The sequence below is a fragment of the Nannobrachium achirus genome (genome assembly GCF_963921795.1).
Source record: "Nannobrachium achirus genome assembly, chromosome: 21".
Lineage (NCBI taxonomy): Eukaryota > Metazoa > Chordata > Actinopteri > Myctophiformes > Myctophidae > Nannobrachium > Nannobrachium achirus.
In genome coordinates this window covers 45,183,918-45,328,096 of record NC_137828.1, presented here as the reverse complement: position 1 = coordinate 45,328,096, position 144,179 = coordinate 45,183,918, and the positions used below count along the sequence as shown (strand labels likewise).

The 144,179-nt window shown below is 42.9% G+C and overlaps 4 protein-coding genes across 6 annotated transcripts; 2 read left to right on the top strand and 2 right to left on the bottom strand.

Annotated features, from left to right (window-relative positions):
- Nucleotides 1-41,640: 41,640 nt before the first annotated feature.
- On the top strand, nt 41,641-111,918 carry snx7 (sorting nexin 7). Its single transcript, XM_080752044.1, has 9 exons — nt 41,641-41,899; nt 56,120-56,326; nt 57,799-57,909; nt 59,126-59,284; nt 62,295-62,493; nt 64,218-64,417; nt 66,347-66,433; nt 79,937-80,089; nt 110,159-111,918. Exons 1-9 carry the CDS (start codon nt 41,786-41,788, stop codon nt 110,237-110,239), a joined length of 1,311 nt encoding a protein of 436 aa, XP_080608170.1. The 5' UTR covers nt 41,641-41,785; the 3' UTR covers nt 110,240-111,918.
- Nucleotides 93,156-95,025, bottom strand: LOC308307191 (general transcription factor IIH subunit 1-like; the record flags this gene model as incomplete). Its single annotated transcript, XM_080752362.1, has 1 exon — nt 93,156-95,025. Exon 1 carries the CDS (start codon nt 94,794-94,796, stop codon nt 93,156-93,158), a length of 1,641 nt encoding a protein of 546 aa, XP_080608488.1. The 5' UTR covers nt 94,797-95,025.
- LOC308306988 (actin, cytoplasmic-like) lies at nt 98,238-99,391 on the top strand. Of its 3 annotated transcripts, none has more exons than XM_080752046.1 (2): nt 98,238-98,502; nt 98,614-99,391. In XM_080752046.1, exons 1-2 carry the CDS (start codon nt 98,248-98,250, stop codon nt 99,376-99,378), a joined length of 1,020 nt encoding a protein of 339 aa, XP_080608172.1. In that variant the 5' UTR covers nt 98,238-98,247; the 3' UTR covers nt 99,379-99,391. The 3 variants fall into 3 exon arrangements, with proteins under 3 accessions (XP_080608172.1, XP_080608173.1, XP_080608171.1); XM_080752047.1 differs by having other exon boundaries at nt 98,238-98,868; nt 99,061-99,391; XM_080752045.1 differs by having other exon boundaries at nt 98,238-99,391.
- Nucleotides 111,919-137,298: 25,380 nt separating the features above from the next.
- Nucleotides 137,299-138,735, bottom strand: LOC308306972 (apelin receptor B-like; the record flags this gene model as incomplete). The annotated part of the gene is made up of 2 exons (XM_080752031.1): nt 137,299-137,956; nt 138,317-138,735. 2 exons carry the CDS (start codon nt 138,733-138,735, stop codon nt 137,299-137,301), a joined length of 1,077 nt encoding a protein of 358 aa, XP_080608157.1.
- Nucleotides 138,736-144,179: the final 5,444 nt, after the last annotated feature.

The following is a 144,179-nucleotide window of genomic DNA, read 5'->3' as shown; positions in this document are numbered from 1 at the left end:
TTCATTGATTAGAGAGAATCACTAACAAGTTATCGACACTTGTAGTTGTAGCTCTTCTGAAGTTCAAAGGAGGCAATTAAGAACTCTGGTGAGCCACCCCTCCCTCCACTGTTTCTGTTGATTTTCAAAAGTTAGACGCACCCCTCCTCTGTCTTGCATTGATTTCATTGGTCGGTTAGCCAAGAAACCGAATCAAGAGACGCGTCATATGACACCTCCAGACCAAGAGAAGCAGTCCACTCAGAGAGTGGGCGGGTCTATTGGCTGGAGCCAGGCAAGCGTTTCTGGGCCTTTTTGACCAGATTTGAGGTATTGAGGCTCCAGGTCAAGTCCTCTGAGATGTACACACGAGACATTTAAAACTGGAGACCCTCTCAACCTCCTCTCCCCCGATACTACTACCCGATATGACTGCAAAGCAGAAGACCTACAACAATCCAGTGTTAATTTTGACAGCAAATTCTGATTTAGTCTTAGTATTAGTTCAATAACACATTTAATTTTTGTCCTATTTTAGTCAACTGAGTCAGTCTAGTCTGTCGACTAAATATCAAAATCTTAGTCTTTTAGTTTTAGTCAACACAATTAACATTGCAATAGTCCAGGTTTAATAAAAAAGTCTTAAGGTGCACGGCACAACAATGTCATAAATGTACTGTAGGAAATAGCCAGCACACAATCCTTTTCACATCATTTATTTACCTCTCACGGACAGAGACAACGGACGCGTTTCAAACCAATAGGTCTTCTTCAGCGTTGTCAGGAGGCAGAGCTGTCTTGGAATGGCGAGGTGCCCAGCTTGATCCCTGACTGCGTATCAAAGTCTCCTTGAGCAAGAAAACTGAACCCCTATAACTGCTCTGCTCCTCATGAGAAGCCTGGTGTCCTCCGCCGACGCTGTGTGACTGTGTATATGGGTGAATATTTTATACTGTTATTGCAAGGAACAGACGTCATCAAGCATGAGCTCAGTTTGGGGCCTTCCCCAGGTGTGACAAGCAGAGCCCAGGATTAAAGCTTAGGCAATTGGCCTAATTGGTGAAAAATGGGTTACAGAATTGTGGGATAAAAATAAAAAGGCTCTTTACATAGATTGTCATTGTGCATTAGTATTACATTCACCCATTCACGCACCCATTCAACACTTCTTGATTGCCTGGGGTTTTGGCCTTATCTTTTGTCAGAAACTGGGTGGAACTGGATCTTCATCATTAGCCGTGCCTTTTTGATATGACCTGTGACTATGACAGGCAGAAATAGTTTCAAATCCCTCCATGCCACTGTCAAATTTATGTAAAAAATAATGGAGAGAGAGTGGAAAAGCCTTTTTTCAGATTATTACCCACTGAGTAAATTGAGGGCTAGTTAAAGTTTTACGTCTTCGCATGCAGTCAGCTGACGTCTAGGCTAAAAATGGTCTCTGAGGGTAACCGGTAGAGTCGCCGGAAAGAAGGTCGCCGAGAAGTCTCGCCGAGAAGTGTTCGCCGATGTGTTAGGAAGACCCGCCTGGGGTTAGGAACACTCATCTACTCACCAAGAAATCTCTCAGAGAAATCTCGTACCCTACTGCCACAAGTAGAAGTTTGGAATGTTAATATACTTGAGTAAAAGCACAAAAGTATTGGTATCAAAATGTACTTAAAGTACCAATAGTAGAAAGTGCTCATTATGCAGAATGTCCCATTTCACATGCAGGTTTTCCAATTAATAAAATGTAGTAAAATCATTTGAAAATAGCAGATCTACAAGCTCGAGCTTGTAGATCGTCTATTTTCAAATGGCAGAAATGTATGTAGGTTCAAGTCGTTTGTAATCATAATCAAAATCTACAAAGTAACTATAGTAACTGCTAGTTACTAACTAGTAACTAAAATGAGCCAGTCTTTTGAACGGCTCTTTGAAAGGAACGGATCTCAGAGATTCGGCTCACTTCAAAGAGCCATAAATCGCATCTCTACTCACAAAGGCACACACAGAGCAGGGCCGTGGGAAGTCATTTACAGGTACAGGTCCTGTCCCCAGGGAGACCTCCCGAATAAATTGCGTTTTTTAATCGGTTTTTAATCAATTTTATAATGGGTTTAATTTGGGTTTTTCAAAATATAAATACGCCAAATTGCAGAATCGTCATGCAATGTAGCATATCAAATAGCCTAACATAAAATAGGAATGGACAAATACCCCCAGATAAGCATCTATGATAGATGTAGGCTGAAACATATGAGACATACAACAACAGTGGCACACTGGCACAGCGGCAGCGGTGGCCCATCAAAACACAAGAATACAGTAGAAATAATATTAGGTCCTAATAGGCCTATACATAAAACCACATCAAAGCCAACTGATGTTTACACGTTGGCAAACACTTTATATGAATTGCAAGAATAAAATAAGTAGACAAATTCAAACTTTGGGCACGCAAAGCGTCCCATTCATTGTGCACATAGCCTACTGCACTCACACTGACAACACATACAGTACATACAAGAAAAAGGTGCATAGGCTAGCCAGCTTGGTATAATAAATGTATAAATGTTCAATATCTTTTCTGATAAGGGGTCACGCCTCTCACGCAAATGGACGTGCATTGATCCCAAAACCCCCAAGTTCACACCTCAACAACGCTTTAGTATCAAAACAGGGTGTTTTAACAAAGAAACGAATGATGTATGCATCAATAGACCTGTCAACATAGTGGGTCAACATAGCGCATGACGTCCTGAAAACCGCTACCCCCAACATAATCAGCACTGTCTGCATCACTGTATTACACACAACACACACAAGAAAAGGGTGCATAGTATAGGGCTATTCTGCTCAGCGGCAATAAATGCAAAATGCAAAACAATAAATGTATACAAACACAACAGTAACACATAGCCTACAAGAAAAGGGTGTGCATAGGCCTATTCTGCACAGCGGCAGCTGCCTTAAGTCAATAATCCAAACATTAATAATCCAACGTCACAATCCAAATGTCACCTAGTACGGTCACAGTGAAACAGTAATCCAAATCAAAGTCACAGTAATCCAAACGTCGATTTGCGCTCCGGCGTAGTGGAAATGAATGTCCTCATAAGGCTGTGTATGTCCAACTTCTTGAGAATGTTAGGGTGGACGTGCGTGAGGGCCAGGTGAGTGAGTCGCTTCTGTGTCATGGTACTGCACAGCCAGGTTTTCAGGCGACGCAGGGCAGAAAAGGTGCGCTCAGATGAGGCCACAGAGATGGGCAAACACAGGCATTGCTCCATTAGTTTTTCAGCTTCTGAAGGGAGGATTCTCGTTTGTGGCTGGAGCTGGGAAAAACGGGATGCTACTTCTTGTACTGTTTTGCATTTAGGCTCTGACTCTTTCATAAAATCACCCAGCATTTTCAGCTGGAGATCAAGGCGCCCTTTATCTATCTTATTGGGTAGGTGGAGGCTCCCAAATCAAAAGATTTCCCCAACTGCTGCCTGCATTACTGCAATCTCTCTGTTTGCGGCTATTTGCATAGCGTCTTGGTCAAATCTTCTGTTCACCTCCAACAACACAAAATCAACAGCCTCATAAAAGCCACGTCGCCAAACCGCGGTTGCTTCGCTGTCCGCCACAGTCTCCGGAGCCGTGGTTTGGCGATAACGAGCGGGGGTTTTGCTCACTCTGCTGGGACCGGCGACTGCTGGCATTTTCAGGCCTGCTTGCGAGGAACACTTGCTCATCATCTCCTTCACTTTGTCATCACTTCTCAGACTTTGCATGCGCTTTTTGAGCGTATCAGCGCACTGGAGCGCACCGAGGGCACTGGCTTTGGGGCTCTGTATCGTCTTTGCCACGGCTTCGCAGGGTTCAAATAATGCTTCACAGCAGAGGATACCAAAAAATGTTCTCCCTTTCAGAGCTTGTTTGTATAATCCCCTCTGACACTCATCTTTCAGTGAACCCAAGGTGGCCAGGAGAGTGCTGTATGATTCGCGAATGCGCTGTATAGCTGTCGCGCGGACGCACCACCTTGTTGGGCAAAGGCCTAGTATAGTGACAGTCACTTCGTCGGGGCCAAAAAGAGATTCATAAAGCTGTTTTCGCTTAGAGGATTCCCTGATTTCAACAGCAACTCCCCGCAACAAAGTTTAAAGTGTCAGCCACAATACTCACTTCGTATGCCACTTCTTGTAGAACCAGGTCCAGTGCATGGTTGCTACAATGCACAGACTGGGGGTTTAATTCTTTCATGCGAGCCTGAACTCCAGAAAAGCATCCCGACATGTTACTGGCTCCATCAAAGCAATATCCAATAACACGTTCAATAGGGATGTTCAGCCTTAAAAAAACATCCTTAATGCAATTGAACAGAGTTTCTCCAGTGCTGTCTTCTGCATTATAAAATCCCAAAAATAAGCAATTAGACTCGAGGTTGTCTTGGTCAACAAATTGCACATTAATTGAGAACTGCTCTGTGGCGCTTGTATCTGTTGTACCATCAGCTGTGAGGCCATAAAAGTGACATCCTTCTGCACGGGTGACAATATCCCTTTGAATGGCATAGGCAAACTGTTGGATTATCTCATTCTGAATGGTATTGGACATCCAGTTGTCTCGTCGCAAAACCCATTCAAGTTCATCAGGTCTTATCATACGTGCGCTCCTCCATCAACTCGTAAAGTATGCCATCCCTCGTTGTGTCGCCCCTGAAGGCGATTCCCTTGCTAATCCTTCTAAAAAGAAGTTCGAGAACATTTCTTGCTATTTGCTGTTGTTTTGCTTTGGCATCAGACAAGAGGGCATTGATAGGCACTTGCTTCAATCCAACATGCTTCTCCGCGGCATGATTGTGCAACCATGATTTCTCGTGTTCTTTAAACTTTTTTTTGGCTTTACGCCAGTTTGCAAACCCCCCGTTAACAAATGTATTAGTTGCCCTCAGTCTGACCTCACTTATCAGCTTTTTTTCCACTGCTTTTACACGTGAAAAACACAGGACCCGGTCACTCTCCGCCACGTAATGATGCCCAGCGTGCAGTGCGGGCCGCAAGGTGAATTGGGTAGTATCGTTAATTTTGTAAATATACTGTATAGATACAACACTAAATCCTCCGCCCCTTAAAAAAAAAAATATATATATATATATATATATATATATATATATAAATTATATATATATATATATATATATATATATATATATATAAATGAATGAATAAGCAACAACAAAAACAGGCAAAGTTTTTTTAATGTTTTATTTTTTCTAAAAAATGAAAACTTCCCCTCCAGACCACTAGGGGTGCTGCCGCGCCTGCAGCACCTACTGAATTTCCCCCTTGGGATAATAAAGGTATCTATCTATCTATCTATCTATCTATCTATCTATCTATCTATCTATACCTCCTACGGCATTGACACAGAGCTACATTTTTGAGTGTTTGACTGTTCAGGAGGTTTCGGTGGTCGGTGGTTTCTCAAGATGCACACACGTCGCACGGGTGAAAGCTTGGTTTGTGGATCTGACATGGCTGTGAGTGACTGTTTAAATAAACTTCCTCCGACCTCCGCGACCGCGACAGACAAGCGGCCATCCAATCATGATTGAGTGATTGGAGGACTTCGCTGTGAGTCTTTTAACAACTTGCACATTATACACTGAGTCACTGACTAGCCTATTTAAATTGATCCAAATTGGATCTGGATCTAGACCAGTGGTTCTCAATCATTAGCTCAAGACCCAAAAGAGACATTTTATTTCTTTTCGAGACCGAGAAGTGCATGTAGATCACAGTGGCCTTAATGCCCCAGATGAAAACATGGACAACAAAGGGAGTGAGTGTAACCATGCTAATGTAATAGATTAATGTGCCCTTCATCAATTTCACCCATTCACTCATAAAGTGTGATTTCACCACTTTGCAAATGTGCTTCTTTCAGCTCTGACTGAGCACAGTGACTGAGTGAGAGGGGATTATGACCAGGACAGAGGCATCACGCACGCTTGCATGCCGATGTTGATGATGCCGTGATTATTTAAGCGGAGCAAATACATATTAGTTATTATGAGTATGATGTTTTCCCCCTCTAATCTTTTGGTGCCCTTCGGACAGCGTGATGCACGACCCACAGTGTGTCATGCGCGTCATGGTAGCGGCGGCACTGCTGCAAGCACAGGAATTCTCTCCTGTCACTTTACTTGAAAAGAGAGTACATTTGTCTATCCTAGCGGATTGATATAGGCAGCGAGACTGATTAGATGATTTTATCCTCATCCTGGCCCAGGACAGCAACTCTTCAAACCTCTTGAGGAGCCGTGCTGTAGGCCTACTGTACATGCAGCTGTCTGCAGTAGGCTTGTGACATCATCCATGAAACAGCAAAGAGGTGGCAACCGGTAGGCCTGCACTATTGAGCACTCCTCTGCATGACCATTGTCCTCGCTCCAATGAGGATGACAAATCCTCACATCTGCATAGTAGCTCTCTATGATGTTCTTAACCCATACCGGCACATGGGAAAAGTCCAGGGCAAAGCTTATCAGCTGATGTGGGACAGACCCAAGTCCATTCAAACACGGAGGTCCTTCCTTCCTGCCTTAGCAAACTGGATCTGATACCAGATTGTCGTTGCATGTTTCCAGACACAGAGAGAACCCCTACTCCAGCTTTCTGGCAGATTGTGTCGAGGTGGTTGTTCTGTAGCAGGAACCTGGTCATTCTTTTGGTAATGACAGAGAAGATCTTTCCTTCTACATTACGAAGAAGGACCATTGATAAAGGCCTCCTGCCTAAATGCATTGGTCACCTAAATAGAAGACTTTATTACTTAAATCTGGGAACCCATCGGCCAAATAAAGGAAAAACACACCCTCTGCCGTTGTTTTCCTTAGAATGTGCCTCTAGGGCAGGGGTGGGCAACTTTTTATTTTCAGCGAGGGCCACTATATTTCCACCTTCACTCCAGAGGGTCACATTCTATATTGCTACGTCCTTTGTCATTCTAGTATCTCATACAAAAGAAGCAAAAAATAACACATCTACAAGCTCAAAACGCATCGCGCTGCGATGCGTTTTGAGCTGCGAGGCTGTATTGATACAAGAGTGCACTCCATTACCTTCAGTGGGAATACTTCAAACTCAGTTCAAACTTCAAACTCACACACACACACACACACACACACACACACACACACACACACACACACACACACACGCGCGCGCGCGCGCGCGCTAACGGAGCAACAAAAGCCTTCACCGCAACATTTATGAATAACCACAGCAATTGGTACTTTATGCTGTATATAGGCCAGTTTTTGATGATCATCATATATCCATATGCAGTTTTGGATACCGATTTTAATCGACCGATTGACTACATATGGAGATATGGAGACAGTGCCGGTTCTGACTCCACAGGGGCCCTAAGCAAGATTCTACTCGGGTGCCGGCAAAATAATTGGGGCTGTTTGAAGGTAGAATTCGAGAAATATTAACATTAGGATTAGACTGTTGTGATGTCCAGTGGCTAAATAAATAGCTATTACTCAATAGCTATTTAGTGTCAATGTCTTGCTTCTGATCTTGCATCAGTGCATTCAACCTTTAACTAAACCTTGACTGAGTCTGTCTGATAGTGTAAATATTGCCTTTTTGGAGCGGTGAAAGCGCTCCCAATAGACAGGTATGTCCGTGGGTATGTGGGTGGCTGGGTGGCTGGGTGGCTGGCCGTGTCCGTCCGTAGCCTGGCAATACCTTGAGTGGCCACACACAACACACTAGTTAAAGGAGGGGCGCTGTTTTGTGCAGGCCAGGCACACTCACCACTCACTCACAGGCACAGTTTACACTCACTCACTCACTCACATAGGGTACAGCTGCTCAAATTCACCGCTCCACTTCGAACCGAGGTTCGATTTTTATTATTGTCAATGTATTTTTGGGCATTGCTTTCCTGTTAGTCTTTATTTTGAGGGTGCACTGTGCACCACCCCAACTATGAATATAATTTCCTAAGTTCTATGAGAGAGAGTGATCCAGTCTAGTTTGCTAAATAAATGAAATTGTAGTGCTGCTGCTTAAAACTTAACTCGCACCCCCACTCATGGTTCGGCAGGGCCCTACGCAGCCTGCATAGTGTGCGTATAGGGCGGACCGGCTCTGGATCCAGACGTCGGAGGATTATGGAAGACTATACGTGGCTACGCGTGTGGTTAGGGTTAGGCGGAGGATATACACTCACACACACGCGCGTGCACGTGTACACACTCAATTCATACTTACCATGTTTTTGTTAAATGATTTAGTTTATTCACTCTCTCTCTCTCTCTCTCTCTCTCTCTCTCTCTCTCTCTCTATGGACCCTTTTTACGGGTCAATCTTTCCTCTCAGGGAGGAGTTAAAAGAACACCATGAATCTTTTCAACGTTCATCTTGTTTTGGTTCCGCTCCCGTCGGGGTGAACAGGCCTAATTAGGAGTGTTTGCCCATTAGAGAGCCCCGCTCGCGCCGAAAACAACCTCTCCTGTTTATTGCAATTAGCGCTCCCATTAACGGACACTCCACCGCATTCAGAGAGGGCCCGCTCATCAGAGTTGTAGTGCTGTGCACTGCATAATGTATGAGTGTGTGTGTGTGTGTGTGTGTGTGTGTGTGTGTGTGTGTGTGTGTGTGTGTGTGTGTGTGTGTGTGTGTGTGTGTGTGTGTGTGTGTGTGTGAAAAGGGGAAAAGAAAGACAACAGTGCACAGTACACACACAAATGCAAATTGTCGCTGCTTGGGTGGAAACCTTGTATGTCCAAAACACTTTAATGAACAAATGAATGGGCAAGGCTGTTTCGGTATTTCATATTTCCTTTAATTGTCAATGCACATTAAGCCCTGAAACGTGGAGTGCATTTATTGAAGAGTAGCTTAGATGTTAAATCTGACTTTATTTTAAGTCAGATATATTTATTACATTTTTGTCCACTTAAGGTATAACGGCATAATACAACAATCACCCAGGTCTGTACACTCAGCGGGCTGTGTTATATTTATAATTAATAATATAGGCTATTCATATGCATATTTCTATACGCTTTTTAGTATATAACAGGAGATGGGATAGGTCAACATTTATAAAAAGGAAAGAAAGAAAAGAGACAGTGCTTTATTTCTTTTAAATTTTCTTATAGAATATGGGTTGTGAACTGCCCAATAAGTGCATTTTATACTCTATTGGAATGCAACGCATCATAGCTTGTACATCTGCTGCTCTGAATATGTTTACAGAAACACGCTGTGGAAAGGCACTTCAGCAAGCTGAGATGGTGACATAATTGAGTATGATGCTGTTCCAATAGCAGAACTACCCTCCTCCCGTCCTCGGAAGTCCCGAGTAGAACTTGCAAGTCTGAACTCCGAAGGACGCAAGTCTGTGCTCCCCAAGTGGCAAGTCTACCATACAACAACACCGTGGTTGTGGCTAACTTCAGCTGGGTCACCACCCACCTGAAAACCAGGTATACTTAATGAACAGGTTGGTGTGGCCACATAAAAACATAACTTTAACAGTTTCACTTTTTGGGGAAAAAAACTCTTCCTCCAAGAATGAGGTTTTTTTATTTTTTTATTATCATATTATGCATTCAGTAAATTATGGTCCCATTCAGTTTAAAATTAAAGATAAAGTAGGGCATTACTCTCTAGGGGTTCTATCGGGGACCGGAAGTTCCAAGATGGTGGATTTTTTAGGTTGCCGAAAAGTGTCTTTAAAACGGGTCTGTAGAAACCAGTGGGTCACGTGACGGTTCCCTTCCCACTAGTCACAAGCTCTGGTTAATAGTTTTCATTGGTTATTATTTAGAAGACCCACTTGACCACTTTCACTTCAATACAAACACAGCAAAGATAGATGATGTACAAGCTCCCAACGCTGCGCATCGCAACGCGCTGTGAGCAGGGAAATGTCACTTTTTCCAACGCACGTCATTTCGACAACGGATCGTCGTCAGGTATCGCTACTCACCCCACGGAGGTTAGGTTTAGGTTTGGTTGTCGAAAAGATGACTTGTAGAAATAGCGACGCTCCCGCTGTGAGCTTCTAGATCGGCTATTTTTGAATTTTGATACCTTGTGTGTGACAGTGGTGTGACGAAGCAGGCCATTGAAAAGTTATGAAAATGATACAAGAGATACAAGGTTTTTCCCAGATGACAAAATTCACAACACATGCACGGACGCGTGCACACACAGACACACACACACACAGACGCAAGCCAGCAGAAACAAACAAGCATTTAGTGGCACATCTGTCATGTCCCAGCAGAGCTGTGTTTTGTTTTGTCTCTGGGACTGGAATGAACTCACAGACACTCTGAGAGCAGTAATACTGGAGACTGTAATCCCTGTCTGGTGACCATCGATAAACACCTAGCAGAAGTTGCTCTTGCCATAGCATGATGCGGTTGCCATATCCAGGTATTAATTTAAGTGGCCCGGCCAGGGCTTTGATGTCAGGGAACCAATGGAGGCTCTTATAAGGATGATGCTGATGAAAGCACTATTAACACGCGTTCCACTCCAGTATAAAATAAGGAAAACTCTTAACCCCCAACACCTGAACCTATCCTCTAAAAGCCCAATTCTATTCATAACCCCAGCCTGGATCTTCTCCTAATCCTTTTTTTATTCACATGCATGCACGGACCCACGCACACACGTACGCACACACTAAATTTGTTATATCCCTCACTTTACTTTCTTCACCACTGTGGTTGGCATTAGCTCCACATCCATGCACGCACGCACGCACGTACGCACGCACGCACGCACGCACGCACGCACGCACACACACACACACACACACACACACACACACGCACGCTAATGAATTCATTATAAGAACAATCGGGATCAGTATAAGCAGAGGTTAGAGTATTATCTTTCAGAAGAAGTTCTTGGGCAGACCGCCTCTAGCTGGAACACTGCATCTCAGTGCGTCTCAAAGCGGGGTCCAGTGAGCCTCGGGGAGCCTCGGGGCGAACCGCAGGGGGTCCCAAATGGACCCTTACGGGTCTGCTACCCTGACACTAATTGTATGCATGGGGGTCTTTGAAGTTTAAAAAGTTTGAGAACGACTGTTGTACCTCCACAGTGATAACTCATTTACTGCCAGAGAAATTACATTTTAAAAGCCCTCACTGCACATCGATTTCCAGTTTTTCTGTCACACACACACACACACACACACACACACACACACACACACACACACACACACACACACACACACACACACGTCAAAAAGTGTGGTGAACCTGTTGATGATTCTTAAGAGTTTTGTCTTGCTTTGCTCTTTAAAGATAGAATTAGATGCCTGATGCCTGATGTCTGATGCTCTAAAACAGGGGTAGGCAACTTTTGTGATGGAGAGGGCCACTATATTTCCACCTTCACTCCAGAGGGCCACATTTCATATTGCTACGTCCTACTTTGTCATTCTATTATCTCATGAAAAAGAAGCAAAAATAGCCTACAAGCTCAAAATAGCCTACAAGCTCAAAGGTCACAACGCGTCGCGCTGCGACGTGTTTTGAGCTTGTAGATCAGCTTTTTGGAATCCTGAATTATTCTTTGTTATTTTTTCATTGGAATCCTGACAATTTTCAAATGCAATTAGTTATACTCATGATAACTTTATGAAATAAAAACATGTTGGACATAAAAAAGCAGCAAGGGCAAGCTCCCAGAGTGTCCACGACCGCAGACGCGTTCTCCCCCCACACACCCGCGCCCCCACAAACTCGTTGGGAAAAACGCGCACGCAGCATCTCACCAGCGTCGCACCGTCTTCCCGTGAGGAGCCAGGACTGGAGGACGGAGCGGTTAGCATCACCAACGTCGCTCCGTTCTCCTGTGAGGATGACGGGCGTCCTCACGGGAAGACTGTGCGTCCACAGGTTAGCATTTCACCAGGTTAGCATCACCAGCGTTGATCGACGAAAGCGTTGGCAGGTTAGCATGTCACCAGCGTTAGTTTTACTGAGGTTAGGGTTAGGGTTAAATTTAGGTTTAGCATGTCAAAAGTGTTAGTTTTACTGAGGTTAGAAGGGTTAGGGTTAAGGTTAGATTTAGTATGTCACCAGTGTTAGTTTTACTGAGGTTAGGGTTAAGGTTAGGTTTAGGTGGTAGGTCCTCCCGTACGGGATGTTAAACTGGGAGTTGGGGACTTAGCCAGTATGCCACTGTGTACAAGTCCGCGGAGTGTAGCATCTCGTCCGCGGAGAGGCCGCGTCAAATCTGCGTTCCGTGTTGTGCCCTGCACTTCCCCTCAGCACCCCCTGTCCCCCCCCCTACTGACTTGGTTTGGCCCATTGACTCTGATTCAACACACAGCTGTACCTTGTTCTCTGATTGTGTTTGTGCTTGCTACTTAAGTTGCCCAGAGTGAATCACACTTCGCTCTTGCATTGCTCACGTTAAGACAGTGTTGCTCTCTCTCCGCCAACCGCTTCTCTATTGACTTTGTGCCGTGTTTGGACTCTCTCATGGCTCCCTGGGTTCCACCTGTTGTATGCCCTGCGAGGCTTTCAGTTGCCCGTTCAGTTTTTCCGCTGCCCTGTTAGGCGAACCTTGTTTTGTTCCTGTTTTATTCTACTGTACTGTAAGTCCGGCCCTGTTTAGTTTCCGGCTGTGTTTCTGTTGTTTTACTAAGTAAAGTTTGTTTGTTGCCACCAATACCTCCTCCGCATCATAATTCTGCGCTCATTCTAGCCTCTGGGTTCCCATGCTTAACATTCCGTCCACAGAGAAGACGTGTCTAATGCATATTCCGTCCGCGGAGCGGATGCGTCTAATTCACGTTCCGTCCGCGGAGAGGACACGTCTAATCCGCGTTCCATCCGCGGAGAGGACACGTCTAATCCGCGGCTGGACGCGTCTGCTGTCGAGGACACTCTGGGAGCTCATTTTAATACTACTGTACTAGTCATTAAGCTACTGATATAGACTGAAGTAATTAAAGTGAGTCATATTTGCATGTTTGGAATTGTAACAGCTGAAATCAATAATATATCAGGATAATAACCTGCGGGCCGCATTAAGTGAAGGTCGGGCCGCATGTGGTCCCCGGGCCGCCAGTTGACCATGTATGTTCTAAAATGATAGAACACCATATTTTGGGGAGTGGACACAGAGCGTATACCTCCTGAATCTCATTTGAAGGCAGCGTGGGTTTGGGAGTTGGGACAGACAGATGGTAAGAGGCACATTTATTTATTCATTTATTTTTGGTTATTCTTTTCCTCCAACTGTTCCTCCTCGACGTCCCAAATGTTTTTAGTTGCCAACGTACTCGAGTATGAACAAAAGTGACAAAACATTTTAAGCATGCAACAGCAGAAGAAAAGATATTGTATATATATATATATATATATATATATATATATATATATATATATATATATATATATATACCGTAATTGCCGGATAAGCAGCGGCTTTTCCCCCATGTTTTGAACCCTGCGGCTTATACAACGGTGCGGCTTATATAGAGATTTTTACAGCTAACGGCCAGTTAGTTAGCTTTACAATGGTCTTTAACAAGGATTTATATATAGATTTTTACAGCTAACAGCCACCAGAGGCGTTCTAGCAGGAAACAGGAAGGACACCTGCGGCTTATAGCACTGGCGTACCGCCCATTAAGGCGAAAAGGCGATCGCCTTATATTTATTTTAGATCAGGTCCTGCCGTCCTGTCGAAAAATTTAAATAAAGCCCCTCTAAAGCCCCCCAAAAGCCCATGCAGCTAACTGAGAGAATGTTGCTCAACCCGTTCCTTGCCCATTCACTGGTATGCTGGGGAAGGCGGCCAGCTCGTTCATTGGGATGTAAATTGAATTATGATCGCCTTTTGTTCCTGCTCGCCTTTTGCTCGCCTTTTGTTCTGGGCAGGGGAGGGGATTTGGGCATCATTACCTCTACCTGAAAGGTGGGCTACTGTCCTCTAGAGTGTTGCTTGGATTTGATCAGAGTCCGACCGAGTAGTTTAGTTTTCAACACCATGCAGTCAGCTGGAGCTGTGGCTGGAGTTTAATGATGGCTCGTTGAAATTGCAAAAAGTACTCACATTCTTTACTTAAGTAAAAGTATCAATACTGCAATGTGGAAATATTAAATATAAGTATATAAGTATAAGTATGAAAGTATTGGTATCAAAAAAAGCTCACAACGCGTCACATCGTGACACATTAACATATCGTTTTCAAATAGCCAAGGTATAAAATAGGGCTAAATTGGTTAATGTAGGACTATGTTTTCATAATGTACATCTTCAAAGTAGGCCAACTAGTAAAAAAAGTTTACAAATAGCCTAAATGTAGTGGATTAAAAGTACAACATTTTAGGCACACGTGCACCGGGAACATGCACGGATAGGGAGGCTCAACATGCACATATGGCACGTGGGCAGGGCCGACTGGGAGAAATGCGGGGCCCTGAGCGAAGACCGTCCGTCTGCCGCTCCCTCCCCCCCCCCCCCCCCCCCCCCCCCCCGCCGAGCGCGGACGCAATTTTTTTACTTGCACGCGCATGTGTGCATCTATAGTGCATCTATAAATGCTATGGAATTATGCAGCAACTCTACCTCTAAAACGTTAAGACAGAAGCATGTTTATTCTGCTGCTTTTATTGTACACGGCCACAAAGCAGAGGGCGTGCGCACGTCTTCAAATAGAATATAGTTATTCATAAGCGCCGGTGCCCAGCGCTATTCTTTTTTTGGACGACAGCCTTCAATTAAAAAGCCGGGTGAAATAATCTGGAGCTCTAAGAGCGTCGCCCTCTAACCTGTGAAATCTAATTAAGACCCCGCCCCCTCCCCCGCCCACACCCACACCCCTCCCGCCAGAAACAAACAGAAAAATAGGCATTACTAATCAATCAGCCATAAATAAGATGAAAAGAGAAGAGAGAAGGGAGAGAGAGAGGCGTGGTGGAGGGCTGATAAGCAGAGGGTTGTGATGCTGCACCCTGTCCAGGGGTGTCGCACCACATTCTGAGCCCTGGGTACAAGGATTCACTGCGGGCCCCTCATGAATGTTCTTCATAGGGGGAGGGGGTTTAACCCATTTAGACCGGGAACGCATTATTTTGTGCTTTAACTATACAGATATATACTGTATATATTTTTGAAAAATCTTGAAAATGTGTCTTTGAATATTTCAAATCCTTTTGAAAAACGCATGTTTCTATGTCAGTGGTGCTATGTGAAGGACCCCCAAATGATATGTATTTGGCCACGAACCCCCATCTCAAATTATTTAGTTCCAGGGACCACCCAGAAGCTAAATTTGAGTAACAAATGTTCGCTTAAAAAAATACATATATTCAAAGATTTGCCCAGATTTTCACAACTTTTCAAAAACAGCAGATCTACAAGCTCGCAGCGCGGCACCCAGTGCCACACTTTGAGCTTGTATATCTGCTATTTTTCATTAAGGCCTCTCCACCTTGGGCCCTAGTAACTCAGTCCCACTCGCCCCCCGCTCTCTCTTGCGCCAGCAGAGAGAGCGCGCATGTATACTGCGTTCGGTGCTGTTTGTAACCGGCCGACAGTACAAAGGCAGGGCCTTTAGCCAATGAGAGAGCAGCGTTCCCGGTGACTGCACACCACCAACAAGTGCAACCTGATATAAATAACAAGACACAAGTTGGCACCTCGACAGAGTGACAACCTGCCCACCCACATACACACATACAGACAGCACTCATCACCAGTGGTATAAAGTAACTAAGTACATTTACTTAAGTACTGTACTTAAGTACAATTTTGAGGTATTTGTACTTTACTTGAGTATTTCCAATTTCCAATACTTTTACTTCTACTCCACTACTATCTCAGAGGCAAATATTCTACTTTTACTCCACTACATTTATTTGAAAACTTTAGTTACTAGTTACTTTGTAGATTTTGATCAATATGACCAAACACACAATAACCACTTCAGTACAGTATACATTTCGGCCATTTGAAAATAGCCCGATCTACAAGCGTGTAGATCAGCTATTTTCAAAATATTTGTATACATTTGAAAACATATACACTATACACATACACTTGAAATGGGACATTCTGCATAATGAGTACTTTTACTTTTGGTACATTAAGTACATTTTGATACCAATACATTTGTAGGCTACTTTTAATCATAGTACATTTTGAATTCCAGACTTTTACTTGTAACAGAGTATTTCTGTATTGCAGTATTGATACTTTACTTAAGTAAAACATTTGAGTTCTTTTTCTACCACTGACAGCACTCATCACGCTTCTTGCAAGCTCTGCTGGTGGCACTTGACGTTTTCTTCGGAAAGTGACTATGAGTGCACGAGGAGCAAGTTGGCGCAAAATCAACACTAAAGGTTCATTTCAGACCGCGTGTTGTGTGTGTTGTCCCATTCATTTCCAATGGAGAATTGCGTGCAGCCCACCTAGCGCAAAAAATGCAGAATTTCAAGCTGAGCGCACGCATCAGACCGACTGGCGGGACACGTTTAATTTGAATGAAGTTCGTCTCGACCAACATTATCCTATCCAACATTATAGCTCTTGAAGCCAATGAAAGCAGTGCTGCTCTGCGTGTAGGTGTGTCTGTGTGAAATGACAGGGACAGAGAGACTGTCAATCAACAACAACCTCGCGGACTGAAACCTCACGTTTTTTTCTCAGTGTGAATGCAGGTTAACACACACACACACACACACACACACACACACACACACACACACACACACACAGACGCACACGCGTGCAGTTGTGCATGTACGCACGTCACATGCACGCACGGGAGACAGACAGGAAGAGAAGGAGACGGAGACAGAAGCAGAGAGACAGAGGTGACGTCTCCAATGCTAATTTGGCATATGGTGTCTGTGAGTCACCACCTCTCACTGTCTGTCCTGGTGCCTGCTCTGAATGAACCATGCTGCTTTCTCTCTCTCTCTCTCTCTCTCTCTCTCTCTCTTGCACGCACGCACGCACGCACGCACGCACGCACCCACGCACGCACGCACGCACGCACGCACGCACGCACGCACGCACGCACACACACACACACACACAGGTACGTGCAGAGAATGTTAGAGAGGCAGGGGCTGACATTTCTAAAAGAGCCTTTTGGTAAAAAATATTGAAACTAGCAGACCTCCAAGCAGCTCACAACGCGTTGCAGCGCGACACGTTGTGAGCTTGGAGGTCGTCTATATTTTCAGTACTTGATACCACACAAAACTAAGCATAAAATACAATACTGGAGACGTGGCATAACGGCATGGATTTCTACACAGAGAGGGCAATTCTTTCAACATAAGATGATGTATTCAAGTTCAGGAGAGTTTGGACAAGGCAATTCTCTTGAATCCTGCCTTCAGGTATGGCATGGAAAGAAGGCATTTGCATTTCTTTCACCATAGTGAAAACTGCATTCATGGTCTGGAGAGGGCACTTTTTACAGATGGATAAAAGGGCAGGGGCTCAAGCCCCCTTTCATGTCTATGTGCGCGCATGCACTTACACTGCACGCACGCACACAGATGAATGCAGCTAATTGTGCACGTCCGAAATGAGCTTGGCAAGTGGCCTATCTACAGAATAAGCTCACGACATGACACGTTTGCATTGTACCGTGTGTGCAAACTTGGTATAATAGAATCGAAAAGAGCACGATTGTGTGTGCGGAGCTGCGTGTGTGTGTGTGTGTGTGTGTGTGTGTGTGTGTGTGTGTGTGTGTGTGTGTGTGTGTGTGTGTGTGTGTGTGTGTGGCATCCACTTACAGTTCCGACTGGACGGCAGTCTTTTCAACATCCGGCGCCTCCAGGCCCTCACCAAAACAAAACATCATATCCTAGAACTTCAGTATGCTGACGACTGTGCTCTTCTTGCCCACACGCCAGATTCTCTGCAACGTGCACTCAATGTAGTTTCAATCCATATATAGTGCCCTAGGACTCAAGGTCAATATTTCAAAAACCCAAGTCATTGCGCAACACTCTACCCACCAGTCAGAAGTGCCTGTCTTCAACGTTGATGGCCAGCAAGTCACCATCGTCCCCCACCTGTAACATCGATAATGACATCCAGGTCCGTGTTGGTTCAGCATCTGCTGCCTTCGGTAGGCTCAAAACCAGGGTCTTCTTAAATAGAAATTTGACAGTTTCTACAAAAGCAGCTGTATATAAAGCAGTCTGTCTGTCCACACTGCTGTATGGCTCAGAAGCCTGGACCCCTTACCAAAGGCATGTCAGAATCCTGGAGAGATTCCACATCCGCTGCCTGCAACAGATCCTGGGTCTGACCTGGGAGGACAGGGTCCCATATGTGGACATTTATGACCGGACCCAAACACCCAGCATACAAGTGTTCTTGCTCAACGACATCTGCGCTGGGTGGGGCATGTAATCCGCATGCCCGCCCAAAGGCTCCCCCGACAGATCCTCTATGGCCAGCTCCAGGAAGGATTTAGATCTCCCGGGGGACAGCGGAAACGCTACAAGGACCACATAAAAACCCTCCTGAAGCGCTGTGCTATCCAGCCTTCTGCACTCTGCTGATCGCCACACCTGGCGTTCCATCAGCCACAAGGGCATGGCACACCTCCAGGAGCAGACCACTGAGAGGAGAAAAAAGCAGTTTGGACTTCATCATGCGGGTCATGCATCGGCCTGCACAGCCACATGGAATGGCACAAACGAAACCCCCCGCAATAACCCTCTATTGGAGCAACAACGTCTTCATCGAAATCGATGGACAGCCATAAGCAAGTAAGTGTGTGTGTGTGTGTGTGTGTGTGTGTGTGTGTGTGTGTGTAAGGGTGGCCCAACCTACATTAACAGCCAGTATTAAAACTGGTACCCTTGTCAACACCTTCACACTGAATTACTGAGTTTTGCTAATAAATAATTAAGATTACACGCTTTTTGTTGAAATGTATTATTTATGCATTACCATTAGCGCACCCAAATAATTATAGGAATTTCCGACAAACGCCACCTCTTAAAGAGGAAAAGGTTCACTAAGTAAGCAATACCTTCATAAGGACACACAGGTTTGTATAAACGGAATGACCAGAGCAATATAAACCCCTTGGAGAGACTGGACCAGGTCACCATATAGGGAAAAATATAACAATCTTTATTATCTAGTTACAGAGGCCTCTATTTCGCCATAAAACACAATTCCAAAAATAAAAGAAAGAAAAACCTACCACTCCAAAAGGCGCCGCTAAGCTAAAACTAGAAAAATACTGAACAACAATAAAAACTGCATCCCAGAACCCCCTCTCTTAAACGTTTATCACTACAGGTTAAAGTGCACTTGCAATGTTAGTCACTGGGCTGTTAAGGCTTCAAATGTAATAACATAAATTACCACAATAATCAGATTTCGGCAAAGTAATAGGATGAACTATGTAAATAACAATATACGATAAGCAGGTATTCTAATAATAATAATAATAATATTATCTATGAATGCAGAGGGACACAGCCAATCTTCGGTACGTAGTTCTTCTGCCCACACATCTGTGAACACAGAAAATATGCCAGTATTTCTGTTCTCTACAATTATACAGCCCAAACTTCAGGTCGGTGACTCGATAAACAGCGGTGCATAGAAGTTTTACTCACAACGAGGCAGGCTTGTAGCCTGCCGTTGCGTCGTATTCGCAAGGCACCACGGTCGTCACTGCGGACCCCTTTCGTCTGACTGGATGGACCGGCCTGGTTTCGCCTGGACCCCGCTGCCGCTGGTCTGGAATCAGCTGCGACGCACTGTAGAGCTTATTCGACACTCAAAGTTCAGTTCAGTTCGTAAAGGCCGGCTGTCAGTCCCTCGTTCAGCCGCCCAACGATGCTGCTTCACCTCCCTCTACCTGCTCGTACCACACGTCCTCTTTGCCGTTCAAAGACAGAATGACTGTCTCTACTCATAAAGGCCGCCCCTCCACTCCGCTGGTCCTTCATTGATTAGGAATGACATCAGTCTGCCCGCATTGGCCGAACTGCAGGTGCTAGTTATCCTATCAGTTCGCACTCATGAACACACACGTTAGAGGAGGTGTTTAGGGGGAAACAGCATTATTATAACATAACGAAAAAGATGCATTACACAAAAACATACAAAACATGCTCTGGATAAAATACATAAATTAAATACAGACAATTACCAAAGAAATGCAAAAAAAAAGAAATAACGCTGCTTTCCACCCCCTCACACATGCGTGCATAGGCAGACTGGCAACAAGCCCATAGTGTCGAGTGGTTTGTAAATATCATTTTGTCTGCATGGGCAGGGCTGGATTAACCATTGGGCCTGTGAGGCCGTTGCCATTGGGCCCTTGGCTCTCAGGGGCCCTTGGGGGAACTGAACCGCGTGGTCATTGACAGTTTACTAAAAATAAATGTATACGTTAATTAAAAATCAAATGTGTGGGCCCCTCCTCTGTTGTATACAGGCGCTTTCTTGGCCCACAGATGATCATCATGGCTTAAAATCCGAGCTGGGTAGTGCACATCGGGAGGGAGGGGGGTTATAGTGGAGGGTGGGGGGCTAAAAAGATATTGGCCAGGGGCCCTCGCGGGGGTTAATCCGTGCATGGGGGAAGTCATGTGGCCGAACCAATCACATGAAGCAATGGGAAACCGACTACGCCACCTTCTGGAAACCCTGACTTAGTTATGTTGTCCTATTGTCTATAGCACGGTGGTTCTCAAAGTGGGATCCGGGGACCCCCAGGGGTCTCCTCTCCTCTCCTCTCCTCTCCTCTCCTCTCCTCTCTCTAACATTATGGAGATTAAACATGGAGCCGAGTGGAGATTCTATGACAGCATCACTTTGTATAGATAAATAATTAACCAGCCTGCTGCTGTAGATTTAACTTTTAATGCCTTGGTGCTGTGTGTGGGTGTGTGTGTGTGTGTGTGTGTGTGTGTGTGTGTGTGTGTGTGTGTGTGTGTGTGTGTGTGTGTGTGAAAAATGTGAGAAAATGGAAAACTGGACATCAGAACGCCGGGGTTCGGTGTGCGTTCTGACTGGATGGATCTAAATGACCTGTGTCACCGCTCTGGACTACAGCTCAAGTGGGCGACGCGCAACGGCTCCACTGCTGCGCTAGACAACACCATCACTGATCCGCTCATCCATGCGCGCGCGACCTACGCGCTGGATGACGGTGCGCAACAAGAGCTGTCCGTCAAAACTGCGAGAGCCTCAATATTGAGAATGAAGCGATCTCAGAGTGCCCAGCATTGGACTAGCTTAAGCCTGCAAGGAAAGCTGGCACATCTACCCTTTGCAGATCACTCTTTGTCACATTCCATCCTATCAAACACCACCATTGGAGAGGACATTCTCATATTCACCATCAAGGCCCACTTACAGGTTCTGCCCACTAAATACAACTTGGCAACCTGGTATCCATCCCAACATGAACCACACTGTATCCTCCATCCACATCCAACCCCAAGTAATAAAGAGACAGTGGCTCATATCCTCAACGGCTGCAGCTTTTACAAGGACTGTACATTGCCAGACATGATCGGCTGGTGGATCTAATCTCTAGTGACATCAGAGAGGTACAGGACATAACATCTACTGTAACATGTATTTGCACAGCACTGTTAATTTAGACTGGTTTGAACACAATTCTACCGATGACAATATGTTTTGTAATATTCCAAATGCTCCAGATATTATTTTCATTCACAAAACAAGTAAATCAGTTGTCATCTTTGAAATAGGCTGTTCTTTCGATCTGTATATGGACACTTGCTTTATATCCAAACTTATGAAATATCAGCCCTTGGTAGATCGCATCAAGTCACTTGGTTATAATTGCCAATTCATTGCGCTGGTGTTTGGAAGTCTGGGGCATGTCCACAGACTTGTGCTCCGTGGACTGCAACTCGGAGGACTGCAGAAGACTGCTGCAAAAATACTGGCCAAGTACTGCTCAGTCTCTGCAACGATCGGCAGTCTCTCTATCTGGAAGAGGCGATGCTTTGTCTATCCTTGAGTGGACATCTTCTTAGATAGAGTATAGGCCTAATCAAATTGCATTCCACATTATTATTCTGTATGTTAAACATACTGCATACTGCGTCTGGTTTTGCCATCATTTGAAACCCTCTTCATAAATGTTTGGATCTGGCATGTTAATTGTTGTTGTAGATCCAAATAAAAGTATTCAAATGTGTGTGTGTGTGTGTGTGTGTGTGTGTGTGTGTGTGTGTGTGTGTGTGTGTGTGTGTGTGTGTGTGTGTGTGTGTGTGTGTGTGTCAGTCACTGTATAAATGTGCCACATTTAGCCATACAGGTTCATCTTCTTCTGTAATCTGTGGACAGGTTGAAGGTTAAAGAAACATAACAACTGCAAAATAACGGCCGGACTACACCAGAAAACGCACACGATATGCGTGCGCTGTCTGTGCGTGTGCGAAAAGCCCCTGGCTATACACCAAAGAGGGAGTATGTGCGGGAGACCATGGGAGAATGTGTACAAAACGCATATGCGGCACACACAAAATAGAACCGATCCTATTCTTAGGGAATGCGTATCCGTGGTTCGCGCTATCCATGTGCCTGTTGTAGCCGGCTGAATTGATTGCGACCGTCAGGTCGCAGTTACTACCAAAACCTCCACCGGCTGACTGTCAGTCAGTTTGTCAGTCTGTCAGTCAACACCAACATCAACCGCAACAACAAAACTGTTCTAATCCAACAGCCTTGTCACCTCTGGGTGACACGTCTGCTCCCTGACAACCAGCAGCTGTCCTGGCATCACCGTCACGGTCCCCACAACTCTCTCTCACACACACACACACACACACACACACACACACACACACACACACACACACACACACACACACACACACACACACACACACGCACACCTGTCTGGAATGAAAAGAAAATGTCTCTTTCCAATTTGGCACACAACCCATTTTTTAAGTCCCTGGTCTGAATGGCTGGGGTGTTTACCTGATGGTGCATTATCATTGTGAGCAGTGGCTGGAAAGACAATGAGATAGTTAGTTAGCGGGGGGCCCAAGGTTTTTTCCTTTTTGTGTGAGAGGCAGAGCGAGGCCGGTGCGGTGCCTCTGGCCTGCATGCAGCACTAATTAGAAAGCAAAGCTTTCTGACGCTAAATTGATTTTTAATTGTTCACTCGCTGCATCCTGTATACAGCCAGGTGGCCATGATGTCCCCCCATTTAATCTCTCTCTCTCACTACTACAACCCCCCTACCTCTCTCTACCTCTCTCTCTCTCTCTCTCTGTGTTCTCTCTCTCTCTCTCTCTCTCTCTCTCTCTCTCTCTCTCTCTCTCTCTCTCTCTCTCTCTCTCTCTCTCTCTCTCTCTCTCTCTCAATTCAATTTCAATTCAAAGGGCTTTATTGGCATGAGAAAACATACGTTTACATTGCCAAAGCAGAAGTGTACACAATACAATACAATCAGAACAAAATATGTACAGGTGAAAACAGTTTTCATGCATCACGGTAACGTGCAGGCAGAGCAGGGATATATACAATGGTTTTTAAGGTGGTTGGGTTCCATTTGATATCCTTCTCTTATCACAGCAGCTCACGAATCTTGCTGCTGTGTTTGCACATTGTTTTACTTCACCCAGCAGGTATGGGAGTTTTTCATCATTGGTCATATTTTCAAACTCTCCTCGGGTGGTTATGATCTGTGGGAAGTATGTGTCTCTGATGTCTTGGTACAGCGGACAGGTGGTTAGAAAGTGTAGCTCAGTTTCCACTTCATTTTGTGTGCAGTGGGTGCAAAGTCTGTCTTCTCTAGGGAGCCAGGTCTGTGACGTCCTTTCTCGATTGCAAGACTGTGCTCACTGAGTCTGTACTAGTCCGGGAGGCAGGCCCAGCCCTCATAATGTCCTCTGCTAACTTTTTTTCACTATTATTTCCTGTTAGCATATACCTTGGGCCATCACAAGTTCATACTGAACACCCCCAACTCGGGGCCGTTTGGTCGCAGGGGCCCAAAAACCAATTTTTTTGTACCTGTCTCTGGCGAAATTATGTAAATGTATAAAATAATTCACTAAAATTACATACATTGTCACACACATATGACATTTGGTATGGAGTATCCTGACACATAGGGGTAAGTGGCAAAATAGGATTATAGTGCTTACTACCAATGTATTTTAAGATATCACCCTCAACATCCCCAGAAACACAATAAAATTACTGTCCGCTTGACACATTATCGTCAAATATGATCATTTTCAAGCAGGTTATTGTGAATATAATGACCTCTCCTGTATATAGAAAACTTCCCACATTCATAAGCTTCAATTTGAGCCCAAGATGATCTTCTCATCTTGAGAATTACTGTTTATGTAGCCAAAATACTGCACTATACCTCAAATCGGAGAAAATATAATATTCAGTCAGTAGCTTTACAGAAGCCTAGAATCTAACAATGGGTTCACAAGTACTGCTGTTTGAAGTTATAAACATGAAAAATGAATACTAGCAGGGAAGCAAATGTTTTTAAATGGTATTAAAAATATGTTTGATATGCACAAAATAGCTCTTTGCAATACAATAATAATACAGTATAGCAAAAGTTCCCCTGTGGGAGAGAGGTATGAAAAAAGAAATAGCCGCATGAGATCTGCATCTATTCTAGGCCACTGTAGTGCATCTATAGACCACTGTACCTCATATATGGACCATTGTACTGTATCTATAGACCACATACATTGACCACTGTACCGTATCTACTGTATAGATCACTAGAGTATACTGCATCTCAACTCAGCACTCAAAATGTATTTATAAAGCACATTTAACATGATCAGGTCGCGCAAAGTGCTGCACAGGTTAAAACAAATAGAATATAATAAAAAGATAACAGCATAAAATACAAAGAAGAATACAAGGAACAAAAAGAAAACATCAGCACCAGTAAAGGAAAGGCATACTATATTTGATTGATAAAGATGAAAAATACCAATTGACTGTACAGCTCTGACGTGTAGGGGCAAGATATTCCTCAGCCTTGGGGCCCCCAGTGGGGGGCAGTTGTGATAGTACAGTACAGTACAGCTAAAAAAACGAGATAAAAGTTGAGGGAAATAATTTGACTTAACATATGCATGCATGCCTGACAGAACCCGGAAGTACCCTGTAGACTGACTGGGTAGTTGGGAGCGGGGCGTCCCTCCTGCAATGGGCCAGGAATAATGTCTATGTACTGTAGTACAGTGTAGGGATGTCCTGATACCACTTTTTTGCTGACCAAGTACAAGTATAAGTACTTAATTTAGTACTTGCCGATACCGAATACCGATACTGTAAGTTACGTTTCTGTACAAGTGCTTGTGTGTGGCGCTCCAAAATAAAATGCTTTAAATAATTATGTTGTCATGCCTAGAGTGAGAGAAGGTTAAAACACTGTTCATTAGTTGAAGTAACATACACAAAACTGTGTCTTAGGACAAAATGGTATATGGACTGGCACTGCTGTGAGCAATATCGGACGAGTACGAGTACAGCAAAATAGGCTGGTATCGGGGCGAGTACCGATACCTCGAGTGCCGATACCGCATCCATAGTACAGAGGTCTACATATGAGAACAGTGGTCTATAGATGCATACAGTGGTATACAGATGCACTACAGTGGACTACAGATGCACTTGATCTACAGATTCACTAAAGCATTCTACAGTTGCACTAAAGTGGTCTACAGATGCACTACCTACTGTACCTACCACCATACTGCATACTTTATTTAACTACCTACAGCAGGGGTCTTCAACGTTTTCAGGCCGGGGACCCCCAAACTGATGGGGAGATGGAGCAGGGACCCCCTACCACCTCGTAGGGTGGGGGGTCGGGGCTACGACATATTTTTTTATTTTAAACATGTACAAGTTACAGCGAGCAGGGTGGGCTGTACCACTACCATTTCTAAACATACTACTTATTAACTGAGAACCAATGTCAATAATATCAACAATCTGTCAATTGCATAGTAATCATGTATTCAAGCTATTCAAAATGGATAGAATCATGATTTATTTTTTAACATAAATGTGAAAAAAAAAAAAAAACATTTTTTGAAATCTTTTTTTTTTGCAATAATTTCGCGGACCCCCTGCAGTACCTCCGCGGACCCCCTAGGGGTCGCGGACCCCCTGTTGAAGACCCCTGACCTACAGTATCTACCACCAAACTGCATTCCTCATCTAACTACCTACCTGCCACCATACAGCATCCCTTCATCTAAATACCTACCAACCTACCTCCATACTGCATCCCTCATCTAACTACCTACCAACCACCATGCGGCATCCCTCATCTAACTACCTACCTACCTACTTACCACCATGCTTCATCCATCATCTAACTACTGTACCTACCTACCGCCATACTGCATCTCTCATCTACCTACCTACCTACCTACCAGGGTTTCCGCTAGGCATTTTTGGGGCCGGCCACCTTGGCCGGCAGGATTATATTTTACCGGCCAATCAATTAATTTATCGGCCATATTATATTGAACGTCACATACGTGTTTGCAGATGAGATACTGTATCTGCATGGTGCACCGTGCACCCAACTGATAATTACACCATGTTATGTTTGCGCTGGCCTTCCTTCCTCTTTATCACAGGTGCAATTGCAATATGTTCCAACAAAATAATATCCTAACTATCTACTTATGTAGAGGTATCGCTTGCCAAAAAAAAGAAGTGAATAGTTAAAGTGGGCGCGCAACGCAAGCGAACCGTTTGCGCGCCCTGCCACACAGTGGCCTACAAATCAATAAGTTAATAGTATATGATTTTGGCTTCACGTCTCATTAAACCTTTTACACACATTTGTTTTATTTTGTTAATGTTATGTTATGATGCATGGCGCAAGGAAGGTTGACTTGCCTCTGTTGCTTTGACCACGATGGCATCACATCCATGCGATCATAAAGTCATGTGCGTGCTTGTATAATATCCATGATTCCACAGAGTTCGGGTCCCTTTTTTATTATCGTCTAGGCCTACTGGGTCCAGCTTGATTACCTCAGAACCCCAGTTCTGTTCTGATTATACTAACACTAAACCCACGCTGATTGTTACAAGGTGCTGGAACTGTCAGCAGTGAAACGAGATGTGTGCTTCTCCGTAAGGCGTGTGCGTGTCTAAAATAGCAGACATACAAGCTCACAGCGCCGCGCGTTTCGCCTTGTTGTGAGCTTGAAGCTCTGATATTTCCAATGGACAGCGCAGTAGAGATGGGATTTATGGCTCTTTGAAGTGAGCCGGATCTCTGGGGTCCGTTCCTTTCAAAGAGCCGTTCAAAAGACTGGCTCATTCTAGCTCACAATGCTATCGTTCATTTCAAAGAGCCGTTCAAAAGACTCGATTCGTTCGCGAACGTCCCACCACTACAGCGCAGCATGAAGCAGCAGCAGTGGCGGTGAGCTCCGCTGTTGTCAGACAGACTCACAGAACATGATACAAATTTAAAATTATGATAGGTTTTAATGGTTGTAGCTTTACTACTTTAAACAAATAATTATGTGTATAATAAGATTAAATGATAAAATAGCCTAAGAGGCATTTACCCAGCCGGCCACGGTGGCCGGTGGACTTTATAATTACCGGCCAATTAAACATTTAACCGGCCAATGGCCGGTAAATACCGGCTAACGGAATCTCTGCTACCTACCTACCTACCTACCTACCACAAAACTGCATCCATCATCTAACATCCTACCTACCACCATACTGAATCTCTCATCTAACTACCTACCACCATATACTGCATCCCTCATCTAACTACCTACAAACCACCAACATACTGCATCCCTCATCTACTATGGTTGATGGGGGGAAAGGGGTATGGTGATGAGTTCATAGTTCCACTCATCTACTTGTATAACTTAAAGGACAACTCCGCCCTAAATAAATCACTTCTATGCTAATTTTCCTACTTATATTGATCCCAAAAGACCATGGGGTCTATTAGGTAGACATGGTGTTGTCCAGTTTCCACAGCAGAACCCGGCAGCTCTCATAGCATAGAGATCACTTTTACACTACTGTTCAAAAGTGATTTTCTTTTTCATGAGTGTGTTACTAGTTGTCATTACAAACACATCCATGCCTTGGTTGTCCCACACAAGCCACCAATCTCATAAATAATGTTTTGGGGTGAGTATTCGGCACAAGTGCCAGTCAAAGTGACTGTAATGGCCAATCACAGGGCATCTTTTCCGGGACTTGGCAAAATACATAAAAGCATAACATCTGTTTAGCAGAGTGTGATTGATGGCTTGTCTGTGTTTGTAACGACAACTAGTACCGGATTCATGAAAAATAAAAACACTTTTGACCAAAACAAGCTATCGCTTTTACACTATTTGTTGTGGTCAAAAGTGTTTATAGTAGTATAGGCTTATAGTGCTTACATGCTCCACTCTATGCTATGAGAGCTTACAGTACAGTAAGGTACAGTACGGTAGAGTACAGTACAGTAAGGTACAGTACAGTACAGTACAGTACAGTACAGTACAGTACAGTACAGTACAGTAAGATACAGCACAGTACAGTAAGCAGGGCAGGAATTTCAGGGAGGCCATGAAGGCCATGGCCGTCATTGCCCCTCAGTTTGGCCTTGTGCCCCTCCAAAAAATGGCATACCCTGAGGCCACAGTGGCCTTAATGCCCCAGCTGACTGTAATACTTTCTCTTGACTCTGTCTTGTCAATATGTAGACACATGTCTCCTTCGTGTCATGTAGACACCAGTGTAAGTCCCCATTTTTAAACCAATCCAGTATCTTTGATTTGTGCAGGGCTGATCAGATTGTAAATACCAATACATCATCCTTAACCCTTAAATTCAATGAATTATTTCAATGGACTAAATTCTTGTTTTGTTTGATGGCCTTCCTGCCCTGGCATTTGGCCTTCGTGCCCTCAAAAAATGGACAACACCAAAGGCCAAGTGGCCTTGCCCCTAAAATGACGAAATTGCAGGCCTGACAGTAAGGTACAGTTACTCTACCTTACCGTAGAGTACAGTACAGTACAGTAAGGTACAGTACAGTAAGGTACAGTAAGGTACAGTACAGTAAGATAGAGTACAGTAAGGTACAGTACATTTAGGTACAGTATGGTACAGTACAGTAAGGTACAATACAGTAAGGTACAGTACAGTAAGGTACAGTAAGGTACAGTACAGTACAGTTTGTCTAAATAACCTGTCCCCACACACACACACACACACACACACACACACACACACACACACACACACACACACAGGATATAGCTGCTCAGATTCACCGCTCCACGTCGAACCGATGTTTGATTTTTGTATTGCAAAGAGCTATTTTGTGCATATGAAACATATTTTTAATAACATTTAACAACATTTACTTCCCTGCTAGTACTCATTTTTCATGTTTATAACTTCAAACAGCAGTACTTGTGAACCCATTGTTGGATTCTAGGCTTCTGTAAAGCTACTGACTGAATATTATATTTTCTCCGATTTGAGGTATAGTGCAGTATTTTGGCTACAGAAACAGTAATTCTCAAGATGAGAAGATCATCTTGGGCTCAAATTGAAGCTTATGAATGTGGGAAGTTTTCTATATACAGTAGAGGTCATTATATTCACCATAACCTGCTTGAAAATGATCATATTTGATGATAATGTGTCAAGCGGACAGCAATTTTATTGTGTTTCTGGGGATGTTGAGGGTGATATCTTAAAATACATTGGTAGTAAGCACTATAATCCTATTTTGCCACTTACCCCTATGTGTCAGGATACTCCATACCAAATTTCATACGTGTGTGACAATGTATGTAATTTTAGTGAATTATTTTATACATTTACATAATTTCGCCAGAGACAGGTGCCAAAAAATGGGTTTTTGGGCCCCTGCGACCAAACGGCCCCGAGTTGGGGGTGTTCAGTATGAACTTGTGATGGCCCAAGGTATATGCTAACAGGAAATAATAGTGAAAAAAAGTTAGCAGAGGACATTATGAGGGCTGGGCCTGCCTCCCGGACTATACCTAGTCAAGATTTTTCTTTGTTTTGGGTCGGCCACCTTGCTCAGGTATTCTGCCATGGTGTATTCTCTGTTTAGGGCCAAATAGCATTCTAGTTTGCTCTGCTTTTGGGTTGCTTCTCTCCAATGTGTCTGCTGTTTTATAATTTGGTTTAGTCCAGTGAATTGTCTGTCTGGTGGCTCTGCTTGTGTTTGTGTACAGAGTTCCCGGACCAGTTGGCTGAGGGGGCATCTCTCTAGGGTTTCTCTGTGTGTGAGTGCCTTGTTATGAAGTGCATCTGGGTCACTTTCTTTTAAGTGGTTATAAAATTTGAATGCTCTCTTTTTTATTTTGATTATGAGAGGGTATCGTCCTAATTCTGCCCTGCATGCATTATTTGGTGTTTTCCGCTGAATTCTGAGAATTGATTTGCAGAATTCTGTGTGCAGGGTCTCTATTTGATGTTTGTCCCATTTTCCAAGGTCTTGGTTTGCGGCTGCTCCCGAGAGTCCCTGATGGCATAGAAAGGCCTTCTTGCCTTGTCTCTCAGGTCTTTTACAGCTTGGTTGAAGTTTCCTGTGCTGCTGATGTTTAGGCCAAGGTAGGTGTAGTTTTTTGTTTGTTCTAATGGGATTGTATTTAGAAAGAATTGATGGTTTTGGCAGCTGGATCTCTTTTGAAATATCATGATTTTAGTTTTGGTTAAGTTTACTGTAAGGGCCCACGTCTGGGAGAATTTGTGCAGGAGATCGAGTTGCTGCTGCAGTCCTTCTTTGGTTGGAGACAGTAGCAGGAGGTCATCTGCAAAGAGTAAGCATTTGACTTCTGTTTTGGCTAGGGTGATGCCTCCGGGCGATTTGTTTGGTTTTTGTTTTTCGTGGCTGTATGTTGATCTGTTTAGGTAGATTGTGGTTCTGTTGTGGTCTGACAGGGGAGTTTGTGGGCTGACTGTGAAAGCTCTGAGAGATGTCAGGTTTATGTCAGTGATAAAGTAATCTACTGTGCTGTTTCCAAGGGATGAGCTGTATGTATATCTGCCGAAGGAGTCCCCTCTGAGCCTACCATTAACTATGTACAGACCCTCTCTCTCTCTCTCTCTCTCTCACGCACGCACGCATGCACGCACGCAGGCAGGCAGGCACGCACGCACGCACACATGCACAAAGAGACAGTGTGGGCCGGCAGTGTTCCAAGGGTAGAGTGGCTGTCATAGAACACGGAGGGTACTCGAAGGGTGCCCAGTTCGATCCCGGTCTCCTCAGAGTTAGTTTTGAAGTGTCCTTGAGCAAGACTCTGAACCCCTGGTTGTTCCCGATGGGCAGGTTGGTGCCTTGTATGGTTTCCTCCGCCATCGGTGCATGAATGTGTGCGTAAATGGGTTAATGTAATGCACAATCTATGTAATGTGCCCTAGATATATGCACCATTTACCATTTACTGTGTCTGTCTCTGTCTCACACACACTATGTCTCTCTCTCTCGTCTCTCTCTAGTGTTCACTTCACGCTTCAGTGTGAAATGTACCTGCGAGGGTGAAATTGTCAAGATGTGGAAACGGAGGTGTAGGACTCAGGTGCAGAACAACAGTCTCAGGCAGAATAGTGAAGATGCTGGGGTTTTATTTAACAAGACGCAGAAATACAAGGAAGGCAAAGGGAAAACTAAACTGGGAAAACTAAGGGAGAACACTAGGAGATAACACACTAGAATACAAAATACTCAAGGACTAGAAGTACGTAGATAACAAGGAACACAGGTCTTTACCACATCACAAACGACGACGATCTGACAAGGAACTGAAAACACAGGGGCATATAAATAGACATGGACTAACTAGACACAGGTGCAAAACATCAGCTAATCACAGGTAAGACAAGGCAGGTAACAGAAACTAGACAGACAGGAAAACACTGGGAGCAAAAACTACAAAATAAAGGTACACTGGTGTAAAGTCAAACTCAAACAGCAACTAGGAAACAGGAACCCACAGACTACAAAATAAGATACAAAACCCCGAGGCACAGCAGTGTACAGAACTACTTAATACAGAACAATAATACAAACAGAACAGGAATATCAGGTTAAAGTCCAAAACAAAGTCACACATGTCCACGGTCCTGAATAGCGGACCGTGACAGAAATGAACATTCAGCATTTCACTGCACTGAACCCAGCAGTGCATTCAACATTAGTCAGCAGCACACACGCACGTACACGCAGCGGTTTGTTATTCACTAAAGATCAATACACACTGGCGAATTAGCGACCTGAAAATGCGGAATATTGGGTAAGGTTACGCTTTTTTCTATGCACACTTCCCGCGACGCGAATATGCGTGTATAATTCGTCACATTGAATAAAGTTATCGGTAGTGTGAATAGTTTCGGGCTGGCATCAAACACCACCTGAAGGGTTTCCCAGCAGCAGCCAGGCAGTCGCAGCAGCCAGTGGTGTAAAGTAACTAAGTAGGCTACATTTACTTGAGTAGGCTTATTGTACTTATTTGTACTTAGTTGAGTATGTCCAATTTCCAGTACTTTTACTTCTACTCCACTACATCTCGAGTCGGATCTAAAACTGTAGTTACTACTAAATTAGGCTATAGGGGCTGGTAGTGGGTATAATTCGGCTGTTCGGTGCCATTGAGATTGTGTGACTCCCCGAACTGAAATAAATTCGGCTCTAAAAGCGCACACACACTGAAGAACAAAACAAAAAGAAGGAAAAAGCTCCCCGTGAATGTATACAGTAGCTGCCATGCCGGGAAGGCAGATTAAGCGCTGTTTTGTACAGAATCAATCAGAGACAGCCATACTGCTATGAAATGGCAGAGAGATAATGTGATTGTGTCTGTGTGTGACCTTTCTCCACATCCCTTGCTTCAATCCTCCTCACACTGAGAAAAACCCTGACCTTTGGATAACCATTATAGAGGCTTCTAATCTGAACGGGGGGGATGTACGTACACCTGAGGCGCGTACACCTGACGCGCGTACACCCACATGCGCACGCTCTCACATGCACGCTCTCACATGCATGCACGCACGCACGCACGCACGCACGCACGCACGCACACACACACACACATGTACACTTGATGTGTGTGCATACACACACATGCGCGCGCACACACTCACTCACACACGCACGCGCACGCACGCGCACGCACACACACACACACACACACACACACACACACACACACACACACACACACACACACACACACACACACACACACACAAACACACACACACACATATTTATTCAAAAATAGCAGATCTACAAGCAGCTCGCAGCGCGGCACAATGTGACACCTGAGAGGGGGAGCTTGCTTGGACATCTGCTATTTTAGAAATAAATAAAACATACATGGAGATACATGGTTTCTTCTGGTCCACAGCGATGGAATTGTTCTATGGATTTGAAATGTGTGTGTGTGTGTGTGTGTGTGTGTGTGTGTGTGTGTGTGTGTGTGTGTGTGTGTGTGTGTGTGTGTGTGTGTGTGTGTGTTAGTGTAGTTAGTGTGTGTGTTCCGTGGGGGTTTGTGCACTTGTCTGTGTGTGCAGGCACTTCAGGGTTGATGCCGCTTTGTGCGCTGTTGTCAATAAACGGCCCCAAGGAAGCATCTCCAAGAGCGCTGTGGAGCTCGAAGGTGTAACAAGCGGCAGAGTATCTTGTCGTTGGAAACCTTGTATGTCCAAAACATTCCTTTTTTGTTATTATTAGCCGATCTACAAGCACACGACGCCTCGCGACTTTTGTATGATGAAGTAGGGCTTTAATTTACGGGAAAAAAACATACAAATGTGAAACTTGGAGATACAAGGTTTCTGCCTCACAACCACAGAGAGAGAATGAGAGAGAGAGAGAGACTTTGACTAGGTACAGACTCAGCGAACACAGCCTTGCAATAGAGAAAGGCCGCCACAGACAGACCCCGCTCCCAAGGGAAGATAGACTATGCACACACTGCACACAAAATGTGGTAGAGCTACACTTTCTAACCACCTGCCCACTATACCAAGACATCAGAGACACATACTTTCCACAGATTACACACACCAGAAGTGAGTTTGAAAACATGACCAATGATGAAAAACTCCCATACCTATTGGGAGAAATACAACAATGTTCGAACACAGCAGCAAGATTTGTGAACTGTTGCGACAAAAGAAGGCTAGAAACACAACCGCCCTAAGGACTATAAACCATGGATTGACATCTAGACCTATACAGTATGAAACAGAGCTGCTACCTTTAAATGCATTTTGAGAAAAAATAATGCTGTTATTTGTTCCAAAAGCTTTATACCCTATATATATACAATGTCACAATGTGACATAGCTCTGTTTACACAATGCTGTAACCCCTCCCAATGTATATATGTTCCCCATTTTCAACTGTTTTTATTTTATTTGTGACACTTGCTTTGGCAATGTAAACGTATGTTTTCTCATGCCAATAAAGCTCCTTTGAATTGAATTGAATTGAGAGAGAGAGAGAAGGGGGGGGGGGGAGAGGGGAGGAGAGAAACAGAGAACTCGATCACTTTCAATTGATTATCCCATGTCCATTAGGAATAATTGTTGATGTTTCACTGAGCAATGAGATGACACATCGATAGCGGACCAAGGGAGGGAGTAAAAAAAAAGAGCAGAAACACCTTCTATGAATTGATTGCGAGCACAGCGCAACAATGTTGACAGTGTGGGTTCAGTTGATACATCACAATCTGATGCCTTTATTGCCCGTGGATCAATAACAGCCCGCACGGGGAGGTCTTGTACTCCTTGTAATGGAGCTTTTCGACTTCACCATCAAACACAGTAGTAGTACTGTACACCCAAGTGCCCGGTAAAGATCAAATATATAATAGTATTGTACAACCAACTGGTTGGGTTATCAAATATAGTATTGTACAACCAACTGCCTGGTAAAGATCAAATACATAGTAATATTCAGTGGTGTAAAGTAACTAAGTACATTTACTTAAGTACTGCACTTAAGTACACTTTTGAGGTATTTGTAACTTTACTTAAGTATATCCAATGTCCAATACTTTTACCTCTATTCCACTACATCTCAGAGGCTAAATGTGTCATGCAGGGGTAAGCAACCTTAGGCATGGGTGCCAACATTGGCACAGGATAGGGTAATCACTGGCACACTGGCATTAATGTGTTTTCGGTCAAAAATTAAACGATGTAAATTAAGTCCCTCACACCTGTACTGCATAGGTCCTGCACAGAATTCTACATTTATTCAAACTCGGAATGAATGAAACTGTGGTTAGGGAGTCTGGGAGATACATGAGGTTGTTGTTCTAATGACCATTACAGTGTCCTGATGTGAATATTTCAAAATTAATGGGTTGTTTTATTCATGGACGATCAGAATGTGTTGGACATGTTTTATTTAGATGGAGCGTCGTAATTTAACACACAATTGAAAAGGCACACTGACTATCAAGAAAATAAAACTAGAAGTCAACTAGAAGCAGTGCTCTTCCGAGTACAGGTCTCTGCCAGGTCAGGTAGGTTATTGTGGCCACCTGGTGGTGCTATAACTGGCCAATGTGAAAAGGGTGACATGTCTTCTCCAGCCTTTCACTGCAATCGGACGCTGCACTCATGATTTGAGGCGGGTGTCGCTCTCCATTCCGACATGTCGCCACTCCGAAATTGACTTCTTATTGTCGGAATGGCGACACTTCCATAGGGGTTAAGTTTAGGGTAAGGGTTAGAGATAGGGTTAGTGTCGGAATGGAGACATGTCGGAAAGGAGACATGTCGGAAAGGAGACATGTCGGAGTGGCGGGGTGTAACCATTTGAGGCATTTTGTTCGAAAAGGGTGTTTTGCTGCACTATAACAGGCAAGGGTGGCATTTGTTCCTTGACTTGGTGGGAATGTGCGACGCAGATTTGAAAATGTTGAAGTGGCATTTTTTCCCCTCTGCCTAGTGGGAATGTGTCTGCACAATTTCAGCAACATTGCAAGCTGTGTTCGTGATTTGAGGCATGTTGTTCGAAATGGACCAATCCTGCAAATCTAAATCTGCAATCTTATCGGGATGGAATATGGACAGATCCATGTCGATCACATGACTGTAGACATACACTCTACCGATCTTTTGCTAAAATGGACCTCATGGAGTTGCTAGAACAGGCCCATGTGAAAAATGTGGGGCAGAGGTTCTGAATTGTCATCCATTTGGCAGCGACCGGGCCAAAGGCACCGGAGATTAGCTGCTAACCAGGCGGACGGACAACCGGATGGACGGACAAACAGACAGTTGGACAGGGTGCAAAACACAGTCTCGCCCTGCCTTCGGCCTGAGACAAAAATATATAATAATTCAGGGTCTTTTGTGATATCTGGTTTCTCAGTGACACACTGAACTACTGTATGGTGAGAGTGTGCTTCCCCACCAGTTGTGCAACAGTGACATCTATTGGTTGATCTAGGTACTTGTGGCTCATGTTGCGAGTGTAGCAGCGCCTGTAGGAGAGCCTTGAGAAGAAGTAGACCTACTCACACACGGTATTTTACTTAATTACAAATATCAATACCCAGACAAAGCCTGTTACAAGTACAAGCTTGGTGTTAAACATTTACCTGAGTAAAGATCTGCTATTTTCAAATTGCTAAAGTATAAGGTCTTAAAGATGTGATGACACGCCACGAAAATTAACATTCTGATACAGTAGGTCACATGGTCTTTCTACAAACAGTCTGAAAACAGAGCACCGTATCACAGAGCTGCAGTCTGCACAGAGTGACTGCATAGTAGTGAATGTATAGCCTACTTCGTCCATCGTACGGAGAACAATAGCAGATTTACAAGCTCACGTCGCATTGTGAGCTTGTAGCAGCCACGGCGGCACGAGAGATTGATTGATTGATTGAAGAATTTATTAGAAGTTTGCAATAGAAAAAAGTACAGTTTCATGACAGTACAAATCACTGGTACAAGGTCAACTAAAAGGAGATCCTAGAAAGCCGAGGCTTATTTCCACAGGAACCACACTTTAAGTATCTCATATAACATTGAAAGACAGACGGATAGAACATAGTACTTTATCTAGGATAATATCAGTTTCAAAAGCATAACATCAAATACAAAAGGCAGAATACAAAGAAAAAGGGGGGGGGGGGGGGGAGCATGGGGGCTTAGTCTATTTACAAGTCACGGGTAGCTGCTGTCTGAAGGTGACTTTTCATACCAATTTTGAAGGAGGCTAGGGATTTGCTCTCCTTAAGGGCTTGTGGAAGGGCGTTCCACATGTTGATGGTATAGCAGGAGAACGAGTTAGCGCCTTGTTTAGTGTTAAATCTACGCTGATGATGATTAGTGGAGCTGCCTCTGGTGTTATGATCGTGAACATCCTTGACCTTTAAGAAGTAGTTTGTCAGGTACATGGGAATCTTGGAGGTGTAGTGTATCTTGTACACCAGGCCCATTGCAAGATGCTGTACTCTGTCAGCTACTTTGAGCCACCCCACGCTTTCGTGGTGATGCTCGGTAAGGTGGGTCAGAGGAGGGAGACCAAGCACAACCCTAATTAGTTTGTTTTGGGCTGTTTGGAGCTTTAGCTTTAAGGCAGCTGGGGCGTCGCGATACCAGACAAGGACTCCGTAATCAATGAGGGGCCCAATAAGAGCACCTCCTAGTGTCTTTCGGGATTTAATATTGATCAGTGGGGCAACTCTTTGCAAGAAGCGAATTCGTTGATTGACTTTATTGATTACCTTGGTGGTCATTTTTTCACTGGATAGGTTAGCCTCCAGGATGCAACCCAGGTAGCAGATGTGGTTTTTTCTTTCTATCACAGTGTCACCTACTTTAATTGTGAAGTTCTCAACTAGGCTAAGTTTCTGACTAGATCCAAAGAGGATACATTCAGTTTTGCCTAGGTGAATTGAGAGTCTGTTGTCATTGAGCCAGGTGCAGATCTTGTTAAGTTCACAGTTAAGGGCCTTTTCAACCTGCAAAATGTCTCTGCCTGAGACTAGGAGAGCCGAGTCATCCGCGAACAGAAACAGATTGCAGTCACAAGCAGATGACATGTCGTTTACGTATATTAAGAACAACAATGGTCCTAGTATACTCCCTTGAGGTACTCCACAGTTTACTGGGAGGGGGGGGGGACAGGGTTCCGTTGACTTCCACCATCTGTTCCCTCCCCACCAAGTAAGAGTGCATCCATCTCACTGCTGTGCTATCAAGACCAATAGCTTTGAGTTTTTCGATCAGAATAGAATGATCGACGGTGTCAAATGCCTTCTGGAGGTCCAGCATGACCATGCCACAATATTTGCCATCGTGAATTTCACCCCCCGGCCCCAGCCCCGCGCATCCGTGAAACCTGCAAATACTCGAAAACAAAGGCGAAACACACAATTTGCATAATGGTCGCAACCTTAAGCTCACAGACGGCCCCCTATAAGCCATTGAGTCCTGCTGCTGGGGCTCGCTTGTAGCACGGTTATTTTCTGTCACCATACACACTCACTCACACACACTCTCTCTCTCTCACACTCACACACACACACACACGCACACGCACACGCACACGCACACACACACACACACACACACACACACACACACACACACACACACACACACACGTTGTGTTGGGGGGAGAAGTTGTGCTGAACAGTCAACAGCTCCACGGTCGCTCTGGGTGCTTCCAGTGGATTAGACCGATTAGACCATGCATGGACAACTGGCGGCCCGGGGGCCACATGCGGCCCCCACCTTCGCTTAATGCGGCCCGCAGGTTGATACCGGAATACTGATATATTATTGATTTCAGCTGTTACAATTCCAAACATGACCTGCTTTAATTCCATCAGTCTATATAGTATAGTTAGTATAGTAGTATTAAAATGTATTTTTTTATGTCCAATGTATTTGTATTTAAGTTCATAAAGTTAACATGAGTATATAACTAAATGCATTTGAAATGAAATCAAACTGTTACATTTCAGGATTCCAATGAATAAATAACAAAAAAAAGTAATCATTATTCCAATTCAAAAGAAGCAAAAATAGCCGATCTGCGATGCGTTTTGAGCTTGCAGATCTGCTATTTTTGCTTCTTTTGTATGAGATACTAGAATGACAAAGTAGAACGTAGCAATATGCAATGTGGCCCTCTGGAGTGCAGGTGGAAATATAGTGGCCCTCACCATCATCAAAGTTGCCCACCTCTGGATTAGACAGTATAGGACACAGCTGCTAAAAATGTCCAGAGCATGGGAGGAGAAAGCGAGACCCTGGATACTAATCTTTGACGACTTGTTTGTTGAAAACCTTTACATTTTTAGCTGAAAACATGCCTGAAGTTGCAGAATCTTTATAATTTTTACACCTGCAACTGCTAGTTTTAATTCTTGTTATCAGAATTCACATTCTCACTGCGGTCAGCTCTCTGTGGCGTAGATTCAGAATGATATGCACGCTAAACTCCGCCCCCTCCGCCCACAACGGCCGAGAAACAGCAGAGTAGAGTACAGTAGCCTGGTGCTCTGTGACGTCATCATATTAGCTGATTTACCCTTTTTGTAAGCGTCATACGGCCTTTAGAAAAAGTATTGAAAACTGGAAGTAGCCTACTCCTGTAAAAATACCTAAGAATTGTATACAGTCCTTGAGTAAATTGTAGCCTACTTTTGTCTACAGCAAGTATCAGTAAGGTTTATGCTTGCATTATGCAGCTAATTTTCATTGTCATTACCTGAATAGAAACGATGTTAAGTTTCATTGATCCAAGACTTTTGACTGATTGATCATAACATGACATTGATCATAAAGTGCTGCGTTTCTCAACACAACAAGTTAAAATATGGAGATATTGAGGTTTCTGCCTGACTGATTTACACCTGGCTGTGATGTGACAATAAATTAAAACGATTCTGATTACGGTACTGAGCAAATTTGTAGAAAACGCAAAACAGTGCCCTCTGGAGTCACACTATTTGATAGAGCAACAGGTGTCAGTGTTACAGCCCTCTCTTACAGCGTTGCCAAGTCAGCTAATTATAAGCGACTTTGGCCTTGTAAACACAGATATAAAAAGCTAGATACCTTATCCGCCGCTGCAGTTCATTTGCGTGACTGGTAAAACAGGACTGGCAGAAGTGCGGAACTGTGGAAGGCACTCTGCCCCCTGCAGTGGGAAAGAGGGAATCTGATTGTCCTACCAAGCATCCCATTCTGTGACGCACAAGGAAGCGTCTGGAAGTTATGAGTTTTTTTTTCTTTTTCATAATTTTTTGTAGCCTAGCTAGCTGGAATCAAGAAGAAAAACAAACAACAAACTCTGTCTGGATTCCAGGCTAGCTCTGGACCATAGACCCTGCCCACTCCGAGTGGACTGCTTCTACTTCAGTTCAGTCTATTAATCAGGCACATTTTTGGGCTTGTTTTAAAGGGATAGTTCAACAACTTTTTTTTATATAGATTAGGCTCGCCCCATGCAGACATGAATTCAGGGATATGTTATTTAAGTTTTTGTCGCATTCCTAAGCCAATAATTTGAGGAGACTCTTTGTGTCTCCATAGGGAACAAAGGAGGCTCTTTGTGTCTCCATAGGGAACCACATACATATATTTCCAGATGGGGGTACGTGGCAAAATCAGATACAAATTCATTTGGGGATCCTACTTAATAAACAACATGATATGCCCGCATGCTGATGTAGTGATGCGCGGAAGCGGGGATTGAAACTGGAACTTCCATTCGCAAGACCAACGCACAACCAGTCGTGCTAACAGGGCTGAGCCCATTTGGCAGGGCTGTTGTCGCTGGTTCATGGGCTACAATCGCCCATGATCTTTGGAGCGCTTCCTCGTGCTTCACACTTCACGCCGCGGACCGCCGCACACGACGTCCCTCTTATCCCTCACGCGAGGATATCATGCTCCTCACCCTGCCGACAACGCCAGATTGTAGTGATGCGCGGAAGCGGGGATTGAACCTGGGACTGGGACTCCCACTCGCCAGACCAACGCACAACCAGTCGTGCTAATAGGGCTGAGCCCGATTAGCAGGGCTGTTGTCGCTGGTTCATGGTTGTACTAACTATGGGGGCTACACTGACATCACTGATACTAACTAAACAACTGACATCACTGACACCACTGATACCACCACCACCTGTACTGCCACCCCTCACGCGGACAACCTATTGAAACCGTTTTCCCAACCCCGACGTAAACCTTTTAGGCCTATGTGCTGGTGTTCTGAAAATCATACTTTGGGAGCGTGGTTTGGCACAGTGGTTTGCGTGTGTGGTGTTAAATTTCCGCTCCCGCGCATCACTACATGTGCACACCCCATAACCCAAACTCTACACATAATTCCGAGCACATATGCCTACTACTGTATGTTCGAATGGGTAAAACTGTGGTTTTCAACCCTTTTCATAATCAAGGTCCAATATTTATTCAGCATTTGCACCTGCCTGTCACTTCTTTTGGCCTTTTTTCCCGATCGATAGCTTGTTTCTCTCGCAGAGTCTGGCAACACTGCTCTCTCGTCTGCGTCTTGCGTGGATTTTCCCCTGGCAACGTTTCCGTTCCTGCGCACTGGGCTGGTGGGGACTGGAGTGAAGTTGTTCCCTTCACTAAAGTGTAGTAGAAGTAGTTTTGACAACATCAGCACATATCTGCTGCCGATGAGGTCCGTTTGGTTCGCAGCATAACAGCCCCGACCAGGAGACACTTTCTGATCAACCATGGGAGAGCAGCCGTGTGTGTTGTCGCGCACGGAGCCGAACAGGGACGCGCACGGACAGAATCATATGTTGGACCTGGATGAGGAGGACGATGACCTGGAAGTTTTCACTAAGGTGAATGCCTATACTCCCCCCCCCCCCCCCCCCCTCTTTCTTCTTTCAACTTCAAAAAGACTTAATCTTTTCAAAAAGTTTCCCAAACTTTCCTGCTACGTGGACAGGCTGTGACATGTCATGACACACTGTAGTTCCACAATGAACACTTGGACAGTGGTGGTGGCTATGCTCAGATTTGCTACTAAAAGTAAAAGTAGTTATACACCACACAGCACAGTTAAAAGTAAAAGCCAAAGGCTTGTATTCAATTCAAAGTGTTAGTACAACGGTATAGCCTATGCCTGTCCATTGGCATGCAAATGTGCCAAATAACAAACAAAAGTAAACTAACGTTTTTTAACAAGAGATTTCAATCTCAAATTGTTTTAGAAAACAGCAGATCTTCAAGCTCACAACATATTGCCTTGCAACACTATGTGAAATTGTATTGTATCGAATAGGGATTTTGTGTTAATAATAGCTAAACAAAAGCTAGAAAGTAGCATAACTAGTAACTAATGTTTTTGGATCATTGTAACAGAGTAAAAGTTTATTTTCACCACTCAGTCTGTTTATATATTTATCATCAGTATCAATGATGCTGATCATCAGCTGATGGCATTGACACTTGATCCCCCCAGCAGGCATCAGGGGGACAAGGGCTGTTTTGTTTTCATTTTATTTTATCATGAATCACTACAGCTATCTATCTCAGGCAGGCTTGATTCAACAGAAATGGAATCAAAGTTCACTCGGATCAGGTGATGTTATTTCCATCTTTAACGCTGAAAAAAGAAAAAAAAGAAAAAGAAAAAAAAAAACACCTGACCACTCCCAAGAGTGTAGGTACAAATGGAAGTCTTAGGAGTTATGGGTCCATTTGGTTCCATTCATAGTTCATACACTCTTGGAATTATGGGTCTATTTGTGTTTCCATGCATACACTCATGGAGTTATAGGTCTATTTGGTTCTATTTAAACACTCTTGGAATGTACGTGTCCATCTGGTTCAAATAAACACCAGAGTGTGTGTGTGTGTGTGTGTGTGTGTGTGTGTGTGTGTGTGTGTGTGTGTGTGTTTTTTTTGACACACGCAAACCTCAGATATGAGTAGACGTGGTTCAGACCGGTGTCTGTCTCAGAATACTTTGTTAATATTTGGAATTCATCAATATCACTTCAGTTAAACCACTTCCATTATCAGACTTGATTGAGTCCGATTCTAAAAATGCCTTCTAAAACCTAACCTAAGTTTTCGGGGAAAAAATGTATGTATTTTTTTAATCAATTGTGTTGTACTATATGTATAGCACCAACTAATGAGAGACAGGTGGCTCCCGGATTGAAAGGTACCAATAAGACTCCCTAATCGGGAGATAAGCGACCGTCAGGTCACATGTATACACATTACACAAATAGGCCTGTAAGTGCCATTGGTTCCTGGGTCCATGTTGATGGCATGACTATAGACAAAAGCCGCTTTCCAATCCGAGGGGTTTGCACTTTGAAGTGCGCATTTGAAGGGCTATGACGTCACTGGGCCTCGCCATGTGTAGGGCTCTGGTAGGGCTTGTCCTGTGAAGTGCACATTTTTGCCTGTGGAATGGGACAGCGCTGCCAAGTGCAGAGCCGAGAACTTCCGGTTGCAAAAATCATTCCTCCGCCATTTTTTCCTCCGCGGTGCTTTTAAACTACGTATTTTACCTTCTTAAACGCCCAAACTTATTTTTTTGTGAGGCGGAATTAACTTTTAAGACATTTTAGGATATTTTGAACTTTTTGGGGGGTCACCTAATAATTCACAGCTATTTTGACGTTCGAGGAGAATTGAGAACCAGCATCACTCGAACCGAGGCGGGCAGTGAGAGACTCATGTCATCCGTCCAAGGCATTCGATCTTCGGCTTGGGATGAGCGTTGCATGTCCTGTTGCTTACCTGCTCTACAAGCTCACAACGCGGTGCAAAGCGACGCGTTGTGAGCTTGTAGATCTGCTGTTTTCACTAGTTTGGATCCAGGGCAAACTCATTTCTTTTTTGGGTCACGTACAGGCTAAAAAGTTTGGGAAACACTGACTATAGACCTATACATGATTGTGATATGATTTATTGTGGCTACAACTTTCAGACAACCCGTTTCAAATAGTTTTCTGTTGATTAGACATTAAAGAAACATCTGTTTTTGGTTTTGTCATAATTAAAGGTCTGAGGTCTGACACTGACAGTCACATAACTGTATGATGAGATTGTTCTGAAGCACAAGATCATGAAATCAAATAACAGTTTATTAACACGCTCTATTACAATTCACACTGTAACAACATGTATCATGATATTCATATTATGCATAATGTAAAAGCGGCTTCGGAATTAACATCATTTCAGGTCATTTATTGACAGAGAGAAATATGAAAAGCCCGACCTTCGTTTTAAACAAAATAAAATGATTCGTATATTCTGTGATATGTTTGTGGTTGAAAATGTGTTTGCCCTGCCTTTCTGTCACATCACCGTAATCTGATCATCATCATTAATAGCAGCAATTTTAAGCAATACAAGCCCCAAAATAAAAATGCAACATTTCATATCATGGTCAGGCATAATTCATAGTAAATCATAAAAGCAAACATTCAAATGGCTTCAACGCATAATGTACCGGTAATTCTTTTTACGGAAATATGACAAAGATCTGAAGCTTTATTTAGTTATTATAGTGAAGACTGAATGCCGAGTTCTAACCCACAGATATTACACTAGGATACTATAGGCCTATAATCAAATGGACCCTAATACAGTATTTTCTCATTCTGAAGTGTGTGAAGGTGAGAGAATAAAACATTTCCACTAAATGTCATTTAGCTAGAGTTCTGAGCCTCTGTTTTGTATATTACAGAGCAGTAATTGTTCCCCCATCGTTAACGTTTATTTATTTATAGCCTATGCGAATTTAGGACTAAATCACACATTGTCAATAGCTATTACTGTTTCACGTAGCCTATTCATAACATCGGGAAATACTCTATTAGCGGGGCAGATAAATGCATTTTTGCACTAAAATACTTCAGAAGTGGAAAGAAACCTAAAACTTTTCACAAGTACTCCTTAGGGGTTGTTCCTATGATAAAACACATTAGACACTGAAAAATCAAAATGGCTGCCATGTTTCCAAGATGGCTGCCTCTGAACAGTACCCCAGCCAGTTAATGTCCGATTTTCATAATATTAGAGTTGTTTTGTAGGTTTTAAAACATCCTGAGTTCATTTATTACACTTTTAAAGCAGCCAGAATAACCTTTCTGACTTTTGGTTGGGGTCTTTCCTCACCTGGGACCCCCCAAACAGACCCCTGAGCCTATTTCAGTAATCGCATTGCTCCTGCTCCAGAGCAATGTTAAATTAGATCATAACTGAAGCATTAAATTTGTTGTAACTGGGCTCTGAAAGCAAAAATGAGTAGTAGCAAATACCCAGGGGTCTTCCACAGGGGGTCCGGGACCCCTAGGGGGTCCTCAGAGTTACTACAGGGGGCCTGCCGTATCTTGATGGGGAAGTTCTTTTCTTTTTTTAACTGTTTTTATTAGTATTCTCAGTATTATTTATTACATTTTTGTGTGTTAGACAGGTTCACAGGTGTTACTGCAGGGATTGCAAGAATTAAGGTATTGCAACTTCTCACTTTGGGCGCGCAGTCTAACATGTCCATTTATTGCACTGCACTCACACTGACAACACAACACACACACACACCTCTTTGTTGTTGTAAAGAAATTCACTACTATACATTAGGGTTTTTCGATTAATCGATTTTTAATCGAAACTCGGGTTTTTTCCTTTGGACGATTTAAAAAAAGAAGAAATCGTAAAATCGATTTTCACTTTAATTAGGATAATTCTTACTCATTGGAGCCTTGCACGGGGCAAAAAGTACACAGCCCGGTCCTCCTAAAGCAGGACGACAAGGTGACCAGGTCTGACACCAAATTAATACCTACTTTCTCTCTGATGTGTCATTTCTTTGATGCGCGTGCAGCGCAAGTCAAACGGGGCAGAGCTCACCACAGCACTGCATGCGCTCACTCGCGCTGGTACAGTAGCCTACATGCAGGCAGCAAACGGAACAAAAAGCTGCTGAGCTGGTACACTTAGGTCTACTTGTTGTTGTAGTTTGAAAGAAGCTTATTAATTCTGTGTTACCCATCCACTGTCTGTCTGTAGTCTACTCCTACTGTCCCTGTCACTGTGTTAATTTTGTGTCGGGAAGCGAAGCGCTTCGCCTCCGTGCATGAGCAGTGCAGGGGCGGCCTTAGCTATTTTTTCACCCGTTTCACCAGCCTCCAAGAGCTGGCTTGTTTTGGCTGTTTTGTCACTCACTATTGATAATGAAACACTAAGGACGCTAAGTTAACTTCTGTATGTGATTGTTGCGCAACTAAAGTTATTATTATTAATACCCTTATTGTTTTATTGCATTTTGCTATTTGGCTATATTAAAAAAAAATAAAAAATTAAACAATAATGAAAAAAAAAATTTTTCCTTGCATTTTTTAAATGAAAACAAAATAGTTGAAACAATGTATTATTCTTTTAACAAAACATCGAAATCGAAAATCGAGATTTCAGAGAAAATAATCGAGATTTTATTTTTTGGCCATATCGAACAACCCTACTATACATGTCCTCCCTAATAGTGTTGACAGTTTCCACTATAGCATTTGCAGGGAGGAGAGTGCAAGGCAGGTTATTGTTTGAGCAGCTGCACCGTCCCTTGTAACCTGCTTTGCAGCCACATTTGATGAGCTCAAGTACTGCCTTTGCAGCAGGGAGGGCAAGAAACCTGACTGGACATAGACCCCACTCTCTGAATTCCATCTATTTTTTTCAATTGATGGAAGCTCAGGGCAATTTGTCAGGTATGACAAAGTAGGCATCATAATAGGATACCTTCATCAAGGGACATGATTTTGAGGAAGTGCAAACACATGAAGAGGCTGATACCCCGATTCCTTATCAAGTCCTTGCCTCCGGTACAAAAAAAGGAAATTTATATATTTGAGTGAGTTCAAGTTATTGGATGTTACAAATGTCAAGGGTTCCTTTGCGTACATAGTTTTTCAGGTGCTGACTGGGGAAGAACATTTGTTGGAATCACCAAAAAGATTGCAACATTGCAGTCGGAACATTTTGCATGCCATGTTTACAGTTCAAAAGGTCCAACAACCCTGGGATTACTCAGATGGGAACTATTTCTGTCAAAGAACTTGGAGGGTGAGATGCTACCTCCAACTCGTGCTGCACTGCTACCACATTACCTCCGCGCCAACTCTGTGCAGGATAAATCATACCTGACCATACCATACCCTGTGCTTCCACCAATCGAAGAAAATAGATGGAATTCAGAGAGTGTAGGGTATATTCCAGTCAGGTTTCTTGCTCTCCCTGCTCCAAAGGCAGTACTTGAGCTCATCAAATGTGTCTGCAAAGCAGGTTGTAAGGGACGGTGCAGCTGCTCAAATAACCTGCCTTTCACTCTATGCTATGGTGGAGACTGTGTCAACACTATTAGGTTGGACATTGAAGATGATGATGATGAAGACGAATATATCCTGCATGTCTGAAATTACTGTATTGTAGTGAATCTCTTTGGGCGTAATTGACCATGGGCTCTAATAAGGTGAGGGTTTTGGGGTGACAATAACAAAGAGGTGTGTGTGTGTGTGTGTGTGTGTGTGTGTGTGTGTGTGTGTGTGTGTGTGTGTGTGTGTGTGTGTGTGTGTGTGTGTGTGTGTGTGTGTGTGTGTGTGTGTGTGTGTGTGTGTGTGTTTGGTCAGTGTGAGTGCAGTGCAATAAATGGAAATAATGTTCTGCACCCAAAGTGAAAAGTTGCAATACCTTCATTATTGCAATCCCTGCAGTAACAGCTGTCAACCATAACTGTTTAACACAAAAAAACATTATAAATAATACTGAGAATAGTAATAAACCATCAAAGTACAATACATAAAACCAGGATACATAAAAACATTCGAAGTTTCAAAAAGAAATTCAGATTTGGCAGGCCCCCTGTAGTAGATCTGAGGATCCCCCCCAGGGGTCCCGGACCCCCCGTGGAAGACCTCTGTTATTTGCTACCAGTCATTTTTTTTTATTTCAGAGCATATTTCAGATCTAATTTAACATTGTTCTGGAGCAGGAGCAGAGCGATTACTGAAATAGGCTCAGGGGTCTGTCCAGGTGGTCCCAGGTGAGGAAAGACCCCAACCAAAAGTCAGAAAGGTTATTCTGGCTGCTTTAAAAGTGTAATAAATGAACTCTGGATGTTTTAAAACCTACAAAACAACTTTAATATTATGAAAATTCGATATTAACTGGCTGGCGTCCTGTAAAACATATCCGAAAAGGCGGCCATCTTTAAAACTGGCGGCCATTTTGAAAATTAAGTGTCTAATGTGATTTTTCTAAAGAATGACCCAAGAGGTACACTCTGTAAAATTTTGGTGCTTCTTTCCAGAACTGAAGTATTGTTCTCCTTAACTGCCCCGCCGATTTGATGTTGCCATAGCCTAGTAGGCCTACTCTCTATCCATTTCTATTTACAGTTCATTCTGATGTTTGATTATATTCTGAATTGGTTCCTCGTTTATTAGTGGACACGTTCACACATTGTTATAATAGGCTATATATTATTTTAAACGACACTCAAATACCAAACCTGATGCTCGAAGTTCTTTGCCACGGGAACTCAGTGGTAGTTAGATTGTTTATTTAATTGGAAATAACATAACGCACATATACAATACACTGGACAATCTGAATTAATAACGGTATGCTCAGTAGAATATGCAATGAATGGTATAAACTATATAACATGAGTTCGTCATGTTACTTGAAAACATTGAAAACAAAACATTCAACCAAGCATTATACAGAGGCAGTTTCTTTCATATCTAATCATATTAAGAAAACAATTTGATGGATTGCCTGTTAATTAAGCCACAACAACAAATCTGTCAGTCATGTTCCACCACCAATTCCAAGGGAGGGGAGCAGAGCCGTGGAGCCGAGAACATGTTGCCTTCAGAGGGATTCGATGCGTAGAGCTGCCCGCCCCGAGACGAGACACTGCGGTTCTCAGAACCTTCCGACAACGCCGAGGCATATTTTTAAATAGGCTCTGTCATGATTAATTATGAAGTTTATACAACTAAATACTATACCTAAAACACCTTACAATTAAACTCTGTGGCACCAAACAAGAAGAGAGCTCTTTTGTGGATAAAAGTTTAATGCGATGGACAGCAGACACTGTTGTTTTTGTTTTTGATCCGGGTTGAATCGTGGAGGCGCGTTGCATTGTGGAGTAGTGCACATTCCAAGGGTAGGTTACCCTAGGTTAACGCGGTCTACTAAATGGGACAGTCACAGCACTAGGCGCGGCCCAGTGACGTCATAGCCCTTCAAATGCGCACTTCAAAGTGCGAACCCCTCGGATTGGAAAGCGGCTATACTGTGTACCCAACCCAGTTGGTGTACCACTTTGCGTGATTTTAGGGCAAAATCTGTAGGAGGAGTGTCCAAAAATGTGTTTTGCTAGAACAGGGCAATGTGAGAAACACCAAGGAACGTCTAAAAGAAAAGACATCACGTGACGCTAGGGATGCGCCGATGCGCCATGACGCTCATCGGTTGCAAAACTAGCCCCGGAAGTTGGATGAAATACATGGCAGTGAATGGAGCCGGCTGGATAAGCTCATGAACAAACACTTTTATGAATGATTGCAACCATTTTCATATAATTGGTTCAGGTATATTATATAAAAGAAGACATGTCACAGGTAGTTTTACAATCACTTGCTTTTCGATGTGCACAGTACAACATTTTATTGAGGCATCTAAACAGCGGCAGGTATCGTTTCTGTCTCGGAGGTATCGCAAGATTTGGTTTCCAGACAGGAAATGGTGGACGGTTTTGCAATACTAGCTAGTTCAGAAACATACTTTTTGCTCTTTAGATACCTCTACAAAATTATACAGTGTAGACACCAAAAAGCAACACAGCACAAAGCAAAGTGTGACATGTCTTCTTTTATTTTCCTGAGCCTAGTATTTTATAAAGGTCTCTATCGTTCAGAAATATTGTTTGTTCATAAGCTGTACAGCCGGCTCTCATAGACTCCAATGTTAAAGTTCGCCACCCAGTGTGACTAATCTGCCGGCTGGAATTGCGGGGTAGAGAAAATGATGTCAGAGTGTCCCTTCCTTCCATTAACTTTCTTGGGTTACAGACAGTAGGTCTAAATCGGTTAAACCCTCTATACTGTAGGCCTACTTAGTGAGACGGACCACCAAACCTTATCGCCAAAAATAGCAGATCTATGAGCTTGTAGATCTGCTATTTCAAAAACAAGAGATGCTGGTTAAATGTTGTTTTCAATGTGTCGTAATGGAAGTTTTCCCCTTGACACATACTGTATCTTAGAGGGAAAGATTTACATACTTAAGTATAGTAATATGACATAAATATAAGGTTCTATAAAGTAACCATGCACAGTAATTCAGGCGTGCCTTGCCTTGGATGAAAGTTATTTACAGGGGTGACCCTGGGACAAAAGAGTTTGAGAACCATTGACTGCAGACCCTCAGTGTTTCTCAAATGGGGGTACGTCTACCCCAAGGGGTACACAGGGTTACTGCAGGGGGTATGTGAGGGAAAAAATAGAAAATGGGAATATGTATTTAGTGTTAATATGGTCAATGATAAAACATTGACAGACTTTGTGTGAACCTGCTCATTTGTAAATTGTCAAACCAAATTACATCAATACCTTGATTAGCACAACTGTAGAAAGCAATAGGCTAGAAAGCAATGTTTATTTGCCATTATGCTGTTTTATTCTGAACATATTGGCATGGGAACTGGACTTTTGATGTAAATTTTCCTAGCAAAATGCTGTAGTCAGGGGAAGGGGGTACTCTGCTTCAGAAATCAGTATAATGGGTACTGCACCCAAAAAAGGTTGAGAACCACTGCTCTATACGGTATACTGAGAGAAAGTTAAAACTAACCTGAGTTGCACTTGTACTTGGTGTACTCTTTATTTCTTTCTTTTTTTCATCTACACCAAATCCCTTCGCCGAAAATACGTTCCCCTGGGTTAAAGTGGTTAACTAGTTCACAGCCAAATCGCCAAACGTCGCCATTTTGAGGAGGCCCAGCCAGCCAGATCGCCAAACGTCGCCTTCCTGATGATTTTCTGATTTTTTTGGTATTTTTTTGACATTTTTAGAGACATAAATGACCATTCTAGCTTCATTTAAGCTTCAGCAATGATAATGCGATGGAAATGATGTCATCGATGACGTAACCCGGAAGTCATTTGCATATAGCATAGCATATGCAAATTTTAGCATTGAAAGCCAACGTTTTTCTTATCAAACTTTACCATATGTAGACGGATTTTCATTCGGGAAAAAATGAGAGGCTGACAGAGTGGTCACCCAGCATCATGGTCGAGTGTTTGAAATAAACTGATTGCGCCCGTGAGGGCGTGCACGATGCTGTTTGTTTGGGCGCTCCGGCCGGCCGTCAGTTCCATTATAAACACAGGCTGCAGGTCATTCTCATTCAGTCTAATGAGTCAGCCTGATCACTTAGTCGTTGGCGCACTCTTGTGGTATACAAATAGACTGCAGTTTACAATTATATTCTGGTCATTGATTGTTGTATTGTAGGACTGAAAAAATAATAATAATCCTGGCAGTATAGGCGCACAAGCATATTGTAAATGGCTAGACATTAACTGCAGGCTGATGATCAAAACGATGTTTTTTTATAAACTTCAAATTAGTAATACAGTGAGTGTTTTTATGTTTGCAGCATTTAATAAACTGATCTTTTTTTGTAATAGTGAAAAAAATAGCCAAGCTCACAGGTTGTGAGCTTTGTTTTTGCTGTTGTCAGCGCATTTGGAAAGCATGGGTCATGCTTGTAAAGTTTCCATGTGTGGATGCCATGGCTGGACCACTGAAGTACTGCTGATAACGGGTTGTGCTGTCCCTGTCTTGTCTTGTCTTGTCTTGTCTGTCTGTCTGTCTGTCTGTCTGTCTGTCTGTCTGTCTGTCTGTCTGTCTGTCTGTCTGTCTGTCTGTCTGTCTGTCTGTCTGTCTGTCTGTCTGTCTGTCTGTCTGTGTGGGTGTGTGTGTGTGTGGGTGTCTGTGCGCGCGCGTGGGTTTGTATTACTATGCTTGTGAGGACATCAAGTACGCCAATTCTGTCAAAAGAAAATCTCTTTTCAACCATGATGAAACCACCATTTGTCTTTTGAGAACCAGAAAAATTGCCCTAACAATGTCTATTTCTCATAGCCCACTATGCGTGTGTGTGTGTGTGTGTGTGTGTGTGTGTGTGTGTGTGTGTGTGTGTGTGTGTGTGTGTGTGTGTGTGTGTGTGTGTGTGTGTGTGTGTGTGTGTGTGTGTGTGTGTGTGTGTGTGTGTGTGTGTGTGTGTGTGTGTGCGTATGTGCTTTTCTGCTGACCATAGTATCTTCTCCCTGTTGTTTATACAGGAAACAGACCCATACATAAAGGGGTGAAAGCTTCAGTAACTAAGTACATTTAATCAGTACTGTCTTTAGCAGTATGTAACACTATGTAACGTAACTCTTCTACCCCGGATTTGAACGTTTCCTCTGCAAGTGCAGAAGTTTTTTTAATCATTGAGCTAAATGAGCCTGCATGCTTATTGCTTGCTCAGGGGATGAATTGAATTTTGACCATCGGGTCAAAATTCATGGATTCCTGTGTCAATAGGTGAGACATGATCTTTGACACGATCTGAATGTCTCAATAGAAGAGCAGGGAGAAAAAATACAACTGCCCCAATTGTATGCATGCACGTTATATTATTAATTTAACATAATCTACCACAGTGGTTCTCAAACGTTTTTGGCTGCAGTACACCCTTATACTGATTTCTGAAGCGGAGGACCCCTTTCCTCTGACTACAGCATTTTGCTTAGAACAAATGACATCAAAAGTCCAGTTCCCATGCAAAAAATAAAACATCATAATGACATTGCTTTCTATTCAATAAGTTGTACTAATCAAGGTCTTGATGTAATTTGGTTTAACAATTTACAAATGAGCAGTTTCACAGTTCACACAAAGTCTGTCAATGTTTTATCATTGACCATACATTAAAATACATATTCCATATGTACCCCCTTTTGAGAAACACTGATCTACTCTACAGATGGTGTTGACCTGCAGAAACACACTGCTGCCGCTGTATTTAGGAGTTTCCACTATTTGTTATGAAAAAAGAAACATCCTCCTCACATACATATGGCACATTATTAATTACAAATGCACCATCACATAAATCTGTGGTATTTTTGTACCTGCGCTTAGTTTTGTCTGCACACCCCAACTCTTTAGCTGTATGTAAAACTCCACTGTCTTTGTCTGTGTATTTCACAATTTGTCCCGTTTTCAGACCCTGCACTGCACCATCATGTGTATCTGTATTTTCAGTTGTGTGCACCCCATTAGCCATTTGTGTTGTCTCCATTTGTAGGTGTGTTGTCTTCTATGACCTCTATGTCACTGTCAGCATGTCCAGCAATGTCCTGTCCTTGCCCAATGATTGTGACATTTTCTGAATGATCCATTGATCCATAGTTTCTGTGTTCACTTTCCTGAGTTTCCTCAATCTGAGCTGATGCACTCGAATGCATGTTCCTCCATGTCTGACGCAAATCACTGCACTGTCCTGACAACTCCTGGTCCTTTCCACTCTGGTCAATCCACTCGCTTGTAATATACTTGATCTCCGCTTTCATATTTTTCATCAGTGTGGCTTATTTGTTTCTGTAAGGCTCTTTTCTGGACACTCTTTTTCTGTAAAAGCCCTTCTTGCATACAAATCAGTGTTGCGTCTTGCCATCCATTCACTTTTTGTTGTTCCATCCATTATTTTCACACAATAATGACCAGAGCTTTCAAAGTCAAGTTTTTCAGGTTTGTTGAACATCACCACCAGTACACCCTGTCTTTACCCATGTCCAGTACTGTCCCGGCTATTTTTACAGAGGCTTTGCTTAAAAGCTGTGGAACATCAGTTGAAACAACCTCAGTTTCAATGTGACACGTAGTCATTTGTTTTGCAGGGATATACAAACCTTTAGTGCCATACACTACTTTTCCCATCTCCAAACCTGAATGGCCTACAATTGCTTTTTTCAGTTCAGTTCAGTTAGGTAGCCATCTAGTCACCCCTGTCCAAACACAGTCAGTGTACATGCAGTGTCTATTATTGCTGAACTGAAACATTCTGTCGTGACAATTTCTGCTGCGGTGGGTGATATTTCTTTCTCCACTGTAGGCCTCTTTAGTGTACAGAGTAATGTTGCACTCCTCTGCTTCATCTGTATTACTTTCAGTTTCCTCATTTAGCTTGACTTGCTAATTTCTATGTGGACATTTGGTCTTTGGCCCAATGAAAGGTTGATTGACAGACCGCACACATTGATCAAATGATGTAAACAACAACCTTCCGACAGTTCACTTAAGCTGGTTTGTTCTGGTTCCCTGGACGGTTTGCATATGCACTGCACAGACGCACACAGCACATTATTTGACTGTCACATGGATCAGGTTGGAACAAAAGGAGACAGTCAGTGTGTTGTACAGTTGTCTGTGACTGCGACAGGGAGCCATGATTACAGTGGAAACATCAGAGGAAACGACGCAGCAGGGGAGAGGGAAGCTTCTATGGTAGCAGACGTCACAAAGTGGCAATGGGGGCTAATGAATAAGGCCGGGCAATGCACTGAAAAAAAGTCATTAATTCGGCTGTTCGGTTCCATGAACCGAACCAAACTAAATTTGTCTATAAAAGTGGAGTATGCATCTGCCTTAATTAAGCACCATGATGAGCTGCTAGTGACAGCACTTCTCACAGATTAAAGAATAGTTTTGGAGGCAGACTGCAGCCCCTAGAAGTCTCACAGAGACTAGATTTACTAGTATTGTTAGCCGTCTGAATAATATCAATATAATAACATAACATTTAAAAATAAGTAATCACCAAAAGAATCTGCAGAAAACTGCTTATATCAGCATTAATTGTGGCCAAAGTGTGAAATAACTGTGGTATTGATTTAAAGTCATCGCACAGCCCCAGTCAGGGCCCAAAAGTGGGGCCTCCAGAATGTCCTGGCAGGGTTTCTGTATGTTAGCTTGATCCAGGGACTGGGAGTCAGAGACAATACTCTAGTCTATAGTGTGTGTTGGTTCGCTGTCAAATTTAGGTTTCTCTACAAAACCAGCCATTGTGTTCCAAGAGCACACAGTAAAGGGAAATTAAATCTAAGCCTTTTGTGAGCGGCCGCCATCCAGCCAGCTAGAAGAGATGCTATCATGGGTTTTGAGGTCATGAGGTATTGTTGGCGATGGATCACTCAACATGATTGTACTGTAGCTCTCTGCCAGAGGTCTGAACCAGGTCGTTGTCTCAAAGACAACAACCTGTTTGATGCCTGTCATAGAGGGGAGGGGGGAATGTTTTTGTGTACACACAAGTCAAACACAACCCCTCCCACCAGATCTCTTGTGATTGGGAATTTCAAATCCTCTCCCCTTTGAAATCTCTTGTCAATGGACAATATCAGACTCAAGCTCAGCGCAGTCTGGAGTCTGAAATCAGGCTAACAAAAGTATAGTTTTAAAAATCAGTGAAAAGAAGTCGAGTGCATAGCAGTGTTCACACTGACTATACAACTATTACAGACTATAAAATAGATACAATGGGTACTAATGATATAGTTACAGTTATCTTTATAGTTATTGTGCCCGGTGGGAATGACGCTTAAGGCACCGCTCTCTCCCACTGGTGGGATTTCTTTCTTTAAATTTAGAGCAGCCAATTATTTTGACCTATTTGTTTCTCCAGATGTAGTAGTTGGGCAGTGTTGTCACTGCTGTTGTACCTTATTTCCTCACCTGCCAAGCCCCAAGGTTACTTTAAGCAGGGTTTCTCAAAGTAGGTGCTATGACGCAAGTCCAGGCCAGGGGTGCCTCAGAATACTTTGATAACATTTTTCAACATGGAAACGATTATGACGATTATGTCAAATAATTGCGATTAGATGATCATGTAATGATTGTTGTGACAGGCCTACCTGGAACATGGTCAGCTGCTAGCTAACGGCGGTCTTATTTTGTCTTGGCTCTCTGCGTTCCAGAACACGTCCCTGGAAGACGGCAGCAGTCCTGTGCTGTGTCCCAGCGCGCCTCGCTCCCCCGGCTCCATGGTCAACCAGTACCGGCTGGAGGGCGAGGAGGAGGAGACCTCCGACCACGACGCCAAAGACATCTTCATCACCGTGGACAACCCTGAGAGCCACGTCACCGCCATCGAGACCTTCATCGTGTACAGAGTGGCAACCAAGGTGTGTGTGTGTGTGTGTGTGTGTGTGTGTGTGTGTGTGTGTGTGTGTGTGTGTGTGTGTGTGTGTGTGTGTGTGTGTGTGTGTGTGTGTGTGTGTGTGTGTGTGTGTGTGTGTGTGTGTGTGTGTGTGTGTGTGTGTGTGGCACTTGCCTGTCGGGCAAGTACAGGTCATGTTCTACTTGCCCAAAGGTCATGCCCACTTGTCCAAAAAGTAAATTGTCATTTAGAAAATGATAGGTAAAATGTTACTTTCTGTGGCTGTGCCATTAAAACAATAATATACCTATAGCTATGAATATGATTATGGGTTCACACAGACCATAAGCGCTCTGGCCACGTTCAGGTGTTTAGGCAGATATCTCGTGTTGTGTTTATAGACGATTACGTCCCCCCTCAAACTCCACCTGCCCGAAATTGTATTTACCTGCCAAGAGCAGGTGGGCAACCTTTTAGTGTCAACGCCTGGTATGTGTATATTTGTGTCAGCCAAATGTCCCCATAAGTATATTAGAATTTGAGAAATACTGTAGACATTGTGAGGAGGACAAATGTTCCTGTTCCTCACAAGAGAACAATGCTATTTATTAGGTTTACAATTAGGAAAAAGATTCATGTTGGGGTTGGGGTTAGATGTTTAGAGCTTGGTTTTAGTGGTTGGAGTATTATGACTGATTTATACTTAGTTGTGCATAATTTACGGTAAACAGCAGATCCACTATACAAGCTTACAATGTGTCGCAGCGTGATACATTATGTTAGAGTGAATGTGTGCGGCTTATGAGCTAGAAAAAGATGTAAATCATTTTAGTGTGTGCGTATATTTATGAATGTGCGTGGTTGAGTGTGCACAGTTCAAGGTGTTAATTGTTGCATGCACAAACAATACATCATGTAACAACCAGTGGTATAAAGTACATTTACTCAAGTGCCGCACTTAAGTACAATTTTGAGTTACTTTTACTTTACTGGAATATTTCCAATTATGATTACTTTTAATTCTACTCCACTACATCTCAGAGGCAAATATTCTACTTTTACTCTACTACAATTATTTGAAAACATTAGTTACTAGTTACTTTGTAGATTTGATTGATAGATTATTATTACAAAACATATTTTACCCACTTTAGCCCTTTAGACATTTCGGCCATTTGAGAATAGACGATCTACAAGATCACAATGCGCAGCGATGCGACGCATTATGAGTTTGTACTTTAGATTGTTTTTATCCATTTAATACAGTTGAAAACCTGTGAAATGGGACATTCTGCACAATGAGTACTTTCTACTTTTGGTACAAGTACATTTTGATACCAATACTTTTGTATTTTACTCAAGTGAAATTAGAATTCCAGACTTTTTCCACCACTGCATGTAACAACACTGCAGGCGGTTAAACATCTTTTCTCAACCATGTGTACAAGAATTAGTTGGTGGCATTTATAAAATAGTAATGTCTTTATCGTCCTGCAGACCACACGCAGCGAGTTCGACTCCAGCGAATACGAGGTGCGCCGGCGATACCAAGACTTCCTGTGGCTCAAAGGCAAACTGGAGGAGTCTCACCCCACACTCATCATAAATGTAGGTATGCAGCTGAGGAGTCTCACCCCACATTCATCATAAACGTTTGATGAATAATACTATATAGCAGGGGTCTTCAACGTTTTCAGGCCGAGGACCCCTGAGAGAGAGAGATGAAGCAGGGACCTCCAAAACCTTTTCATAGATTCCATATAGTTTCATTGTTTGACAGCACAATCAACAGTGTATTTTGGATTCATGTCAATTTGTGTGCTCTAAAAATAGCCGATCTACAAGCTGCGAGGCGTTGTGAGCTTGTAGATCTGCTATTTTTTGCTAATGTTCTCAGAATATGGATGCTAGGGTTCAAGTGGTTAATATAAAAAAGGAGAAAAAAGGTTTATCACACAAAGATGTGTGGCCTATTTGATGTCTACGCTACAAAGAGAAAAATAAAAGAAAAAACGAAACAAAAAAAGAACTATGGGATCTACAAGCTCGCATCGCAATACAATGCATTGTGAGCTTGTAGACCGGCCATTTTCTGCTATTTTAGAAATCTGTTTGAAACTATAAGTTCTGAGGTCTGGCTTCTCAGAACTGAGGGTTCAAGCAGTGGCTGCCAAAATCCAAGGAGCGGCAGGCTGCCACGGTAGAATGCATATAGGGGAAACACTGGATGTCATGCAAACATACAGACAGTAGCCCACACATTGTGAACTTGTAGATCAGTTATTTTCACATTTCATCAAAGTTGATTACTATTTCTCTCTCTTTATATCTATATCTATTGTTATTAACAATTTTGCTGCCATTTTAAACATAGCTGTAGTAAGCAGCTGCCAAATTGTCCTTACCTTTTAACGTGGGCACGCGCACGCATCGTGCACAATCTGTGCGCGACTCATCTAGTAGACGTGTAGACTCGGTGACAGCTTTCGAATAAAAAAACCCCCATTGAAATAGACATATCTGTTGCCACGCTGTATCCCTGCTTATCCACCAGTGTTTACATGAAAAAACATTGAAAAAAGCCAGCTGTGCGCTATGGTAACACGTGGACACATTCACGCACAAAACGCACAATATGTGCGGGGATCATAATCCAGGCGTGTAGAGACTGGATCAAAGTTTCCAAACGCAAAAATCGGATTGAAAAACCAGCTTTCCATCGCCGAGTAGCTTCCTCTTCTGTTACAATGTAAACCAATGGTTTACTGTTACGCCTCTAGTCTGTAATGAATCGGAGTAAAATACGGTGTTTACGTTCCCACAGCCGCTGCCAGAGAAGTTTGTGATGAAAGGCATGGTGGAGCGATTCAACAACGACTTCATCGAGACCAGGAGGAGAGCCCTGCACCGCTTCCTCAACCGCATCGCAGAGCACCCCATCCTGTCTTCTAGTGAACACCTCAAAGTCTTCCTCACAGCCCAGGTATATGATACAGAACACACCTCAAAGTCTTCCTCACAGCTCAGGTATATGATGCAGAACACACCTCAAAGTCTTCCTCACAGCCCAGGTATATGATACAGAACACACCTCAAAGTCTTCCTCACAACCCAGGTATATGATACAGAACACACCTCAAAGTCTTCCTCATAACCTAGGTAAATGATTCAGAACACACCTCAAAGTCTTCCTCACAGCCCAGGTAAATGATACAGAACACACCTCAAAGTCTTCCTCACAGCCCAGGTAAATGATACAGAACACACCTCAAAGTCTTCCTCATAGCCCAGGTATATGATACAGAACACACCTCAAAGTCTTCCTCACAGCCCAGGTATATGATACAGAACACACCTCAAAGTCTTCCTCACAGCCCAGGTATATGATACAGAACACACCTCAAAGTCTTCCTCACAACCCAGGTATATGATACAGAACACACCTCAAAGTCTTCCTCACAGCCCAGGTATATGATACAGAACACACCTCAAAGTCTTCCTCACAGCCCAGGTATATGATACAGAACACACCTCAAAGTCTTCCTCACAGCCCAGGTATATGATACAGAACACACCTCAAAGTCTTCCTCAGGTATACCTACCTGGTATATCATATGACCGCAGCAGACCCCATCCATCCTGTCCTGGTTATCAACCTTTTCAGGCCGGTTGAGCTCTAAGAGCACTTAGAGTTAATTTGTCATTTTAGAGGTATTAAGATAATTTGGGAACCTCCAGGTTGAGAACCACTGCTGTAGCACAGTGGTTCTCAACCTCCTCCCCCCCCCCCCCCCCCCCACACACACACACACACACACACACACACCCTCCGAATAATCATATCTGACCTGGGGACCTCCCCACGGAATGTTGGAGTTGAGGCATTACATTGTGTTTGACTTATTTGCCTGGATTATAGAAACCACCTGTACATACAGTAGGTTTCATTTTCCTTTTTTTTTATGGCTCGTCTTTGAAAACAAACAAACAACCAAAGGCTTTGCTCTCATAAATGTTTTGTTCACATATCCATTATAACCTGAACCGGGTCATGAAAAAACAAAACAAAAAAAATATTATCCGATCTACAAGCTTGCGTCGTAATACAATGCATTGTGATCTTGTAGACCGGCCATTTTAGCTAAATCTGTTAGTATAAGAATTAAGAAAGTATAAATTCTGAGTTCTGGCTTCTCAGAACTGAGGGTAAGTACTAGCTCCTGAGCTACTACCTTCCCCACCATCTTTTTTGAGCGGTGGTCACACCGTCTCCATAGCGTGGCCGTGTGTGTATCCGTGCGTGTGTGTCTGTCTGTCTGTGTGTCTGTAGCCTGAGTACCCTGGGTGACCAGAGAGGTGCTGTTGAGTCTAGCCTGGCCTGTGCATCAACTGCAACACACACACACACAATTCAATTCAAAGGAGCTTATACACGTCTCCATAGCGTGCGGCCCGAGGGGGAGGGGGGGTTGGGGGGGGTTGGTGGGTAAACCACCGCTCAGTTCACACGGGTGTGATTTTTCCTGTCTGTCCGGGGGAACAAACAAACGAAACGCGCTCCTCTTACCTTTTGGCCACCGATGGGTTGGCCGTGGGTGTTGTTAATTTCAGGCCCTGGTTTCCACTAACTGTACATTCCCAGTTAATCAGATTACTAACGTAATGCTTTAGACTTTGAATGTGTGCTTGAATCAATGCACTCTTTGTCCGTCCATACTGTTACGACCACAGCTACGCCGTCCCGTTTTTAGTCTGCCATCAACGGGCTACATGGAAATGGAAGGACTTGTTTGAACGAGACTTTTTAACGGGCCTGAAAGTGACGGGCCGTCCCGATGCGCAGGACAATTACCATATTTTTAGGCCCGAAAACCCCAAAACGGTGTCATTGCATCATGAATCCAACAAGCTTTGAACTGAGCCGATTGGACCTTCCGTTCAGCTACATGGAAATGGAAAGACTCGTTTGAACTACATGAAAGCTTTGTATCTTTTGTAACTACCAGTGTGAAGGTGCTAGGTCTGTAACTCTGAGTTATGGCGACCCTTAGCCCTACTGCAGTGTTTTTTTGTTTTGTTTTTTCATTCTTTTCAACCTATTTCACATCAAGGTCCATTATTCATTTGATGAGATTTAGCCTCTCAGACCCAAAACTTTAAATATTTTGTTATCGTTGGATAAGATTTTGTCCACAATTCCATCCTGTACTGATGGTGGTACCATAGGAGGAGGAGTAAAGGCAAACGTTGACAAACAACAATATTCTAATTGTGTAGACTTCTTGTAAATTAAGAAATGCAGATGTTTTAACCCACAAGGGTCCATTTGGTTTCATTTTACACTCTCAGAAGTTAAAGATCTATTTGGTTACAAATTCTCCATCATTTAGCTGGGGACCACCTCAAACCCCATCAAGGACCACTGGTTGAGAACCACTACCCTAATGCACATCAAACCAGGGCTCGATTATATTAGAATGGTTTGAGAACCACTGCTCTGTTCACACTGAATACGATAACTATACTGTTACTGTAACTATAGCGATAACTATGTGAGTATCCACACTGATGTACGATATGCTGCTCTGCAAACAGTGGCACCAAAAATGCTGTGCAGTCCAGCTGTGTCAGAGACCAGAGACCACACAGAGGACCCTTTTCCCACCAAAATAACTTTGGTTCTAGAACTGGTTCCGTTCCAAGATTCTTGGAACCGTGGCTCTTTCATGGAACTAGGCCTACGCCTCCCGAGCTGGCATTTCCATTCATGAAAATATATTCTAAAATATCTTTACATAGAATTAAGCAGCAAGCTTTATATGCTTAGATGATTTTGATGTATACTACAATACATTGGTGCGACTGTAAAGACAAAGTGGGAAGGAGGCTTCACGTTTACTCATGATAAGAGCTTCCGTTGCTTGAAAATTGTGGGAGGCAAAAGTCTGGCCACGCGAGACTAGTTTTAACTTAACTGGGGTTTGTTGTTGCAGGAGTTGAACCCTCACAAGAAGCAAGGCCCGGGCTTCCTGAGCCGGATGGGCGACACGGTGCGGGCCGTGGCCCACTCCGTCAGAGGCCTGAGGAGCCGGCCAGAGGAGTTCTGCTCCATGCAGGAGTACGCTGACGCCTTCAGCAACAAGATGTCCTCCCTGGACAAGGTCACCCAGAGGATCATCAAGGAACAGAGAGGTAAACTAGAAATGCACTCTGTCGAGGTGCCAACTTGTGTCTCGTGCACAAGTAGGCCATATGGCCTACTTGTGCGAAAGCAGAGCGCGCCACGAGGTGTTCTGATGCTTTGATTGATTTGATTGTAATTGTTTCATGTTAATGTGCTCCTGGATGTTTATTATTGTTGCTTTATCGTTGTATTAGTATTGTGTTAGTTTACTGTTACTGTGATGATGAAATGCCTGTACAGCACTTTGGTACAGCGGAAGTTGTTTTTAAATGTGCTTTATAAATAAACGTGATTTGATTTGATTTGATTTGATGCGCTCACCACTGGCATCACCGCTTCCAAAGAAAACATCACCAGGAATACTGGTCCCTCATTGCCTGTTAATGATGACGTTGCCAGAGATGCTGGTCCCTGATTGGGCTACGGTCTTAAACAAGAGGGGACACAGACATTCATACATACATACTGTACATACTGCTTGCTCAAGTAACTAGAAAGATGCAATTCTGGGAAATTGCAAGTGTGGTTGCCCTGATGCGAGTCACAAGGAATCCGCTGGAAAATGAATTCCGTCGAGTTGCCCCTTTCATGCCCATATATGGATGGATATCTCTGTATCGGTCAGTCTTAGTCCCTATTTGAGCAGTGCTAACCATTCTGTCCTTGTCCCTTTTATGCCCATATATGGAGATCCCTGATGTCATCAATATTAAGCCATATCTTGGAATGCCCATACTGTGTCAAACTCATGTGACATCAGACATCTATGATGTCAGTCATCTCTATATTTGGGGAAAATGTCCCTTTCAAGTCAATAGAGAAAATGTATTCACAAATAAATTAATATAAATTAAACTACCGGTATGTAACATATCTCTTAGCAAAATGCAAGCAGACAAGTCCCGATGAAGCCGGTCGATTTGACATATGGCCCAAATGCGTGCCACCAAAACTGTGAGAGGAGTGGTGCGGCAAAATAACATTTATCCGGAAAGATGGAAAGAAAGAATAAAGTCGGACAAGTACAATAGTCGGGCAACCAGACTAATAATTAGTACCATTCTAACCCTGGACAAGGTCACTCAGAGGATCATCAAGGAACAGAGAGGTACATTGATATGAATCTAACCCTAACTCTGGGATGCGATTATTGTGAGCATTTATTAAAGGCATAGTTCACCCTAAAATTATTTTCTATCAATCGCTCATTGTGTCTCCATAATTATCAGAGCAGGCTCTTTGTGTGTCTCCATAGGGAACCACTGATGGTCATCAAATTGTTGGCTTAGGAATGTGGGGGGGAAAAATACATTAATTAAGTTCTCCAGGGGGTTAGTAATTGATGGATAAAAAAAAAGATTGCAGTAATGACGGTTATCGCCCCGCGAGCAGTGGTGTAAAGTAACTAAGTACATTTACATATTTCCAATTTCCAATACTTTTACTTCTACTCCACTACATCTCAGATCCAAATATTGTACTTTTACTCCACTACAATTATTTGAAAACGTGTGTTACTAGTTACTTTGTAGATTGATTATTATTTCAAAACATACATTAACCACTTCAACATTTTGGCCATCTGAAAATAGCCGATCTACAAGCTCACAATGCGTCGCGATGCGACACATTGAATTCCAGACTTTTACTTGTAACGGAGTAAATCTACATTGAAGTATTGATACTTTTACTTAAGTGCAACATTCAAGTACCTTCTCCACCACTGCTGCAGAGTACCTGGATGAGTTGAGGCAGTACGGGCCGTCCTACAGCCAGTGGGCGGGGTCAGAGGGGACGCTGGCCGAGCCCCTGAACGGCGTGGCCGGCTGCGCAGAGCTCTGTGGCAAGGAGACCGAGGAACAGATCAACCACCTGGCTGAGGTCCTGCTGCCCGCCCTGCACGAGTACGTCCTCTGTGCAGACACACTCAAGGTAGACGGCAAGCGCTGCACTTTTGACTTTTTGGAACTGTGGGACAGGGTTTTCCAAAGTGGGTGAGAAGTAAAGTGAGAAAAAGACAAACGTAGCGAATAAGACTGGATCTCAGGCTATAAAAAACTAAACAAACAACATAAAAAGTTAAAATATGGAGATAAGAGGTTTCTGACTGATATCAAATGCAAATCTGTTTTGTTTGTCCTACTTCCCCCCCCCCCCGGAACTCTTAAACATTTATTACAGGGTTGAATTTCACACCCAGGGCTGTGAACGTTTACGGTAATGATTAATTGTCCTACACATGACCATGATGTAATTGTTTTTGGCATTGATAATTGACATATTGATGATGAGGATGTTGTGGATAATAAGTTGCAGCAACTACCGGTACTTTACATATTATTATGAACTAACTGACATGTACAGTATAGAAGCATGGCTTGAGTACTGTGTGCTACTGATCAGAGAAATCAAATGTACATAGGGACCAGACGGCAAGGTTCTGTCATTGGAAATGGAGTCAATGTGGAAGTTATGAAAACGCTGCAGTTCTCATTAGTGGCCTAGAAGTTGTCTCTATTTCCCCTCCTGCTGTTTGCAGAAGCATTTTAATTCCATCAAAGTCTATGGGTATTTGACCGGACATCACACTTGGTTTTATTATCTTAGTAAACAAACATAAATCATAAATACTTGTACTTACTTGTACTTATATTTTCAGTCTCTAGTATAACGTCGTCTTTATATTATCATGATATGTGTGTTTTTTTTTATCCCACAATTGTGTAACCCATTTTTCACCAATTATCTAATGTAATCCACTACACTCCCTCTGCCAACCTGGGGAGAGCAACGGACCTCATGCTTCCTTGTATGCGTGAGGAGTCCAAGTTCTTTTCACCTGAAAGGTTCTACTGAGTGAAGAGACACCCTCACTCCCCTTCCCACCCAATAGCACTAGAACTACAAGCTTCAAAACGGGTCTTTAGATACTAATGGGTGACATCAGGTCTCCCTTTGTCCATATTATTTACACAGTCTGAAAGATGGACTGATAGCCACCTCATTCTGTATATGTCTTTATTATCTTGGCTACAGCAAGGCTTCGATTTCCTCTCTGACATCAGGAAAGCCCCTGACCTACTCGTACTGTATCTCCCCTCCTTGACAAGCCTCCATTTCACGTCAACAAACACAACACCAGCGGCAGAAAGTAACTCAGTACTGTACTTTGTTTTACTTGAGTCATTCGAACTCTGCACGTAACAAAGCTTACTGTCAAAAACTGAGGCTACTGGCGGATTTGTTGAGAAACACTTGTTCTTTAAAGAAAACAAAACAAAACTTGACATGATGACAGAGTGGGTGTAAGAGCCTGCTGTAATAGTGAAGTAACTCACTGTGTCTGCAGTGCTTTACACAGACAAGTGATGGAGAGCCAGGGAGAGCTGTCCTTGTTTTGAAACAACATCATGGGCATTCACCTTTAGTATGTTCCAGGGTTCTGTATCTTCTCCCAGTTGGCATGAGGTCGAAGTAGCGATACAAGGAATGATCAGTGTTGTTATTGATAGTGCTAAGCTCTTATTGTTCATATCAGCAAGTATGTGTTTTGTTATAGTTTTATACTGAATAGGTTCTTGGTCTACCTAAAATATTTCTTAACTATTTCTATGCATTTTATGTATTGATGTTGATGTATTGATGTATTGCATTGCTTATTGTAAGTTTCTCTGGATTAAGAGTGTCTGCTAAATGCCTAAATTGTAAATTGTAATACTGTAACACAATGTGTTAATGTACTGTATGTGTGTATAATAGATACTGCAACTTAATGTATTTATAAACGATGGATACTGCAAACAATGTGGTTATAAACAATATATTCTGTATATAATGCATGTATATGTGTGTTTCTACCAGGCTGTGCTCAGGAAAAGAGACAATATCCAGACGGAGTTCGAAGCCAAACAAGAAGCCCTCGCTGCCAAGAAGGTCGATCAAGAGGCAGTAAGTGCAATGTTGACACGCACACACGTACGCACACACACGCGTGCATGTACTGTGTACACATGCAGGTTTGCGGCTTGTAGTCATCCTCCCAGAGAGATTATCTGTAATAAAGCGAAGGAACCGAGAAAATCCTCTCCCGTCGACGCGCTCTGAGCTCGCCGAGGCTTGTGTTGGACACCAGGCTGCCTGCGGGAGGATTAAGTTAACCCATTCAAAACGGGTACACATTATTGTGTATCATTATTTTATGCTTTAACTATTGAAAAACAGCAGAAAAGAAAAGGTCCTTTTCACATAACTGGAGCTCAGTTAGTCTGTTCTTGAGAGACTACTATGTCAGTGGTTCTCAAACATTTTCATGTGAAGGACCCCCAAAATGATATGTATTTGGCCACGGATCCCCATCTCAAAATATTTAGTTCCAGGGACCACCCCCAGAAGCAAAATTTTAGTTACAAACGTTCGCTTTAAAAAATACATATATTCAAAGATTTGCACACATTTTCACAACTTTTTTCAAAAATAGCAGATCTACAAGCTCGCAGCGCGGCACTCGGTGCCGCGCTGTGAGCTTGTATATCTGCTATTTTTCACTGGTTAAAGCATTCAATAATTCTAGACCTAAATGGGTTAAATATCCCAGGCTCGTCAGGAGGCCCCGAGCTGGACGCCACTCATCTGGAAATAAAGGGCGCTCGATATTATTTCATGAAGCCAGTCGTCGTCCCCCCCGTGGGCGGATAACCGCACTCTAATGAAAAATCGTATATCCTCTTTTGATGATGGCTCGTTGCAAATGTCATCGACACCGTGAATTAGAGGGACGGACGTACTGTAGGAAGGGAGAACAGCTATTCTTGGAGAGTTCACTTGACTTCTGGTTGTGTACACAATAGTTTAAAAGGTTATGAACGTACGCGCGTGTGTGTGTGTGTGTGTGTGTGTGTGTGTGTGTGTGTGTGTGTGTGTGTGTGTGTGTGTGTGTGTGTACGTACTCGGGTGAATGTCTTCCTTGATATTTGAAACCAGTGTCGATTTCGTCGACTAAAACTATAGCGAAAACCTTTTTGTCGACTACCTTTTTTCTCTGGCGAAAATGAAATAAAAACGTAATAAAAACCAGGCTATGACTAAATATATTGACAATTTCCTCAACAAATACAAACTAGACAAAAATATTAGGGAGGGTCTAGAAGAGGGAGGAGAGATCTAGTAGAACTAAGAAAATTAATCATGGGTGTGCTGTGCGCGGGTGTCACAGACCGAAAATAGCCGATCTACACGCTCACAACGTGTCGCAGAGCGACGCGTTGTGAGCTTGTTTTCATACTTTTAATTATCAAGTTACGGTCTGGGGGGGTTATTGGTAGCAGTCATAGTCAAAGGGCACTCAATAATACCTTCCCGCAGTGTCGAGTGCCCGTGCTCTAATGAAAATTGTAGATCTTCCTTTGATGATGGCTGGTTACAAATGTCATCGACACTGTTGCAGAGACAGAGAGAGAAAGAGAGAGAGATGCAGGGAGGAGGAGATGATAGCGGTCATAGTCATGTCTTTGTATCTATCAGACATAGGCTGAAACTGGATTTCCAATTCATACATTGGATATTCCGAGGTTCCGTTGAAGCTGGTTGGTTTGTTTGACACAAACCCCCTTTGAGGCGGGCGGTAAAGGAGGATGCACAGCGTAGTTAACTCTCTTGCTGCCTAACATACACTTGTTTTTTATCCACGGGACCATAACATGCGTTCGTTCCTTTACCCGTCTGAGCACTGTAAGCAGATGAGGGGTGGCGCGGGTGTGTACAGTAGCAGCAGTTCCTGTAACGTTAGTCTCAAATCTGGAGCGCACATAAACAACAATGGCGTCGGATCACTTTCTCCTCCATTTCTATGCCCGGTTCTAGTTTCTTCATTTCTATGTCTACAGCTGGTGCAACCAAGGGACAAACTTCAGCCTCGTTCATTGGAACGGAAGGCTTGTTCGACTTATTTTGGGGGGGTTTTTTCACAAAAAAATTGCGGTTGGAAATAATGGATGGATTTTTTTTATTATACAATCGCAAAGGTAAGCTACTTTTATGGCATTAAAAGACATCCTTAGATCCTTATAAAATCATATAAATGGCGGTGAAAGAGTTAATGCAGAGAGGCTGAAGCCCAAGGGACACAGGGCTCATCGAAGCACAGTCTGGCTCCGTGGGGGAGAAAGTATCGATTTTAAGAAGAAAACAAAAGCTGCGTGAAGAAGAAAGATTTAGCAGGGTTCGCATTCACTCTGCAAAGTCTCTTGCAGAAAGGCTGATATTGGAATATTTAAAGGAGATATAGTCAACTTTTTCTTGAAAAACGGATGCTAAATTAAAAATGTTTCGAAAATATTTTATGAAAATAAATAAAATAATCATTTGGCCGTTGTCAGGCTGACTTTGTTTACATCCCTCTTATATTATTTTATATGGATTCCATATAAAAGAATAGAAGAGGGATGTAAACAAAGTCAGCCTGACAACGGCCAAAATGAAAAAGTTGACTATAGCTCCTAGTAGGCATATATGATAATATTACATGATATTCTACATTTAATAGCCTAAGGAATGTTTTTCATACAAAACAAATTCTTGCAATGGATTCAGAATCATTAACAATTTTGCTGCCATTTTAAACATAGCTCTAGTAAGCAGCTGCCAAATTGTCCTTACCTTTTAATGTGGGCACGCGCACGCATCGTGCACAATCTGTGCGCGACTCATCTAGTAGACTGTAGACTCGGTGACAAGCTTTCGAATAAAAAAAAACCCATTGAAATAGACATATCCGTTGCCACGCTGTGTCCCTGCTTATCCGCCAGTGTTTACATGAAAAAAAAAAAAAAAAAAGTTGGCTCACCTAAACAACATCAGCTGGGGAGAAATTGGAAGTAAAGTGTCACTGCGAGAACATCTGCAGGAACACAAAAGGTAAAAATACATCAAGCCAGGACCAAGTGTGGAGAAGAGGGGTCACAGGTGCAGCGCACAACTTGGTTGGTGAGTTGGTGAGACGAAGGAGAACTCCAGGCAGGAATAACCCCACAGTACTGGAGAACTCTACGCACCTGTGTCACCTCAAGACCTCAGGAGGGACCCACCCAACACCTCCCCAGAGAAGCCTCTTGTTGGAAAAAAAATAGAGCAGGAGAGGGGAGTTTAGCCTTGGTCAGGAGGAGGAGATGGGCAGTGATTTGGCCACCACTGCCGACCCGGCCATCAGGAGGGTGTTGTGGTTTGCGGGTCGAAACACCACCTATGATCGATGGTTACCACCTGAAGACATCAAATTTTCCTGGCCAAGGCTACATTCACCAAACGTGAATGGAGGAGAAGCATCGTTAGATGTAATTATAATCAGTGGACACGTTCGCGCACAAAACGCACGATATGTGCGGGGATCATAATCCAGGCGTGTAGAGGCTGGATCAAAGTTTCCAAACGCAAAAATCCGATTGAAAAACGAGTGTTCCATCGCCGAGTAGCTTTCTCTTTTGTTACACTGTAAACCAACGGAGGCGGGACTATGGCCCAGGCTCAGACCGGATACGGAAAGCTAGATCCGGTCCAGACCGGAAATGACCGGATACAGTTAGGGGGGCGGGCCTAAAGAGCCAGAATCAGCGAAAATCTGCGATAATAATTTTAATCCTTTCATAATGATTAAAGCTAATTAAACTTCCGGGTTCGACGGGCATGGCACCGCGGTACAGCGGGAAATCTACGGTTTCTACGGGCATCGCCCAGAATGAGTTAAAAACCCCTAGTTTGACCACTCACATGCTACTTAAAGCAGATCTTTTATTTATTTTTTATTTTTTCCTGTATAGTAAGTGAATGGGCTATAAGTGAATGGGATGCTCGGTAGGCCAATCATATGCGGGACTCCCTCTTTCACACTGCAGGGGGCAGAGTGCCTTCCACAGTTACACACTTACACTCTTCCGCCAGTCCTGTTTTACCAGTTGCGCCAATGAACTGCAGCGGTGGATGAGGTATCTAGCTTTTGGAGCTGTGTGAAGCACAGGCTCCCTATACGTGGCTGTGTGGGTCTGTGTGTCTGTGTGTGTGTCTGTCTGTGTGTCTGTATGTAGCCTGAACTTCCTAAACTTCGGCACGCCACTAGTCCCACAGTTTTGCCACCACACACTCGCGCCATATGTCAAATCGACCGGCTTACTCGGGAATCGTGGGCTATTACTTTTCTAAGAGAAAGGTTCTATAGTTTAATTGATATTAATTTATTAGTGAATTAATGTTCCCCATTGACTTATAATGGGAATCGCAAAAACTCACATTCAATTATTTGTCTCTCGCAAACCATAGGGGCTAGAGTTTCAAGACTTGGAGAGGAGGTTCATAATGATTTCAAGGATTAAATAAAAAATAATTGTGTCATTTGGCCGCATGGTGGCGCCATAACACCCCACTTTACGTTTTGGCCTGTAACTCTTGAACCGTAGGTCGGAAAATTAAAAATATTTTTTCCCTGGATTCCTTGGGCCATGACGCATCTCCCCATATAGGCCACGCCCATTTGCGCCATGATAGATTTTCCGCCATCTTGAATTTTCTCCAAAACACACTTTTTGCTCCTTTTCCTACATATTTTCTTCAAATGTCACAAAAATCGGTACACATGATCCACACACACACACACACACACACACACACACACACACACACACACACACACACACACACACACACAGCTCCACTTCACACGGGTGTGATCTTTTATATCTATGTGAATGGGCCCCAAACTTTTACCCCTATAAAATAAATTGCTCAATGCTGGCAGGCGGTCAGCAGGTGCATTCATGACTGTATGTATATAGACATTTTAGGCCAAAAAAAAAGAAAAAGAAAAAACAATATACCAAATGTCATACCCCACCTTAGCCAGGGGCAGCCAGACTAATATATATTTTTGTTCACAGTTCAGTTGGTGAGCTGGATGTGTTTGTCATGTCTGTGTGTGGCCAGCAGAGGTCAGTGATGTTCCAGTATAGTCCATATAGCAGCTCAGACTGTGTATCCTTGGGAGGAAGGTTTAGTAGTGTGTGTTATCCTTGGGAGGAAGGTTTAGTTGTGTGTGTGTGTGTGTGTGTGTGTGTGTGTGTGTGTGTGTGTGTGTGTGTGTGTGTCTGCACTGTCTTGCCAATGTACTGTACAGTCAAGCACACAATGCAAAACATGCATAAGTGGTTAAGTTTTGTAATAATAGTGCACACACATTTGTTTGATTTATGTCCACATAAACAGAAGTACAAGAATGCCTTGTACAAAGGCCATGAACACTGCCAATACATTCAGACAATTGGAAATCAGACAGTTACAAAGTGCCTAGACGGCAGAACATTGTTACACAATGCAGTTGACACTTGACAGACATATTGTACTTGTAAGACATACTGACTCAAATGCATTCAACATAAAACAATAAATTCACCACACACTCTCATATCGTTGCTGTCAGGCAGAAACCTTGTATCTCCTTTGTTTAAGAAGTTTTTGTCATTTAACAGCACATGGTACAGCAAGATGTTAAAGGAGTAGTTCACCCCCAAAATGACTTTTTTTCTATTGATTAGTCACGCCATGGAGACTGGAGTTCAATAATATTTTTAGTTTTTTGTCGCATTCCTAAGACAAAAATGTGATAACAATAAATGTACCCCCATTCGTTCCGGATGGGGACCTGTTTCGAAACGGGTCCCCAATCCCCATCCGGAATCAATGGGGGTAAATTTACTCGAATCAAATTTTTCTCTTAGGAATGTGACAAAAACCAAAAAATATTATTGAACTCTACTCTCCATGGCATGAGTAATCAATAGAAAAAAAAATCATTTTGGGGGTGAACTACTCCTTTAAGGCTCTAAAAGGATGTCCTAAAAGGATAACACAAAGAGTCCATTGTGGACGTCTGTATTCAATTCATCAACATTTAGCATATGAAATAACACTAATACTTGATAAAAGAAACACTGTTCAAATGTACCTCCCCTTGTGGTCTCCTGATACATTTTCAGGCCCATTTTGAAAGAAACCAGTGATACACATCCTTTAAATCCCATTAAGACCGGGAACCTAACCACTTTAACCCATGGCTATTTTCAATTAGCCATGGTATAAAATAGTGCTAAAGTGGTTTATGTATGTTTTATAATATTATAATGTATATCTGCAAAGTAACTAGTGACTAAAGTTTTCAAATAATTGTAGTGGAGTAAAAGTACAATATTTGGACTCAAGTAAATCTACTTAATTGCTTTACATCACTGGTTCTATATTTGTATGGCATCAGATCATGGTTCACTCACTCACTCACTCACTCACTCACTCACTCACTGACTCACAGTTTACAGCAGTGTCATTGGTGGCAGTGTGGAACAGGTTGTCAAGACACCTCCTCCCACTGCTGACGCACAACCAGCCTAGTGATGTGACAACACTGCTGCCCCTGACACACTGTGTGCTCTCTCTCTCTCTCTCTCTCTCTCTCTCTCTCTCTCTCTCTCTCTCTCTCTCTCTCTCTCGCTCTCTCTCTCTCTCTCTCTCTCCCTCTGTGTGTGTGTGTGTGTGTGTGTGTGTGTGTGTTACTATACTTTGTTTTAATTTTTCATTATCCACATATACAGGTCTATCCCTAAAAATGTGAACATTTTGTAAAAGTTCATTTTCTTCTGTTACATTTTTCATATATTCTAGATTCATTGTGCATGCAGTGAAATATTCAAAACTTTTTTTTTTGTTTATATTGGGATTTTTATAACGAAAATCTCAAAATATTAGAATTTCAAAAGAAGGGTTTATAATACAGAAATGACAAACTTCTGAAAGTTGATGTTAATTTATGTACTCAGTACTTGGTCTGGAATACTTTTGAACACATTTCTGTATCAATGGGGCGTGGCATGAAGGTGGTCAGCCTGTGGTACTGCTGAGGTGTTATAGAAGCCCAGGTTTGCTTGATAGAGGCTCATCTGTGTGGTTGAGTCTGGTGTCTCTCATCTTCCTCTTGAAAACACAACACAGATTCTCTGTGGGGTTCAGGTCAGGCCAATTGGCTGGTCAATTAAGCCCAGTAATACCATGGTCAGTACACCAGTTACTAGAAGTTGTGGCTCTGTGGGCAGGTGCCAAGTGCTTCTGACTAAAGGAAATCATCATCTCCATAAAGCTTGTCAAACTATGGAAGCACCAAGTGCTCTAAAATCCCCAGGTAGATGGCTGTGTTGACTCTGAACTTCACAAGTCACACCACAGTGTGGAGCAAAACCAGCATTGCATTGTATTGCTGGTGTTGGTCCACTGACCTACATCAGGCCTACATCTGGCCTACATCCTGGCACAAAGCGCTCAAAGTGTGTTGTACGCCCAAGGTCACATTGGCCAAGCTTCGCAGGACACTTAATGAAATTAACTCATAAATACTGCTCATGAAAAAAACAACATGCAAGCCAAAATAAATAAAGGCATAAAAAAAAAGAAAAAAAAAAAAAAAAAAGAAAAAAAAAAAAAAGAAATAAATAAAATACACAAGATCACTCAAAACAAGGATCTATAATACATACATGTCAACTTTCTGAAGTCAGAGTTGCTTGAAGTCCAGTGTGAAGTTTCCACAGTCAGTGAGGATTTGGGGTGTTATGGTATCTTCTGTTGTTTTGCACAAAGTTCAAAGTTTTGAAGATTTCAAAACCACTGTTATAAATGAGGCAGTCAGAAAAGTGACATTGACTCATGGGGTGTCACAACGTGATGGAAGAGTCCCCTCATAGAGCTACAGTCTCTGTCTCCACGGAGCCCCCGAGACCAAACCACTGATGTGCGATTTATGGTGAGAGAGTGAGACGTCTTAAATCTATTAAATTCACTCCTGACAGAACCTTGAAAAATTGTAGGAAAAAGGAAACAGAAGGATTAACGACCCATGTTAATTAAGATGATTTCGCTTTTGGCTATAGCTCATGTCATGCTTGTCAACTGTGCAGACTCAAAATTGTAAATCACGTTCTAGTCATCAGGCGGCCAGAACCAACAATCGGAACCATGTTTTTATTTTTTTAATTTTCTAAACCGGATCACACCTTTAGTTTTGCGGACGCAGTCCAGGCTTTCCTCTGAGGCGTCTGGTGACGCCTCAACCTTCCAGAAAAATTGTGGGTATTTATTGTATTTTCAGAGCTATAGTTAGTATCTGTGGCAAAGATTGCTGTGCATAAATAATTCAGCATTCAAATGACCCCAGAAGTGTTCTAAAGTGAAATACCCTTCTAAGTCAATGACGTGAGTGCTTTATTCTGCACTCACGTGTGATTTAGCTGCACTTTGTGTGCATCAATGAGCTATGAACGGCGCACTCCATTTTCCGATGATGTTAACAGGGAGAAACATGTCATTTCTTTCCCCGAGCAATCGAGTGGCAGTCTCCTTTAATTAGCCTTCTCCCTGCGTCCCTGAAGACCGTAAGTGTTCCAATCAATAGAGGAATAGTTGTCTATACAGTACATTATAATCATTATCCTTCTTTCTGCAATGACAGGTTGTCATTATGTGAAAATGTGTATGGTACTCAGTGGTTCTCAACCATTTCTGGCTGTTTTTGAGCGGTGGTCACACCGTCTCCTATACGTGGCCGTGTGTGTATGCGTGTCTCTCTGTATGTAGCCTGCAATACCTTTTCTGACCACACATGTTAAGGGAGGGGCGCTGTTGTTCAGCCTCAGAACAGGCACACTCACATTCACACACACATATACACACACACACACACACACACACACACACACACACACACACACACACACACACACACACACACACACACCCTGACAAGCACTTGGAATGTAGGGGTTGAGGCATTGCATTTTCTGTTCCACAGATACATATTGAGAAAATATCATTTTCATAAACAAAATTAAAAACGTTAAAACACAAAACATTAAAACACAAAACATTAAAACACAAAACATTTGCGAGGCATTGTGAGCTTGTAGATCTGCTATTTCCCCTGTTTTAAATATATTTTTAGGGGGGGGGGGGGCTCCTTGGGCTTTATTTGATAGTTAACAGTAGAGAGACAGGAAACGGGGAGAGAGAGGTGGGGAGAGACATGCAGCATAGATTGTCGGGAACGGGACTTGAACCTGCAATGTGTCGTCAGGCTACATTAGAGCCGAGGTGTCTGGACTGCTGCCTTTTTACCCTTTCTTATATTATTTGTCAATTTAGCCACTGTTTGACCAGCTACTGTCACACACAAAAAAGAATAAAATGTAATACCCCCTGGGGGTCACGACGACCCACAGGTTGAGATCCAGCTGCTCTTTAGTTATAACCAGTCTGACATTTGCCCAGGCTATAATGAAGAGTGAGTCACTCACAGGCTATGGAGAGCTCTTGTGTCCCCATTGTCACAGACTGCAGTGCTATCGATTGAGCCGCCTTATCAAGGCAGTAGCAGAGCGATCGGTCCATCCATCACTGTGGAAGTGCAGGTGTCCCCATAGAGTGCTGCTGGCAGACAGTCAGCTGCACTTGTCAGTGTTGAGGGCTTTTCCCTGATAATTAATTTTCAATGAGAGGTGAACGGGGCAGGTTGGGGAGGTACAGGGTGAGATCTGACAGGTCAGAGCGACCGTATGGACTGTAAAATCGAGAGTATTGACGAAGGGAGCCGTGACATCACCCCATTGGTTTCGAGGCCCCTATTTCAGAAAATTACAATTTACAATTAAGACCTCCCACTACAAGACTTTGACAAGATTTTGGAAAGATTCTTAAGACTAACCTCTCACACTATAAGATAAAAAAATATATACTTTGCAAAGACTTAATCATGTGTTTTCAAAGATGTCAGTCTTTAGATGTGAGATACCTCTAAAGACTACCACCTCATACCTCATACATGATTGAGTAACAACTGAAATTGGAACGCAGCATTTTTGCGAATTTCTCCTCTTTCTGTGTATGAATCTATGTCACACGCCTCCATCTTCAGAAGCTATATAGAGTCGGTTCCCCGAAAATAGCGGATCTACAAGCTCTCAACGCGTCGCTGTGAGCTTGTAGCTATTTTTGGACAAAGGTGCCCTTTTAGGAAATGTCATACTTTCAATACTTTTGATACTTTTGTGTGACAAAGTAGTTACAATTGGCAGATAAGACATTATGTGAAAGATGTAACATGGTAAAATGCAGTGAAACATTGTTGGCTTAGAGATCTGCTCTTTTTGTCACGTAACACCTTTGCTGGAGTCTGTCTTGGTGCATTGATAACACTGGTTTAAGAGCCTTGTTATTGGATTGTATAATTGCTATACGCCTGGAAATACTGGTGAAAGGTGAAATACTTTGGAATACTCTGGAAGTCAGCCCTTGCCTCTTTTAACACAATAACTGCCAGGTTTTTTCTTTTTCTTTTTTCTTTTTTTTTCAGCTGTACACCGCCAGGGTTTTTTCAGTAATTAACCTTGTTTTTCTGGCAGCTGGTGAAAAAAAAATGAAAAAATAAATAAATAAATACGTACATTAGTCTAGGACCTGGCTAAGATATGTATGCGCTTAATTTAGGAGAGAATATCTCAACTGTTCTTGGCTAATATGACCCCTGGGAACAACTTAAGAACTGTGCGAAATTCTCTATCCGGGGCGAAATACCCGAAAATGACCACGCCCTTTTAAAAATGACCACAACTTCCAACATGGCTTTATCTTCTAAACCGTTGGAGCTACACATTTTCTGAAGTGCTCAAAATGTTCAGAATACCAATATTTAGGGGGACATATACGTGTGTAACATTTCTAATTTCGATATTTTATGACAAAACAACTAAGAAACACTAAAAACAGGCAACTTCTTATTGTCCAGGGCCTTAGGGACATTTTTTGCACTAATCAGTGTAAAACAATCAAACCTGTCCCAGATGTAACCCAGAGCATGCTCTAATGATTTAGGAAGGGTGCCCAGCGACTCTTCAGGGTCATCATTGTGGCCAAATCCAATATGGCTGCCATCTCAAAACAGTTTTGGCTATAACTATTGAACCAGATGAGCTACAAAATGCAAACTTGGTGTCTATTTCATGTTTTCTGGACATTTTAAACATGTTGGAATGTTTATCTTTATGTTTGGGTGGGTCCGAACCAATTTGCATATTTCAAAGATAATGACGTTTATATACAACATTTTTGCTGAACATTGTTACACAATATTGTAATGGCTGTGTCTACTCTTATATTGTTTAAATAAAATTGCATCTAAGGTGCGACGTTGGTGTAGTGGTTAGTGCATATGCCCAGCCCTTCATACGGAAGGTGAGTGGTTCAAACGCTGCCTAGGCTGACGTTAGCAAAGGGGAGAAGACGACAGCTAGCCCCATGGCCTCCCCTAAGTAACAAGAAATCTTAAAATTTCTTGTTACTTTCTAAAATGTTGCCAACCGGATGATGATACACGAAAGGAGAAGAAGCACCTAAGATACATAGGTTGTTTGTCTTCTCCAGTTTTAACTCACCCCTAGAACTCTACACTCAATCTGGATGAAACTTTATGTTACATAATGATACATGTAATAATGTATCACGATGATGTCATGAAGGCAGCAGTGTAGTATGTGAAACAGCACATGCTGACTCCATCCATCTGGATGCGTGGACGTCTGGACGTGTACACTTTTTTACGGTCTATGGGTTTGCCGCTCTGACATAATTCTCTGACATCACTGTGATGTCAGGGGAACCACTCTAACAGAATGGCTTTGCCGCTCTGACGTCACGCCCTGGCTTCACTGTGATGTCACACAAACAGAGTCCCTTTTATGCCCATATATGGAGTTCCCTGATGTCATCAATATTAAGCCCATAATAAGTTGCCTGGCGGTGCCAGCCTCTATCACACACTTCACTACCGCCAGGGGGTGGTGTTGAGTGCAGTCTGGTTTATTAACCAGGCAACATAATAAGGACTTCACAGGACTTCATATGGGAATGCTCATACCCATGCCCATGCCCATACAGTATATGGAGGCCACATCGGCCACATACCACACTAACGGAATCCATATATGGCCAAGACAGATGGTCAAGACTCAAGACAGCCCATATCTGTGTGGCTGGTTCTACAGACAGGGATCTCTCCATCTATGGGCATAAAGGGGTATGATGTCAGATGTCATAGACATCATAGGACTTTCACATAACACATAACTGAGTAAGCATGTTTGGGCTCTCACAGCATATCTCCATATAAAGTACATGGATCTCCATATACGGGCACCACAGGTCTCCATATATGGGTAACTGGTCGATATACATCAGTGGCCAGATGGCCAAGACATGGCGCGACCTCGCCCTTTAGGGTGAGGTCGCTTGTCGTCCTGAGGCATCTTACTAGTAATAAGCTAATTAGAGTGCTCTAGTGCTCTACCCTTGTGTTTCCAATGCTCAAGAAGCATATAATAGACACAATGTTTGCTAAAAGGTGGCAAAGATTAAGTAAGGTACAGTAAAATACATTTTCAGATACACGTCATCTTTGAAATATGTTGAGATACACCCAGACATAAAGACAAGCATTCCAACATGTTTCTAATGGTCAAAAAACATGAAATAGACACCAAGTTTGCATTTGTAGCTCATCTGGTTCAATAGTTATAGCCAAAACAGTTTTGAGATGGCGGCCATATTGGATTTGGCCACAATGATGACCCTGAAGAGTCACTGGACACCCTTCCTAAATCATTAGAGCTCTGGGTTACATCTGGGACAAGTTTGATGGTTTTACACTGATTAGTGCAAAAATGTCCCTAAGGCCCTGGACAATAAGAAGTTGACCGTTTTTAGCGTTTCTTAGTTTATATCGAAATTAGAAATGTTACACACGTATATGTCCCCCTAAACATTGGTATTCTGAACATGTTGAGCACTTCAGAAAATGTGTAGCTCCAACGGTTTAGAAGATAAAGCCATGTTGGAAGTTAGTTGGTCAAGTTGGTCATTTTTAAAAGGGCGTGGTCATTTTCGGGTATTTCGCCCCGGATAGAGAATTTCGCACAGTTCTTAAGTTGTTCCTTGGGGTCATATTAGCCAAGAACAGTTGAGATATTCTCTCCTAAATTAAGCGCATACATATCTTAGCCAGGTCCTCTACTACATGGCCCTCTTGCAGTTGGGACAATAATAAAATCAACCACAGTAGTAATCCATTTGAAGATTGACTCTCTCACACACACACACACACACACACACACACACACACACACACACACACACACACACACACACACACACACACACACACACACACACACACACAGCATGGCTGTCATATGATCAACTGTAGCCACTGGCAGGCCAGAGAGCAGAGACCATGGTGTCTCATAGTTTATTGCCGAAAACGGCATGACGTATATACAGTATATGTCAATGGCTAACATTAACATTGTCTCCACGTCCCTGCAGCTGCAGGAAGAGGTGGACAGGCTGGAGGACCGGGTGGAGTCGGCCAACAATGCCCTGAAGGGAGACTGGAGCCGCTGGCACGCCGGCATGAGGACTGACCTGAGGTCAGCCTTCGTCTCCGCCGCCCAGAAGAACGTGGACTACTACGAGAAGGTCCGCTCCTCTCTCTGTCCCCACACACACACACACACACACACACACACAGACACAGACACACTAGGACTGTCAGGATTATGACATTTTACATGACGATTAGTAGATCTGCTATTTCCACTATTTTTGAAAATGTTTGAAAAATATATGAACATTTTTCAACATGGAAACGATTGTGACGATTATCCCAAAATAATTGCGATTATGTCAAATAATTGCGATTAGACGTTGTAATAATTGTGACAGGCCTAACACACACAGCAGATATGCTATACTTCGGCTGGGCAATTATAACGACAGCAACAGTTAAAAATCCAGTGTTCTGGCTTGGGGCCAGCGGCCCAAGCACCTTGGTTCTGTGTAGGGATGGGCCGAAAGCAAAATTCTTGGCCGAAACCGAATACCGAATACTGGAAACATTCCACCGAATACCGAATACCGAATAGCCGAATAATACATGTATATAATTTATTTTGTATAATAAATGTTTGTACCATTGCTGTACCTTTGTTGTAAAGCTACCTGATTATGGCAAACCCTAACTTAAATAATAACCACCATATGGTTCCATAAAACATTTATTTCTCACTTTTGAATGCACACATAACAAAATAAAATATTTTCTCTTTGCAATGTTAGCATAAAACAAAGTCAAAATAGTGCAACTATTTCTGTAGTATCCTACAGAGATAAACGTGCATCAGAACAAGGTGCTTAAAACTGCAGAATGATCTAGGCCTACAACAAAATATTATTGTAAACACAAGGGCTGTAACAGCCAGGCCTTCAACAACAAATGCACATACTGTATGTTGCAAAATGATCTAGGGCCCAGGGGTCCTCAAATACAAATCTTGAAGGTCCAGAAATATTTTTTTGAAACAGGTCCAGGTCCGAAAAAAAGGCGAAGGCGAAATAAGGCGGATACATTTATACAGTATGTACTGTATGTATGTATGTTTATTATAATCATTAGAATTGTTTATTTTAATTATTATTATTATTATTTGGAACTTTGGAAATCTCAGTTGGAACTGTTACCCCTGCTACCTGATGCTGGATAAGCGGTTGAAGATGGATGGATGGATGAATGGATAATTATTTATGCATGTAGAGTAGGCTACATTATTTACATTTATTGTGTAGCAATAAAACACTGGCTTATAGTTTAATTATTGGAAACTAAAGAGCATAAATGCAATATTAGGCTTGTCGTTCAGAATGGAAAATAAAGTGGAACTTAGCGTGAGGGGGAGAGGATTACTTGACATTCAGTTAGTTGACACACGTACTGCACAAGCCAGACTGACTGTGCTGATTGACTATGTCAAATGACCAGTCAAATCAGGGTCAACGAGTCATAGTTATTAACCTAACACAGCCTAGGATAGCTGGCAATAATATGCGACGACACATCACATTGTTAAAGACGCATGATCACGCATCGCGAGTTTCGCGACCATTTCTCGTCTAATGCAAGCAGTTGGAGCCTTACATCGTGGATATTAATGTGTTGCTGTTGTCCTCTCCAATTGAACAGCCAAAGGTAGAAGATCTCTAAGTTATTAATCCAGTGGGAGCAATGGTTTCCAAGAGGTTTTAGCAACTTTTTTAAGGCAGCGAGCGGCATGAGTGTGTGGAGAGGAGAGGAGAGGGGAGAGGGGAGGGGAGGGGGGGGAGCAGCATGGAGAGCAGACTGCGTCGGAGACTCGGAGGGAAGGAAAACCTTTGATCTACAAGCCCACAGCACGTTGCACCCGCGACGCTTTGTGGGCTTGCAAATTGGCGTAGGGGTGTGTCTTGTGAGCCTGTGTATGTGTTTGAGCGAATGAGCACAATCAGCACATACACACCCACGCACACACAAACACACATCACACACAGTCAGTCCGATCGTCAGATACAACTGTGCGGAGATTTCTCAGAAATGTGCCGCGGTCCGGACATGGACTGCGGTCCGCCTATTGAGGACCCCTGACCCTGTCCTTCACACTATTCGGTGCTCAACTATTCGGTTTTAAAAGCTATCCAGCCGAAAACCGAAAATGCATTTTTAGCCATTTTCGGCCGAAAATTTTCGGTGCCGAATATTCGGCCTCATCCCTAGTTCTGTGTAGCCTGACAGTGTGTCGCCGGTTCGAACCCCGAAGGCATTTGCTGCATGTCACTCCCCATCTCGCTCCCCCATTTCCTGTCTGTCTAACACAACTAGATAGTTTTATAATGCATGGCAATGCAAGGCCAGGGCTCCACCAAAAAGATGGCGTCGGACGGCATCAAATGAATTACCGGGACGAATTTGGATGTCCGACGTCGACGTCGGCAGTGGAACACCCTTCATTGATTAAAACGGGAGCGTTCCCAGCGTTCGGGAGCGTTCCCAGCCTGACGCTCCGGTGGAGCCGGGGCGTAACTAGTTAGTTTTATAATGCAGTAACTAAAGCAGGGGTAGGCAACCTGCTGCTCTAGAGCCGCATGTGGATCTTAGGCCCTCTCCTGTGGCTTCTTGTAGATTGGGCAAAGAAGTATGTAATGGAATATGAGTTTTTCTGTTATTTTTTTTTTTTTTTTTACATTTTATTCACAATTTATTTTTGTAGAAAACATAAGTAATTATTGAAGGAAAATAGAGATTTTTTTAATGCTACTGTTTGCTTTCACCACCAAATCTTTTTGTGCCAAAAATTGCTATTTTGATAGGGGTTCACGTAGTTGGAACAGCCATGGAACTGCCTGCTCTATCCATGGGTTTGTATTAGTATGCATGACAACAACGCAATATGGAAAATGTTTGGCTATAATATGTGTTATAATAATTCTATTAATACTAGTAATACTAATGTATTCAGGGCATCACACAGAGAACCATCCTGCTTCAGTTCAACTAGTCAGTCTGGTGCAGCTCTGTATGCATAGGGAAGTCTTAAGGATTGTGTTGCTGTCAGGTGGAAACCTTATATGTCCAAAACTGTTTACTTTGTATCATTGTTTTGAAGACAATCTACAAGCTCAACATTGTGAGCCTGTGGATCTGTTATTTTCACTGCTTTTGTTTGACACGCTGTATCTCTGTACCCCGCCAGATACAAGGTATCTACCCGACAGCGTCAATGTATTGTTTGCTGTAGACAGCGGCAGTAAAAAAAAAAAGAAATCGAAATGCCCCCAGAATATGACCTATTCTGGGGGCACGTTTAAAATTTAAATATTTGTCTGTTTGCTTTTTTCCGAGTAATTGAATGTCCTGGAGGCAGGATGGAAGCGGGATGTTTGCCAGCATTATCATCATCATCGTCCTTGCACCGGTTCTTATTTCTAATATTTTGGAAACGGCCATGTCTGCCCCAAAGGATTGTCATTCACCAGCGGAGATGATCATCCTCATGTTTTTTCTTTTTTTGGGGCGGGTCAACAGTTCATCAGCAGAACAGGAGGACACTCGGTTTTCCATTTGTACTAAATTGATGAATAAATATACAAACAAATGGAGGAGAGACATGCCGGAACCAGCAGTCTGTTTTCTTTCCAAGCTTCTTTCCGCTCTTGGCCAAGCCTAGACCGGATTACAATTTAGAACGAATACCAGGCTTTCCTCCGAGGTGGAAAGTCTAGTGATGCGAGTTTAATAACTGCTGGGAAATGAGAAAGAGAGAGAGAGAGACAGACAGACAGACAGACAGACAGACAGAGAAAGCGAGAGAACCGAGAGAGGCTGTCCTGTGATTCAGATTAATGATGGCAGAGTGCAGCGGAGACAAAGACAAACAACAGAATGGCAGCGAGAGAACCAACCAACCGACCGACCGGAGGGGACAGCGGGAGTGAAGTGATTAAGCTGTTAGGCTGACAATAATTTACTCTTTTATAGTTTAGTTTTGTCTTTTTTTTTAGCCCAGAGCTCAATTCATACTTGTCACTTGCCGCCGTGAACAGAACTTTAAGCTAACCGTGCGGCGTGGCCGGAGCGACACTTTTGTTAGCGTGAAGTTTTGTCTGCGTCGGCTGGCGTCACAAACCGTGCGACGGAATATAAATTGGGCATTAGGCGCTCGCTCAGGGCCGAGTTTCTGTGGGATTTATGTTTGGGAGGTTTTTCTAGCCTGGCTTGTCGCCAGCAGATGGTAGCAATGTCTCAGTTTTATGAGGCCATCACATATAATTACCTATCTTTTCCAACCTGCTTGTTTGAGGGATACATTTAATCTTGACCATCAGGTCAACATTTGTGTCAGATCCTGTGTCTACAGTAGGTGAGACACGGCCTTTGACACGATCTGAATGTCTCAATAGAAGAGCAGGGATACAAAATACAACCACCCCTACAAGTTATATTGCATTAATATACTCTACCATACAGATTGGATAAATTTACATTTTATTCATAAAATAAAAATCGCATACTGGAGTGAGACTTTAAACAGAAAACAAGCGTGGCCTAACAAGCGTGTAATGATTGAGAGCTTTAAAGAGCTTTTTATGTGCATTCTAATCTTTAAAGAAAATGAATAAAACATTAAAAACCTCTGTGTATCAGGTCCCAAATTGAGGCGTTAAAGTGTGAAATAAGTCTAGTTATACAGAGTTCTGGAGGCCTGTGGGACATGGGAACGCAAAGCAGTTTACCTAGATTGGAGGATAAAGCATTGTAATGAAATCTCTCCTAAATATATGTAGCTATAGCTCATGCATCTCTAATTTCAGCTTGTATATCACACATCTCATTTGTTGATGCATAAAACAATAACATTATGTAATAAAAACATGTCACTGTAAAAGGACTAACTTGAACAAAGACACAGGAGCACACAGATCTTTGACATTATTTAACCACATGAACCCCAGCCTCCCTGTACTGGCCATGTCTTTACATTGTAGGCGGACATTCAATGAAAATAGGTTAACATTTGGAAAAACGGCTGATCTAAAAGCTCACAACCAGCTCAGTGGCCTTGTGGGTAGAGGGTTTCTAAAAGGGCATTTTGGTGAAAATATCAAAAATAGCAGACCTCCAAGCTCACAACACGTTGCGCTGCGACGCGTTGTGAGTTTGGAGGTCGTCTATTTTTGGTACTTGATACCACACTGAACCAAGCATAATCAAGTCAATACTGGAGATGTGTCGTACGGCATGGATTTCTACACAGAGAGGGAAATTATTTCAACATAAGATGCTGCATTCAAGTTCAGGAGAGTTTGGACAAGGCAATTCTCTTGAATGCCGCCTTCAGGTATGGCATGGAAAGAGGGGCATTTGCGTTTCTTTCACCATAGTAAAAACTGCATTCATGGTCTGGAGAGAGGGCACTTTTTACAGACGAGTAAAGGGGCAGGGGCTCAAGCCCCCTTTGATGTCTATGTGTGCACGTGCCTGGCAATCACCCTCCTCCCTGCCCGGCTTCCTTCCCCCAAACATGGCCCAATTGACCCTTTGTCCAGTCCTTCCCGTGGTTGTGCCCCTCTTCGCACCCATTGGTTGCTGATACTTGGTTGGACAAAAATCCTTTCTTTCCATCCACTATCATTGAAATAACAGGTTTTTCAGTTGTTTTGTATATTTTAGTTGGTGTCAGTTAAAAGGAACATCTCAGGTACAGTATAGTGACTGGGCAAGAATGTTTTTCCCCCTCCAAAAATTATGTTTTAAGAAATTCAACAAAACAACCATAAGGCGGAACAACCAAGGCAGAACAAAGCAGAAAGAGCCTGCTGGTTAGTCAGGGACGAACCAGAAGGCTGACAAAGGGTCAATTGTTTTTGTGTACTATAGAAGCTCGACAAAGCCGGATGCACCACAGCAGGGGATTCGTACACCCAGTCCCCAACTTGACCTCTTTGCCACCGCAGCACCCCTGCGTATCTGCATTAACCTGCCAGCCGGCAGTGTGCTCATTGATTTTCCAAACTCGCCTTAGCAAGGTAGCAAGATTTGTTGACTGCCAAATGTGTATTCATTTTCCTCATATTCAGCCTTGTTGTACTCGCTCTAAATGCATTGTCTGCCAGGGGCGCTGGAAGTGGGGTGCTGAGGGAGCTGCAGCTCCCCTGGTGGTGGGGAGGAAAAAGAAGAAAGAAAAAAAAAAAAAACGTTTTTTTTTTTTTTTTAAATAAGCCTATATATACACACACACAGAGCTATATTAAAACAATAATGTATTTGACTTTGGGGAATAAAATATGTTGAAAAAAGGTATTTGATTATCACATGGTGACCTAATCACATGGTCACCTTGCCACTTCCGGAAGAATTTAAATTAAAGATTTAAATTTGAAGGTAAGTCAAATTTAAATCCCGCTTTGATGGCACACCAAAGTCTATTTATTTGAGAACTAGAAACTGTCTATAGGCTCATTGTTGCAAACTAACACCGTTGTATATGGGGAATAAAAAACTGTAGAAAACTGTTACAAAAATAATACCCGATTTTGTAGTGTGTGCGTGAGTGACTGTGTGTGTGCATGCGTGCTGTGTGTTGCACTGTGTGCTAAAATAACTAGTAACTATATAGCTCCTTGTTACACCGTTGTGCGGGGAATAAGCACCCAAAACTGTAATAAAAATAACCCAAAACCAGATAAAAAACGTGAATTTTTTTGGGAGTTCCAGCGCCCCTGTTGTCTGCGTATCTCTCACACCAAAGTGCTGATTTTGACTTGACTAGAAGGCTCTGGCGTGTGTGCAGCTGTCACCTTCTTTTGATTTTTATTTATTCATGGATTTGCACAACAGAAATCATATACATAATACATACTACTGTAAGCTACTTCTTTCCTATAGGAAAGATGATGGCATATTGTTTTGCTGGTGAGGTAAGACACCCTAGGAGGGCTTATAAGAAAACCTCACTGTTTACATTACATACTGTACTATTCAAATGTATTAGTGTCTGAAAACTAACTTGGTGCGAGGTAGCAGCAGTAGTTTTTAAAGGTAATTGTGCTGTGCACATTATTTTTGATTAATAGACCTCAGGGTGGTTGTGTTTCAGTGGACATCCTTCCTCTGTCACAACAGCTCATAAATCATGCTGCTGTGTGTTTGCACATTGTTGTACTTCACCAAGCAGATATGGGAGGGCTTCTGTGTGTGTGTGTGTGTGTGTGTGTGTGTGTGTGTGTGTGTGTGTGTGTGTGTGTGTGTGTGTGTGTGTGTGTGTGTGTGTGTGTGTGTGTGTGTGTGTGTGTGTGTGTGTGTGTGTGTGTGTGTGTGTGTGTGTGTGTGTGTGTGTGTGTGTGTGTGTGTGTGTGTGTCTCATTTTCATGTTTTCAAATTCTCTTTGGGTCATTGTGATCTATGTGTCTCTGATGTCTTGGTACAGCGGGCAGGTACACAGAGGTCTTAACTAAGACATCGTGGTAATACAAATAATTCAACAGAACAATAATTAGCTCTAACAAGATTGCTTAGTAGTAACCCTCTTTATACTGGATACAGCAAGGATATCAAATACAAGATATTCTGCTTGTAGCCTGAAGCAGTTGGAAACATTTTTTTTTAAATCATCCCTTAAGGCCAAACTTGGGTTTGGAGGAATTGTTTTTTTTTTCATGATGGATTACAACTCATACTCGTGGTTACAGCCCGTGCTGGGGAAAAAAAACCTTGCATATGCATGAATCTTAATGTTCCTTCCAAGGACGCAAATCTGAATGAATCTGAAGAGCTGGGTAATGCCTGAATATGTTTAACACATGGGATGCTCAGGTTTCTAACATTTCTAGCTGTTGCTGCTGCCGCCGTTCACTCACGCTTCATTTTGAAGAGCCTCGGAAGCTTCGTGCGTGTGCACGTGGGTGTCCACTGACGATTGAGGAAGACAATCCATTTGTTTACAAACGCTCGCGAAACTAAAATCCAAACCGCGGCCGACCATCGCGGTAAAGTGTCGTCGTGAAAACAATCAGATCTCTGCTTCCCTGGCGTTCTTTTCACCTCATTCATAGATAAAGCCCTTTTTATGTTTCAGAGTAGAATAGAAATCAATGCAGCCTAGAGCATCCATTTTCTCTCTCTCTCTCTCTGTGCTACGGGGTGACGTATGACTAGGGTCATTCACAGGTCACAGCATGCACGCAGCACGCTGTACAGTTAACCCTTTGTTGTCTCGTTCATGAACGAGACAACTCCTTTTGGCAGGGTGACCCCTAGTGGCCTTAAATCGTTACTGAACGAGTTTGGCACCCAAGTTGTTAATGGGTGTATTCAGGATTCAGTAATGCGGCCTGCTCTCACAAGAATGTGTGATTATCGGTAATAATAAATCTCTATGACATGAAACGCTGTGAAAAATTCACAAATTGAGATTTTGTCAATTTAAAGTCCTGCTTTCATAGTGTCTTTCAACAGTGTGAAGTTAATAGCCGATCTACAAGCTAACAGAGCATAGTGTTATGAGCTTGTAGATCTGCTATTTTCAGAGCGCAACACCTGCGCGCACCCAAACATAAACAGACTTGTTTTTTGTTCTACTGGATCTCTTCTCCACTAGTCCCTCCCTAACATTTTTGTCCAGTTTGTATTTCTTGACGCAATTGTTAATATAATTTAGTCTTAGTTTTAGCCATCGTAACTTAGTTTGTATTCTTTTTTTTTTCACATTAGTTTTAGTCGACAAAATCAACACTGGGATATAGAGCAGCTGTGCTTCCTCTATCTATGTGATATTCTTGAGCAGTGATGTGCTCGGCTGTGGAAATAACTTGAATAATAACCACCTACTAGACCAGTGGTTCTCAATCTTTTCAGGCCGCGACCCCCAAAATAATCACATTTTAACTGGGGACCCCCCACCCTGACGAGCACTAAAAGTTGAGGCATTACATTTTGTATAACACGGTTCCATTGTGAAAACAGCCGATCTGCATACCCACTGAGGATGTAGGTCGGCTATTTTCACAATGTATGTCTCTAATATTTGACAATTTGGCCAGTGTTTAATTTGTCATTTTAGAGGTATTAAAAAGTCCTTTTCACTTTTTTAAAGTCTATACACTTGAACTTTATGTTGGTTTGTTTACTGTTGAGGGAGAACACAATGTTGCACGTTAAGTTAATCATCTGGGGACCCCCCAAATACATTTGGGGATCCCCCCTGGGGGTCCCGACCCACAGGTTGAGAACCACTGTACTAGACAAGTGGGGAAACAACAGCACTCTAAAAATGACGCGAGATGTAAAGGCTTGGATGCAAAAAAAAAAGAGAAAAAAAAAGTGCCAGTCTCAGTCAGAGATGCAAAGGTTTTGGTATTCAGATGCAGATGTTGAACTAGCTGCAGGACTCAATGAATGATTCATGTATCCCGAGCGCAGACAGACAGACGGACAAACCCATTATGAATATGGGTTTGCACATATACCGTAGAACCTCAGATACCGGGAGAGAAAGTACTTTTTTATTTTAATAAGTGAAAGTAACAATAACACAAGTGTAGAGAAACTGTCGCCAGTAAATGTCCTGTATTATGGCAAAAATATACTTATAGTACCAAGAGTAATTTAAGTACTCATTAATTGAGTTATTTTATTTTAATAGCAGATCTACACGCTTTCCAATACATGCACTATGAAATAGAGGTTAATTGGTACATATATGTATTGTAATAATGATCTAAATCTGCAAATGAACGTGTAACTAAAGTTACAAGTTCACGTGCGCGTGCACGTGCGTGTGCGTGTGCGTGTGTGTGTGTGTGTGTGTGTGTGTGTGTGTGTGTGTGTGTGTGTGTGTGTGTGTGTGTGTGTGTGTGTGTGTGTGTGTGTGAGTGAGTGAGAGAGAAAGCGTGAGTGAGTGAGAGACTCAACATTGCCACTTGGTCACTCAGGCCTGCCATGGGTCACCCAACGGTATTGCAGCTCATGCTACAGACAAACATAGTAACACGGTTACACACGCAGTCACAAATTGGAGACGGTGTGACCACCGCTCAAAAATGCTCAAGGACATACAGTACTTGAGTAAGTGTAGTTCATTTCCTCCACTGGGTAGAGAGGGAGGATGCAGTGTAAGGAGAACAGAGAGAGAGAGGTTGATAAAAGGTGAAAGGAGACCTCTCTGATGAGACTTTCTGTCTGCTAGAGCTGTCCACTTATTTAATGAGGAGACGTTAATTTGTTATGTAGAGGATAATCATTGTGGAGCGGGTCATTATTGAGAAATAAACCCAGACAGGGTGATTAGACCTCGACACGATAGCGCAAGGGGTCCTAATCACCCTGAAGGGGTTCTCTTATTACTACTTAACACTTATGTTGCTATGATTTTTTCTCTTCAATGTCCCGCGTTGCCATGGTTACCATAGACTTCCATGTAATTGCGTAATTGTGTAAAAAGTGCACGCCCATGCCTAGATGATGCACCACGTGTGTGCACACTGTTCACAGCTTTCAAACAAAAAAATCTGCTTGGAAATCCGTTCAGGCATTCATGATTTATCAGCCATTATGTTTTCTTCAGATGTAAACAAACATGGCTGCCATGTTTGAAAGAATGGGTTGGTATGGGGGTTAAACATGCAATTTCGCGATCGCGATCATGCCCAATACATTTCTGGAGGTCCAAAAAATATTTTTTTTTTTTCAAAAACGGCCCAAACTCGGGAAACTCGGGGTTGGCACCAGATGTGTTAATAAAGCAATTAATACATTGACCTAAAAGTAACGACAAAACAAAGGATTTCATTACTTACGGTGATGAAAGTATGCCATTAACGCGGTCTATTTCTAACTTGTTTTATTTCTCACAAATGTTTTTTTTAAAACATGACATTGTGTGTTTGTCTGCATAGCTGCCATGTTCAAAAGTAGGTCAGGAGTGGCTTATTGTCAGTATCAGCCGGTAACACGCAGGAGTTTGTCCCCGTTACAATGTATTAGACAACTGGGAGATGGATTGCTTAGGTGGAGCGCCACACCTACCAGTGTTCGATACGGCACAAAATCAAGCAACGCAGATTGATATGAGCCACTTGTTCTGAGCCTTTGATTAGACAGCGGTCTGTTATTGAGTCAAGCATTCAACCAAGCCGTGTAAGCAAGCGCAATCAATGATTTATTGAGTAATAAACCCAGACAGGGTCTAATTTGGCAAATATTGCAAATGCAAATGAACATATTCTGATTGTGATTCTTATCATAATGAGCTGCGATTGGAGTGTATGAAAGCATGGCTGATTGGAAAAACGCACTCAATCAGCAGACCTTGTATGTCCAAAACAGACTTCTTAGGAGATGTAAAGAATTACCTGTGCTCAAAATCAAATGTATGCAATGTAGTTATTTAGGTCAGAAGCTCTTGTGAATGCTTATCATTGGTTCAGTATTTGTAAAACGCACAGACACACTTAGCCAATTTCACCTTCACTAAGAAAATTCAAACAAATGGCAAAAAATGCAGATCTACATTAGGCCTGTCCTCTAAAAATCGACGAATCGACGCGTCGTTTTAAGCCCCCGGAATCGACGCCAATTGTTTGAGTCGAGCCGTCAAAAATATATAATTTTTTTATCACACCAGTATACTGTGGTGCGGTATGAGAGCGCTGGACTGTGACTGTCATGTAATTCTTATTGAGTCCATACTTCCTACTACTTGTAAACTAGACTTAAAAATAAAATCAGTTCACGTGACTTGAAAGTTGCCTTGATCATATAACAGGGAGCTCTTATTTTGAAGTTAACCGCTTGGAAAGGAAATGCGTCGACGTGTTGTTATTCTACTTGAGAGCTGGCCAAAGAAGCAGCAGAGCCAGCGCGATGCGCTTTCACTTTCACTGCCGTGGGTGTGTGGTGGTTGGACTCAGGTTGAGGAATAGCGACGGGCGAACTGTTTTCTTTTTATTATCTCGCACCAGATCGGCAACATAGCTCTTTTGATACAGCAGCGGTGCTCTGAGAAAATACAACTTGTGGAAATAATACACGACATGCTGTCAAAGAGATGCATTATTCTCTCCTCCGTTGTTCTACTCTGCTCCACAATTCACAATTACGCACGGCTGGACGCAATCTTATCGTCATTAATGTCCAGTGTCCACCGCTATCATGTCTCAATATGCACGGTAGTTCATGGATCTAATTCACTTTAAAGGCTTAAAACATATTGCTGTTTTATTGTATTACGTTGACGTGGTTTAAAAGCTTAAAGCACCACTTTTTTTTCCTTTTTTTTACATAAACGATTCGTCGACACGTCGGATTAACCCCCGCGACTCGAATCGACTTGATAAATCCTGCGTCGAGGACAGCCCTAATCTACATACAAGCTCACGTGTCTTTCTTGTCATGTAGACACCAGTGTCTTTTGTTGATATTCTGAATTATTAACTCCCCTAGCTGAGTAACCATCTTTAAACCAATCGAGTAATTTGAATTGGTAAGGGCTATGCATGGATCAGATTGTGAATACCATTATTTATTTTACTACATTTCAAATCATCCTTCTTAACCCTAAATTCAATTAATTATTTCAATGGACTAAAATCTTGTTTTATTTGATGGCCTTCCTGTCCTGACATTTGGCGATTGTGCCCTAAACAAATCGGTATCAAAACACAACACATGTTGTGAGAAGTGCTGATCAAAAGTCTTTTATTGGGGGAACCTAACAAAGGAGGGTAGTAGGGGGAAGATTTTTCCATTAACGGTTTCCTCACGCAAAGCCCTATAATGCCTAGGGAAGAGAGTAGAAACCACAATTAGTTCCCTACAGTCTTAAACAAGCCAATAAGGGTTAAATGTTGGGAGTGTGTATCGCTTGCCGCCCAAGCCTGCGTCCAATCAGACCCCAGGTGTCATCACATCATCTTGAGTGAGAATGTAAACGGGCACATACCTCCCTTGCAGTACAGTACTTGCCCCAGTGCCCTGTACTGTCTTTGGTGCTGGAACCTCTCCTCAGCCCTCTGCTCGACAAAGCCATCTCCATACATGGAGATTTGTGCTCCTACACACAAATCCATGCTCACACACATAAGTAGGTTAGCACCGCTCAAAAATATACAACACCAAAGTCCAAGTGGCCGTGCCCCTAAAATGACAAAATTCCAGCCCTCGTAGTTACTGATATAGGGTTTAATGTGTTAACATGTGATGGCTCTGCCAGGTCTGGAACTTGTTGTACGCAGCCTGCATCATCTCCTCCAAATGTCCCGTGAGGTCGACACTTACAAACTGACGCTGAATCCTGGCTCGGAAAGGACACAGCTTGGTGGCCTGGAACCTCTGGAGGTTGGATCTCATCTTCACCACCTTCTGCTCCAGGAAGGCCGTGTTGACTGGGAAGCACGACCAGAAGTGTCTCAGCAGCTCCCCGGCAGCCGCATAGAGATGTCTCAGCTCTTCCCGCAACTCATTGGGCACCATCTGGTCTATGGCTTGCATTCCTGCCCGCGTGAGGACACCACCACCCCCCGGACACAGAGCCGCGACTGCAGACGTGGCCGCACTGCTGGACAACGCCCGCGCGAGGTCGGATTTGTAGCGGCTCATCTCGTGTCGGACGCAGCTGAGGGCGCTCGCTGTGTCCTGACTGCCCGTTTGCCGCTGAGACTGGAGAGGCACGGGGCCGTAAGAGTACCCATCGGATTTCTTGAGGCTTAACGCAACTGTTTTCGTCCCGCTCTCTGTTCGCTGATCCTCGTATACTATGGCTTCTTGTAATTTCGCCTTCTTGATGGCAGGTTGGGAAAAGTCTGAATCCCCGTATTGTCCATCCGCGTTGCTCGTCTCACTCGCTTGGTGGCTCGGACTGTCCCGTTCCTGTGAGCCTGCGGCCAGCACCATGGCACTGTGATGGTTGCAATGCTTGATGATTCTTGACTTAGCCGTCTTGATAGGCATGGAAGCAGAGGGTGGAGCAGCCACCCCATAGCCCTCATCCCACGTCTTATCCTCCAACGAAAGGAGGTCAACCAGGGGATTCTTGACTCTCTGAACCACCATGGATTTCAAACCTTTCTCATCCTGCTTGGCACACTCTGAGAAGAGGTCTTGCATCCCAATGTTGATGCGATCTCTGTGAAAATAGTGAGACTGGAAGAAGCTCGTCCAGAAGACCTTTTCTGTCATGTTATGGGGCACGTTTTCACCGTACTTCTCTCTCACCACAGGGTATGTTCTGAAGACAGACTCAATGGTGTCTGCTGTGAGATTGTACCTCCAGCCGTTGCATCCGTCTGTCTGAGGCCGAATGTCTGCCAGAAAGGCTGCGGATATACCAACTTCCTGCTTGTTGTTGTTGGATAGCGAGCATTCCGTGTTGTTCTTGCTTAGCCGGTTGGCCCAGAAATCCTCTGCGCTGATCACTTGGCTCACCACCAGGTCTTCGTACAGTTGAAAAAGCGCTGGATCTTCTTTCAACATTCTGTTCTTCTCCTCTAGTTCCTTGTTGGCCGTCTGCTTGAACTTGGCCAGAAGTAGCTGCAGGAGTTCTTTTACAGCGTCGCGGTCCTTCAGAGCACTGCTCTCGTTGGCAAAGTGGAATGTGGTTTTCTCGCCCTTTTGTAGGACCAGTTGCAATTGCACCTTGGCTTTAGCATCTGGACTAATCTTCTGACAATGGATGTCCGTATACGAGTGGCTGACAGTGAAGTGGTCTTTGCCCTCCGGGAGCCAGGCAATGCGTTCGGCCATCAGGTAAAGTGTTCCATCCTGTTTCCCATGGCAAACCTTTCTCACCACCACAAGCACTTCCTCTGACGACTGAGACACCATGCCTTCACTTCAAGTTCAATTGACGACCCTTTGTTTGTTTTATGCTTAAATGGTGTATTTAGAACAAAATCATGCCAACTTTAACCACAGATTGCAAGAACTTCCTTGTCAACATGACGTCTTTTAGTACTTAACGTCCTTAAGATGTTGTGTCTGCAGGGTAATCATGCAAACCACAAAACTGCCGAGCACCATATGTCACATCCATAACATATGCAGCAACAGGAAATGAATCCCTGAATATGGATTACATTTATAATCTCATCCCACAGATTTCCAAATATGGAGCTGTGTGGAAGTCCATATTTGGCCGTCAACATGACGCCATATTGATGATGAGTTTGTTTCCCTGGCAGAGATATGCACTGCTGAACTGCACTGATTTGCCAACCCAACCCATCGGCTCCAGGGATTGTTCAAGCATTTTGATGAGTTAAAGGAATACTCTGACAAAAACAGAAGTGTTGTATAAACGGGAGGGGCATTACTTCCCAACTTGCATCTTACATCAAGTTGGTATCAAAACCTCCACCTCATGTCTGTCTGTCTGTCAGTCAGTCAGTCAGTCAGTCAGTCAGTCAGACTCTGTGATGGTGGGCAGCTACTTTACCACTGTGCCACCGGAGCACCAACCATAGGCTATATCATACATGGGCAACTGGCAGCCCGGGGGCCACATGGCGGCCCCCACCTTCACTTAATGCGGCCCGCAGGTTAATAGGAATACTGATAGATTTCAGCTTCTACAATTCCAAACATGCAAACATAACCTGCTTTAATTACTTAAGTCTAGATATTAGAAGCTTTATAATATATCAGTTGCTTTTCTTTTCTTCTCTTTTCTTTTCTTTGATAGAACATCTAAATTAGTCATCATAGGGTCAAGCCTGACCAAGACACCAGATTTACAACATTCCCATGGTTACCCACCGAATAGCAACAGTAATCCAGACGGACAGAGAAAGAGAGAGCGAGAGACAGACAGACAAGCGATACCTTCCATAAAACAGTATGTAGAACAGCAGGAACAATACCCTTAAGGTTTTATTGTACTGTTCTGTACTATACTGTATTGTATGTATTGATTGTTTTGTATGGATAGCCATACCTTCACTTTTGTACAGCCTGCCCAGGGACTACAGATGAAAATTAGCTCATGGCTAAATCTGGCTCATTTACATGGATGTGAAAACTGATATGTTGATTAATGTGCTCTGTCCCTGACAAATAAATAAAATATTACTAAAACATAATTTTACATATTGTGTGAATTGATTAGGAACCAGCGCTTGTGTGGGCAGCTCCTTTCACACTGTTTCAGAAATTGCATATAAGGACATGGCCATACAAAGATGTTTTCAGTTGTTAGAGCTGATTCTGCCCTAAGAGATCCCCTTCCCCCAGTAGACGGTAGACAAGATTCTTAGCACATTGTGTTCACACCAAGCTAGTAAACAGCTACAGTTACTGCCTCTGGGCTAAGCTGTTGGCCATCCCGCCCGTTTCAAACAGTCCCCCAGGGCAGTGGTTCTTGTGGTCAATGGATGCTGCTTTCCAGACTAGTTCAGAGAGTCAAGACATCTGGGGGAGGTCTGAGACCGCTCGCCCACCAGGAGCTCTGAATGATGTCTGTTTGTATTTGTATCACCTCCTTTTCCCAAAGCTTTGTCAGGAGCATGGATTGCACAGGAGTGAGAGGTTCTAGTACAGTATGCCGTCCTCAATCTGTGCATGTTCTTCTGATTGTGTTTACCTGTTCACCAGCTAGGCCTAGCTAGGGAGCCCAAAGGACAGCTAGTGGCTAATGAGGCTGGCCTAATGAAGCTTGTAATGAGCTCTTCAGCCCATGGGCCTGTTCCACTGTCTAGTGTCTAGCCTGTGTGTGTGTGTGTGTGTGTGTGTGTGTGTGTGTGTGTGTGTGTGGGTGTGTGTGTGTGTGTGTGTGTGTGTGTGTGTGTGTGTGTGTGTGTGTGTGTGTGTGTGTGTGTGTGTGTGTGTGTGTGTGTGTGTGTGTGTGTGTGTGTGTGTGTGTGTGTGTGTGTGTGTGTGTGTGTGTGTGTGTGTGTGTGCGCGCGCGCTCACGTGGTATGTACATGCATGCATCATTGTGTCTGCTCATGTTGGGTTTATAAGCATCTGTGTGTGTCGTGTGAGTGCATGGGCCTATGTATGTTGTGTGTGTGCGTGTGTGCGTGCGTGCGTGCGTGCGGCACGCACAGGTAATGAGTCCTTTACCCCAATTAAAGTGTTGTTCACGCGTGTAGCAGTGTCTGTCTGTCTGTCCGAAAACACTTTGAAAACAAAATATGAATTGCTCTAAAAAACATCTAAAAGACAAAGTACTGTATGTACAACTGCCTGTAACATTACAAGACATATTACTACAAACACCATTACCCGCGCAGCTTCCTCGCATCCTGCAACTGCACAACTGACAGTAAAATTCTAATGAAGCTTAACCCGAACCCTGCATATCACTGTAGTTGTCTCAAGGTTCCAAAATGTTACTTTACTGACCAAAACATAAGTATATTTCCAAATGGGGCTTTTAAGATTGTGATTTTCATTTTCAACCGAGGAGGCACATTTGAGATTTAGTTTTGGCTCAACAACAGAAATTAAAAAAAAAAAAAAAAATCCGAATAGCATTGGAATATCTAATATCGAGCCATCGTTTGACAGCCCTGGTGCATGTGGGTCTCAGTGTGAGCATCTGCAGTGTCACCGTTTGCATTAGGTTAAGCATCTGTGCTTGTGTGCATTGTGTCTGATGGCGCCAGCTGCAGTTTGTGACAGCCAGTGTCACCAGAGCTGTGCTATGACCTATGTGATGGAGGTGTGTGAGTGTGCCATCAGGGAGCCTGGTGCCACATCAACCTACACAGAGGAGTGTTCATCTGACAACATCCTGGCAGCCCCTCACTTGCAGTATAGCTGACTGGCATGGCCCGCGTCAATGCCCACCAAATCAATGACACAGTAGTAATTTCCATAACGCAGAGGCTGCAATTAACACATCAGGTATTCATTCATTAATCCGCCTCTGCCAGGGGTTTTCAGTGTTTGTTACCTTATTTTCACCAACAACAGAAACGCACCATGCGGCCAGGATGTAACCAAAAAGCCAGGCGGACGATAGTATATTTTTTCACCCGAAAAGAATAAATAAAAATAAAATCTGCAATGTTTTCCTTTGTAAGGGTCCGTAGAAAAAGGCTTGTTTTGACCAAACACACAATCTGGGTAAATAAATTCAGATAAATTTACTTTTCCAAATCTAATATCGTGGAAGTGAAAGGGGCAAATTTTTGGGGGGGATGAAGTTATTTCTGGTTGTATCCGTCTCCTAGCAACCTACATCACTGCAACATCACAGAGAAAATCATATAAAGGGAACAGGAAAACACCCCATGGTTCATTATAACTAAAAGTGCAAAAAAAGAGTGCAGTCATGGAAGATGACATTCTCGCAATAGTTATTGACAATGGGTCTGGTACGGTGCAAGCCGGATTTGTCGGAGACGACACTCCCCGTTCGGTCTTTTCCTCCATCATCGGCCGTCCCAGGCATCAGGAGGTGATGGTGGGCATGATGCGCCAGCAGAGCAACTACATCGGGGACGAAGCTCAGGGCAAGAGAGGTATGCTGACTCTGAAGTACCCCATAGAGCATGGAGTTGTCACCAACTGGGATGACATGGAGAAGGTCTGGCACCACACTTTCTACAACGAGCTTAGAATCACTCCCGAGGACTACTGCATCATGCTCACGGAGCCCCCCTTGAACCCTAAGGCCAACAGGGAGAAGATGGCCCAGATCATGTTCGAGACCTTCAACGTCCTTGGCATGCACATCGCCAACCCGGGCGTGCTGTCCCTCTATGCCTCCGGTCGCACCACCGGCATCGTCTTGGGCTCTGGCGACGGCGTGACCCATACGGTGCCCATATACGAGGGCTACGCCCTGCCCCACGCCATCCAGCGCCTTGATCTGGCCGGCTGCGACATCACTGACTACCTCATCAGGATCCTGACGGAGCGCGGGATTGTCTACACCACCACGGCCGAGAGGGAGATTGTGCGGGACATCAAGGAGAAGCTATGCTACATCGCGCTGGACTTTGACCACGAGATGGACACTACCAAGTACTCCTCCGCCCTGGACAAGAAATACGAGATGCCTGACGGACAGGTCATCACCATTGGCCATGAGAGGTTCCGTTGCCCGGAGCCCCTTTTCGTCCCTAACATGCTCGGTATGGAGTGCTCCGGCATCCACGAGACCACCTTCAACAGCATCATGAGGTGCGACGTGGACATCCGCAAGGACCTCTACTCCAACATTGTGCTGTCCGGAGGCACCACCATGTTCCCGGGCATCGTCGACAGGCTGCAGCAGGAGATCACGAACCTGGCACCGCCCTCCATGAAGATCAAGGTCATCGCCCCGCAGGAGCGGACCTACTCTGTCTGGATCGGAGGCTCCATCATGGGTTCGTTGTCCGGCTTCCAGTGGCTGTGGGTCAGCAAGGAGGAGTACGACGAGTCGGGTCCCAACATCATACACCATAAATGCTTCTAAACTGACTGTTTCAGTCCGCCTTTATACAATTTAAGTTAAATATTTTGAATGAAGACACCCTCCTTTTTGTTCCTATCTTTGAATTCCCGTTACAGGCTATATACGAGAAGCTCAATGCCTGTTGGACACGACAACCGTTTGCCTGTGGAGATGGGTGAACAGTTTCGTCTTATCTTGCATTCTTTTTGCCTGTGGAGATGGGTGAACAGTTTTGTCTTATCTTGCATTCTTTTTTAATACAGACCGGTTGAGTTGCAATAGGTTGTTGACAATTCAGCTCAGATGTAACAATAGACTTGGAAGGGAAATGCTTATCAGATGTAGCAATAGACTGGGAAGAGAAATTCATCTCAGAAATTCATCTCGGATGTAACAATAGACTTAGGAGAAATTCATCTCCGATGTAACAATAGACTTGGAAGAGAAATCCATAGGACCCAGATCTGGCAAATCCCCTGAATAAATGATGTCTCTTATTTGTGTATTACACTGTCTCCAGATGTCCACACTGCCACAGTCCGTCTGGATGCTTGCCTATCACATGCTGTTATGACCACTTGTTCGAAAAGTGGGGTCCAGAGGGTCCCCAGCTAAATGATTAGTCAGGAAGCCAAATAGACTCTTACAAGTCTGTAACCCCGAGAGTCCACACATGGAACCAAATGGAATTTACCATTATTAAATGTTAAAAATAAAATGTTTTAGAACCACTGGGTTAGAACATAATAATGCCCCAGTCTCATCTTGGTCAGAGCAATATCATCCATTCTCCTAGAGTTTGTCGTCCACTTTTAACTGAAGGCTGCAACATGAATCTTCAACCTTAGTTGACTGCACAGCAATATAATGCTGTGTTCTGTCCACTCTTTTTGCCACTATTTTTGCCATCATAACTCTTAGTTTTTCTTAGCAAAATGCAAAAACATTTGCATTTCTTCTATTTCCTTAATTCACCACATTTTGTTAGTTTCCCTCAACCCCCTAAATAAGCCACAAGACAAGTCCATGTTCAAAATGGGCAGAATCCAAACATGATATTTTCCAAGGTTTTGGCCATCTCTATCTACCGTAGGGCTCATAGAATTTCCAATAGCTTAGCAGAGAAACAGACATGCAGACTATGCGGATACTCCGCATAGTATGCGAAATCCAAAGATTATCCACATACATCTCAAACCCAATTTGAGATGGGCACTTAGACCCACCAGTAAAGATCTTCATACTACTACTTAAGCTGACCAATACGCCTATTAACATGAACCACTTGGAAGCTCTCCCTTCCAATCCAGCAGACAAAGATCAACCTCTGCCCTTTGATGAAGGACTTCTGCGGATCTGCAATCTTCTGTTTTGTTTCCAGAATGGTCATTTGTGTATATGATATGATAAATAATGCAAATTGTCGAGTTTTTTTGTTGGCTGCGAGGGTGAGGCCAAACCTCGACGAATCGGGACAACGCTACCTATAACGTCATTATATATGGAAAGCAGGGATTTAACCCATTAAGCAGCCGTTTAATTTTAAATTTTAGCTTCGGCTGTTCAAAAATGACAGATATACAAGCTATTTTTGAACAATCTTTGAAAGATTTTTTAAATTGTGAGAACTACTGGTTTAGAAGGCATTGTAGAATCATCCTGAGGTGTTAAAACCTGGGTTAAAGCCCTTGAGGATCATGTTTAATCCTAAGAGCGTAGGCTATGGATACAGCAAAAAATACTAACTTGCTGTCCACAGCTTTTTTTTGGAAGTCAGATTTCACATCGTCCACCGCTGCAAACAAGGCGTTTGCCTCATCACTTTAAATCACTTTCTCTATGCCCAGTCTACGTACAGATGTGCCATTTCAAGATTTCACACGTCCTGCCATTGGCAAGACAGTAGATGTGACCATCTCAGTGGCCTGGTTAGAGTGTCCGCCCTGAGACTGGGAGGTCAAGGGTTCAATTCCCTGGTCGGGTCATACCAACGACTGTAAAAATGGGACCCAATGCCTCCCTGCTTGGCACTCAGCATCAAGGGTTGGATTGGGGGGTTTGATCACCATTACTGATTCCCGAGTGCAACACGGCTGCAGCTCACCGCTCCAAGAGATGGGTCAAAGGCAGAATACAATTACAGTACAGTACACGTATCTGACAAATAAATACATTATTATTATTAGATTTCCAGTGGATTGGCAGAACATTGAGCTTGTAAATCAGCTATTTTTATGACCTTCTCTGACTTTGGCGTTTAGATCTATTTATGAAGTTGGATTCTGCGTTTCAATGGTTTATATCCCTAAATAGGTTTCTTGTAGCAGAGTATTTACATTGCAGTATTGATACTTTTACTTGAGTAAAACATTTGAATACTACGTGTGTGTGTGTGTGTGTGTGTGTGTGTGTGTGTGTGTGTGTGTGTGTGTGTGTGTGCGTGTGTGCGTGTGTGCGTGTGTGCGTGTGTGCGTGCGTGCGTGCGTGCGTGCGTGCGTGCGTGCGTGCGCGCGCGCGCGCGCGCGCGCGCATACTTTGTAAGGGCTAGATTTCCCCACAAGTATAGTAAGAATGTGAGAAATTGACAATTTGAGGAACCTTTCCTGGTGCTCACAAGAGGACATGGTTGTGGTTCATATTAATTTGGGGAGTTAGACTTACAGTAAGGAAATGATTCAGGTTAGAATTAGGTATTTAGAAGTTAGGTGTTGTTGTCTGATGCTTGGTTGCGGGCCAGTGGCACGCAATGATTAATTTGAAGTTTGTGCCACTTAAAACATACCTTCCCTTGTGAAATGATGGTTTATATTGGCTGCACTTCACAAGAGAAATGGCAACATTGCATGCCAGCATCACCAGCATTTTCCATAATATTTATAACGTGATCATTTTAGTGCAAATAAATCGCATCCCCTCTGCTGCCTCATCTTTCTGTCAATATGTATCGCAGCCAGACTGCCGATTATATTTGGCATCTATACCACAGGGTGGGCAGTTCTCCACTAATCGAGACTTGGCTCTGTCACTTGTTGCGAGTTTGTGTTCACTTTATTATAAAACAATGCCTACTACATATATACTGTATATTGGGGGTTCTGTTTTTGATATCCTTGCATCCCTCTCTGGTAGCAGTGGTGGAAAAAGTTCTCAGATATGTTTTACTTAAGTAAAAGTATCAATACTGCATTATAGAAATACTCAGTTACAAGTAAAAGCCCGGAATTCAAAATGTATTGGCATCAAAATGTATTTAAAGCACCAAAGGTAAAAGTACAAAATAGCAAAAATATCAGATCTACAAGCTCACAATGTGTTGCGCTGTGGACCGTTGTGAGCTTGTAGATCGGCTATTTTCAAATAGCCAAGGTATAAAAAATAGGGCTTAGGTGGTTAATGTATGTTTTATAATATAATAATTTACATCTGCAAAGTAACTAGTGACTAAAGTTTTCAAATAAATGTAGTGGAGTAAAAGTACAACATTTGGATCCGAGATGTAGTGGAGTAGAAGTATACAGAACAGAAAGGTTAAAATACTCAAGTAAAGTACAAATACCCAAAAATCGTACAGTACTTGAGCAAATGTACTTAGTTATTTTACACCACTCTCTGGTAGTAATTTGTGTAGACAGTGGGGATATGCTTAATAATAATAATGGATTGCATTTTTATAGTGCTTTTCCAAGTGCTCAAAGCGCTTTACAACGTCCACTCATTCATACATTGAGAAGTGAAGGGGCGAATAGTTGACGCCAGCGTCCTCACTTCCCACATTCACACACCAATGGTAGCAAGCTGACACCGGCCGACTCATTGGAGGCAATATAGGGTTCAGTGTCTTGCCCAAGGACACTTCGACATGTGGACATGAATGAAATGCATGCGTTTCCTTTTGGGAAATGTAGACTGTTTAATATTTCAAATGATCAATCTGAATAACTGGCATATTCAAATTGTAAACAAAATTCTATGACACCATGTATGTGTGTGTATAGCTTGTCACTTATGTGTTTCACTGTCACTTATGAAGCACCACTTCAGAAAAATGTAGAAGATATTGAACAAAAACATGAAAATATAAAGTAAAGAGAAATGCTGCATCTCTATTTGTAAGGATGAAAACATAAATGACCAAACAGCACTATTGATTGACAGGAAAGGTCCCGAATCCAATCAAATAGGTGCCGGTTCCAAATATAGAGATGGGGGAACATTGTTCCACCTTGTTCCCCCACAGATTAAGCACTGGAAAGATGGATGGATGGATGGAAATAAAGTCGGACAAAGTACTATAGTGTGGTTGCCCTGAAGGGCCAACCACACTAATAAAGTGTAATAATACCAGGGGAAAATTATCTAAAAATACTTTTGGGGCAACAAAATGGTCAAGTAATTCATGGCCACATCGCCAGTTGAAGATTCCATTGTCTTGGTGGTCTGCACATCTATTACAACTTAAAATTGCTGTCTTTCCTCCAGCTGCCAGACATTGTGTTGCTACCAAGTCATATCTCTACCATGTCCTGCTTTCATGGTTATCGCTGTGGCTTAGAGAGTTCCGTCGACTCAGCAAGCCCTGTAATTCCAGCCAGGCTCCTAGGAATGAATTTTATCATTCCCCTGGGAAACGGCGTCGACGTCCGTGTTGTTGGACCGTTTGCCACCCTTATCTCTGCCACTGAATGCCTGAAAAGGTATTTGTGCAGCAGATTATGTTGCCAACGCTCCAATGGTAGGAGTCCGATGCATGCTCAGTTGTGGGAATTAAGTGGAAATGTTATCTTTACCTGCAGCACTCGCTATTAGCTAGAGGTGCAACAGGTAATCGAACGGTAGGATTTATGGCAAACATTAGAGGCAAAGGTTTTCAGAAATTTTCAGAAATGGCAAAATAGCAGATGTACAAGCTCACTTTTAGAGTGTTTTTTTTTATAAAGTAGGGCTTCAGCTGTTAATAATTGATTTAAGCCCTTTGCACACAGGACAGTTGCGTTTTTTTTCTTCGTTTGCTGCATGAATAAAACGCATTGGATTTGTGTGCAATGCTGTGCGGAATCGGCGCTGCGGATCCCAAAAGGAGTCATAAAAGGAGTGATGAGTTTTTTACCGCATGCGACAAGATGCACGAATCGAACTGGGTTCGATCGAGAAAAAGACGCACGGCCGCAGCCACTCGTCGCACGGCCAATTCGGATCCGGTGTGCATGAGGTCGTAGAGAATCATTGTTTTCTTTTTAAAAAGTGAAATTGTCCGTTTTATCCGTACGGATAAACGCGCCTGTGTGCAAAGGGCTTAAGTTGATCATAAAAACAACATATTATATAAAGAAAGAAAACAAACATTGTAATTGGGCCGTGCCATACTGTGTGCATGTGTTATAATGCACGACAGCTGATGTTTACGTTATCGTAAGTTGGCTACCGCAGCACCCAATTCTGAATCGAGGTCTGAACGCTAATCCTTTACATCAATTATGTTTTTATCAGCTAAAGTATACAACTTAACTCATTAAGAGCCCCTGAAATTAACGGATTAAAATGTCCACGATGCCTCCCTCAGGCTGCATTCACTCCCGTTGTCTTATTTTGAAGGCCAGAAGTCCACAGCGTAAACACTTCCGGTCTGACGTCATCGCGTCCTTCACCGGAATCGATCATTGTTTACGTGGTGTCATGGCGGATCGGATCGATGCTTTTCAACATGTGTTTTATAAGCGAGCATCTATTGCCATCTTCGCTTCTAAAGTGTTGTTTTGAGATAATGGACATTAAAGATGAGATCCCCCGTCTGCCTCAATGTTATGGGATTACTATTTTGTGCTCGTGGATCCGTGATGATGATAAATCAGCGACGGAGATCGGCTCGGAACCTTCCGCCATTGTACCCGGTAGGATAACCGTCGTTACAGTAATATATTACTTTTCGCGAGATATCTCGGGAATGGCACTCGAGATACTCGAGTACATTTCGCGAGATATCTCGGGAATGGCACTAAATCGGTTAAGAGAGATGGAGAGAGGGAGAGATATTGCCCATGTTGTTAAAATGCATGTGTGCCGTCTCTTATTAAAAACTGTAGCCTACTAATTCATTAGCCATTAAAAATCGATTGGTGTGTGTTGCTGTCCGTAGTTCTATACACTGTGATTGTAGGGCAGTTTTCCTCAAAGTGGGTCCCTGGTCATTGAGGGTGCAATATACTGTATAATATAGCATCAATTAGTTTACCCACTTTAAACCTAAATGCAATAGCCAATCTATGATGCAACACATTGTTTGAGCTTGTAGATCTGCTATTTTATAAATGTTGTGGATTTTTTTTTATATTTTGGAAATATTTTAACCCATTTAGTGCTCCAGAAATGAACGGGTTAAAATGTCCAGCGTGCCTCCCGCAGGCTCCCATAAGCGGCCAGTCTCTTATTTTGAAGGCTAGAAGTGGATTGCGTAAACACTTCCGGTTTGACGTCATGACGTCATTCACCGGAAGCAATCGTTATCAACATGCGGTTGTGTAATGGCGGATCATTGCTTTTCAACATGTGTTTTATTAGCGAGAATCTAATGCCATCCTTGGCTTTAAAAGTGTTGTTTGGAGAAAATGGACATTAAAGATGCGATTCCCCGTCGGCCTCCATGTTATGGGTTTACTATTTTGTGCACATGGATCCGTGATGATGTTGAATCGGCGAGGCCGATCGTGCCAGGACCTTCCGCCAGGCTACAGGGTAGGAGAACCGACGTTACTCCATATACAGTACTTTTCGCGAGTATACTCGGGATCGGCACTCTAAATACTCGAGTATTTTTCACGAGTATTCTCGGGATCGGCTACAAATGAGTTAACCTGCGTGTGCACGCCGTTCAAAGCTTTCAAACTAAAAAATCCACTTGGAAATCCGTTCATGCAGTTATGTTTTACATAAGAAGTAAACTGGAAGTGATAGCAAAAATCGAGTTGTTCCGGGGTAGAACATGCTGCGAACCGGAAATGCATTTTTAATAATAAAGCAAACCACTGCGGCTGGCTTCACCAGCGGCTGAAACTAGGGCTCTGGCAGGGAATATTAACACCACAAATCTTGTTCAGGAGTCTCTGACTCCCTGGCACTAGATATTTTCTGATGGGGATGTCCGCGGCCAAATGCATATTCATTTGGGCGTTCTTGTTCTGTTTGTATCAAAAGCGCTTTGCACTACAGCAAGGGTCTTCAACAGGGGGTCCGGGACCCCTAAGGGGTCCTCAGAGTTACTACTGTGGGTCCTCCAAATCGTTGAGCGCTAGAAACCTTTTTTCTCCTTTTTTATATTAACCACTTGAACCCTAGCATCCATATTCTGAGAACTTTAGCCAAACATAGCAGATCTACAAGCTCACAACGCCTCGCAGCAGATCGTCTATTTTTGGCAGAGAGCTTTGGTGTAGAGGGGAAAAAGAGCAGACAAAGTACAGAGTGAAAGGTCAAGTTTATTAAGTATTGATGCGGCAACTGCCTGTTTGCAGCATACCGGTCTGCACCCTGTAGGTTGGAGCTCAGATGAGCTGAATGGCTCCCGTGTTTATAAAAGCACCCTTTGAGCCGGAAATGAAATGCAAATGATCCTCCACACTGGTCATTTGAATAAAACGTCAAGCCAATTATTTTACAATGTCAGCGATGGTAATCTATAATGTACACTATACCAGTGGACAGAAGGGAGAGGAGACCAAAGAAGTGAGGTGAAGAGAAAGATAAGAGAGAGGCAGCTGGAATAAAGGGATGCAGAGAGGAGCGGAGTGGAGAATGGAGTGGCAGAAGAGGGTGGTCTGGGTCGGGAGAGTTTTTTCTTTCAGTCCGAGTGTATCAAAAAGGCAACTGGGTTAAGGCAGCGGAAGCTTGTGATTGGCTGCGCAGAGGTGCCGAAGGTTGGGGGGACGGAGCCGAGGTACACCTAAACCTAACCTTAACCCTAACCCTAACCTCAGGAAAACTAACGCTGGTGAATGCTAACTTGGTGAAATGCTAACATGCCGGTGCTGGTGAATGCTAACCTGGTCGGACCAACGGGAGGTCGTCTCCACCTTAACAAAGGTGCTTTTTTGATACACTCGGACTGAAAGACCTGAAAAAAAAAAACACTTTCCCGGTCTGGGTCGCAGCATTCATCAACAACCTGCCTGCTGACAAACACATGAGAGCGGCGGCGGCTGCAGCCGGCGCACCGCTCAGCTAAATTGGCTCCTTTAAAATAGAAGGGCAGAGAGAGAAGTGACTTATTGTCACCTCGAAAACGGGGGCCGGTATTACGATGCAGAAACTCTGGGCTGTTCTTTCATTGACACGCTCTGACAGATAGGCTACCCAGATTGATTGAATTTATTCCATCTTCCACTGAGTTATTAGGGCCAAAGGTGGTGAGTTATAAGGGCCAACGGTGGAGGGGCAGATAAAAAATAGCAGATATACAAGCTCACAGCGTGGCACCGAGTTCTTTGTGAGCTTGTATCTGTTATTTTTCAATAGGTAAAGCACAAAATAATGCGTTCCCAGTCTAAATGGGTTAAACTCCCGCCCCCTATGAAGAACATTCCAGGATTTGGTGCGACACCCCTGTGTCTGACATCTGATGAAGAAATGTGGTATATACTGAATGACATAACTAAGCAACTATTTGGGCGGTTTTTCTATCAAAGTATATATTGTGTGCTGAGATGATTTATGGGGTGACTGAAGCAATTCAAGTTCAGTGTCATCATGTTCAATGTCAAGGTCATTTTGGAGCCAACATTTTTAACAAAATTGGCATATCTTGTCCTTGACTTTTATGTTGACCCTGCCCTTAAGATGTTCTGTTTTGTAGCAAATCTTCAATAAATGAGCTAAATTGTTTATTTTTCAATTATCAAAATAATTACAAATATTCCAAGAATATTACATTTAACATGGTACATGATACTCAATATCTTCCTCATCAGAACTGTCCTATTCAACTGTAGGCAGTGAATCTTACTCAGGCACTTGGTCTGTACAGTTCTGGAGTTTACAGAGGTCTGTACATCCCAACCCGTTGCTGAGACAACTGCGGTGAGGCTTTGCACATCCATTGATGCTGTTAACCGTCCACTCTCCATGGGATCAGGTGTAGATCGGTGAGGCTACAGAGAGCATCTCCATATTCTAGTCTGGTGATTGGCACTGAGGGCACTGCGAGGCATTGTGAGCTTGTAGATCGTCTGTTTTCGGCAAGAGGTTTGGTGTATAGGGGGAAAAGAGCAGACTAAGGGCACGTTCTCACCCAAAGTCCGCTTAAAAGGTCCGGATCAGAGACCAAATGTTTACATTGTTGCATTTTGAATTTGGTCCGGTTAGCGTTCACATGGGACTTATGTTAAAAGAACCAAATATGTAAACAAAATGACACGTGGACGTGGTCATACAGGCTGCTGTTGATCTATTGACAGAATAGGCTATTCCTATGGAAAATTACTTCACTGCCTATTCATTTTGTGTTATTAATCACAGCCGCTTCCTATATCTTTTTTTTTAAGAAGCGAAACTCACACATTTCAGGCAGTAATTAGCGCTGGATGGATGGAGGAATCTCTCTCTTTCTCTCTCTCTCAAAAAATATAGCCTAATATAAAGCCTTCTTCTTGATTCATTTAACAATAAATAGCGCAAGAACGCGTGGCCAAATAAAAACATAATAGGCTAAGCGTCACCGTTTCCACATCAAATAATCTCACTCTTTGGGCACAGCACACGATGACTGGAGTAGGCTATGGACATCTTACTGCCGTCCCAACATCAATGTGAAAAGTTTGACTCATGAACGCCTGTCCTCAGGGTAACAGTGAGAGAGCGAAAAGAGAGCGAAAATCCTAACGCCTCGAAAGAAAAGCCAAGTTTGACATTTCCTTGTTGGATGGAAGTTATGCGCACAAGATGGTGCACACAAGATGGTGACCTTACTTTTATTTGTGACAGTATTTGCGTCAAAACAAACAATGATCACCATGTTCGGAGAGCGACCCCTGGAGTCACCGCACACGATGGGTCACCAGTTTCCATGTAGCTTACAAGCCACCCGAGTGACGGCTCACAGGGAGAGGAGATGATACATTAACGTGTAGCCTACTGCAGCTAATGAAGAAATATCAGCGGTTGGGTCATATCAATAGTGTTTCCCGTAAGAAATTCATGCTTTTAGAACTAATTATTAATCCAGCTTCACAACTGCAAAACATAAAGATTGATGAGTGTAGGCTAAGCTGTAGCTGACGTTAGAATTGCTGGTTCACGAGTAGATTGTTTATAATTTTTTTCCATATTGTTTTTCAATGAACAACATTGTAGGCTGATCAGACCTACGTTTGGTCCTCTATAAAGTCCGGCTCCGTTCACACCAGCAGAGGACCGGACCATGGTCCTTTTGGAAGCGGACCGAGTCCTGCCTTTTCAAGAGGACCATGGTCCGGACCAAACAAAGGGACCATGGTCCCTTTGCACGTTCACACCAGCGGACCAAAGGAGAAAGAGGACCATGGTCCCTTTTAAGCGGACCAAAAAACCCTGGTGTGAACGCCCCCTAAGTACAGAGTGAAAGGTCAAGTTTATTATGTATTGACGGTTCAAGTGGTAAAATATCTGAAAACACAAATTGACATGAATCCATATTACACTGATGATTGTGCTGTCAAACGATGAAACTATATGGAATCTGGGGGTCCATGCTTCATCTCTCTCTCAGCTAAGGGGTCCTTGGCCTGAAAACGTTGAAGACCCCTGATCTATAACTTTGTGTCTTTTTTGTTTCCAGTGTCTTGCTGTGTGGGAGACCTTCCTCCTGTCCCAGAGGACCGAGACCAGCGAGGACGTTGACAGAGATGACGAATCCTAACGTCTGGACCACGCCTTCATTCCTCCACTACACACACGCCTTGCTTCAAAATGACCCCTGTTGCTGTACCCCACAACTCTAAATAATAACTTACACCCACACGTTCCTGTTAGGGCTGGGAGATATGGACACAAATATAACTACATTTTTTTGACCAAATACTGTATATACCTCGATCAACATTCAAAAAGAAAAGTGAACATAGCAGATCGCAAGTGTGCTTGTATGTTATTTTTAGCTGATTTTGACACGTTTTGAAAGTATAACATTTGGGCTCAAAGTGGTTAAAACCAGGAGAAGACAACACTTGCCTTCTCACAATATTACGATGTCTAGTTTCATATCATGATATCGTTATTTAGAAATTGCTGAGCCCTAGTTCCCACGCACGTGCATTAGGCGTGCGTGCACACACAAACACACACACACACACACACACACACACACACACACACACACACACACACACACACAGTTACTGACTTGACAGTGCAATGCACAGATCCAGCGCGGAAACACACAGCAGCCAAAGAGTTGTCAGGGTATAATTCCCAGGTTCTTGAAGTTCACACCATTCCAGTGATTATTCCTCGTCATACATCTCACCATCAGCACTAATGACTGACACTAATTAACACCACAGGGAATAGTTTACCCCGACTTTTTCTTTTTGGATTACTCGGCCCATGCAGACTTGAATTCATGGATATTTTTTAGTTTTTGCTACAAAAACAGACCTGCATGTTGGCGAAACAATCGTGCGTCACAATGACAAGGTGATGGTCTTGGCATGGCGGGACAAACGAATAGTGAAAATGGTTTCAACATTCCACCAGAGCGAGATGGAATGTGTTCAGGAAAATAGGAAAGGCCACACCGATAAAGTTACACTACATAAACCAACTTGCGTTGTTGCATACAATAATTCAATGAATGGAGTTGATAGAATGGACTTTTCCAAAGTCAATAATTTGAGGAGACTATTTGTGTCTCCATAGTGAACAAAGGAGGCTCTTTGTGCTCGCTGGTTATCAAATATTTGGCTAAGGAATGTGACGAAAACAAAATAATATATATATATATATATCCATGAATTCAAGTCTGCATGGGCTTAGTAATCGATAGAAAAAAAAGTAATTTTTTGGGTGAACTATCCCTTTAAGGCCAATACCGTATTCCTTCCGGCGGTCGGAAAGGCTTTCCAAACTATTTTGGCACCACCAGAAAAATAAAATCTTAACCACTTAAACCTTTAGTTTAGCAGAGTCCTTCAGGGCTCTATACTAGTGCCTTTTCTGTTTTCACTTGACATTAAATTAAAGAATTAAGGTTTCCCACAGAAAACGGATGCTGGGGTTTAAGTGGATAAACATGTCAGATTGGCTGTTTTTGACAAAATGGCCACCGTGTGAATACAGTCAGTTACTTCGTATAGCCAACAAACTCAAACGGGAATGTCTGAAAGCTTGCATCCTCCTCCTCCTCACAGCATTCGGAGATTGTCTCTTGTTTACGTTTATGATGACTAGCTAATTAAAAAAATTAAATAAGAAAATGTTAATTGCCACACTTTAATAATAATGCCAAATATTTTATATACTGTTATACATTTCTTGCTCATTTGCTTTTATTGATATTGAATGATTAGAAGAATGTTGACAGAAGCATTTGTTTGATGATAATAAAGATACATTTGGTACAGTGAGTTATGTCTATGGGTTGTTGTCGGTGGTGGGAACATCAATACTGTATGTCCGTACGCGGACAAATGTGTCCGTGGAAAAGTTTAGATGTTCTTTACACACCATTATAATGTTCTTATTTTTATTTTTTAAGACCCCATTACTGCATGTCAAGTCTCCAGGTTTTCTTCATAATATGTATGAAACTGATTAACTACGACACTATAGCACATTAGGAGTGCACTAGTACTAGTCGTTCTCAAATGTTTTATTTGCAAGGAGAGTGTACAAATGGTCCCGTATAGGGTCCATTTGGTTTCATTTGTACACTGTGTTGGAGACCTGTAATGGTCGTTTACGGCTAGCTCTTTGCAGTGACGTCAGTTCAGAAAATGGCAACATGACTGGTGTCTTGCGCGTGTGCATGGATTTATGTTTAAAAGTAACTTTTATTCCCCCCCCCCCCCCCCCCCCCTGGGTTAGGTATGGCAGCTGCATACCCCTGCCATACCCAATTGACACCCCTGGCTCTTTGTGTGTTTTTACCCATTTTGCATGTACTGTACGTGTCAAAAATGTAACTTGTACAATAATGACCGCCACAAGCCAGCATGGCAGAAACCTTGTATCTCAAAGTAAATTTTTATTTTATTTTAATTAAAGCCCTACTTAATCATACAAGAGTGTCGCACAAAAGTAGCAATGCGAGGCGTTGTGTGCCTGTCGGCTATTTTCACAATTTTAAGTCATTATTATTATTTCTTTTAATAATAATAAAAACAGTAAAAAAAGGGAACGGTTTTGAAACCCGACAGACGACGATATACTGTAGAGTATGTGTTGAGGCTGTTTGGCAAGTGGGGCCTTCACAAGTATAGTGAAACAAGTACACACACATAAACGCACTCACGCACAAACACAAAGCATGGAGGGGTAAACCAGTGCAATCCTGGCGAGAGCTCCATCTAGGCTACTGGAATATTCATTTCCTTATGGCCAACAAAAGCCAGCCATGCTCTGTAGTGTAGCCACTAAGGATTCTTCCTCTTCCAATTAGATTCTCTTTCTCTTTTTTCCCCCTTCATCATAGTAAATTAAGAATCCCCCGTGACCAGCCTGAGGACACATGGCATTAGTGGGGAAAGAAGCGCAGCAAGGAAAAAGGCACAGGCTGCTAGGATGGAAATGAGGAGGGGATGTGTGTGTGTGTGTGCCTGCGTGTGTGCGTGCTTGTAGTATTATAGCTACTGTACTTGTGAGTGCCAAATGTTCCCATAACCATTTTCCTGTTCCTCAAAAGACTTTCTTAACATTATTTTATTATGGTTTAAAAAAAGTATTTATTTTTATGCTTGATGTCACGCACACAAAACGCACACAAAAAAATAATAATACTGTGACGCACTGTGAGCTTGTTGATTGGCTATTCTTAGGCTCCAATTAGTGTTGATTTCGTATTTTTTGTAATTTCTTTCAGTGACGAAAACCAAATAAAAACAAAATAAAACCTAAGCTATGATGACTAAAACTGAGACTAAATATATTGACAATTCGCAGACAAATAAAAACTAGACTAAAATGTGAGGGAGGGACTATACTCGTTCCCAGCCTTACTCATCTGCGAAGAGAAAAGTCTGGCCACAACATGAAGCAGAGAGTATCTATACACGCGCTGGATCGATCCCAGTGTGTGTATTTCCCCCGGAAAAGATCTATTTCGAATCACAACACTTGTTTCATTCAAGGGGAATGTAAACAGATATGTAAAGCTTCAACATAATTTCCTTGGTTGGTACTTCTGCCAAATAAAAACACTCAACCGGATATAGCTCAGCATGGGGAAGCACTAGTGGAGACTAGTAGAACTAAAAGACAAGTTATTTTATGTTTGGTTGCGCTCGGATGTGTGTGTGTGTGTGTGTGTGTGCGTGCGTGCGTGCGTGCGTGCGTGCGTGTGTGCGTGTGTGTGTGTGCGTGCGTGTGTGTTTGTGTGTGTGTGTGTGTGTGTGTGCGTGCATGTGAGAGAGAGAGAGAGAGATTAGCCAAGAAGATCACAGCGATTAATGGACACCAACCTCAGTGAAGATGCATTATTTATTCAGCCATAGCTGCTGCCCACCGAGGTGACACAGTGGGACAGCCGCATGCTAACAACGTTGAAATGCCCCCCACATCGTTCCGCATTAGGGGGCTTATATACTGTACAATGCCAGCGCTTCATTCAAGGACCTCGGTTTAATATTCAATGTGATTATAAGCCAAGTAGGGTAACCTACTTTGGGGGGTTAAACATAGCTGCTGCTACAGTATATACGCATGAATGCATGCATAAACACTGTCACACACACATAATAACGCACACGGTTTACACTATATCCCACACCTTTCCCAGAGTGAGCTCAAATCCCCCTACTAGGATGATATAAAAACGTATTTTCTGTATCATCCCTGAGCTGGATAATGTGCGGATTATACGGAAAGGTTTGAATGCTGTTGTCATTTAATTGACACTGACATGATCCAACCCAATTTTCACAGAGGTATATATAATCTGTATAATAATAATATATATAATCTCTACAGATATATAATCTGTAGAGAACTTTTTTTGTTTTTGCAATGGCAGCGATTGTCTGGTTTCCAGGTACAGCAAGTGTGCGTGCATGCGTGCGTGCTTGTGTGTGCGCGCGCATGTGCGTTTGTGCGTGAGAGAAAGATAAAGAGAATGATAGAGAGATGCAGTAAATTTCCAACATGACCGGGCCTCTGTAACCCCTCCACATCCATGGCTTAGCCTGCAGCTGTGGATCCTGTACTGTATAATGATGCTTGTTATTCATAAGCCAATCACGGAGACATTTTAATAACCCATGTCCTACTTCAAAACACCTTTGTTGTCTGCTGTCTCTGTAGAGAGTGAGACCCAATATGGTCGCTATTGGGCAGAATGCTCTCATCCCCATAAATACTCGTTTGATTTGTTTGTTTTTTGGTAAAGCCCTACTTGATCAAACTACAGCGCCACACAAAAGCATATAAAGTAGCAGATCCACAAGCTAAAAAAAAACACATCGAGAAGCGACACATTTCAAACTTTTTTTGTTTTAAGTAACAGTTTTGGACAGTTTCCACCCAACAGACGATTATGATAAAGACATTATCTTGGGTCTTGCAAAACATCATTGTCTGCCTGAGTTAACAAAGAAATGCTACAAGGAAATAAATAAATGAATAAACCTAGTATGAACCCCAGTGTCCCAATGCTAGTGGCGTCATACCCTTTTTGGTGAGGGTAAAGGCCTGTCCAGTGTCCATACTCTCTCCGAAACCAAAACCAGTCGGAAAGTCGGAACTCTTCGACGAAAAGTTTGGTTTCGGAGAGAGTATGGACTGGCTGTGTTACGTTATTTCCTGTGGTACTTTCTTACCTGCTGACGACACTACCGTTACTTCTCACGTTAATCTTATTGCATTGTTGTGCTTTAAACACACACTATCACTGCTAACTATTATCCTATATCTATACTTTGTGGTGACTTTTCGCTACTCAGGCTGATTGTCTAGCTAAGCGACTAACTTCACTGTCACTCACCATCGGTCTCCGTTGATTCAGTACCAGCTGCTCAAAGGTTTTCATGACCTGTGATGTCAGAGTAATAATGGCCTGTAGCCATTTGAGGACCGAGGAACGACTTTTCTTTGGCACCGGGTCCGGGACAATGCAGAGTGGCCTGTAGTCATTTAGGATGGATGGATGGATGGATGGATGGACGGACGGACGGACGGACGGACGGACGGACGGACGGACGACTTCTTTTGGCACTGGGACAATGCAGGAAGATTTCAACTGTTGCAGCACCCAAAAAGGCATTCAAAAAGGTCAGAAAAATTAACAGAACACACAAAATAGTGTAAAGATGTTTTATTTTATTTTATGTCTTTCTATTTTTGAAGATCTCTTTCCTTTTTTCTTTTTCAAGGACATTGTCTCAGCGATTTCAGTAATTTTATTAAAACGTTCTTCTTTTTACTTATGGTGACCATGTAAGTCATTGTTATGTTGCAGTCGTTGTTGTGGTCCTGCTCAGTATGTGTCCAATCATCTTCCATCTTCGTAACTTCACATCCCTTTTTGTTAGTTTTAGTTAATGGTAACCCTGCAAATAATAAATCAATGTGCGTTGGATGGTGCTGTGAGGGCCACAGCTGTGTGCACTGCACTGCACCCCCTGTGCAGTGAACAGATGTCAGGAAAAAGATTCAAATTAGAATGTCAAAGCACTTTATTCCCATTGAGTGACACACGCTGAACATCAGGGCTTTGCGTGATGATATAATGTGTGTTATTGACAATTGTCCTCGTCTGTCGCTCCTTTGCTTTCTGTGAGCGTAGCAATCTGTTCTTCTCCATTCATTAGCCAAACAGCTCTCAAAATCGAACTTTTAGCACGCATACGAATGTGAACAAAGCAGATTGTTCGTCATCGTCATCATCAGGAAAAAGTACTCCAATATTGCAATCCTGCAGTAGTTAAGTTAATGTATATTTTTGGTAATAATAATCAAAATCTACAAAGTAACGAGTAACTACAGTTTTCAAATAATTGTAGTGGAGTGAAAAGTACAATATTTGTCTTTGAGATACAGTGGAGTAGAATTAGATAATTTGAAATACTTCAGTAAAGTAAAAATACCCCAAACGTGTACTTAAGTACAGTAGGCCTACTTGAGTACATATACTTACACCACTGGTCGTCATGACATGTTACTGACACTGGTGAGCTATTAATTACTGTAGATGTGTCTTTCAAATGCAAATAGTAAACATGAATCTAGCCACTTCGGTGTTCACAAATGTTCTTGCAGAATCTGATTTGCCCACATTATCGTACACATTCTAAAAGTGTGATTTGTTTGGAATGCCTCTTCACAGTGCAATGAGAGTGAACAGAGAAAAAAGAATGCCATTCCAAACCTATAATGGTTTTACAACGTGTCATTTTAAAGTTGAAAGCCATCGATCGCACAAAGCTTGCCACATAGCGTGTCTACCTAGCTTTTATCTCACTCCTTTCACACACCATCGATCCCAGTCGTTCCAGCTGGCGCAAAGCTCTTTCTTTCTCTCGTCTGTCGAAAAAAGAGAGGCATACTTCAGCTTTGTCAAACATACTGTACTTTCTTAAGGGAAAGTCTGCAAAGAAAGGAGAACAATTGTGGCCCTGGAGAACTGGAGAAGGCATGAACAACGTGATTCTTCAACTCCTCTCAGCCTATTTGTCCAGTTCTCTGTAAGCAGCGTAATTTTTTTTTTTTTTTGTATTTTACAAATTGTTATACTTTTTCAGATTTTTGAAAAAGGATAATACTCAGATTCCCCAGTGGATTCCTCTGGGAAATGAATTCTGTCTTACCATTTATATTACTGCTTGGGCTTGAGCTGAATCCAAAGTCCGTCTCCCGTCTCAGGAGGGATGTACACATTATTTGTACATACTGTATTATAATTTCTGCTGTGTGTTTTCAGCGAACCCATGCAGCTTCTGCAGGAACTGATTTTCTAGTTGTGTCATGATGTCACAAGAGTGCCCTTATGTTGGCACCACACACTGCTCTCAACCCCTACACCCCCACTCGTTCACTTAGATCAGCCAACACAGGGATGCTGACCGAACCCTCGCTAAAAACTCCAGGGCAAAAATCCACTCGTCCGAGACAGTTTGCCCTCTTGGCTCCCAAGTTGTGGAATAAACTCCCTGTCGCACTTAGAACAACGGACTCACTCGCTACCTTTCGCCGTGGACTGAAGACTCACCTTTTCAGACTCCACCTAAACCCTTAGCACTACAGTAAAATCAATGACCATACATGAAGCTAGTTAACATTTGTTTGTTAGGTTTCTTTAGAACTTGATTATATTGTGTTTTTCTCTAGATAGATATCCATTTACATTGTTATATTGCTGTTAATGTACTGACCTATTATCTTGTTTATTATTGCGATGTTGTATCTGCTTATTGTAAGTCGCTTTGGATTAAAAGCGTCTGCTAAATGCCTAAACTGTAAACTAAACTGTAACTTATTGAAATGTGGCTACAATGGCACCCACACTGCAGTTTGATCCTTACAGCCCATGCGCCACTGAAGAATTAGGGCCTAATGCTCTTCTAATAGCACTGTCCCGGGAGGGCCAGAAGTCATCCAATATCATTATGAGGAAATAAATGGTTCACTTCTGCCTCTCTCGCCTCATCTGGATTCTCACCAAGGCCCCGCTGGCCTCCAGAGCCCATGGTCAGTGAGATGGCACAGAGGAATACGGTGGTTATATCGATCTCAATAACCGTCGACCACTGTCCGCATCCAATCTACCCGCTCTCACTTTGTCTTGGTTAATGTTGGTACAGTAGACAGGAAGGGTTCCATGAGAACCTCCCCCCAGTCACAGACAAGTATTGATCCACTATATACTGTAAAGACAACTAAAGACTTCATGAAACCAATGCTTTATTTTATCGTGCCAATCACATACCCGTGCGGGAGAGGGCTGGTTCTGGAGAACTGCTCATGCGATCGACGTCAACACTCTACTCTTGGGTCCACAGAAATACACCCAGTGTGAAATCGATCAGAAGAAAGGACATACAAACAGAACATACAAACAGACATAAATGTATGGATAGCTGTATGATCTGTCAACTAGGAAACGTAACTATCTCTTCCAGTACACCACAGAGAGACAGGAAAGACCCAGAGTCCACCCCAAGTTCAGTCTGCATCAGTGGCTCTCAATCAGCGTGTCAAGGAAACAGTGAGACAAGTAAAGGAGTACCTTGGGATCATTATTAATTTCTATTTACTGTATCAGTTCTTTGTCCCCATTATGACCACTGACATTCTCTAAAGTGAAATGTAAAACATCTTTTACGTTTCACTTCGTCTTTAAGGCCTTAGGGGAGGAGACATTGCTATTGGGCCTTACACAGCGCTGACCGAACTCTTCATTTAACCACATAAACCCTAGCGTCCCTATTCTGAGCGTGTCATAATAGACAAACAGGAAAAAGGAAGGGGAGACACCATATGGTCACTGAAATATATAGGGTTTACTAGTGGTTAAGGCCTTAGGCCTTTAGAATAGGCCTAGCCTTTTGAATACTTATGGGGTATTTTACTTATATATAGAGTATAAAAAAATAAAGAAAGAAAAACATTTACTTTTGGATACTTATTATAACTAGACCAGGTCAACCTGGTTGTGCCAGACCCCCTGTCTGTCATCATCATTTATGACATCATGCCTTTTGTAGGCATGTCATCATCATGTCATCATCATATATACCCTTTATATAGAAAAGGAACAGACCGACATTTGCTTATGTAGGCCTACCCATTTCATGGGTCTGGCAAAAACCACATCTATCTATAAATGCGAGAAGTCTCTGTCTGTCTGTAATCCGCGTATCTCGAGAACCGTTCGTCCCACCGGCTTCAGATTCGGCACGCGCGTTCCCCGCCGCGGTGCGGAGTGCAGTGCCGGGCCTCGACTCGACCCGACGCGCGGTTTTCCCAAACAGGCGCGAAACGTTCGGAATCTCCTTATGCGGGGCTGATTGTTGACATCAGGCTGTCAACAAAAAATGCCATGGTTACGTATTCTGATGTTCCTATATGAGCATAAAAGGACACAGGCAAACATATGGTCAAAACGGCTCTTATGACAACAGGTATAATGGGGTTTGCATTAAAGGGTGGGGCATTCATTCCCTATTTCAAATCGATCCGATACGCTATTTTCTGGAACCAGCACGAAAGGTTCGGATTCTGATGTCTGACATCAGGGTTTTCCGGAAATGGTACTGTGTCTGCATAGATCTCCATTTATGGGCATAAAATTGATGCAGAAAGACAGATACGGATATCTCCATATATGAGCATATATGAGCATAAATGGACACAGGCAAACAGATGGTCAAAGATCTCCATATATGGGCATAAAATGGACGCAAAAAGACAGATACAGATATCTCCATATATGGGCATAAATGGACACAGGCAAACATATGGTCAAAACGGGTCCTATGACAACAGGTATAATGGGGTTTGCATTAAAGGGGGAACCAGCACTGTTATATGGGTATAAAATGGATGCAGACAGACAGATACAGATATCTCCATATATGGACATAAATGGACACAGGCAAACAGATGGTCAAAGATCTCCATATATGGGCATAAAGTGGACGCAGACAGACAGATACAGATATCTCCATATATGGGCATAAATGGACACAGGCAAACAGATGGTCAAAACGGGTCCTATGACAACAGATATAATGGGGTTTGCATTAAAGGGGAACCGGCACTGTGTCTGCAACACAGTCGGAGGCACAGACAGATACTCCATATATGGGCATAAATGGACACAGGCAAACAGATGGTCAAAACGGGTCCTATGACAACAGGTATAATGGGGTTTGCATTAAAGGGGGAACCAGCACTGTGTCTGCAACACAGTCGGAGGCACAGACAGATACAGAGAAAAATGGACGCAGATAGACAGATAACTCCATATATGGGCATATATGGGCATAAAATGGACCCAGAACTATATCTGCAGTGATCTCCATATATGGACATAAAATGGACACCGACAGACAGACAGATACAAATATCTCCATAAATGGGCATAAATGGACACAGGCAAACAGATGGTCAAAAGGGGTCCTATGACAACAGTATAATGGGGTTTGCATTAAAGGGCGGGGCATTCATTCCCTATTTACATCGTTCCCGAGTTGGCCAGTTCGCCGACTAGACGCTGGGCCGCCCGAAGGGCTTCTAGTACTTTAGAAATTTTACTTTAGTTGACTAATATTTTCGGCCACACAAACACGCTAAAAAAAACGGCTGCTGCGGTCATTATGTTCTACTAGAAGCTGGGCCGCCCTTCGGGCCCTAGTCGGCGACCTGGCCAACTCGGAACAATGTAAATAGGGAATGAATGCCCCGCCCTTTAGGACCCGTTTTGACCATCTGTCTGCCTGTGTCCATTTATGCCCATATATGGAGATATCTGTATCTGTCTGTCTGTCGGCGTCCATTTTATGTCCATATATGGAGATCACTGCAGTTATAGTTCTGGGTCCATTTTATGCCCATATATGGAGATATCTGTCTATCTGCGTCCATTTTATGCCCATATATGGAGTATCTGTCTGTGCCTCCAACTGTGTTGCAGACACAGTGCCGGTTCCCCCTTTAATGCAAACCTCACACCTGTTGTCATAGGACCCGTTTTGAACATCTGTTTGCCTGTGTCCATTTATGCCCATATATGGAGATATCTGTATCTGTCTGTCTGCGTCCATTTTATGCCCATATATGGAGATCTTTGACCATCTGTTTGCCTCTGTCCATTTATGTCCATATATGGAGATATCTGTATCTGTCTGTCTGCAATCCATTTTATGCCCATATATGGGGGCATTCATTTTATGCCCATATATGGAGAACGCGCGTGCCCGTGGGACGAACGTTTCTCGAGATACGCGGATTACATACATACACACTCACAGAGATTTTTTGTTGACTCATGTGGTGTACGTGATGTCAGAGCCTTTTATGAAGTGATGTCACAATGAGTCAGAGCTTTCGCCGATTTCCTCCGGAACAGCCTGATGTCAACAATCAACCCCGCATAAGGAGATTCCGAACGTTTCGCGCCGGTTCGGGAAAACCGCGCGTCGGGTCGGGTCGAGACCCGGCACTGCACTCCACTGCACTCCGTGCCGCGTGCCGAATCTGAAGCCGGTGGGACGAACGGTTCTCGAGATACGCGGATTACAGACACACAGACAGACAGACAGACACGCAGAGACTTCTCGCATTTATAGATAGATTATGTCACGGTGACAAGGAGTCGGGCACTCAAGCTGCCTGTCGCGGGGCACACTGCGCAGCGAAGGTCCTTCCATTCATATGACGGCGGAAACACAAAGAGAAGAGACAGGAGTCCGGGGGTTAGCTGAGAACCGCATAAAGCAGAGAAATTGGATGAATAGTTTTGAAGATAGGCTATTACACGAGGTAGTACATCTTCTTCCCCCGACCTTCGGCACCTCCGCGCAGCCAATCACAAGCTACCACTGCCTTAAAGGGATATTCCACTTTCAACAGGGAGCAGTGGTAGGGCCTCTAATTATTTGGGAAAATGGAAAAAATGAAATACAAAGAAATAATTATTAAAAATAAATGAAAAAAGTTTTCGAAAAAACACGGCCTGCTCACGTATTAGGAGGGTAGTATGAGTCACCAGAAAATATAATGGGTGTTTTTAATGAATCTATCATGGTTAAAATGAAGTTTGAAATTACAATGGGTGTGTATGTGGAGAGGCCCTGGGCCTGGAGGGCCTGGTAACATTTACATCAAATATCTAAATATTGAATGAAGCAAATTAAAAACTGTTCAGGGTGTTCATAAAAGACTGATTAGATGATACAATTACCAAAAGTTTTTTTTAAGTGAAATATCCCTTTAAGATGCTTTTTTGATACACTCGGACTGAAAGACCTGCAAAAAAGGGAGTCCCACTAAACAAAAGGGGGAAGAAGGAGAAGAAAAAATTATACAAACGGTGGCAGTAGACTACATACTGTAACAAGCAGTCTATATATCATTACTGTCGAGCAGAAACCTTGTTTGTATGTCCAAAACCCTTACTCTTACTACTTTTCATTGGTTCAATATTTAGACAGACTTAAATCAGCACTATGCAACTTGCCTGTTCTATATCGGATTTTCAACCTTCGTTGAATCTTGACCCACAGGTCAAAATTCATGTCAAACCAGAAACAGGATCGAGTCAAAGGTCATGTCTCACCTAGACACTAGCCATTTAGGCCTAGAATTATTTCATGCTTTAACTATTGAAAAATAGCAGATATACAGAGCAGCACCGAGTGCCACGCTGCAAGCTTGTAGATCTGCTATTTTTGAAAAAAGTCTTTGAATATATCTTTTTAACCCATTTGTAGCCGATCCCGAGAATACTTGTGAAAAATACTTGAGTACTCGGAGTGCCGATCCCGAGTATACTCGCGCTATATACTGTATATACATTAAAGCTGGCAATCTTACCCTACGGTCCGTTGGAAAGTGCTGGCACGATTGGACTCGCCGATTCATCATCATCGCGGATCCACTTGCACAAAATAGTAATCCCTTAACATGGTAGCCGACGGTCTATCTCATCTTTAATGTCCATTTTCTCCAAAAAACACTTTTGAAGCCAAGGATGGCATTAGATTCTTGCCATAATAACACAAGCTGAAAGGCAACGATGGGCCATTACTCCAACCGCATGGGACTATGACCACTTCCGGTGAATGACGTCATGACGTCAAACAGGAAATGTTTGCGCTATCGACTTCTGGCCTTCAAAATAAGAGACTGGCCGCGGACGGAGCAGGTGAAAGGCGCACTGGACATTTAACGCACTCTCATACTGATAGGACAAAATAACATTTAATTCATAAAGAAGTTACATTGTGCAGCTTTAACCACATTCAATTTAACAAATTAAATAAATGTAAAATTGCATTTACAGCAGATCTAAAAGCTTGTGCCTGTAGATCTGCAAGCACTGGAGTATGACGAAGTAGGGAATTAGGGTTAGGGTTAGCGGTTAGGTTTAGGGTTAGACTATGGGACGTCGGAACAATGGGACGTCGGAACAACAATACGCTCCCGCTCTTATCAAGGGTGACTTGTGTGTAACAAGCATGTAAATGGCATGAACGTAACAAACAACAGAGTAAATCGTCACATAAAGAGAGTGCAGAGAGAAGAATGTGGTTCAAATAAACTATGAAGGTCAAACTTAGCATCTGTCAAAACAGCATGCTATTTAAATAACACAGTTCACAAAACCTCACCAGGTCAGTGCAAATACTTTTTCAACCCGAACGCGGTGAAACAGGGTAGCCATTTAACAACCGTTTATCAAGTATGTCGGATACAGAATCTTTTGTTGTTGTTGTTGTTTGTTTGTTGAAAACACGTCCACATAAATTCTCTTGACTAGTCGTGTACCCTTTATAAGACGTGAACAAAAGAACGAAGGACTTACAAAGGATTTAGCAGCTCCCGGCATATCCTCAAATAATGCAGTTAAACAGCCGCTTCTGCATAATACAGAAAGTGCATACCCGATAAGAATGTTTCATGTCTGTCATCTTGGCGTCGCGGGAGCGTCGCCACATCCCTGCCCTCATTAGAGCCATCCCCACATGTCACGCTGCCAATCATCAACGCTTGCATTCAGTCGACGGGAGCGCAGGGTTTTTCCTATGATCACGGGAACGTTTGCACACCAGAGCAGTTCTCTATTGAGTACTGGAAGAAGCAGTTTTTTACTTAAGTAAAAGTAACAATACCACATTGTAATTGCTTAAAGCAAAAGGCCCAAAATGTCTAAATTTGTCAAACCTTTAAAAGGATCCATGGCTAATAAACCAGGAATATGCCTCTGGAGCGGCAGTGGCTCAGGGGTAGAGTGGCCGGATCGGAACCGCAAGGTGCCCAGTTCGATCCCAGGCTCCCCCAGAGTTAGTGTCTTTGAGCAAGAACCTGAACCCCTAACTGCTCACGGTAATCAGGTTGGTGCCTTGCATGGTTTCCTCCGCCATCTGTATGAATGGGTGAATGTATATGCACAATCTATGTAAAAGCGCTTTTGATTTTAAAAAAAGCACTATATAAATGAACCATTTACCATTTAATAGCCCTCTATAACTCAAATTAAAAACATCTTAAAGTTTGTATTTATTTTAGTTCATCTTTCTCTCCATAGGGACAACTCCCGTCAAAAGTTAATGTCATGTATGTGTGGCCCAGCCCTATGGAATGTATGGCATGGCATGCATGTGCCAATAAAAAGTGACATTTATTTTAAATATGTTGCTTTGATGCTCATATAACCTTAAGAAGTATTGCGTTGGTTTTTGAGCGGTGCTAACCGCTCCTACGTTTGACTTTGTGTGTAGGTCCCTATGTCAGCAGCTGATGTCACGGACAGAACGGCCCCTACAAGGAGATATGCATGTGTGTCGTGTTTGATACCAAACTATCTGTGGTGCGAGGAAGGTGTGAGGGACACATACGTAGCAGCCCGAACCTAAACTACATCTGCAAAGTAACAGTAGCCTAACTAAAGTTCTAAAATAATTATAGTGATTTAAAAAGTACTGTATTTCCCTCTGAGATGTAGTGGAGTAGAAGTATAAGTCATTGACATGTAAAAGTACTCAAAAGTAGTGTGCTTACAAGTATACTTGAGTGAATGTACTTTTCCATCACTGTCCTTGTTCTCCTTCCCCTGACTTTGCCTTCTGCCTTTGCATCTCCAGTCACAAAAGAAAGAAAATTAATTCCTGCTTTGTGCCTTGGCGTCTGGGGACGCAAAGGCAGATTATCAGCGCGGCAGTAAGTAATCAACCCTTATTCAGCCACGGAGCCTTTCAGTCACGCATGCTGCACTAGAAATGTCAGCGGATGCACATCGCCCGCTGATGAATGCTAGATGGAGAGGCAAGACAAAATCATTTTTCGGAACTCGGAGCCTAATGCGGTGGTCCTTGTTGTTACAGGATTCAGCACAAGCGAGGGAGGGACAACATTATGGCAGATGCTCTGTCTCGAGCTCATTAGGAGGGTGTCGATTTGTGAGAAGGGGGATGTTTTGGGATAGGTTTCGTTCCTCTGTGGGGCCTTTTCCACCGGCAAAGAACCGGTTCTGGTTCTTTCTCCCGCCTATGGGATGAACCAGAGGTGAGCTTTTCCAGCGAGAACCGGAGTTGGTTCAGAACCGTAAAAGTTGGTTCCGAACGGGAACCACAAAATCCTTGGTTCCTCTGGTTCAATCATGGTTCAATCTGGTGGAAACGCAAGCCGGTTCGCAAGAACGAACCAAGGTTCCAAGAAAGTTGAACCGGCACTGGTTCTGGAACCGGTTCTTTCTTAAATAATTCTTTGGGAAAATGGAAAGAATTAAATACAATAATATTTTAATAAAAAATAAATGAAAAAAGTTATTGAAAAAACAAGGCCTGCTCACGTATTAGGAGGTATAATTTGAGTCACCAGAAAAAAATAATGGGTGTTTTTAATGAATCTATCATGGTTAACAATTTTGCTGCCATTTTAAACATAGCTGTAGTAAGCAGCTGCCAAATTGTCCTTACCTTTTAACGTGGGCACGCGCACGCATCGTGCACAATCTGTGCGCGACTCATCTAGTAGACGTGTAGACTCGATGACAAGCTTTCGAATAAAAAAAACCCCATTGAAATAGACATATCCGTTGCCACGCTGTATTCCTGCTTATCCGCCAGTGTTTACATGAAAAAACATTGAAAAAGGCCAACTGTGCGCTATGGTAACACGTGGACACATTCACGCACAAAATGCACGATATGTGCGGGGATCATAATCCAGGCGTGTAGAGACTGGATCAAAGTTTCCAAACGCAAAAATCGGATTGAAAAACTAGCGTTCCATCGCCGAGTAGCTTTCTCTTCTGTTACAATGTAAACCAATTGAGGCGGGACTATGGCCCAGGCTCAGACAGGATACGGAAAGCTAGATCCGGTCCAGAACGGAAATACGGCAGGATACAGTTAAGGGGCGGGCCTAAAGAGCCAGAATCAGCGAAAATCAGCGATAATACTTTTAATCCTTTCAGAATGATTAAAGCGAATTAAACTTCCGGGATCTACGGGCATGGCACCGCGGTACAGCGGGAAATCTACGGTTTATATAGAGTATGAGTTAAAATGGAGTTTGAATTTACAATGGGTGTGTGGAGAGGCCCTGAGCCTGGAGGGCTAGATAACATTTACATCAAATATCTAAATATTATATGTTATATATATATGTCACAGTTCTTTTGAGTTTCAGTGAAATTGAGAACAGGAGCGCTCGTCGTGCAGCGCAGGGCGGAACAAGCGGTCGTTTTGATCCACAACAATGACGACGACAACGTAGCATCGGCAGGAATGATAGCGCCTCACCCCACGGAGGTTAGGGTTAGGGTTAGGCATAGTTTTACAGAGGTTAAGGTTAGGGTTAGGGTTAGAGTTAGGCATAGTAAGCTAATGGCTAAACACAGCCAAGCTAGGCTAGTAGATAAACAACGAAAGAGGTGTCGCAAACGAGTGACGTCAGCGACTACACAAGTGAATGGCTGTTGTCGCCATCTCATGGTGAATACGCAGAATTACACAGGTGCGCTGATACGAAACGAGCACTCTTACCCCAATCTCACTGAGTTACCCAGACTGACTGTAACACATATATACATATTATGGCAATGTGTGTGTTGCGCTGCCTCGGTGCTGATAACCTTAATAGACAGCGTCTGAGTTCTGAATTATAACTGTTAAACCTCTGTGAAATGATACTATTGATTATATAATGTGACTGTTATTTTGACCCCAGAAAGTGTCACACTAAACATGTGACGGTTAACCTATGCTAAAGAACAACAACGTAGGTGGTATAAAAAATGTTTTTCAATTTATTCACCATAAAACACTCATTTAATATTGACCAGAACACTTAATTATAGAAAAACAACAAAATGTTACCCCCTGTCCCTAACTGTCCCTATAGGGAATCTCAGTGCAAAACAATACCCAGAAGATTCAGAAACCCAACCCCCCTGTTTGACACCCTCTGGTAAAATTTGTGCAAAACAATAAGAACTGTAAAGGCAAAAGCTGTAAAAATGTGCAAAATACCTTAACAGGCTAAACCCTGTCAACACTTCAATTAAATGAAATAACATACCTTAAACATTTTTTTTTACTCAACCTGTGTCAGAGTAACATTAATTAATATATTTTTTTAAATGAAACAGTAATATGAGTTAAACTGCTACCTTTTTAATTGTTTACAAACATAATATATCTCCTTTCTATAACACTCTTAAGAGATGTAAACCCAAATGGAATGCTTAACCACCAGTCCTACTGTAAACCTCACTATAGAAGGGACATCATTTATAAATTCAACAAATCAAATATACCATGTACAGTTGTGGGCCCTCTTTTAAAAGCTGGCTTAAACATCAATTATCAAAACAAAAACAAACCATAGACCTTATTCACACCGCCGCTATCTTGGATCACATGACCAGCCTGCATTACAAACCATTGTAAACAATTGAGCGATGGTCCCAAAATATGAGTTCTGTTCAACCTACTTCTTTTAACCAAATTGACAAATGGGCAGATGATAACTTCAACATCCCCAAAAGGATTAAATAAAAGGGCTACAGTAACTGGGATTGATTACATCCACAGTAACCATACTCTAGTTAGGTTGCAAATGTGTACAAAGACTTGCTATCTGTGTGCAGTGCTTGCTCCGTCATCATATTAACTATTTGTTGTTAGATGGTTCCTGATTAAAATGTAAAAATCACGATACAGTAAGTTAACCCTTAAGTTCTGGAAAAAAAAGGTAGAAGTTTAAAATTTTTCCACCGGAAACTCACTGGCCTTAAAGATTCTTCTGAGATGTAAAAAAAATATTTTTGCACTACACCCATGCTACACCCCCCTCATATTTTTTGAACCTTAAAGGGGGAGTTCAGTCAAATAAAGATGATAACAAGTGTATTCTCAGTTTGTCACACAACAGAGTGATGTATTATTAACCAACAGACAAGATTTTAATGATGAAAAAAATCTATAAGTAAAAAAAAATGTGTTTCAAAGTGTGTCAAATCCAATACATATTTTTCTGGCCTTTCTGACAAGGACTGTAGGGGCGTGGCCTATGTACACAATGAAGCCACGCCCATTCACAGAAGTATCCACTTTGGTTTTCTTGATTTAAAAAAAAAAAAAAAGGGCACTGAAGTACATTTACTCAAAAAAGAAAGTAACTAAGTACATTTACTCAAGTACTTTGTATTCAGGTACTTTGACTTTACTTGAGTATTATTATTTTCATTAGTTTCATTAGTTTCCACAATGCAGTAGTGTGATACTTTTACAGTTTTACTCAAGTAAAACATTTGAGTACTTTTTCCACCACTCTCTCACTCGCACGCACGCACGCACGCACGCAACACAAACACACACACACACACACACACACACACACACACACACGCCTGCTTCTCATCACCGCACCAGTCTGACACAGACAGGGGGAGAAGGAAAGCTAGGCTATGCTAACTGATAACCAAACGCCGTGGTCTGTGGAATGTCAGAGTGAAAGCCAGGCTATGCGAGGCTAGTGGAGTGTGGATTGATGCACGCACGCACACGCACAGTGTGTCTCACCCCTCCCCTCCTCACCCCTCACCCTCACCCCTCACTTATCTGAAGTTTTCCTTGTGACTGTACTGTATCTTAGGGGGAATTTTTACATTGTTTTACATAAACATAACGTGATTAACACTGTAATTCAGGGGTGCTGTGGATGAAAATGTTGTTTACAGGGGTGCCCTGAGACCAAAGTGTTTGAAAACCTCTGGCCTAGTGTATACGTTCAAGTGTATATTCATATGTGACATTCATGTGTGTTCACATGTGTGTTCAGCTCTATGTGAGAATGATGTCCTGTTCTTGAACCACAAGTATTCAATTATTGAAAAAAAAAAAAAAGAATTGAAAGAAAAAAAAAAAAAGTTCATAAAAACACTGTCTGATTTTATTTTTTTCCTATAAGCATGAGCAATATTGCCCAGTATTAAATAAAGTAGTTTTTTTTACATTAATTTCAGCTAAATCAGTAAAAAACTCTTTCAGTGTTTAATGTGATATAGCAAAGCAGAAATGCAAACATTTACCATATATATCATATGAATTGTTTGGTATTGAGTCAAAGTCAATGTATCATGATGATTTGTTAAGTTGAAATTTATATTAGTGTTGTTTTTTTAAAACCAAATATCCCCCGGGTCAAAATGACCCGAACAGAACGAAGGTGTTGAATCTGAACAGAACTTAAGGGTTAATATGATGGCAGAGCAAGTACTATACTCTGCACAGATACTGCGTTTGTAGAGAGTAACATTGCAACCTAACTGCCATGAATATTGTGGATGTGTGGATGCAGTTCAGACTTGAGTCACTTGTAAAGTTCCCAAAGAAACGATGAGCCTCCCACGTCCTACGTTAGCCTGGCATTAGCCAGACTGAACGTGCGTGGATTCACTCTCACGTTCCTCCACAGTATCAGTCTGGACTTCGGCCCATAGGGAGCGAGTATGAGAAATCAGAAAATGATCGGGCCAATTAGTGACTGCGTTTCAACTGAACAGTGAGATAGATAGATAGATAGATAGATAGATAGATAGATAGATAGATAGATAGATAGATAGATAGATATGTTTGCTACCATAGCAACCATGATGTCATCTAAATACTCTGTCCAATCGGTACACAGCTGTGATGCACCAACTTGGGAGTGTCTGGGTATATAGATAAGTGTCAGTGCTCTATTAACTTTATATATATATATATTTAAAGGGACAAAAATCATGTGTGTGCGTGTGCATTTGTGCTCATCCATTATCATACCCCTACACCTGAAACGCAATTCAAACAATGATTAATGTCGTATTCACCGTCTGTCTTTTATTAAGTGGTTGTGGCGTGGCTGCGACATTCATGATTTGTCACTCTTACATGCAGAAAAGAGCGAAAACACAGGAAAACACCCTCAAGAAGGACATGAACCAGACCTCCTTCAACAAGGAGAAGAATGAATTTGAGCACATGATGACGGACAAACTGATCGAGAGGCTCCTCTCGCAAGAGCAGAACATTAAAGGCATGGAGGAGGAGATCCGGATACTGAAGATGTCAAAGAGGCTGAATGAAGTGGAAGCAGAGGAGAAAAGGAAGTGCCAGATATCCAACCTAAAGGAAGAGTGGAGCGAGAAGAGGAACAAGTGGGATGAGGAGAGGCTCCGGCTGATTAGAGAAAAGGAGGCTTTGTCGCAAAAGCTCGCCTCCGCGGAGCAGAAGAACAAATCTGCACGGAGCAAGACAAAGACGACAGAGAACAGTGGCATCATATCGAAACTGGAAGAGAAGATTAAAGATGCAGAGAAAGAGAGGAGGGACGAGAGGAACAAATGGGAACAGGAGAGACTCCAATTTGTGAGGAAAGAAGAGGCTTTGACGCAGATGTTTCTCTCTGCGGAGAAGAGGAACGAAGACATTAAACGCAAGATGGAGACCGCGGAAGACAGGTTACTGAGAATGGAAGAGAATATGAACGACATGGAGGAAAAGAGGGGGGAAGAGTGCAGCAAATGGGAGGAGGAGAAAGTCCAACTAATCAGTGAAAGGGAGGCTTTTTTACAAAGGCTCCTTGATGCAGAGAAAGATACGAAGAGCCAGACGAAGACAACGGCGAACATGGAGGTGAAGCTACAGAACAAGTGGACAAACAACGCGATGTGTTTGGGAGACAAGTGGGAGGAGCAGAGGCTCCAACTCATCAAAGAGATGGCAGCTTTGGTACCGACGTTTCTCTCCGCAGCGCAGAAGATCAAGGAAATGGAGGAAGAGGAGAGCGTGTCCTCGACACACGCGCTGAACCTCACACCAAACCCAGACATGGCAAATGGAAACTTCGCTCTTCCCGAGAACAACGGAAAGGTGACGCACGTGAAGGAGAATCAGTCACATCCAGATAGATTGCATTACTTTGAGCAGGTTCTGTGCACGGAGGGTCTGACTGGACATTGTTACTGGGAGGTAGTGTGGAGTGGATGGGTTTCTATTGCAGTGGCTTACAGAGGGTGCAGCGACTGTCTGTTTGGAAACAATAAGTCCTGGAGTCTGGAATGTCAGTACAGTCTCCATCACGACAGCTACGCTGTCTGTCACGATGGGAAGAGGACGGTCCTCTCCGCCCGCCCCTCCGACTCCAACAGAGTAGGAGTGTATCTGGACTGGCCTTCCGGCATTCTGTCCTTCAACAGAGTTTCCCCGGTCTCTGTGACACACCTGCACACCTTCTATTACAAGTTCACCGAACCCCTCTACCCCGGGTTCTGGTTTGGTTTCGACTCGTCTGTGTCTCTGTGTCAAATGAAAGAGTTGTTGTGGAGTTGAACACAGTGGCATTGTGGACTTTGTTTGGGATGTGTAACAGGTTGGAACCTTGCACATATTTGGAATCATAGGCATGAAGGCCATGGCCGTGTCCCTCAAAAAATGATATGCCCAGAGGGCACCAAGACCTTGATGTCCCACTCGTCCTGTCCCATTGTTCGAGCTGATTTTGCCTCTCACTTTTTATAGTTTTATTTATACATTTATTTATTTCGCTGATAGCTCAACAATGTATAAAAAATTACACCCAGTGTGAAGTGAGTGGATGCGATTTGTGAGTTAATTTTCATAAAGCGTTCCGCGAAGCTTGTCCAATGTGGCATTGGGCGGGACATAGATAAAGACACATACAGGGACATACGTACATAGGCTACAGACAAAGCCAGATGTAGGAGCAGTTAGCAGACCTCCAAAACACACACATTACCATGGACTTAAAACTAGTTGTTTTATAGCTTACTGCCTTGGCATTTGTTCTTTGTGCACTCGATATTTGACAACACCAAAGGCCAAGTGGCCTAACCCTTAAAATGAATCAATTCTAGGCCTGGTCATATCCATACGTCAACAATGGTAGTCTGCAATCCACTTGGGAGCCATACCAATCTGATTAGATTTTTCTTTTTTTTTCTCTTCTTTCTTTTTTATGTATTTGCTAGTGTGGTTGCTGTAGGCAACACACTTGTGTTCCGTCAGAGAATGTTTTACCAGCAAAGGGGACCTGTGTTTTGTAGACTTTCTGAGTAATGTTATTCAGGTTTTGCAGGGGTTGGGCAGCTGCACAACAGAAAAGATTTTTGACGCTTTTGGTTGAGAATTTCTTCCCAGCAAAGTGAAACCTGTGTTTTGTAAACTTTCTTGGCACCCCGATAGAGTGCAGTTCTAGTTTTTACTGTATGCAGTGGCATAAAATAACTAAGTGTAGTCTACTGTACTTAAATTTTGAGGCATTTTTTTTTTACCTTACTTGAATATTTCCAATTTTTACTTCTACTGCACTAACACCTTAAGGCAAATATTGTACTTTTACTCCACTACAATCATTTGAAAACTTAGTTACTAGTTACTTTGTAGATTTTGATTATTATTATAACCACCCAGCCCTATATACACCTTTATTATATTTCAGCCATTTGAGAATAGCCGAACTTCAAGCTCACAATGTGTCGCGATGCGAGCTTGTAGATCGCCTATTTTCAAATGTTTTTTAATACGATTTGAACTTGTGAAATGGGACATTCTGCATGAGTACATTTACTTGTGATACTTTAAGTATATTTTAATGCCTATATTAAAGTTTGTATTTTACTCAATCCGTTTAGCATACATTGCTGTATTGACACTTTTACTTAAGTACTTATTCCACCACTGACTGTATGGCTCTGTAATTTGTATTACTAAAACATACATTAACCACTTAAGGTCTATATACTGTATATATTTTGTCTATTTGAAAATAGCCAATCTATAGGCTCACAATTCGTCGCATCGCGACACATTGTGAGCTTGTGGATCCGCAACTTTCAAAAGATTTGTATAGCCTACATTTTGAAGTTGTTTAATGGGACATTCTGCATAATGAGTAGCCAACTTTCTACTTTTGGTACTTTAAGTACATTTTGATACCAACACTACTCAAGTAAATGTTTTATTTCTACTTTGCAGTATTGACTTTAACTTAAAGGAGTAGTTCACCCCCAAAATGACTTTTTTCTATTGATTACTCACGGCATGGAGACTTGAGTTCAATAATATGTTTGCCAGACCCATGAAATGGGTAGGCCTACATAAGCAAATGTCGGTCTGTCCGGGTTTTCTATATAAAGGGTATATATGATGATGACATGATGATGACATGCCTACAAAAGGCATGATGTCATAAATGATGATGACAGACAGGGGGTCTGGCACAACCAGGTTGACCTGGTCTAGTTTTCTATTTGTCGCATTCCTAAGGAAAAAAATGGATTATAGTAAATGTATCCCCATTGATTCCGGATGGGGACCCGAATGCATTTGGGTCCCCATCCGGAATCAATTGGGGTAAATGTATTGAAAGCAGCTTATTGTCTTAGGAATGCGACAAAAACTAAAAATATTATTGAACTCAAGTCTCCATGGCGTGAGTAATCAATAGAAAAAAAGTCATTTTGGGGGTGAACTACTCCTTTAAGAAAAACATTTGAATACTTTTTCCACCACTGGGTTAGGGTTAGGGTTAAGAATTGCATTCAAGTTGTCCGTTAAGGTTGTTTTAAAATTTAAATGACATCCATTCTATCCAACATGTAATTATAGCTTATAGTGCAGCATTGGATCAAAACAAAATAAAAATAAAGCTCATCAGCTTATCCATTTTTATACATCTATAAAATGATCTTTTGAAAATCATGTGATCGGGCCTCGATCCCCAATCTCCCGATGCATTTTTGTCATTACACTTTTGTCATTACAATTTTAGCCCAGACAGTTACACTGAAGGCCACTTTGACACTGACACAGCTGAATACCTAATTAAAAGTTTACACAGTCCCTTTAAGATGACATAACAAGTAAGAGACAGACCAGTGTGATTATTTTAGGTTAATCCAATTTATTTGTATTTTTATGACACATTATAAAGATGAACTTTATATAATGCATGTTCACAATGAGTATTCCCATTACGCATCAAGGCTCCTTACAAAAATAATCAGACTCTCAGGCCGGCTTTACACTGCAGTCAAATCCAGCCCAAATCCGATTTGTTGTCAAATCTGATCTTTTGGCCCGAGTTTTCACACAGCATTTGCAAGTGACACAGATCTGATCTGTGCGTTCAGACAGCGTTAGCCCAAAGCTGCTCTGCGGCGACATGTATGCTTTGGTTACCGTGGTAACGACGTAGGCGTCATGACGTTACGTCACTACGTAACTACGTACAGTAAGCTGTGGTGTTCCTCAAGGTAGCATACTGGGACCTCTGTTGTTCCTAATATACGTGAACGACATGGCATCTGCTTGCGACTGCAACCTGTTCCTGTTCGCGGATGACTCGGCTCTCCTAGTCTCGGGCAAGGACCACTTGCAGGTTGAAAAGACACTTAACTCTGAACTGAGTAAGATCTGCACATGGCTTAACGACAACAAATTATCAATTCACCTGGGAAAAACCGAGTCCATCCTCTTTGGATCAAATCATAACCTCAAAAAGGTAGATGACTTCACAATCAAAGTGGGTGACAAGGTCATAACACGAAAAAACGAAATCTCTTACTTAGGATGTATCCTTGAAGCTAATCTTTCCAGCGAAAAGATGACTTCAAAAGTAATAAAAAAAATCAACCAACGAACTCGTTTCCTACAGAGGATCGCCCCAATGGTCAACTTCAACACACTGAAGACCATAGCTGGTGCAATAATCCAGCCCCTCTTTGACTACGGAGTCCACGTATGGTATCGTGACGCCCCACAAGCCCTTAAAACTAAACTCCAAACAGCCCAAAATAAACTAATTAGGGTCCTGCTTAACCTTCCCTATCAGACTCACCTCACCGCTACTCACCAGTTAAGAGTGGGGTGGCTCAGAGTAGATGACAGAGTACAGCAACTTGCAATGGGCCTGGTGTACAAGATACACTACACCACTATGATACCCAAGTACCTGTCAAAATACTTTATAAACGTTAAGGATGTCCATAATTACAACACCAGAGGCAGTGCCACAGATCATGTTCAACCCAGAGTCAACTCAAAGAAAGGGTCGAACTCGTTCTTCTGCTATACCACAAAAATGTGGAATGCCTTACCGAAGGCCATAAAGGAGTGTGGATCACTAGCATCCTTTAAAATTGCCCTGAAAAACCACTTACAGGCAGCAGCCGTTCGCAACTGGTAAAAAACCTAGCCCAACCCTACCCTCCCTGCCCCTTCCTTGTATATACTTGTATACTTGTATATTCCTTGTATATACTTACTGTTTGTTTAGATTTACTGTATATTCCTTGTATATACTTACTGTTTGTTTAGATTTACTGTTTTCTTTTCTTTTTTTCCCCCCTTTTCTTTACATATCTACTGCATAGTACTGTGTTCTATTTGTCTGTCATTCAATGTTATATGAGATACTTAAATGGTTTCCTGTTGAAATAAGCTTAGTCTTTTCATGGATCTCCTTTTAGTAGACCTTGTACCAGTGAACTGTACCGTCATGAATCTGTACATTTTCCTATGCAAACTTCTAATAAAGCCTTCAATCAATCAATCAATACGTCGACGCTGGTTGATTACGTTCTGATTACGTTCAGGAAATGCGACATAATAGACCATAGTAAACACGTTAATATTGTTTTTCTCTCTTCTTTTCTTTACTCTTGTGTTTCGCTCTTCTCTCTCGTTTTTACTGTTTAGCTCACGTGTTTTCTCTCCTCTTTTGTTTTTTCTCATGTGCTCAGTGCGCTGTAATCAAATAGTAAATACTCGCGCTCTGTAATGATGTAATTTACAGCGGCGCTCGGGTCGCGCTGCTCGCGCAGCAAGTGACGCTTGGCCAGTTTGATGTGACTTGAATGTGACCTGCATATAAGTCTATGGGGGTGGATGTGGTTGCTGCTTTCAGACTGAGTCAGATGTCCTCAGATCCGATATGGATCGGATTTGAAACTACCTCTGGATGTGGTTTTTCAAAATCGGATTTCATGTGACCTGAATGTGACATGTTTGGATTTAGACTATTTAAAAAAAATCGGATTCCACTTTTGAAGTGACTCAGATCTGATTCAGGCTAGATTTCAGTGGCAGTGTAAAGCCGGCCTCAATCACCTCTAGGTGACTGGAAAATACTATTCACACAAACACAACAAATTGTTAGCTAGTGTGTACAGTATATACGCTCCATAAGAGGAAGTGCACCTCAAATGAAAACAACAGTCATGAGGCAAAAACATGACATAAGCTAGAAGACATCAGAGTTCCAAGTGCTACAAGCACTAAGTGCTACATGTTGCATATCAAAAGTTCCATTACATAATGTTTGACACACATTATACTGTGTCCCAAATGTCCCCTTGTTTTAAGAAGTTTGGTTTCACTTCAAAAATCCTTCGACTCGAAGTCACATAAGCTAATTCAGTCAAACAGGTGACGTTTCAATTGCTCTGTTCCAACACAGAACATTATAGTTAAGTAAAAAATGTCATCATGCTCACTTTTTTCTGCATTGTTCAGTTGGAGGCAGTTCAGTGTGGTGAAATCACACCTTAGTGGCCAGCAGGCTCTGAACCTGTGTCTTTTGGAAGGACAGCAGGATGGCAGGGCTGGCATGCAAAGCCTTCTTCAGGTTGAGCAGGCCCAGGCACTGGGAGCGAAAGCGCGGGTCAAAGAAGGCATACAGGAAGGGGTTGAGGCAGCTGTTGACGTAGGCCAGACAGGTGGCGTAGGGGTGAGCCAGGAGGAGGAAACGTAGGAAGGCACATGAGTCCGGAGCCAGGTTCAGGTAGGAGAGAGCGTCAGCACTCTTCAGCACATGGAAGGGAGTCCAACAGGCAGCGAACACCACCACCAGTGTAGTGATGGTCTTCAACAGTTTCCGCTTGCGCTGGTCTTCCTTGCGCAGGCCGTGGAAGTGGCGGGCGACGGTGTGTCCGATGAACCAGTAGCACACCATCATGGCCAGGAAAGGTAGAAGAAACCCCAGGACTGAGGAGCAGAGGCTGAGGCCGGCCACCAACAGGCCCTCCTGGTTCTTATCTGTCACCACCAGGCTGAAGTCCATGACGCAGGTGGTCCGGTTGCTTGTCTCCTCATGTTTGGTGGTGCGGAAGATCAGAGTGGGGGCAGCCAGTAGAGCAGACAGCAGCCACATGACTGTCAGGGAAGCCCTCATGTGGCCCCGGGTACGAAGCTGTGAGCTGGACATGGAGAACAGCAGGCTTGTTATAGTTAAATAAAATGTATGAAAGAACAGCAACTGAAATAAATGAATACAAGTTAACTGAGATTAAAACATATATATTATTACTTATTTTGAAAAGAACTATAACGAAGCAATTGTTCTAAATGATCTTTTTTGTATTTACCCACCAACTACTAAACCATATTACAATACATACTAAAACTGATTAATAAAATGTATAGCAAAAAAAAAAAAAAGAAAATAGAAAACCCACTTTGACAACTAATCTAATCCAAACCAAAATAATAAAAAAAAAAATTAAAAAAAAAAAAAAAAAAAAAATCAACACTAATGAAGAAGTCAAAACTGTATTCACCTTGAGGAGGAGCGTACGATGGCCAGGTAGCGGTCGTAGCTCATACAGGTGAGGCAGTAAACGCTGGCGTACATGTTTAGATGGACCATGTAGCTGCTGATCTTGCACAGGGCCACTCCAAAGGGCCAGTGGTAGCCCATTGCAGTGTACACCGCCCACAGAGGCAGAGTGAGCACAAAGGTCAGGTCAGCCACGGCCAGGTTGCTGATGTAGACGTCAGCGGTGCGCCGTTTGCCCTGCGCTCTCCACACGGTGAAGATGACCACTCCGTTTCCAGACAGGCCCAGGATGAAGATGAGCATGTAGAGCACTGGGATGACCGAGTATGAAGGTCCCCACTCTGAATAGTCACACATGCTGGAAGTCTGGTTCTCCTCGTAGTCATAGTAGTCATACACACTTTCATTTTGCATCTCCATCTCCATTTGTTCCTCTCTGATGATCCGTTCTTGTATTTGAAATCTGTTAGGAAGTATGAATTCTCTGTATAGGTCCAATTAACTTCACTTTAAAGTCCAATGTGAAGAAAGACAAATATTTCTGATGGAAATAATCCTAGGAAAAGTTGTTGGCACTCTGAAGTGTGTTTGTTCCATCTGAGTGGTCTGGTCTTTATATACCCTGGATGCACTACTGCATGCCCTCTTAGGACATGCCCTAGCCCCTCCTCCTGGACATGCCCTAGCCCCTCCTCCTGGACATGCCCTAGCCCCGTCCCTCCTTGGACATGTCCAACCCACTCCTAGGACATGCCCCTCCTCCTCCTCTCTGGAGTGACGAGCATGTCCAGTCATTATTCTCTTTTCATTTAATCTGTGCTTGAGTTCATTAATTCACAGAAAGTAAAGTTATCCATGCCCACGTTATATACAAAAAATCCATCCCTTAAGTGGGCATACAGTACTAACACAAATGCATAATAATCAAGCTATCAATTATTTTCAATCTAATTAATTTCAAAGGAGCCTCATTGGCATTGGAAAACACATATTTATTGCCCGGACCGCTAGGCACTTATAGGCTCAAAGCTTGACAGCACATCTCGAGGTTAAGTCCAGATCCCGATGGCCTTTGCTTCGTGTCACTCACCATTTCTCTCTCCCCGTTTCTTGTCAGCCTAGCGTACTATCAATTAAGTTATAAAAAGCTGAAGAACTGTCTCACTAACCACTTGGCTATGGCTGGCTGTTGTTTGGTCTTGTCGTGTTTGTGTTTCTATCACAAATGATGTTGCAGCATTGACAAAGAAATACAAAATTCAAGTGAGATTAAGCCATTTCTATGCATAAACAAATTACTAGATTATGTTTAAGAGAAAACATTGATTAAACCCAGAACCCAGAAACCCATGAAGCATTGTGTCTGGACATGTCATGGGTTGTTTTATCCATGAGGTGTTTTACAATTATTGTTTTGTCAATGCAGGGTCGTTAGACTGGAGCACTGTCACTCCAAGTTGAATAGACTGCATGCGGCATTTGCATTTGAATGGTTGTTGTTTCATGTCTGAAACATGTACAGGCAACTATATAAATGCCTTGCACCTTAATGGACTACTGTGAATTGGAGACATACAATTATGTCCAACTTTTAATGCAACTTTACAGCCATAATAAATACATTACTATGCGGGGAGCAAAACAGCAAACCTTTAAGAATAAGAATAATTGAAAAGTATACGTTCAAAGGTGGGGACATAATTGAATATAACGGATGTAACAGTGACACAGACAAACATATATAAAAATGTCTATTATAGCACTTTTCTAAACAGTTTACAAAATGTGTTTCATGAGTTTATCATGGAAACATCTTACCAGTAAATGCTTTAAGTAAAAACATGGCACCACTGGGTGTAAAGATAAGAAGTGAAGGTTAAACAATAAATTGTGAATAAATAACTAACATAACAACTTTAAATAATTGCGGCAGTATTTTGCACCATCTGGAATTATGTTGAAGCGTGTGTCGTGTGAATGGTTTCAGAAGAAGAGGGCATAACAGCTATTGATTCTTGATTTGAAAACATTTAGGATTTACTATGATTTCTTTTATTGAAACACTTTCCCTTTACTTTTTTACAGCACACTTTGGGAGCTCTGTGTAATGATGATGTAGGCCAGATGTAGGCTCTGCCAATTTGACCCTGGTCGTACAACAAACCCTGGACGAACTGACAAAGCCAGATGTTGGACACATTGCTGCATACAGTAATTGCAGATACGATGCATGATCATGTTTTTCATTGTTGTTAAATATTTAAGACAAGGGTCTAATAATGATTATGTTTCTCAGTGTTGTTAAATAATTAAAGGTAATTTTATTGTCTACTCAGGCTTTTGGGAACACCCAGGAGAGTAGATCTACTTTTTTCAGTCAATTTTATGCCCAGCACGAGTGCTCATATTAGGGGAAGGATACCAAGGATCCAGGGCTAGAGGGGGAAATTGGGACTTGGGAACCAGGCGCAAGGGGCCTTCACCGCTCCACTCGCATCCGACTCTGGGGCCTCGGCCTCGGACCGCAGAGTGGGGGACCACCCCCTGGGACCACCTCCATGGACCCCTGGCGATATGACTGTGGACTATGGCTCTGGAGAACCAGGCGGCCGCCACTCTGCTCCTATCCGACTTCAGGGCCTCGGCCTGGGACTGCAGAGTGGCACACGCTCAGGGACCCCCTCCAGGGACCCCTGGAGGTATCTCAGAGCTCTGGGGACCCCCTGGCGCCTCCTGCCGGAAAAATGACCCCATAGTGCTCAGATTTGTTACTTAAGTAAATGTAACATAGCATAGAACGTCCTGTATTCATCAATTTACCTGAGTAAAGTACAAAGATATTGCCACCAACAAGACGTTAAAGGACAACTTCACCACTTCAACCTACATCTTCATATAGCCTAATTGGATCTCACTAATGATAAAATGCCACTTTCTTTCCTACTCGGTCTGTGTCTCTGTGGGCAGTTAAGAAACCCGCCTACCAGTGACATCATCGATGGGGAATCCAAGCTAATTGGAGATTGTGGGATTTCTATTCCTGAAAAGTTGCTATAATTGAAGCCATTGTTCTTGCGATAATACAAATCTAAATATATGTATTTTAATCTGGTTAAAAAATTATAATAATCTGCCTAACGATGATGTCACTGGTAGGCGGGTTTCTGAACTGCCCACACCCCTCCAGGTTAAATATTTGCTATTTTATCATGGACATAAGCGAGGACCAATTATATGAAGATAGGTTGAAAAGTGTTGAAATTGTCCTTTGGGGTGGCTGTGGCTCAGGAGGTACTGTAGAACAGGTCGTCCAATGATCGAATCCCGGCTCCTCCTGCCCACGTCTTAGTGTCCTTGGGCAAGACACTGAACCCCACATTGCCTCCAATGAGTTGGTGGGTGCTAGCCAGGGACGTGCTGGCCATTTGGAAAAGCGGGACAACTCCCGAACGGCCGGTTCATTCCCGGCCTGTCCAGGCCTGCCATTAGGAAAAAAATCGAAATAAAATGTCGGCCTTCGTTCCATTTTGGGGGCTGGGCGGCCAACAAAGTAAATCGTCACTGTCGGACAGAAACCTTGTATCTCCAAGTTTCAAATGTATACATTTTTTCGCAAAGCAAAGCCCTGCTTCATCATACAAGGCCGTTGCACAAAAGTAGTGAAAACAGCAGATCAGCTGTTTTCACTAGTTTAAATCATTTTTAAAACATACAAGGTTTCCACCCAACAACGACGAAATATAACTCATGTACAATAATTGGCCCACTGGCTTATCACTTGTCATGATCTGAAATGGCAAATCTTTTGAGTAGCAGCAGCGCTATAGAGAGAGATCTCTCTCTATAGCGCGCAATGAGGGCCTCTCCAACTCTTTTTCCCGGGCTGAATCAGGGGCCCAGCACGTCCCTGGTGCTAGCCTGCCACAATTGGTGTGTGAATGTGGGAAGTGAGGACGCTGGCATTGACTGTTTGCCGCTTCACCTCCCAATGTATGCATGAATCAATGAACCACTCTAAAGCGCTTTGAGCACTTGGAAAAGTGCTATGAAAATACAATTCATTTAAAGTAACAAGCGTCAAAGCACTCATGCACACATTTCTTTAAGATATTTCAAAATGTGTAAATCCCCCCCGCCCGAGAATAGCCGATCTATGAGCTCACGACACAACGCATTGTAGATTGTTGAGTACTTTGTCCTTCACTGTGTACAGCATGTGTTCTTCACAGTCCAGTGAGAGTGCCTCCTTGAGGACGGTGACAGATACTAATGGACCCATCAGGTGAAACCCGGGGTCATGTTGACGTCTTTCACGGGACACAGATTGAGTCCGGAACCTACACTCACGTCTCCTCAGACAGGAACAATCAGAGGCATCATTTCGGGGAAGAAGAAAATCTATTTGGAAAAATGGCAAACAAGCTTGTACGGTAGATCTACTATTTTCACTATTTTGAATCAGAATCAGAATTGTATTTATTGTCACATCACAGGTTTACAGGTGTGTGTGTGTATATATGAAGAGTTCATTTGCAAAAACAGATAACTCCGTTTTTATAAATGTTCACAAATCCAGTTTTTTTATTGTGCACTCAAAGTAATATCAATCAAACTGAAGTTGGGTGGATTTGACTAAGTAAAAATGACTTAACAAAATAGATGTATCATAAAAAATGTAACTTTATTAGAAAATAGTTCTCCAACAGTCGTTTTTTATCAAAAACAGATAACTCCACAATTGATGTTTCACCATTGAATTTTGCCATATCGAGGACGCAAAAAGGATTTCCAGAATTTTACAGGAGAGCAAAAACAAAGTTTTGACAACATACTTAAGTAGTCTGTACTTTTATAGGGGCCACATGTAGCCACCAGGGGGCACAATAGGGGACAACTCAGGGGCCCCTGGGGTGCTAAAGGTGCACTGTTGCTCCAATCTGCACCAAACTTGGCACAACCACTGTTCAGGGGTCTACCATGACAATAGTCACACCAGGGGCCACCTCACAGGCCACACCAGGGGCCCCAGTGTACCATATCAAGGGCCCCCGGGGGCCCCAGGGTGCCAAAGTCACACCATTGCTCCAATCTGCATCAAACTTAGCATGAACACTGTTTAAGGGTCTGCCATGACAATAGTCACACAAAGGGCTAAACCAGGGGCCCCAGTGTGCCATATCAGTGGCCCCTGGGGTCCCCAGGTGCCAAAGGCGCACTGCTGCTCTGATCTGCACCAAATATGGCACAAACACTGTCCATGAGTCTACCATGACAATAGTCACACCAGGGGCCACCTCACAGGCCTCATCAGGGGCCCCTGTATATCAGGGGCCACTGGGAGCCACACGCCACATGGGGCCACATGGTAGACCCCTGAACATTGTTTGAGAAAATGTTGGTGCATAATGGGGCAACAGTGCGTCTATGGCACCCAGAGGCCCATGGGGGCCACACATGGCCCCTGAGAGCCACACATGGCCCCTGGTGTGACTTTCCTCATGGCAGACCCCTGGACAGTGTTTGAGACACTTTTGGTGCATAATGGGGCAACAGTGTGCATAATGGGGCAACAGTGTGCATAATGGGGCAACAGTGCGCCTATGGCACCCAGAGGCCCCTGGGGGCCACACATGGCACCTGGGAGCCACACATGGCCCCTGGTGTGACTTTCCTCATGGCAGACCCCTGAACAGTGTTTGAGACACATTTGGTGCATAATGGGGCAACAGTGCACATAATGGGGCAACAGTGCGCCTATGGCACCCAGAGGCCCCTGGGGGCCACACATGGCCCCTGGGAGCCACACATGGTCCCTGGTGTGACTATCTTCATGGCAGACCCCTGGAACAGTGTTTGAGACAAGT

Bases quoted from the DNA above. Each gene is read 5' to 3' on its own strand.
- snx7 (XM_080752044.1), top strand. From the start codon at position 41,786: ATGGGAGAGCAGCCGTGTGTGTTGTCGCGCACGGAGCCGAACAGGGAC. The intron at 56,327-57,798 runs GTGTGTGTGTGT...ATCGTCCTGCAG, and splicing joins TGTACAGAGTGGCAACCAAG to ACCACACGCAGCGAGTTCGA. The intron at 57,910-59,125 runs GTAGGTATGCAG...ACGTTCCCACAG, and splicing joins ACCCCACACTCATCATAAAT to CCGCTGCCAGAGAAGTTTGT.
- LOC308306988 (XM_080752045.1), top strand. From the start codon at position 98,248: ATGGAAGATGACATTCTCGCAATAGTTATTGACAATGGGTCTGGTACG.